At 42.6% G+C, this 144,179-nt stretch overlaps 7 protein-coding genes across 17 annotated transcripts in view; 5 read left to right on the top strand and 2 right to left on the bottom strand.

The window, feature by feature from the left end:
* Positions 1–44,868, bottom strand: part of veph1 (ventricular zone expressed PH domain-containing 1) — a 59,841-nt gene extending 14,973 nt beyond the window's left edge. The window contains exons 1-10 of one of the 2 annotated variants that reach the window (XM_034548539.1): positions 44,329–44,868; positions 43,960–44,178; positions 40,946–41,120; positions 21,264–21,427; positions 19,829–20,038; positions 12,909–13,129; positions 11,196–11,423; positions 10,208–10,566; positions 6,663–6,802; positions 6,181–6,315 (exon numbers count right to left, since the gene is read on the bottom strand). In XM_034548539.1, the coding sequence (XP_034404430.1) occupies positions 6,181–6,315; positions 6,663–6,802; positions 10,208–10,566; positions 11,196–11,423; positions 12,909–13,129; positions 19,829–20,038; positions 21,264–21,427; positions 40,946–41,120; positions 43,960–44,178; positions 44,329–44,466 (1,989 nt within the window). In that variant the 5' untranslated portion in view covers positions 44,467–44,868. Of the gene's footprint in view, positions 1–6,180; positions 6,316–6,662; positions 6,803–10,207; positions 10,567–11,195; positions 11,424–12,908; positions 13,130–17,494; positions 17,729–19,828; positions 20,039–21,263; positions 21,428–40,945; positions 41,121–43,959; positions 44,179–44,328 lie in introns of those variants that run through there. The other variant, XM_034548540.1, reaches the window with a different exon arrangement.
* On the top strand, positions 27,583–36,169 carry ptx3a (pentraxin 3, long a). 2 transcript variants are annotated; one of them, XM_034548541.1, is made up of 6 exons: positions 27,583–27,640; positions 28,325–28,367; positions 28,936–29,088; positions 31,400–31,559; positions 31,660–32,090; positions 34,327–36,169. In XM_034548541.1, the coding sequence occupies exons 3-6, from the start codon at positions 28,950–28,952 to the stop codon at positions 34,989–34,991; spliced, it is 1,395 nt and encodes a 464-aa protein (XP_034404432.1). In that variant the 5' UTR covers positions 27,583–27,640; positions 28,325–28,367; positions 28,936–28,949; the 3' UTR covers positions 34,992–36,169. The 2 variants fall into 2 exon arrangements, with proteins under 2 accessions (XP_034404432.1, XP_034404433.1); XM_034548542.1 differs by lacking the exon at positions 27,583–27,640 and having other exon boundaries at positions 28,220–28,367.
* Positions 44,869–55,096: 10,228 nt separating the features above from the next.
* Positions 55,097–59,596, top strand: LOC117741641 (lysosomal amino acid transporter 1 homolog). The gene is made up of 7 exons (XM_034548792.1): positions 55,097–55,396; positions 55,609–55,738; positions 56,199–56,286; positions 56,696–56,805; positions 56,960–57,061; positions 58,146–58,331; positions 58,502–59,596. The coding sequence occupies exons 1-7, from the start codon at positions 55,197–55,199 to the stop codon at positions 58,616–58,618; spliced, it is 933 nt and encodes a 310-aa protein (XP_034404683.1). The 5' UTR covers positions 55,097–55,196; the 3' UTR covers positions 58,619–59,596.
* A 2,020-nt stretch (positions 59,597–61,616) lies between these two features.
* On the top strand, positions 61,617–82,005 carry golim4a (golgi integral membrane protein 4a). 4 transcript variants are annotated; one of them, XM_034548070.1, is made up of 17 exons: positions 61,617–62,345; positions 69,073–69,147; positions 69,724–69,773; positions 70,044–70,097; positions 70,321–70,471; positions 71,029–71,111; positions 71,332–71,415; positions 73,069–73,290; positions 73,394–73,672; positions 74,840–75,105; positions 78,196–78,272; positions 78,432–78,520; positions 78,953–79,165; positions 79,467–79,535; positions 79,663–79,752; positions 80,021–80,096; positions 80,766–82,005. In XM_034548070.1, the coding sequence occupies exons 1-17, from the start codon at positions 62,159–62,161 to the stop codon at positions 80,828–80,830; spliced, it is 2,130 nt and encodes a 709-aa protein (XP_034403961.1). In that variant the 5' UTR covers positions 61,617–62,158; the 3' UTR covers positions 80,831–82,005. The 4 variants fall into 4 exon arrangements, with proteins under 4 accessions (XP_034403961.1, XP_034403963.1, XP_034403962.1 ...); XM_034548072.1 differs by having other exon boundaries at positions 61,618–62,345; positions 79,917–80,878; XM_034548071.1 differs by having other exon boundaries at positions 61,618–62,345; positions 79,881–80,878.
* Positions 82,006–91,339: 9,334 nt separating this feature from the next.
* On the bottom strand, positions 91,340–109,563 carry serpini1 (serpin peptidase inhibitor, clade I (neuroserpin), member 1). Of its 3 annotated transcripts, none has more exons than XM_034548431.1 (10): positions 109,460–109,563; positions 108,768–108,918; positions 99,123–99,416; positions 97,798–98,028; positions 97,278–97,472; positions 95,283–95,487; positions 94,478–94,575; positions 93,056–93,142; positions 92,368–92,457; positions 91,340–92,246 (listed from the first exon to the last, which is right to left on the bottom strand). In XM_034548431.1, exons 3-10 carry the CDS (start codon positions 99,391–99,393, stop codon positions 92,170–92,172), a joined length of 1,254 nt encoding a protein of 417 aa, XP_034404322.1. In that variant the 5' UTR covers positions 99,394–99,416; positions 108,768–108,918; positions 109,460–109,563; the 3' UTR covers positions 91,340–92,169. The 3 variants fall into 3 exon arrangements, with proteins under 3 accessions (XP_034404322.1, XP_034404321.1, XP_034404323.1); XM_034548430.1 differs by lacking the exon at positions 109,460–109,563 and adding an exon at positions 102,385–102,567 and having other exon boundaries at positions 108,768–109,422; XM_034548432.1 differs by lacking the exon at positions 109,460–109,563 and having other exon boundaries at positions 99,123–99,290; positions 108,768–109,422.
* LOC117741403 (programmed cell death protein 10-like) lies at positions 109,498–118,488 on the top strand. 4 transcript variants are annotated; one of them, XM_034548434.1, is made up of 10 exons: positions 109,586–109,903; positions 110,486–110,579; positions 111,548–111,579; positions 111,928–112,122; positions 114,352–114,405; positions 114,569–114,686; positions 115,164–115,290; positions 116,476–116,554; positions 116,658–116,740; positions 117,095–118,481. In XM_034548434.1, the coding sequence occupies exons 4-10, from the start codon at positions 112,033–112,035 to the stop codon at positions 117,174–117,176; spliced, it is 633 nt and encodes a 210-aa protein (XP_034404325.1). In that variant the 5' UTR covers positions 109,586–109,903; positions 110,486–110,579; positions 111,548–111,579; positions 111,928–112,032; the 3' UTR covers positions 117,177–118,481. The 4 variants fall into 4 exon arrangements, with proteins under 4 accessions (XP_034404324.1, XP_034404325.1, XP_034404326.1 ...); XM_034548435.1 differs by having other exon boundaries at positions 111,548–111,635; XM_034548436.1 differs by lacking the exon at positions 111,548–111,579.
* Positions 118,489–121,178: 2,690 nt separating this feature from the next.
* Positions 121,179–141,991, top strand: LOC117741807 (WD repeat-containing protein 49-like). Its single transcript, XM_034549031.1, has 17 exons — positions 121,179–121,259; positions 121,463–121,771; positions 123,608–123,781; positions 124,312–124,395; positions 124,530–124,622; positions 124,781–124,952; positions 127,732–127,899; positions 128,353–128,501; positions 129,035–129,268; positions 129,958–130,122; positions 132,365–132,480; positions 133,973–134,103; positions 138,404–138,490; positions 138,607–138,720; positions 138,867–139,060; positions 140,499–140,696; positions 141,706–141,991. Exons 1-17 carry the CDS (start codon positions 121,179–121,181, stop codon positions 141,949–141,951), a joined length of 2,715 nt encoding a protein of 904 aa, XP_034404922.1. The 3' UTR covers positions 141,952–141,991.
* Positions 141,992–144,179: the final 2,188 nt, after the last annotated feature.

The raw sequence follows: 144,179 nt of genomic DNA, 5'->3' as shown, positions 1-144,179 counted from the left end.
AGGACATTTGAATAGCTGTGTATTATTAAATTAAAGACTGCATCATCAATTTTCTTTAATGGTTTCTTATAATATTTTGTCCAGTGTCCAGACAGATATTCTTCACATTCATCTGAAGAACAAAATAACTTACGTTCAAATATAGTTTGTAACCAACATCACCACTAAGTGTGATGGATAGATGATTTTGTACATTGTATTCATCGTTTGTATGAGCTAATACTGATCCATCATCCCTAAAAAGACCGAGAAGAAATAAGAAAACTAAATGAGAATTTATAACCAGCCCACAGCAATCTGTTAAAGCTTGTTAAAACTGCTGTACATGAAGACACACACACACACACACACACACACACACACACACACACACACACACACACACACACACACACACACACACACACACACACACATACATATTAAATCACAAGCATAAAGTACACAGATGGTAAGTGGCCCTCAACTCTAAGAGGTAATTAAAACCTTGACATTCCAGCAACTGTGCATCAGTGTGTGTGTAGGGATGTGTGTGTTTCAGAATAGAAAGTAATGGAAACCAATACAAATCCCTGAAGATCCCCTGCACATGGTAAGAGTTATACTTCACTTTCGATTCACACAAACCCACTTCAATGACAGTTAAACCCACGAGATAATAAATATTTATCTTAGGCTGGTTTTGCAAAAAGCAGCAGCATTCAAGGAGATGATGGATGACTGTCATCAGACCTCATGACAACGGAACCATCATTCTCCCGTGTGTGTGTGTGTGTGTGTATGTGTGTGTGTGTTCACACTGTACTTTCTTTGTGGGTGTCTTCATATTGTCATCGCTCGTTAACCTAATCTCGCTGTAATGAACTCACGGTTTAAATAATCCAACGTGGCAGAATACTCCGCTTCATCGTGTCTCTGAACTCTCAAGTCGTTTCACATTATCCGATGATCCATTTAAGAACGAGAGTAGTATTTCTCAGCACGGACAAGCTACTGGCAAGAAATGCCCAGAGGGAACTGGATTTTAAGGAGGATAAGAAAAACAGGCTGTAACACTGTAATGACCGAGCTACTAGTGTGCTTGACCTTTCACACTGTGCCCCTTCAGTCGGCCCTTGATGTTACCAAGCGAGGATGTGTCTGTGAAAGCGTTTTTTTAGGTGTGTATTCCCACATTGGACCACTGAAAACCCAAGTTCCACCACACACACACACACACACACACACACTTCGAGCATTTAGTTTCATCCGTACATCAGAGCCGTACTTTGTGTTGTAATTGAGGTGAAAGGGCTTTGCCTGCGGATACATGTAGACCAGGACCATGTGTGGCTGAGAGAGATCTGTGGGTTTACGCACACTTTATTATTCTGAAACGATTTCGAGTGGTGTCTTCAGGTGACGCATGTATGCAAATGTGGGAAATCCTGATTACGATTACTGAGTGTGAGACAGTGTGAGAGGCTGAAAGGTGGATGAGGAAGTAAAAGAAAAGGACAAGAAGGAGAGAAGCCGGATAAAGAAAACCTCCACAGATGGATTCAGAGGTGAGTACAGTACGAGTACAGTACTTGAGTACAATGATATGGTACTTGTACTTTATTTGACTATTTTCATGCTATACTACGTTATACTTCTACTCCAGTAAATTGAAATGACAGTTAGAAGTTAGTTAGTTACCAAATAGTAATTTACACACGACGTTCAGTTTACTATGATAAGGAGTGTTTTGGAAAGGGGCGGACACTTTCAAGTGGCAGGTGATTGGATGTAGCGTCAGTTTATAACTGTATCACCGAAGCCAGAAGAGCAAAAACATGGAGAAAAGCCTTCATTTAAGTTATTTTTTCTTCTTTTGTTATCTCTGTTTCATCTCGACTCAATTACAAAACATATATAGTTGTATTATTATTAATTTGGAGTCTTGTTTATGATGAATTCAAGTCCAACATTCCCTCTTTTAGCTCCCGAGGGACATATCTGACTCCTTAGAGCTAAACGCTCCACTTAGTTCACCAGCTAGCGCCAACTGTGTCTTTGAGGCTGGCAGGTAGTATGCAGAAAACATCTGAAAACAAAGCTCCGTAAAGCCGTGATATCTCTTTCTGTTGCTCCATCACTAAGAACAACCACAATGTTGCATTGTTTTCCCGTTTGACACATTGCTATATTTATTAAACATTTATTATAGCTATTTTCAGTACAGGATCTCTATACTTCCTCCAATCAAAAGATGAAATAACTCCCACTTGTGGCCGACACACAGGAATTGCTCATTGCAATTACTTTGAATACATTGAATAATTTAAGCCTGTACACAGTCATCTCCATTCCAATGAGTTTTGACTCACAGAAGAGACAATAAAACTAAACAATCAAATGTGTGCCGACACGAAGGCAATTAAAATAGTTAACATTGCTTACTGATGACAAAGCAAAGCCGATCTGAATCATCTATTCTTTACAAAGCAACAACGGAAAGACAGAAGTGGAAAGACGATGACAGGCTGTGAGTCACAACGAGGAACAATGTGTGAGAAACACCAAATCAATAAACACATGGCCCATATCTACTGCACAACAGAACAACAACCGGAGCATTAACACAAATGAGTCAAAGTATTTGCTTCCGGAGTCCATAATACTCCGGAAGTCCATAATACTCCGGAAGTCCATAATACACAGAGTAACTGAGTTGCATGTGGTGTGAATGAGCCTTTGGGAGGATGTTTAGAGTGACAAATGAGCAGATGGACAACAGACGAATGAGGACAAAGACAATCACAATTCTGATCCATCAGGGCCACAGAGGTGGATCCAATAAAAAGAAGAAGAAACAATATAATCTGTCCATCCTCATATAACCCCCTTTAGCACGCCACCTCTCTCTCCTGCTGCACGTCACCCCACGCCCTCTATCGCTGTTTGTAGATCATTATGATTTGATCACGATCAGATTTTAACTGCACATGACATACAGCTGCAGGCAAGACAGGGGGGCTCTCCTGAATCTGCACAATTCTCTTACCACTTTCTTTGTAGTCTCATCTACTGTTGTAATATTTTATTTCATTTAAAAGGAAACTCCCATCACATCAAAGTCTGTTTACAGGTCTTGGAGAGTTCTACATAGCTTTTGTGGCTCCAGGAGGGGGCTTTTAAGTCTGATAAATTGAGATCAAATGAGACGAGATGAGAACTAATGAGACGAGACAGGACAGGTTCAGATGAAAGGAGAGGCCAGTAGAGAAGACGTGAGGACAGAGAGGCTTTTTTGGAGGTTTCCTGAAGAAACTTATCCAGAGAGAGAGAGAGAGAGCAAGGACAGTGGGAGGTGGAGGCAGGAAGAGGAGTGGAGAGGGGAGTGGGAGTCAGGAGAGAGGTGAGTGGATGAGAAGTGGGAGTGTCGGAAAAGGGGAGTGGACGAAGCCCATAAACAAGGCAAAGGCTTTATTTACGTCTCTCTTGAACATTTCTAACGATGTCTGGCCATAAACGCACAATGTCCAGATATTACAAGCCAGTTCGAGCAGGCAGACAGACAGCTCTCACATGTGAACCACATCCTGTGAGTCTTAGATCAGTCTTCCCGTCCTGCCTGTTTTTTTGGGGGTCTTTCCTTCCCCAAATATCTTTATCTAATCTCATGGCTTTAGCTTTACTCTATCTCATGGTATTCAGCCCTTCTCCTTCATCCTCATCCTCCACCAAACTTTATCTCCACTAAAAGTTGAATCAACAAACGCTCTCACTGTGGGCTAAAGGCAGGAGGTGAAATAATAATAATAATCAAGTATCTCCCTACTCAGGCTTCCATGTTGCTGCCGTCATATCTCATGCCGTGTCTTCCCTCTTTTCCTCTTTTCCTCTTTCTCTCGCCACATCCTCTCCACCATTTTTCTTATTGTGTTCTACTTCTTCACAATCTTTCCCCCTCATTCTTTCCCAGTCTGCATGTTCACATCTTCCTCCTTCATCAGTGTTTAATCACTCATGTCACATATTTTGTCTTTACTTCTTCTGCATTTCCTATAATACTTGTTTGTCCTTTCCTCTCCTTCACCTCCAGTCACACCTCTTATTCCTTTACCCTCTGTAAGGTTTGACACTTGTTTTTTGCCCATCGTGTCCTTTTCTTTCATCCTTCAATCTCCACTTTACTGATCTATGTCTCTTGTGATTAATGCAATGAGAGTGCAGCTCCCTAATTTAGTGGATCTTCGAATAATCTTTATCTCTTGACCCACGACCGACTCGTCAAGTCTTTTTTTACTGTTTCCATTCTTTAAACCTGTTATCTTTTTATTGTGACAGCATCATTCTCAACCTCTCCTCCCGGGTATGTCACATCCATCCTTTTTTGCTTATCCTTCAAACTCTTAATTCCCTCCATCCCTCTCATCTTTGCTCACAAAAAGCTTTTTGTCATCTTCGTCATAAAACTGCTAACACAAGTTATCAGAGGCTGCACATAACTCATTTGTATATCTGTGGGGCCCCACGAAGCCTTATAGTGTTCTTTTAAGTCTCCCTGTCAGATCAGACACAATCGATAACCTTTCTGTCTCACATATGCAACAGTTTTCCTCCCTCTTGCATCTCATCTCTCCTCGTCTTCCACTACATGTGTTTCTTATTGGCTGACAGCGAGCGAAGCTGTAGGACTAATAGAGTGGTAAAGAAAGCAAAGAGGAAATGCAAAGCACATGGATGGAGCGAAAGGTCGTGACCTTCTTCTTCCCTCTCTGCTGTTCATTCACATCTTCTCTTTTTGGTGATTTTTTCTTGGTGCTACCGGACAAATGAAAACCCATTTGGAGGCAAAAAGGGACGTCAAAAGTGTATCATTCTGACAGAGTACACTGTGTACTTGGCAGGTTTGTTGGGTCACCTTATTAATGTTAGCTCTGATCAGCTCCACGCTGGAGCCAAGCACGTAAATCAGACGTTTTACCGGAGACTGATACAGGAAAAAAAACGTAAAAAGTTTACAACCACGCTTGAAGCGTTGAGCGTCTCACAGCGTGAGTTGTCCTGCCCTGCAGGGACAGAATGGAACCAAGTGTGTTTAAGTCAAACTTTGAGGTACTTTTCTTTTCCACTTGCACTTTCCACTCCTACATAAATATTGTACTTTTTACTTCACTAGAACTATTTGACAGCTTTAGTCAACCAAACAGTTCATACAAATACAACTGAACATTTTTGATAATTGGTAAAGTAATTTGTCATGCAAAAACGATTCATGGTTCCAGCTTTTAAAATGTGATTGGTTTGTTGCTATTTATCATTATTATATAATGTTAATTATTTTGATATTTAGAATGTACGCTTAATAATGTTGAGGTCTGAACTGTTGGTTGGACAAAGCAAGCATTATGATGATGTCACTTTGGACTCTGGGACAGCATTTCTCACAATTTTATAATTTATTTTTTTGTCCATCAATCATCAGTATGACAGTCACAGGGACTATTTTTCTCTATCTTTTTATTTGAATACTGTTTTACTGATTATACATAACATTTTCAATGCAGGACTTTTACTTGTAACTGAGTATTTTTACAGTAACGTATCTGAATATTAACTCCTGCACTGTAGCCTTGTGTATAGTGTGTGTGTGTGTGTGTGTGTGTGTGTCTGTGTGTGTGTTTATGAATAACTGGTACGTTCATGCTCCATGTGGTAACCATATCTGCTCTATCTGATAGAAGCCACAACACAAGTTTCGAGAAAGACAAACCACAGCTGTATTTTCATTATGGGTCTTATTATTTCCTAGCAACCACTTAGCTTGTCATATTATGAAGGGGCAGAATGAGGAAACACCACCCACATCCACCCACTTACTAAAACACACATTGAAATGAGCACACACACACACACACACAAACACAAACACCCACACACACACGCACGGACATGATGAAGAAGGGGCGTAGGGTTGAGTAGAGGCTTTGTATACAGAAGTGTCAATTTAGTGCATTCCATTTTTAAACAAAGTGATGTTGAACTTTGACACTTTCCTATGTTGGAGTTTAGTCTTTTTTACTACCGATGACTTCATTCCCTCTGCTCGAGACAGATAGGGGGAGGCAGCGCGCATACACACACACACACCTACACACACACACACACACACACACACACACACACACACACACACACACACGTACACACCTTCCTGTGTGGAGTGGTGTTCTGTGTCATAGCCATGGGGAAGCTGTGAGCTCCTTTTAGCTGCGTCTTCTCCCAAAGGGCGGCGAGCCTCTGGACACACTCATCCTTGGAGCACAGAGCGACTCTGGACTTACTCTGGTCAAGAGAGAGAGTAAAGAAAACAGCAGGAAAACAAAGTACAAATATAAAGCAGAGGTTCGGTTAGGATCAAGATGGAAAACCAAATATCGCCAAAAGGAGACAAAAGTTGGGAAAACAAAGCAACTCTTGTTTGCAATTTTAGATTTGAACAGATGTAACCACATCTTGCATTCCAGGATCATTCTCAGCACACAGCTCTTCATATACTCCCAAAATGACATGGATACTTTCCAAATGAATCATTAATTGAAAGCTTGTAATATTGATTTATGCAAGGTTTCCAAAAGGAAACAAGATGTGTTCCTACAGCATTGTAAACCAGAACCACATTGTCTGAGCACCTGTAGATGTAGCAGCATGATGTGTATCCAAAGGTGAGGCTGTCGGCTGGTCAGGTTGAAGCAGGACTTGGCGTACAGACAGTAGTGGCCCTTCAGAGGACAGGAGAACGACATCTTGGCCACACATCCTCGATTTGAATCTAACGCGCAAACAAAGACAAACAAACATAACAATTGTTGAATGAATATTTAGCAGATGCTCAAGTTGAACATTTCCAGGCTGAACTAGTGTCCGTTCTCTTATTCTTGACGTGCTCCTCTCCGTCCCTTGAACATATGGATTTATGTAACTTTGGGGGGTACATATTTACAGAGTGATTCATCAGATCATCGGAAGACGTCAGCTCTTCTCAGGATTTCTTCTATGTTTAGAGCAATACTTACACCAGAAGAAGTGTATTCCCTTTGGGGTGGAAAGTTGGAGGAGAGGATTGATATCACTCAAAGCAATGACTGTGGATAGTTTGCACATGCAACCCAGTTAAGTTGCCTCCAGCTGTGGCACAAAAGACAGCAAACTAAAGAAAAGCAGAGGTCGTCCGCGTGGTGAAATTTGCACGCTCCCGGAATTTTAATTGATACCACGTTTTTATCTATAGGGCTTTATAGGCAATCCATATAAACAATAAGCAGGCTATATAAACAGACAAAAGTGCAGCTAAAAATCTCCCGTACAACGGCATATAGTTGTTTTTTTGTACGGATTAAACAAAATAATTTTTAAAGTGCTAGTATGCAGTCACCTTTTGTCAGAGCCAGTCGAGCTATTTCCCCCTGTTTGCTTTCTTTTTGCTGAGCTAAGCCAACTGGCTGCTGGCTGTAGACTTATATCAGAGAGACAAACATAACAGTGCTATCAATCTCGTCATCTAACTCTCAAAGAAAAAGCCTTTCACAAAAATGGTTACAGGAATAAAACATCTTCTAGTTTTAGTCAGAACATTGTAAAAACTCACACGCTATGCTGGATAACTCATACGTTTAACAACAAAGTGGTTCAGAGTGATATATCGCCAAACCCAACCATCATTTGTTATTCAGCAGTTACATGCCTTCAAAATACACAACACAAAATACATAGGAGACATGTGCATGAACTACAATGTATCTGTTCATCCTGCTTCACACACAGATGTGTTTCTAAGAGAGGTGGTTTGTATCTGATAGTCGGTGACGCTGTATTTTTTTTGTGTCAATGTGTGTGTGTGTGTGTGTGTAGATGTTTGGATTGAGGATAATATGAGTTCTTCTGTATAACCCTCATCCCCTGGGATGAGGAAGGGTCGGCAGTTCACGGGTCAGCCAGCAGCATGATGACATCATCCAGCTGAGACCACCTGTGACATGATCTCCTAAATGTTAAGGGGTCGAGTCTCATTAAGAGACTCAATACTAAGAGAGCAAATGCAAAGCACCAATTATGGAGGGAGGTTATGAGTTCACATTTGTATATTGAAATTATTTAGGCCAAAGGAAGAGGATTTTTTTAGTCCCGTTTCCTGTTTTACCCGTGTGCATACACGGGTGTTTGTGTGTGTTCGGGTGTGTGTTCGAGTGTATGTGTGTGTGACTCCTGGCTGCCTCTGAGTTAAAATGACATTGAGGCCATAGGCGGAGCAATAACATCTCCTCCTGTCAATCAAAATATTGTCACCTCTCATGTCGTGTTGGAGTCTGGTGCTGTGTGTGCGTGTGTGTGTGTGTGTGTGTGTGTGTGTGAGAGCTTTGTCTGTTCTTAATATGTTCAACAGACTGAAGCTTTCTCCCCATAGGTGTGGCTCACTGGTGCAGATGACTCAGACTAGGGAAGAGAGAAAGGACTTGACTTTCCTATTGCATACTCATGGACACACACACACACACACACACACACACACACACACACACACACACACACACACACACGCACACACACACAGACACACACACACACACACACACACAGGGTGTAAGGTACCAGAGGTCTGGTTGGCCAGCTCAATGTTTTTCATGTGTGTTGATCTTGAAAAATATGTTTGATCTCATGTATCAAATGTTGGCGTCCCATTTAGCGAGGATGTATCATTACAGGAGGGGCTGCATGAAAAAGGAAAAAGGTGAACAGAAAAGGCGTTGCAACAGTACACGATGACAAGGAAGTCTGAAGTGAAGCAAATCGAATTGAAAAATGGAAAATAGGCAGAAATCAAGGCATGAATGAAAATATATCAAATATCAAATTGCGGAATATGAGAAGAATCAGAGGGGAAATGTGAAAATGGATTACAACGTTTAAGTAATTAGATTAGATTAGTTTGGAGATGGAAAAAGTTTCTCATTTCATTGTTTTTTCATATGAACTGCTTGACCCCTGTTTCTAGTCAGTATGCACTGCTAGAACTAAGGTATGGAAGCCGGCGTGCACACACACACACACACACACACACACACACACAAACACACACACACACACACACACACACACACACTTCACGCATACTACCCGTATGCATGACACGCATCTGTTTCTACTTAAACCTGACTATGTTGTATAAATGTAACAGAATCTAATAACCCTGCCCATTTCAAAATAATTATCTGCATCTAAACCTTGATTAATTTTTCCATTAACAAATTAGCTGAGTGACATTTACCCTAAAGGTTCATAGGTTTTATATAAGAGTGCATTCTTTCCCTCCAGATTATCAACAAGTACAAGGTGACTGAAGTCTGCAGCTGAATAAAAGCATCGGTCTGGCAACACACTGACCTCTCAAAGAGAATACCACTTTAAATCTGCAAAGTGCAAAGAATAGGTAACAACCACAATGTTCTCACACATTTTTTTGCATTGTGGTTTGCAATTAATGTAAAACTGTGTATGAGGTCAATGGGGAACAAAGACAATAAAGTAAACATCATCAGTCAACGTCAAATCAAAGAACCAATCATAAGCTGTATTTGGACAAATAGTTTAGCGGAGATACATCTTTTATATATTTACATTTTTCAGTAACTAAACTGCCACTGGCAAATTGTTCATACTAGAGATATATGCACCAGGATCCTCTTAATGCTGCACACAAAAAGATACAATATCCAATATAAGGTGTCTGTTCAGACAGGATATGTATCATAGTAGGACCGTAACTAATTCTGGGGTAGAAATAAATAAATAAAATCACACTCATATGCTCTCTGGATGGGAGTACAATCACTGATGAGCACATGCAATATTAAAACAAAACTATTCCCCCTCCAGAAATAAATCCCTGTGCGATTGGGGCTCAATGTGTGTAAGTATGTGAGATTAAAAATGATCGAGGAGAAGGAGAGGAGGAGAGAAGGGGAGAGGAGAGGAGAAGAGGAGGTGTATCATTAATCATCCCCAGCCACCTCATCTGAATCTCATCTCGTTCAGGTTCAGCGAGTTACACAAACCCTCCCTCTGTCTCTCTGTTTACAGGATTTTTCTTCTCCACCTCCTCAATAAACCAATAACACTGTCATCAAATTATCTTCAGCACTTAGGAAAGGAAGCGTGCCGTCCGTGATGTTCACATTACCTTCTATTGCACACTGCTCTGGGATGGGGATCTGCTGCACCATGTCTCGACAGAACTCTCTGATGGCCTCTATATTGTCTCTTAAATGGACGTAGAGTCTGTCCGCGTCCTCGTGCACCTCCTTCCCTCTGCTTTCACCTCCTTCGGCCTCTTTGGCCGCTCCGTCCAGGGCAGCTGGGACAGGCATCGAGGCGTCGCCCTTCAGTTTCCTCTCGACAAGCGGCGCTTCCTGGTGCTGCGAAATCACCATTGTGTTGGAGAAGGTGTTGTCCGGGTTCGGCTCCGAGCCCTCACCGTCCTCCCCGGTGTCCGAGTTGATGGAGCGCGAGCGCGCGGCGTGGAGGGCCAGGCTCTTGGACCTACGAGAGACCAGAAAATAAAAAGAGTCAAAGTGGTGCAAAATCACCAGTCGAACGTCATTCGGTTCTTTCTCTGCTTTCTGTTTTTGACAACATGCAGGAGAAATAAAAAAGGTTTCAAATTAAAGCTGAATGTCATAGTTTCGTTTCAAACACTGTCATTATCTCAAGTCTCCCTGCTCTGTGCTTTTTTATGACTTCAATAAACAGTATGTCTGTATCATTGCATGGTCTGTCTTTCTTCAGTAAACAGGAATAGAGTCTTCTTGGCTCAAGGAATCTCTTGTTAATATGACTGAAGATTATAAAAATCCACCATGTTCATAAAACGGTTGCTATCCGGTCAGATGTAAGCAGAAACTCAGCAGAGCTGTTTCATCTTGGGGAGTTTTTCCTGATCCGATGTGAGGTCCTGGGACAGGGATGTCGTATGTGTACAGATTGTAAAGCCCTCTGAGGCAAATTTGTAATTTGTGATATTGGGCTATACAAAATAAACTGAATTGAATTGGATTGAATTAAGCTAACGTGAATAATCTCTTTTGAGATGTTGGCATCAGACTACTTTTGTGATTTTGGGATATATAAAATGAACTGAATTGAAACTGAATGTTTTCGTGCTAACAGACCTGTTGAAGCGCATTTCTCGTCTCTCCTCCCTGACTGCTTGGCTCAGGCTGTAGCGTCGTTGGGGGGCGGGAGAGTCCTCCTCCACCTCCCCCTCCTCTCCCCTCTCCTCCCCCATCTTCTCCTCAAAGGCCTGGATCTTCACCTGCAGCCGCTGCTCTGACCCCCGACTTCCCCCTCCTCCCCCTGGAAGAGATGCACGAGGAGACGGCGGGCACGCCTCATCCGCCCTGTAGAAACACACACACACACACACACACGGAGGCCAAAGGGTTGAATTGCGTGTGGAGGGCACGTGAGATGAAGCTGGACAGACACAATTGGATGGATTTCAATAGCCTCCCTCCCTCCCTCCCTCCCTCAGTACCCTGGCTAGCCTTTCTGTAATTCTTGCTTTCTCACGATGACTGGCTCTATTTCTGTGTCTCTCCCTCAATGTGTCCCCCTCTCTCACTGGCTTTGTTTTTATCTGTCCTTTACCATGCTGCCTTCCTCTCTCTTTTGCTCTTTAACCACACTAATTATTCCCTCCCTACCTCCCTCCCTCCCTCTTTCTTTCTTTCTGTCCCTAATGTTCCCCCACAAGTGGTCATTATGACTTCATTAAACAGTCCACTTGTTTGCTGAAAGAGGACATCCAACTGCCTCCTTGTTGTTTTCCCTCTGTCTTCCCTCCCCGGCTCTTTCACTAATAAATCCTCCTGCCCCTCTTAATCCCTCATTCCCTCTGTCTTTCTTCCAGAAGACACCAAACAAAGTCTTTGGGAAGCTTCCAATCCTGCACATGATGTTCTTGTTTCGGAGAGAGCTGTGCGTGTCACTCCCACACTGCAGCCAGATGAAACCCAGTCAATGTATGCACATTAACACGCACACACACACACACACACACACACACATACACACACACACACACACATACACACACACACACACACACGCACACACGCACACACGCACACACACACACACACACACACACACACACACACACACACACACGCACACACACACACACACACACACACACACTGTCCTCATATGTTGTGCATGCATGCATACTGCAATATGACACAGTTTTTTTTATCAGGAGGACAGGCTTAGACATAAAGAAGCACAAATAATATTATGTTGTAACTGAACCAGATTTGTTTTTATTTTAGTTTACACATGTATTGAATGTTTGACTAAAGTATGTGTATTCCCCAAGTTCCTGATTACTCTCTGTGAAGGTATCGTTATTTAAATTATTTTGTCATCAAATTTGCTGATGCACATCATACTTTGTCATTCATCAACACATTTCAAAGCCCCTGAAAATGTAACGAGTATATTGGCAACAATCAAAGTTGAGTTTTTCTTAATCTTCTTCATCAGAACTGTGTGTGGATTGATCAGATTGGATTAAAAAAAACACACAACTATTATAAGATTGCATCCATGTATTGTTACATGCCGATTGGTGAAGTGAAGTGAAGTACATGACATCACCTTTTTCCAACTTTAAACCAGTGACCAGACAAGAACACCCCCCCCCCCCCCCAAAAAAAAGCCCATCAGTCTGAGTAAGAAGACGAAGCAAATGGGTTGTCAGCTCCTTCACATGATGGGTTCCCTTTGGTCCTTTTGGATGAGAAGAGGCATAGCTCTCTGGTGTGTGTAGGTCACATATATACAGTACATCCACAGGTAAACACAAATGCCTGTGTCCTCACCTGCAGAGCGCGGCCGTGCTCTCCTCCAGCCGTCTCCCCAGCAGTCGGGCTATCGCCGTGAACGAGTTGCTCATCCTGTAGATGTCTTTGCCGCAGCCTCCCAGTACAGACGGGTAGCGGTCGGTGAGAGCTCTGATCTGCAGCAGCAGTGTGTGGTGAAAGCTGTGGTCCATGCTGCCCAGACAGGACACCAGGTAGACCAACACGCTGCGGGCATGAGTCTGGAGAGAAGAGGCGACACGAAGAGAGAATGATGTTGAAAATGTAACATCTGTTGTTGTGATCCACACTGATTCCAGCATGAAACTAAACAAAGAAAGAAGAAAAGAAAAGAGACGGAATAAGATTGCCGACAAGTTGTTTTATTGTACCAAAAACATCCAGTTTAATGGTTATTTTTAAAGCTGTGGTTGTTTCCGAGGACACTGAAAATGACTGAGGATCACACAATTGTTGCATTATGGGACAGCTTGAAAGTATTGTTTCACTAAGAGTGTCCGTTGGGGGGAAAAAAGTGTATTTGATCTAATTCGACACACATTGGATGTTACACTTCCAAGAGGTTTGTGGGGGTGAGGGGGGGTTCGGTGCAGCTTCTTTTGTTTCTAAATCACAATAAACAGTACTAAATACAAACACATGCTTTCTGCAAACTAGGCATTACTTTCCACTCGTAGTAACACACTTTTTTTTATCATTCTCAGTGGACTCTTTGGTATCCAGAGCGTATACGACCTGCTCACCTCTGAGGTTTAACCCTCTGTTATGCATATTTGAATCCCTAAAGCAAGGCTCATACTTCTCTTTTATATGTACTGCGTCCTATGATATGCAATATCATAATCAGTAAAGCACTTCGAATGAGACAATCACTTTTTTAACAGCCCATTTTGGACCCTGACCTGTTATTTTAAAGACAACTGTTAAAGCACGCCTTGTAACCAGGAGAGAAGAATGCAGTTACTGCACAATTTGGGCATGTTTCACAAGCACACTGCAGGATGCTATATTTACACAAGGATTTAAAAACTACCAGACAAGGCAGAACTTGACTTTATTGTATTGTATTTAGGAGTCCGTGAGCCTGGAGGCTGCCGGTACAAAGACGTTACTAGGATGGGAGCTGCTTCTCCACACACTTCAAGCTTTTACTGTTGGGATGTGTTACTTTTTAAGGACTCACTATAATACTTCCAAACATTACAGCATAAGAAGAACCTGCATCATTTCAGACAATATGAGCGTAATGCTATTAAAAGCCTGCCAGGTCAAATGAAGCACTCCGTCATCAAACGACACATATCGTGTTTAATTGTGTGGAAAAAAGCACTTGGCCTTAATTTGATGTCTTAAACACATCACAGGTTTTAACTCATGACTACATTCTTCTGTCAAATCCTGCGACGAGCACAATAACAGAAAGTTACTTCTTTTTAAAAAAAAAAATTTTTTAAACAAATAATAAGAACTGTACAAGATATTTAATTATATCTTGTAATGTTCATCAAAAGAAAAGTATGAATCTGGAGAATTATAACTACCCAAACAGAAAGACACAACTTGGCTCTGTCTTTTTTAATCATCCCCATTATGATAATTCATAACACTGGGAGTCCGTCTCCTCTGGTGATAGAACATGTGTTTGTGTGCAGGAGATATCTGTTTCAAAACTTCACTTAAATTTGTTAATGAATCTGAGTTTACACACACAAATAAAAAAGCAAATAAAACGCTGCATCTGTCCAGCCACGAGCCAACGCTGCGCTCCGCTCACTAACTGGTTGTGTTTATCTTTTTTCCTCCCGTGTTTACTCGGTCGCTTAGTTTCTCCTGATTGTCCATCAGCGCTGATGTCTCTGCTCCCTTTGGAGCTGCAGTCTGGCACACTAACAAGCCCCATGGAGATACTCCTGTGTGCATGACTGTGTCCTTTGTTTCCCACAGCACATTAATCACTTGCGACAATGACTGTGTAAATATCAAAGGAGGGATGATTTAACCTTTGAAAGCCGAAGAAAATTCTATCTGAACAGAGTGACTGCGACGAATTTCAGCAAAGTGCATCAAACTTAAGTTACATTTTATTTTTTTCGCTAAATATTTTTCCATGAGTCTTGATTGTGCTCAACACCGGTTGCGTTTAGCTTCTTAAATCACCTCTTTGGCTTGTAGCTTGCAACCTCTTTGTCAGGTTTTATATTTTTAGGAGCTGGCTAAGAGTTTCTTTTTACCTTCTCAAATTGTTAATATAAAAAGGTTATATTGGAGGTTAAATGTAGTCGTCCTCATCTTGCGATGCCTTGGAGGTGTACCAATATTAAGACGGTGCACGATGTTAACAATTTTAAAGCCGTGCTGCCAAAATCTTCATTTTGACTCGTAAAATAATATTTGTTTGGAAGGTATGATATCATCTGGGTGTCTCGTAAATCAACAACACTTGAATGACGCTGTCTTCTATAAACAGACAATATTTAATTGTTTTATGTTTCGAGGCTGTACTCTATACTTTGTGGTGATGTTGGACTGCAAATATATTTAAAAGTATTTATGATGTTTTGTCAGCCTAATCAACACTGAAAAAGGGCAACATAATGAGAAATACTGTAAAAAAAGAAAAAGAGAACCAAAGCAGTATAACGCAAAGCAACATCACAAGCTACAACCTTAAAAATGTATTTAGTATTCAATCAACACAATTCTAAAACATTATTAACACCAAAACATAACTTAGTTTTGGAAAACTATGATTTACAACAAGTTAAAGCTGACAGGCTTTCTTTCTCTTCTCAATGTACGTTGATAAATATATAACACAATGTAGACCAACTCTCTTCAGGAGGAAAAAAAAGCCTGAAACGTTGTTGTGCAATCATGTTACAATCAAGTATAAATGCACCGCAATGAGAAAGTGTGTGTGTGTGTGTGTATGTGTGTCTGTCTGTGTGTGTGTGTGTGTGTGTGTGTCTGTGTGTGCGTGTGGCACAAACACAAACCCACAGGAGGTATTCTCCACTGCCATCACTAGGAGGCCTTTGCTGAGGCTTTTCCCAGAAAAACACAAGTTATTTTCCAAATGGATCCAATGTGAAGAAAGACAAGACACTGAGACCTGACCAACTGCGTGCATGCGTGTGTGTGTGTGTGTGTGCGTGCGTGTGCGCGTGTGTGTGTGTGTGTGTATGTGTGTGTGTGTGTATGTGTGTGTGTGTGTGTGTGTGTGTGTGTATGTATTTGTGTCTGTGCTGAAGCTGGGTTGGCAGCTTTTTTCGACAAGAAGATTGAGGAGGGAGGGTTGCCCTGAAGTAATAGAACACTGTATTATGGTTTCCAGCTCATGTGTGTGTGGGAGTCATGCCATATTTCCCCCTTTCATTAATTACCCCAAATTGATGTTAAACTGCGTTCAATGGACCCAGAGGAAAAGAGGGAGGGGGAGGCCTCAAGCTGTCCTTCTGTCACCTTCATCGCTCTGCACACACACGCACGCATACACACACACACACACACACACACACACACACACACATACACACACACACACACAGACTGACTATAATGTGTGACTTCATCCCACCTACAGTATCATTACACAGTGTGACATTATTACTTGCTACGTCTGCAAGATTAACGTTGATAAAACCTTCTGAGTCATATGTCAGGCTAGCCCCATATATGAGAACAGCACTCCCTCCACTCATGCACACATATTTTTTATTATTATCCAGCAGAGGTTTGCATCTTCCAAGGTATTTCTGCGACGGGTGTTGATAGTCCATCTTTGCCAACAATAAACATTTCCTAATTCATGTTGTCTCTTACTTGCACAACTTTCAACAAACATATTTTTTTTGGGGGGGGGGGGGTTGCAATCCACCACTGTAGGGTTTTTCAAGCATCTAAGCTACTCTGAACCACTTTCAGATGGGAAGGAAAGAAGAATTAGAAGTGTTGCTTTAAAGCATCAGACGGAGAGGCTACAGACACATTACTGCACCATCCAGACTGGAAATGAAGGTGGGCTCAATACCGGTGTTTTTCTTCTCCTCAATGACCTTCCACTGTGTGCACGTGTGTGTCTGAGACAGCTCAGCCGGCATCGCGCCCTCCCTCTCCAGCCCATCAGGCAGCAGAGATGCCACTTTGCAGTTTGCTCGGCTAATTAACCTGTAATCAGCCGCTCAAGTGTTTTTGCAGAGGCTGATCCCGTGGAGTTAATGGCTGAAACACCACTACGTCAAAATGAGTGCCATTAGAGGCAAATGAGCAGCCAGGTCTGTGGGGCAGCTTAACTCCATGGGTTGGCCACAATGAGGCTCATGGGACAAATCTCACCTATCCAAACACATTTAGGATTTTGTGAGTCTTCCAAAAGAGTACATTATTAGTCGCAGTAGTTATAGTTTTAGTGGTACTATCTTTTTGAAAAATTAATACCTGCTTCGTCAAATTGGTGCTACATAATACCATAAAGGTTCTGCCACAGCTGAATTGAGGTCGTCACCTTTTGAAGAACACACTTTAATGCGGTTGAGGTCGGCTGGAGCTCAAGGTTTTTTTTGCACCATGCGGCTGACAGAGCGGCTCTTTAACAGTTCCTTCAAATTTTCGATTTTGTTTTCTTCTTCTTTCTCTCCCTGCCAGGACAGCAGTCTGTTGTGTTTCTTGCTCTCTGTTGAGCCGTGGAGAGACAGAGCTCTTCAAGGAGCCGGCGCGTGTGCTTGTTTAGGAGAACACTGATGTGTAGGGGTGTCAGACGGGAGCTCAAACCTCCGGATGTGGCCGCCCGCTCTGTCCGGTGGGTGAGTGTAGGCTTTACACTTGGCGGGACAACAGAGAACAAGTCATGTGAGAGTGCAGCCAGTTTCTCCCTACTCATTGGAATAATCACTACTGCTTGTTTCAGTGTGTGTGTGTGTGTGTGTGAATACACACTGCTGGACAGACGTGAAGTGTATTAATAGCATTATTCCCGAGCCATTTTGACAGGAATTAGAGTATTTTTGTAGGCTGATCCTGTTTACCACAAACAGTGAAAAACACAGACAAACAGACATTTGCTGCAGCAGCTAACAACACACAAAGTGCAGAATAAAACTAACTTCAAGGACCTTCAGTTGCTTCTTATTACTTTCAGACTCTTGTCTCTCTTCATGTACCTTGATGTAAAAATTATTATTTCTTTCTATAAATAGTTCTACATTTTGGGAAGAAACACGTATTCTCTTTCTTGCAGCGAATTAGATGAGAAGATCAATGCTACTATCATGTCTTTAAAGTAAATATGTAGCCAACAGACAAAAGCTAGCTCAGCTGAGACTGTAAAGAGAGGAGCCCGTCCGGAGGTAAGAAAATCCTTATCCCAGCACCTCTACAGCTCCCAGATGAACACGTTATATCTTGTTTGTGTAATCTGTACAAAACTCAAAGTGTATATACAACGTTATTATTCGGTGTGGCTATGCGAAGCAGCCAGGCTCATAGAGGAAAGGAAAGAAGGAAAGGAAGGAAGCCAGGAAAGGAGGCAATGAAGGAAGGAAGAAAGGAAAGGAAAGAGGGAACGGAAGGAAGCCAGGAAAGGAGGCAATGAAAGGAGGAAGGAAGCCAGGCAAGGAGGCAAGGAAGGAAGGAAGGATATAAATGTATATAAACACCTCTCGGTAGTAGCCACACCATCTAAATTTCTTGCGAAATTTTCTAGTTATTATTGAAATGATTTAAAAATGCCTATTTCCAGCTGTGCGTCAGCGTTGACTTTCTCTTTTTTTCTGCACCAACATCATTGAGGAAATATTGACAACAAATGCCGAACCTTTTTATTTACTGAACACAGATGTTGTGTCACGACGGGGGATCTTGTGTGTTTTCTAAGGAAGATGACATTTATGGCAAATATGCATGATGTCACAGCGCCGCCCGCTACCCCACGAACTGCTGAAAGGAAAAGTCAGGTTTCCTGCGACTTGGGTCTGTTTCACATTCGTGGCCTTCAGTTTTCTTGCTCGTAATTTACAGTAAATATTTTCCCCAAATGAATTGTTGAGATCTGTGAATGTGGCAACATCAAATGTGGATTTATGTCTTCCACTTGTACTGTTTAAATGGTGACCCTTTTCATTGTCAAAAGGATCTTCACCAGATTAATATTTGACGACAAAGCAATTCTGTGTCTCTCTCTCTGGCAGGTAACATTCGTAACATGCTGTTACGAGTGTTGCCCTCGGTCTACCCCAGACAACCAGATACCATCCACTGTCACCTAGGCAACCTCACTGCGATGATGTCACAGATGGAGTCCCCAGAGCAACAACACCTAATCCGACTCATTCAAATTGTTGCGGCGCAACATCCGCCGGTGAGTGTTTGTGTTGTTTGACTAGAAATAAAGCACAATGCACCGTGGGTAAATCAATCTATTTGCTGTCACAGCCGCAGACTGTTTGTATTACTGCATGGGCTATGCGAAGCAGCCAGGCTCAAATTTTTTGGCGGAAGGAAAGGAAGGAAGCCAGGCAAGGAGGCAAGGAAGGAAGGAAGGATGGACCCCCCTGCGCTCTCTCCTTATGTCTCCTCCCCCCACCCTGTGCTCTTTCTGTGTGTCTCCAACCCCCCACCCTCCCACCACCCTTGGCAGGAGCAAACTGACCTCATTAACATATCTCACTCCCGGTAATGTAATATACGTATATATACACATGTATATAACATACATGTATATAAACACCTCTCGGTAGTAGCCACACCATCTACATTTCTTGGGAAATGTTCTAGTTATTATTATTATTATTTCTTGGCCGGGATTAGTACATTATTGGAGTCTCCCAGAGTCTTCTGAAAGATATGCATCCACTTCCTGTATCAACTGCAAATCAGTGCGGCACACGAACATGAACTCGGGTAATCCTTGGCGGTGTTTGTACCTCACTGATGATGCCCACGGCACCGTGGATTTTGGCCACGTGCCCCAAGAGAGCAGGGCTTTGTTGTCCCACAATCCTCAGCGTTGGCAGAAAGCTGACCAGTGAAGAAGGGCTGGCCTGTGACACGTCCACGAGCGCGCCCAGCAGGGCCTCAGTCTGGGATTGGTCTCCTAGGTAACCGACGAGCGCGGGCACCTGAGGGCTCAACATCTGTTCGGGTGAGGAGAAGCAAAGTTGGAGAGGGCAGAACGAGTTATTCATCACTTTTGATTACAGCCGTAAGTAACCTTGGAGCGAGATAAACAGACTGGTGACTAATATTAAACAAAGCTTGACTGCAGGACTGTCTGTACGAAGTTTGTGAATGACCACTTCCTTACATATTATCTGGACTGGTCACACTGGAATGCACTAGAATGGACTGGATCAGGCGAACAATGCCCACCATGACCGGCCCTGCTGCAGCCACTTTATGAGTCACCGGTTCTGAACAATCATATTATTATCGTACACTGTCTGTTCTCCAGGGAGAAGATGCTCGAGCTACATGGGTTCAAAGTTCCACATTGTTGTCATGCTTCATCGTTTTAATACCGGGTCACTTCCAGTACGTGAATATTAGGAAGCAGATTATTTGGTAACTTTTCTAATGAATGCAGCGACAGTCTCAGTAGAAATATTTTCTGTGTGGTGCGTGGAGATTAGAATAACTCCAGATGGCTGGTTTTGTGAGGAGTGAGATTATCCATATTTTACCACCATGTGCTCTGTTTGCAGGTACTTTCCCCTCATGCTAACCACCTGCAGCTCTGCTCTGAAATATACAGGATTAAGGGAGTTCTTAGAGAGAAATGTGCACTCCACATGCACTCCATTTCCTCACTCACTAACTATGTTCCAGTGGCTTATTCTATATTTCGACATGAGCTCATTAGAGGATACTGCGTAGTTGAATAGTAAAAATTCTGATTAAGCTTGATTTCTGGGCAGAAATGTTACACAAAAGCCACACACGTACATCATTGTCAGCCAAAACCAAGCTAAATGTAAACTCAAGTTGTGGCCACAGAGGCTCAGTTCTCATGAAGTTGGATGGTGCTTTATTTTCAAATATCCCCACAGTCTTATGTACTGTAACGACCCCATTATCATTTAAATATTAGTATCTAATACATCTGGAAGGGTAATTGTTTTAGGTGTTACTCTGCCTTTTGGAATAGTTAGTCCAAGGCTGATGAAGATAGTGCCAACAAAAAGGTTTTGTAAAAACATGACTAAATATAATTTGTATTTCGATCAGTGACAGTGGAATAAGTGGGGTAATTCCCTTCGGCCCATGCAGTAATACAAACAGTCTGCGGCTGTGACAGCAAATAGATTGATTTACCCACAGTGCATTGTGCTTTATTTCTAGTCAAACAACACAAACACTCACCAGTGGATGTTGCTCCGCAACAATTTGAATGAGTCGGATTAGGTGTTGTTGCTCTGGGGACTCCATCTGTGACATCATCGCAGTGAGGTTGCCTAGGTGACAGTGGATGGTATCTGGTTGTCTGGGGTAGACCGAGGGCAACACTCGTAACAGCATGTGGTTACCTGCCAGAGAGAGAGAGAGAGACAGAGTTGCTTTGTCGTCAAATATTAATCTGGTGAAGACCCTTTTGACAATGAAAAGGGTCACCATTTAAACAGTACAAGTGGAAGACATAAATCCACATTTGGGGAAAATATTTACTGTAAATTACGAGCAAGAAAACTGAAGGCCACGAATGTGAAACAGACCCAAGTCGCAGGAAACCTGACTTTTCCTTTCAGCAGTTCGTGGGGTAGCGGGCGGCGCTGTGACATCATGCATATTTGCCATACATGTCATCTTCCTTAGAAAACACACAAGATCCCCCGTCGTGACACAACATCTGTGTTCAGTAAATAAAAAGGTTCGGCATTTGTTGTCAATATTTCCTCAATGATGTTGGTGCAGAAAAAAAGAGAAAGTCAGCGCTGACGCACAGCTGGGAAAAAAAGGCTTTTTAAAATCAGCACGGGGACCAAAAAACCCCCCGACATTACCCAACAGCCTTTGACTCACGTATGAAACATCTTTCAATGATTCACATCGCAGAACAAAGGAAGATTTGTTATTGGTGACCTTTCAAGATTTTCAAACAATGGCTTCTGTGTCAGCCGGATATTTTTCACCACAGTGACATTTTGCAGCCTAATATAAAAGTTGTATAGAATAAATGTTTATGTTAAAGATGCTGCAGGATTTAACCCATGGACAATTTATAAGTGGTGTTCTTAATTGGGGATTTAATCAAATCATCTTTCAAATTTACAGGAGAGATGGAAAGATGGAAGAAAGACAGTCCGATAAGAGCAGAAATATGGAACAATAGATTGATGTTTAATGAGAAGTAATGAATGGAGAGTGGTTAATCAGAACAAAGCAAAAACATGAAGGGCAAAACTTCACTCAAGCTGCACAGAAAAGGGACATACGTGTAAACTTACATGTGCATAAAAAAGATAACAAATGCAGCGTATGGTAGAATAAGTGGCTATATTGCTGTTATTAATAAAAAATGCGAAATTACCATTAACAAACTACGAGTCCTCGTGCGGCAACCAAATTCACCTTTTTCAAATCAATTTATATTTTCTTTTCAATCTTCATTTTATTCCACTTTTTTTTAATGCCAAATAAATATTACATTGACAATCCATCCAGTAGTTTAGACATTTAACTCATGTTACCTACATTAACTAATGTTGGCGCTAGTTCATCGGAATTATTGTACAAAAATGTCCCAGCAGTCCATCCAATAATTGCTGAGATATTTAAATCTGGACTGAAATAGACGTTGCCATCCCAGGAGCCACGTCGCTATACATCTGCAATGACATCTTGAAGCGAAATTACAGTATTTATGACCATTAATCATATTTTTATTCATCATGAACATCTGGTCCATGATATTTGAAACAGCTAGTAGCTCACATGGGGAACGTTTGTCATATATTTCATAAAAACTTAAACATAGTAAATAAATGGTTTCAAACAGGTGATTCACAGCTATAAATCTCTGTAACCACAGGTTTTGTCCTGTAACAGATGACTGGTACTAAGGAGGGGACGGATTGTTCTGTACTGTTCTGTGCAGAGGCAGAGGAGGGGAGAAGAGTGCGCATCAATGTTTAGAAGATGGTCCCTTTTCGCCTCATCATAGATTACACCATATGGAACAGCACACACACCCATCTCTATACTTACGACACACATCACCATAAAAAGAGACAGGTAGAGTACATGTAGCAGAAGGAGAGTCCTGGAAACCACCATAAAGCTGTGGCTGCAGCATTTACAGGTCTGTTTCAGAGGAATGTTAAAAGAAAGACCGGAGGAGACTGGAAACACATTGAGGAGGATTTATGGAGTGTACCTGTGAGAGCACACTCACCCACATGCCAACACACAGACAATGCATGTGAGACACAAAGATATTATTTAGATTATTGAGTGAATGTACCTTTTGTCTCGTATATTTTCTGTTATTTGACTCACACTGCATCTCCTAACCCTGTGTGTGTGTGTGTATACTTTTTCTGACCTTCATACCTTCATTCCAGCTTACACCCAACCCATCATCATAACTTACACATCTCAATAAAATATCCTGTAATGACCTTTGGTTCGGAGGCACACAAAAGGCGTATTATGTTAAACACGTTTGAAAAGGCCATCACACATTTTGCAAGGGGAATGAGAACTATTGTTGACTTCATGTGCAGAGGAAGGAGAGGACACGATGGCTTTCTTTTGCTGTGCTGTTTTCCAAATGTCACATTTACCCACACATGCACTTTGAATAAAAAAAAAAAGACATTAATACATTTTTTTTTACCTAAGAGAAAACTAAAACTGTCTGAATCATGGGAAAAAGGATTTTCAGTGTCGTAAAAATGTGTTAAACCATAAACTGAAGTTATCACTAACAGTGCTGGGACCAGCGCATCTAAATCAAAACAATGTAGATGCACATGATTCTTTAATTTAACTAAATTTCACATGTTAAGCAAAGACCTTTTAACCCCTAACGTCCGTGAGACCAAACCCCCACGTGGTTCAAGATACTCTTAAACTGAGATAAGGGAGAGAACATACATGACTGATGAGCAAAAACAAAGCGTTTCACAGTACAGTAAAACCAAGGCCTGTATAAGTATAGAAATGGCTATATTAAGGCCAAAAATAAACATTTTTCAGGAAGGTTAACAAAAACAAAAACTGTGTTTCGTTGGTTGTCATGTCTGGCACGTACTAAAGGAGTAGCAGCATAGCACATTTTTCAGATGTCTTGTTTTGTCTGACCAGCACCCAACCAGACTGAAAGTCTACAGCCGTGCTAACGGGTGTACTTTTCGTCTTTTCCTTGTACGGGTGGACTTTGAACTAAATGCGAACATCATGCACACATGCTCACAATAACAGTGCTAACATGCTGATGTTTAGCAGATATAATATTTACACCACGTTCCCCATCTTAGTTTTGCGTATTGGCATGGCAACACTTTTGACCAGATGGTGGTGGCGCTGGATGGAAAGTCAGGGGATCACCAGCGTGATTAGGATTGCTCACGTGGGAACCATGAGTGTACTCGTTATGGTTGAGATATTCCAGTCTGGACCAACATTACCATTAAAGCCACGGTGCCACGTTAGCGCCATGAAGCTAAAAAACCCAAAGATTCTGTTTACTGTCATTGAAGAAAAGTAGAAAAGATTTTACAAGCTGTCAGAATTTTGCCATTTCTTTCTTGCAAAACTGCTCAAACAATTCATATCATATCAAAATTGCCGCAGCCTAAAGTTCTGTTGATTGACTATTCAATTAATTAACTATAGTTGCAACTATATTTTTGACAAATATGGGAACATTCCATTAATAAGCCACAATGCACAAAACCTGAACTCTTATGCACGGGACGCTATTGTACGGGACAAAAATGCAGATATCAGCACAAAGGATATCCAGAGGGATGTATTTGGATGGCTTTACAGCTTACACATGTTTCACAACATTCATTTTGTACCTTTGTTCCTAAAGTCAAATATCGCACAGCTCGATTAACCTCCGGATGGAAGAGGGCGGGATAAACTATCAAATAGAAGAAAAAAAAGAAACAGGACTCAAATATCTCCCAGAAAATATATTTCTTTGGGATTCTGTGCATTTCTGTTGCATGAGGGAATCCCCTCCCCCTCCCGACCCCCCCAAAAGCACAGTAAACTACTTTCAAGTATTCAGCACAACATGAAGCTGGAGGGGATCGTGCAAAAAAAAGGGAATTTCTCACGTGTCCTCAAAATTATTTCATGCATTCAAATATTTGATATACCATTAAGTGAGAACCATTACAGCAGACCAGATGTGCAATTCATACACACAAACGCACACGCACACGGACGCATGCACACACACACACACACACACAAGCACACACACACACACACACACACACACACACACACACACACACACACACACACACACACACACACAAAAGAGTGTCTCTTGCAAACTTTAAACTCAATGACCATCCTCCCCTTGCACCGAGATAACTTGCCCGTACAGACTCTCGGTGTGTGAGACAAAACGTCCTGTGCCTTCTGACGTTTCGTGGTGAAAAAATATGCAGTGGAGCCAATTAATTTTCACTGGTGAATACTGTATGAAGGTTTACAGTCCTGCAAGGTAACTTATACATCTGATCTTAAACATAAATCCCATCTATCCACATCTAGCTTCCCATGACGCGGACACAATGGTACAAACATCAATGTGCATAAGCTTAACTAGCACGATGCATTTCCTACCTCAGGTAGCACTCGTGCTTATACTCATACATATATATGTTTGTTGTCTTCTTCTATTTTTTTAAAATCTCTAAGCATATAACATCCCTCTACCTCTACTTATGACAAGTCATCACTTTGTACCTTAAATTTAACATACTGGCAGGATTGACTATAGAGTCTACGTTGCATTTGCCTGATAATTTTGAAACAAATGTATGTTACAGCGTGCGGGAGTTTTGTTTCTAACATTTTGATCTACTCTTCCCTCTCATATGTGCATGTCTCATGAATGTGCATCTTCTGGTATAATTACAGACACTACCACTCACTTTGAATGCCCTTTTAACTTGTATTCAAGGACATCTTCCAGCTAAAAATGCTTTTAATCCCAATTCACGTTTTAAATTTAGTTAATAATTTTCCCATGATGTCAAGAAGTCAGCATGTCTCTCAGATTTCTTTTTAATCAGACAGTGTCAAATTATTGTAGTGATTATAAAAAGTGTGAATTCCAGCCGTGTCCCGATTTGATTTACACGCTTCAATGTGCTATCAATTGAAGGGTTAGAGTCGGTTTGTTTTGACTCATGATGTCCTCCCTTGCTCTCTACTCAATGATCTCACAACTTTTAGTGACCTAGAAGATGAAGATTGGCTGAACCGAGAGGTTCCCAGTCTGACCATATTATCTTGGTGGCAATCCGTTGCTGGATTGGAGCTAACTGCTAACGGTCTGCGTCTCCTGGAGAAGTCCTCTCCTGGAGGTGGGAAGGAGGCTCACTTTGGATTCATCCAATAAACAAACTATCAAATGATGCACACGCACCATGATCGGTGCAGCTTCACACCGACGGACATCTCTGTAACACCAGACACGTCTTTGACAAATCGCCAACACTGTAACCTCTTCACATTCTGTTGATAATGTTCTTTTATCTATTTATTTGACGTTTGAAACTAAAACTATGGCCACATCTTACACATTGCGCCAACCCGTGGTAATTATTATTAAAAAGTAGGTCATTAAAAATGATGATCGGATATCAATATTGACTGAAAGGATACATTTTCATGATGCATTTTAAGCTCAGCCCTGGCATTATTACTTTTTACGGAGAAAGACCAATTAGACAGAAGCGGTGGAGGAAATAAAATCGTCAAAGCACAACGCAGGTTAGGAAGACAAACTCCAGCAGAAAGAAAGTCTTGAATTCTTAGATTAAAGAAATATTGTGTTCTACCAAGTGGTAGTAGAGAACTAAATAAAGTAATGTTTGCCACTCCCTCTCGGTCTGTGCAGCTGTGTGAATGAGAAGGCTGTTCCGTGCAGATAACAAGTGGCCGAGTGTGTGTTTCAGTAGGTATTTGAGAAAGAAAAAACAGACACAATGAGAGAGAGACACAGGCAGACAGAAAGATGGAGGGAGGGGGAGCGAGCTAAAATCTCATGAGGAAGTCATTATTTCCATCCCCTTGAAAACACACACACACACACACACACACACCACACACAGACACAAGAATATTTACTGACACACCGTACAAAATCAGATACAATATATACACACAAATATATACAAACCCACATGGTGAGGCTGACAAATAAATAAATAAACAGAGCGAAGCAGGAGAACAATAAACCCATTTAGAAACCCCTAATGTCTGGGTTCTATTCCAACTCCCCCCCCCACCTCCCGACCCCCCCCCCCACACACACACACACACACACACACACACACACAACCCCCCCACACACACACACGCACACACACACACACATCTCTGCATGGGGCAAACATGAGGAAGGTTTGTGTTCTCTGCTTCCTCCCCCTTCCAATACTTCTTGTCCTCCCTCTCTTTCTCTCAGTGAGTTGCAGGGGCTGCAGTTGTATCTGATTACAACATACAGGCTACCTCCAACGACGCATTACTCACCGCCTCGCTTGCAGGTTTGAGTGCTGCTTTCACATTCTGTACTTGTGAGAGCCAAATGTTTTCACAAGGATGGAAATTTATAGAGCTTTTTGAACATTTACTTATTTAGTCACAGGATACTCTTCCTGTGTTTGCACAATGTTGTGTAATAAAAGCATTTAGGGCTAAACTTGTAATTGGGATTAGTATAGATCAAAGACGGCTCGGGTTTAGATATAAGGTTTGTAGAAGGATTAGTTTTGGGATCGAGGAATTATTCGAGTTTATTGCAAGTTGGATCATATTTCTGTAGTCGAGGCTTTTGTCTTTTTTTTTGGTTTCAATAATGTACTCAAAGTAAATGTTGAGATCTGGGGCCCATTTCAAAAAGCACACAGATAGCAGTCATGTCAGCGTCATGTTAAAAAAGATCACTGGACTTTAAGGCCTATTGCAAATATAGGTTTTGGATCATAAATCCATATTTACTAAACTGATGTGAGACTGAAGTCAGATGATGAAATCATTCAACTTTGACTGACTATGTTTGCATTTGTGCTCCAACAGAACGCTTTGCTGTGTATTCAGGGATAACTAACATTTTGGATGCACAGTTTGGGTTTATTGGAAAGATGGATGGTCTTGATAGTCTGGCTAAGATGTTGGCCTTATTACAATCTATGTGACGGCCTCAGTGCTTGTGTTTCTTGCCCTGTCAGACTTTGCTGTAGCGATGTCATCGCGTTCCAAGCATTTGTTATGGTGAGTTGAGCCAAATTCATCTTTTAAGAGTAAGTACGCAGGGCTGAGGGCTAAAGTCTACAGGTTAAGTTTATAGATAAATACAGAAAATCAACAGAAAGTACTGTATAGTATTATAAATGTGTGTGTGTGAATGTGAGTGTGTGTGTGTGTGTAACGCACGTAGCCCCTCTACATTGCCAGGCTTCCTGCCAAAGGATTGCTCAGCATTTAACGAGAGGGAGAAAGAGAAAGAGAGAGAGAGAGAGAGAGAGAGAGAGAGAGTGAGAGAGAAAGAGAGAGAGAGAGAGTGAGAGGTGGGGAGTCATTAGGGAGGAGGGACAAATATTGCATGACAGAGTGAGGGGTTCAAAAAGAGAGCGGTGGACCTTCAGCACTGTAGAAAGTGAGACAGACCGGGAGAAGCAGCAGAGATACAAAAAAAAGAAAAAAAAACTCAAAACAAACACAGAGCTAATCGCAGACACACACAGACACACACAGACAAGCAGGTCGGCAGAGGAGCGGACCTGAAACTTAACAGACACACTCTTCAAACACTCTCACTTTCTCTCTCACACACACTCAGTCGGCAGCAGCAGCATGTTCAGGTGGAGGCTCCCCCAGGCAGTGTGTGCGCTGTCGGCGTGCGTGTGTCTGATTCTCGCGTACGAGGATGATATTGAGGTCAACTACGCTGACACCTACTACAATGAAATCTCAGATGCAGAGACGCCAGAACGTAAGTGTTAAACTGTGTGTGCATTGTGGGTGATTGATCTGATTAAGATTCTCAGATGGACATGCTGCAACTTGATCTAATTCTGGGAGCGTGTAATTGATTTTCTTGCAGGATTCGTGCATGGGCATTGTGTGTGAGCTCAGGACTTTATGATTCATCATCTCTTATCTCTTATATATTCAGTGTCATTACTGAGACTGAACTGAGTTACAAATATACTTTACGAACAGAAAACTGTTGAGCATTATGCTTTTTGAAAAGGAACAATTGAGCGATGGAGGGGAAATAACGGAACAGTCGGGGTCCAGTTACACAGTAGCCACTTCACGGGTTGCAGGAAAAAACAGAACAATACAGGGAAGGCGGTTCTTTGTTGTGTAATGGTGGGTACTTTATCATTTATGTGCGACGGCAGCTTAAATTACGGAGATAGAGGAAAAGACAGGGACAGGGAGAAGAGATCCCAGTACTTAGAGTACACAGACTGTTGGCAGGAACAGGACTTTGTATGAGACGAGCAGCATCAAAGAAAATGCTGAGCCAGAGATAAAAAGGCTTTCTCAACCAACACATCATATGCATGAATGACTGGTCACCAATCGCAGAACCGCAACAGCATCCCGTATCATCACAGAACTCTTCTCTCTCAGCTGTTCCCTGTGAGAACGTGTGAGTGCGTGTGCGTCTGCGTTTGTGCAATCAATCCCTTTTAAAGCTTGGATTTGGCATTTGTTTGTCGTTTTTAAAAACTGGCAGCCGGTTTAGTCGCAGCGCGGTTAACAGTTAACGGGCAGGACACTTTGCTCTGGGCACAGCCTGCGATGTGATTAAACCAAGAGAGAGAAAGGTGGGAGCAGTAAGGTTGAAGAGACACAACGTTTCCTAATTGGCTTGCTGGACTAAAGAGAAACAGTTCAATCACGTGAGTTGCATGGAGTCTGCAGGTGTGTGAGAAAGGGGAGAGGTGCAGAGAGAGAGAGAGAGAGAGAGAGAGAGAGAGGTCCGTAGGAAGACACAGATCAGCGCTTCTGACCCGCTCGCGGCTCTCAAGCGCTGGAGGGAGTGTAATTTAAATCAACAAGGGCTACGCGAGAGAGGCCATGACTCAGTTCATTTCTAAATGAATGACAGGCTACGACATGTACAGGTTAAAGTACTTCTACTCTATCAAGTCAGTTTTCTACCGAATGCTGGGATGTACAGGTAATGTGCATGCACACGTGCAGCACTGTGTGTCGATTCACGCCTCCAATTGCGACTTTGAATCCTTTGAAAAGACACACAAACAAAATGGAACTCATTGATTCAGGAATAGTTTCACAAATACAACCAAGCAGGCAGTAATGATAGAAAGCTAAAGGACCACCACTCAACTCATCTGCAGATCTATCCTCCTTAAACCTCTGACTACTTTTAGTTTAGTAAGTTAAGGTCAGCAGAGAGCACGAACCTTCCGTCTAATTCACTTTGAACCTTGGGGACAGGCAGACAAAACACATCCTGCAGTCCTGTGATAATACCCTCTAATAGGTCTGCATGTATGAACAATGTTTGAGAGGCTCAGACTTTAATCAGAACAGTGTGTCGGACACATTCTCACTCCCCTGGCTTTGTTTTATCTCTCTCACTTTCCTTCTTTTTTTTTTTCTCTCTCTCTCTCTCAGCAGCTCTTTCCTTTTCATTGTAAACAAAACCTTCCTTTTTCTTCCTTCTTTCTCCTCATTCACGCAGGGAGCCAGGAGATCTTTCCGGACAAGCAAAGTGGTTTACTACCTAACTACCTAATTTCCTCTTTTGGCCCCATTTTACTCTTCATTTTACCTGCTTTTTCAGCTATCTATGATTTATGTCGTTCTCCTCGCAATCAGTCCAATCTGAACACACAGATATAATCCAAGCGCATAAACACTTTACGAGCATATCATTTTCTCCAATGTCTATTGCAAATAAAGATCTATAAGCTTGCTTCGAAATCAAAGAACGAAAACCTCTCTTTATAACTTCAGAACTTGCCTGATATCATCACGTTGTGAAGTAATCCAATGATAGTTATCTGTGAATCCATGAGTACATTGCAAACAGGAACTACTTATTTGGCGCACTTGTAATGGTACCCATTTACCAAAAAATGCAAACAAGTAGAAGCTACAAAGTGTGTAACTAGTTGTGTCTCCCAAACCATTATGGAAATGTAAGTTTTCGAAGAGAATAATGCGGGGTCTTCTCTACATGCATGCTGTAGAAACCCCAAAATAAAATCTTCTGTTTAATCTTGAGCTTAATTTTCCTCTGCTTCTTTCCATCTATCCAGCCACACCGAGTCAAACACCCTGCACTTCTCGAGACTTTTCCAAATGGGACAAAATCTTTGCAATGCTGGAAAACAGTCAAATGAGAGAGAACATGCTGCTTCAGTATGCAAATGACATCATCAAGGTGGAGATGACTTCACTGCGTGAAGAATTGCTCAGGTTTGTTGGGCAAAATGATCCGGAGTACAGCAACCAGCAACTAATGATTATTTTCATGATAGAAAAAGTTAAAATCTTTTACATTTATCTTTTTGGTAAGGTTTGTAGGTCAGTACGGTTACTCCTGCGGGGTCGCATTGGAGTCAGCAGGAAAAAAGATGGCCATGCAGATGGAAGGCCGCATCAGAGAAACCATGGAGCGCCTCAAACCCAGAGATCAGACTGTTGCTGCTGTCGAGAATTCTAACCACCTGGAGGCGATGCTGCAGCAGCTCCTCTCCGCAGCACAAATGCAAACTTCCCGACTTGCCAAGCTGGAGACCAGCTGCTTCAGCGGCCCAGGAGCGGGGATGGGGTTGAATGCAAAGCCGGGATCACAGCTACCAGAAGAAGCTGGGGGGGCAGGGCTCCGGGAGCAAGAGGTCACATCACAAGAGGTGGCTTTGGAAGGGGTGCTGGCTGCAATGCAACAGATTAGGGTGGAACTGGGGGAGGTGCTGAGGTCATCGAGGCAAAGATTACTACCCGCAGGTGAGGTATCCATCTTAACATCAGCCATCTCTCGGTCTGTCATTACCTGTTTGCTTTCTTTGTATTTGTCTTCACCTTTCACAACAACGCCAGATAAACAACCTTCAAATGTCTTTCTCCGCGTTGACACTTTCAGGTCACGCGTCAGGTGAAAGAATGAGAAACATTTGCTTGTGAAGTCTCGAGAAACAACTAATCATGCAGCTCGCGGTTGTCCCAAATACCTATTCCACTTATTCTGTATGTCTCCAGGCGTGTTGTCCTCCTCAAGTAGCAACCTATCCTTTTCCCTTCACAATTAGTCTAAGTCGAAACATGAAGAAGACGGGCCAGTCGATGGTATGGAGTCAGTTGTCTAATGTTCACTTATTGCCACTTATTGGTGTTTGTTGAACATTTATTCTAAACACATTTTAGAGAGTCATCACAAAACAACAAAAAGCCTCAAACACTCAGCTCAGGTAGAGTGGGACTTCATTCATCAATCTCAACTTTTTCCGGCAGCTATTTTCATTGTTTTACATAATTATTTTAAGATACTTTGATTCAAGGATAATATTGGAAGCCAATACATGCAGGAAAGGATAAGGACAATGTAGAACACTTGCTGGACGGACTGTGAACACAAACTAAATCTTCTCAGATTCAAGACGGCACCACATGTGGTTTGCATTATCAGAGCTTCTTCTCCGGTTTGCCGTCCTAGAAAGAGCACTGACTCACACCAATGTAACTTTAGAAATTAAGTGACTCAGTGTGAATAGGTTGCCCTGGACCACAAAGGCACCACTCGTGTCAGTAAGACAACTTCATTTCCAAGAATTAATCAAATAGAAACTGCAAAAAATGTTGTATTACTCATGCATGCGCACAGACGTTTACAGTCCAGAAATATAAATCTGGCCTACACAAAGACCAGAGGGGGATGTAATCATTAGCCGGTCGCCACAAAAACCACACCAAAGCACCCTGGTAAAGCAGAACCAGATGGAAATGAACACACACACACACACACACACACACACACACACACACACACACACACACACACACTCACATTCACACTCACACTCAGCATGTTCACCATTATTTTCTGAGTGACAGAAACCTGAGACAAATGAAACAATTATTTGGTACCCGAGAGAGAGAAAAGGAGAGAAAGTGTATAATGGAAGTAAAAAATGATGACGAACAAAATAGACAGGAGTGAAGTAGATAAATGCTAATAAAAGATTCACAGTGGGAAAGAAAACAGTAGCCTTCCAGAAGGATACATTAATAAAGACCTTGCTCAAACGAATATGCTAGATATCAAACACAATTTCTCTATTTTGTAAAACAGATTGGAAAAGTAGTTTTTACGATGCAGAGTTGTGCAATGCAGTAAGTTGAAAAGAGAGAGAAGCAGGGGAAATGATAAATGAAGCAGAACAGACCAATGAACCAGATGATCCAGAGAGAGAGACGTGTGCGACTGTGTGTGTGTGTGTGTGTGTGTGTGTGTGAAAGAGTGTGCGCATGTGTTGGTGGGGGAGGAAACCTGACATATTTACTGTAATACTGCCACATATAAGTACCCTTTCAAAACAGGAGGAGAATGCACCGTATGGCTTCATAAGCATTCCAAATCCATTTTACACAGAGACATCCGTATTATACAACATATGCCACTAAAATTCACAAATGCATTTCACTGTATCTGGTGATATATCGAAGGTACTGTATGACGCTGTAGCTTTAAATTGGTTGTCCTCATATTAAACAGTGTGGAACCAAAGTCATCTGCATCAGGAGTCCCACAAGGTTCAATTGCGGGCCCATTTTTCTTATCTCTATTTATATGCTCCTACCAGGAAGTATCATAATCAAAAATACAGAATCTTGCTTCACAACCAATTTTAGCTTGGTTAAAAAAACAACCTTGAGGACATCAAATGTTGTCTGGCTTAAACTTTCTCCAGTTGAATAATAATGACTTATTGATACCTGTAAACTACAAGCACAAAATAAGACCCAGATCCTATGAATATAAGATTAACTTCTAACTGCTGGTCTCCTCACCAAGTTTGCTTGTATGAAATGCCTTAAACCTTCTGTGAGACATGGCTTGCTTTGTTTCAAAAATATCTTTAGCATTCAGATTTACAATAAGACTAGATAGTCTTTCTATTGAGCTGTCCATTCTACAATGATTCAAGAAAAATTCAAGTAACACTAAACATGTCTTCTTGTTCAGGTTATGAGATGGCGCTCCTCTTCCCCATGCGTTCCCGTCGAATCCACACCTCCGTCATACCAGCCGTCCCCCTCTCCGTCTCCTCCTTCACTGTCTGCATGTGGGTGAAGCCGACCGCCGTGTCCAACAGGACCGTGCTGTTCTCATACGGGAACCGTCGCAACCCATATGAAATCCAGCTGCTGCTGGGTCAAACCTCTGCGCTCCTCACCATCGGAGGAGAGGCTCACCTGGTGGAGGCCCGGGATGTGGTGAATCCAGGAGGCCCGTCGGAGTGGATCCACTTGTGCGGGGCTTGGTCCTCCGAGCAGGGCCTGGCGTCCCTGTGGGCAGGTGGGAGAAAGGTGGCCTCCACTCCCGGAGTGGCGGAGGGACACATCTTACCCGACGGAGGCTCGCTCCTGTTGGGGCAAGAAAGAAATGGCTGCTGCCCTCTGTCTCCGAGCAGCGGGAGCGTGGTGACAGGGTTTGATGGAGGGTTCGATCCAAAGATGGCGTTCGCGGGGAAGATGACAGGAGTGAACATGTGGGACAAGGTGCTGTCAGAGGAAGAGATTTCCCAGCTGGCTTTGCGGGAGAGCCAGGGCTGCGATCGCAGTGGGAACATGGTGGCGTGGGGAGTGACGGAGATGGTGCCACACGGAGGCGCTCAGTTCATTAACTGAAAGGTCCCTCGTGGTGGAACTTTTCATCATTGTGAATACCAGCAACATCGTGATAAGCTTTCATGATGCATCTGAAGAGAGCAATTTACAACCAGCAATTTACAATTTATCATCGTTGTCCCTATAGTTAAATGTTTTCATTATTATGCTACCTTTTTTTCATCATCACCTCCGTCGCTATTATCATGAACAATAATGCTGCAATGAACTTTACTGGACAAGTTCAAAGGAGAGAAAACCAATGTTGTGAGAGACTGACATTTATTTTTGTAACACACACACACACACACACACACACACACACACACACACACACACACACACTCTATCATTAAAGTGAATGGGTTGTGAGCCAGTAAACAGAGGAAAATAAGAGGTCACAGACAATTACAAGAGATTATCTTGCAACTACAGAGTGATGACGTTTTTAGTGTAACGGTGGCCTTTTATCTCTTTCTACCTAGATGTGTACAGAAATAGCTAGTGCAGTTATTCAATTATCAATTTAAAACATGTTAAGCATTAATATAACAGAATATTTTGTTTTCTACTTCTCTTGTAGGTACAATTATTAGATGTTTCGAGATTGACTGTCATCTAGCCCAGTTACAATTGAAAGCAGAGGTACCACATTAATGTGTTATTAATGTGTTTTCATGTGCAGTGCAACATATAATGTATAACATACCTGACCCGACTGAAAGATTGCTTTCATGCATGGACAACCAGCAACTGCAGAAACAGCTTCAGATATTTTTATTACCAATTTATTAATTCACTCTCATAATATTCTTGAATTTCTGAAAGCTTTTAGAGCATTTTTAAGACCTTACATTTCCAAACATAACTAAAGTGTTTACATTCATATGAGTTATATAATTCCAGTTCTGCTCTGTTTCTTTTTTTTTTACAGTTATATTTGTGTGTTCTTTTTTTGACCGTGATATTTGTAATGTGAAATTGACATCGTTTTTTTGTCATTGTTAAAAAGAAACTGAGGAGAATGTTTACACACTAATCGTTCATGAACGGAGTTGTCTTGTATTATAATGTAAATTGCTTTTAAAGTTCTTGTGAAAAGGTGAAAATGAATGTATTTTGTACATAAATATATTTTGCATAACATGACTGGATGAATGGAGAGTGAGATATGAATAAACATTTCAAGTTATAATATATCCTCTTGCTGGATCAGCAGTGTCTGTGTTTTTCGGTCATTAAAAAAAATCTTATCAAGTCTGCCTATGGCTTATGGGTACAATCAATAAATTGATGGCACACTTTGACTTTCATTCATTCACGCACACACTCACACTCACTGATGGCAGACGAGCCACCATGCGGGGCTCTGGCCTGCTCATTGGGAACAATCTGGGGTCTTGGGAGTTGCTCAAAGACACCAAACCTACAGTTAGCTGACAACCAGCTCTTCCATTACTCAATGCCCATATCAAACTTTTAAAAAAAAAACGCTGTAACTGCCATCATCATCATTCAAGCCAGAAATCTGCAGGCTTGTACGTGTGTGTTGCTCACCAGCAGTGAGCTAAAGAAACTCTTTCTTCCTACACAAATGGCATTGAACTTACGCTGTTGAAATACTAATTGAATTTGACACCGACAATAAATCTGCATCTAAATCATATGAGGGCTGAGATTTAAATTCTCCCCATAAAGCTCACAGCACTAACAAGCTGAGCAATCGAAGTGTATTTGTATAGCATCTTACAAAAATGTAACTGAAATGGAAGTCTGTCTACGAGCTCTTCCCGTCCATGGCACATATTGATAAGTCATGTGTCATGTTCACGCTGGCCGGTGTATTGAGACCCCTATTAACGGTTACACCACCACTGTTACGAAAGGCATGCTGGGTAAAGATTGATCTCTGTGGATGTTCGTGTGAGCTTGCAGAGTCCGGCTTTGCTAGCGGAGGCAACGTTGTCAGATCCTAAACAACAGACCTTTCATCGACTAAAACGTTTTAAATTGACGACGACGAAATAGATGATGGACAGATATGATATAAATATATATAACAAGCATTCTCATCAAGACTAAATAAAAAATAGCTGCCAAAGTTAGTGCTGACTCGAGGGGCTCATTGTAGAGTGCGAGGTTGTTTAAATGAGCGACATTGAGAATTGGCCCATTCCAAACAGGCACTTTACTAGTTGAGGTACATAATGAAAATAAATGCTTTGCATTTAAAAAAAGCAACCTTGAAAACACAATGAGCTTTCCCTTGCTACGTCACCATCTTGTATTCAGAAATAATTCTATAATAACACAAGCATGTACATTTATAATAAAATAAATGAAGTCATGAATTAAAGGTTTTGTGAAATCACTAGAAGAGTACATTTGTCTCCATACATAATGCAACAGGAAAAAAATTCAAAATACTCAAAAGAGCAGTTCTCCAAAATTCAAGACACAGTCATGAAGATCATTTCATACAATGTGTATAATCTCCTGTCGAAAAATACATCTGCCAGTGCAGACTAATAATTCAATTCAATTCAGTTTATTTTGTATAGCCCAATATCACAAATTACAAATTTGCCTCAGAGGGCTTTACAATCTGTACACATACGACATCCCTGTCCCAGGACCTCACATCGAATAATAGCACGCTAGTTGTTTGCAGCTCACACATGCCCACAGTTTACCGAGGCCCGTCCTGCTCACTCATTAGTGAAATATAACAGGTTCCTCCTGCAGCTATAACCTCTGGATAGTCTCCAACTGTTCCTGTCTGGGACCTGTTATAAAATGGAAACGTCACCTTTCACACCGACCCCCATCCAACCCAGCCTCCCAAACTTTCTCCGCCTTCTCTTATCCTTACAAGACGGAGTACAGTAACTACACATGTTTCGCAGCAGGGGAGCCTGAAAAGACATATAACTCTGACAGATGACACATTCCACACTTCAGTGTTACCATAAGATCGGGTTTTACTTTCAGAAGGGAGGAACTCTTAGCTCTAAAATCCTTATGGGGGCAAAGCAATGCCATATGTTTCTGTGTGCAGGTACTGTTGTGTGTGTGTGTGTGTGTGTGTGTGTGAGTGACATTTGATAATGGCTTACAAAAGCAAGCTATAAAACCTTCACGCTATATCCTGCATCTGGCTTCCTGTAACTAGTGAACACGCACACACGTCCTCATAAAGTTTGCTTTCCATGGAACTAACAGATATATAATAGAAATACAACAAAAGACCTAAATGTAGCCAATACATTGCCTTTCACAGAACACAGACAAATGGGTGGAATTAGTGACAAAAAACTGCATGTGGCAGGCAATGTCAGACTTTGGTAACAAGCGTAAAGTGTAAACACACACACACACACACACACGCATGCACAGACCATCCTGCTAGCTCGTGTGACCAACTCATCATACCCCCCATCATCAACATCACCCGAACCCCATTACATCAGCTCATATCCTGAACAGAGGGGCTGCTGGGAAAAAGAGAGGTCATCTGTTTTTACTTCTGCAAACTTTGTGTGTGTGTGTGTGCACAGTTTGGCATGTGTATAGTCTTGTGTTTATGTTGTGTTTGAGATTTGAGAGGGGGAGGAGAAAAGTAGAGGCGAGCTTGGCTTGAAGAGGCAACATGAGGTTGAAATCTTCAGAGTCTCAGTGGGTTGCAGGGGGGTAACAATGTGAAACTGCCGAGGCTGCAATAAAAACTGCCCATGGACACGTAAATGTGAACTTACTTTAATAAAGCCCTCAAGCAAGCCTTGTTCACTTTCATAATTTCTCCCAGTGTGTGTGTGTGTGTGTGTGTGTGTGTGTGTGTGTGTGTGTGTGTGTGTGTGTGTGTGTGTTATTCCAGCTCTCAGTTCGTCATCCCCTGTCAAGCCGGATCACAGCCACTGGAAGCTTTTTAGTGTCTATTTGCATGGAACGTTCTGTCCCTCAAGTCTTTTTCCGTTTCTCTCTAAGCTCACAAGAAAAGTCCTGAAGTGTGATATTATGTGATGACTTTGGGGAGGTCATAAATCTATTGGAAAAAAAGAGCAGGTCAAAGTTCCGTCACAAACATTATGACTGTATCTCCCCTGAGCGGCTGACCAACAGGAATTTGATGCGTACGTGTGCATAACAAACTGTATTGATATGACACACGTGTGGGACTTTATTTGCATCTTTATTCGATCAAATTATCTGAGTTTGACTTTGGCCCAACAAATAATAGCTCATTAGATTACTCAGATGGAGCAAAGAAGTTGGAGAGGTGGAACGAACAATATCAGAAGCTTCCACAGTTCAGTGGAGCTCGTCAATTTGTTCAACTTCACTTAAAAATATTTAATATAAGCTCGTCATCTTGTTACTCTACGACTTTGCTGGCGCATTGCAACGCCTCTTCGCCAAAACCGCGGTGCATAAGTCGATCAGCATAATGACCGAATAACTGAATAAGGGCCGACTCATATAAACATTGTGTCATCGTGTCATAAAGTTAAATACTTGCTGAAGTGTCCTTAAATAGAGCAGAAATACATTTCCAAAAGCTTCTAAAATTCACCATAAAAGAAATAGCGTTAGCTGATTTTAATTTGTTGTTTTTCTGGAAAGAAGCTGTTGTGTTTCTTCCTTTAGAGTCAACATCTGCACCTCAATGCACTTCTGACTTCAACGGTAAGCCGTGTTGACAGGCATAGGTTTACAACACAGCGCCTGAATGAAAAACTAATCTTATTCGTCTCATATAGCAACTCTAATCAGAAAAATACCTGATTTCTGTTTCCCCATTGGCAGGGCACGTGGTATCTCTATTATCAGCCACAGTTTTACGACCAAAGGTGTAAAGTGTCTTCCAACTATTTAACGCTCTGAGCCCAAACCCTGGCTCAACTTCACTTCATAATAAACCAGACAGCCGAGTCCTAAGCTGTTTCATGTGCTGAGCTGCTGGCAGAAAATGTGCTCGGTGGGAGCATCACTGTGGTGCTGCATGAGGTGATAAGCACCATGCAATAGTGCGTGTGTGCGTGGGTGTGTGTGAGGTGATAGTTCAGCATGTTGCCAAAAGCAAGAAAAGCACAGCCGTACATGTAACTGTACAGAGAATCATGTTCGCATAATGGAGACTTAAATTATTTCTCAAAAAAGAAAACGGTTCTCTTTTAACTGAACCGCTGCATGGCAACCCCCTCGTATTAATGGAGCATGTGTGTGTGTGTGTGTGTGTGTGTGTGTGTGTGTGTCAAGTCTGAGGGGTAAATAGATCTCCATCAGGCAGTGCTAACTATGGTTCTTTAGAATGAGTTTGAAAATAATCTTAAGAAAACATGTTAAAAAGGCAGAAAAAAAAGTGAATAGCCTTCTTTAACCACTGACCAGAGGTCAGCTCAGTTTCCCTCTCTGCCCTTCAACGTTGAAGACAGTACTGGTCAGCTCAATGCCTGAGGAGGATACGTGCCTCAGCTGGATTCATATTATTTGGTCATGGCAAGAACATTTCTTTTGATTTTCCTCAGTTGTTTGGAATATAATTCTTTGTGTGGCAAATAGATTACTTTATAATCAATAGATTGATTATAAATCAATGAAAGCAATGAACCTGTAAGTTTTCATCAAAGAGTAAAATAGACAAAATACAACCAAGTTCAAAAAGAATATCAACGTATCACACAGACAAAAAGAAGAAAGATACAAAACATCGGTTGTCCTTTTCTCCACACAATAAACTACGTCTTACGTATGAATTTCCATGCTGCATCAGGGAAAAGATGATTTTTCGGCAGCTTTTATTTACCATGTCAATCATCAACAGCTAAATAATAATAATAAAATCCTTTTTAATGTTCACTCATAAGCAGCGCTCTCTTCATAACGTCTACAAAAGGCACACACACCCTGTGTGCATGTTAGTTTACACGTGCGCACACTGCACCCTCTTCACGTGAACATGTGTATGCGCGTCCTACCTCCCAGCACACTGAGCGCGATGGCCTCCGTGTGCTCAGCCAGCAGATCAGCCTTGGCGATCGCAGCCAGGGAGAGATAACTGGACATGTTCCTGCTCAGCTCCCGGTTCCCACTCTGCAGGAACCGCACCGCCACCGGGACGGCCAGCACCATGACCGAGGGACAGCTGTAGTTCTGAGGGGACAAAAGAAGAGAGGGCATCACACGTGCATTCAAGAGAAAGGAAGGAGACCATGAGGCTTTTATTTAAGGCGTTGACAAATCCTTTCATATAAACAGTAACTATTGTTCTGGTCTAGAGAGATCTAGCTCTCTCCAGTCTGGGTTCACATATTGACAATAGGGACAAGAAACGTCCCGCATTAACATTTTTCTTTATATATCTACAATGGTCCAGAAGCACAGCTGCCTGATCTTTGGAGGCTGATCTTTTTTTCATGTCAAAACATGAAACAGTGTGACTTGAAAACATCCTTCACTGCTGCCAGTTAAAGCGCCACGTTCCTCAAGCAGTGTAATAAGTGACAGAAAGAAAGATTAAAACAGGCTTTAAGAGACATTTAAAATCGCTCACATTTACCATGCGTTTCAAGTGTGTCGAGGAGGGACAGAAAGTGGCTTGTGTTTGAGGATGCAGACGCGTGCAGAGGTTTGTCCCTGTGAACATTTGCAGGAGGAAGAATGAAGAGAAGGGATTTGAAATGCACCAGCACCCTCAACAGGACAGACTGATACCGATACAGATAAGTCTGTAAGATGGAAAAGAGAACCCCTCATTTAACTGCAGAGGTCTAATGGTGAAAGTAGACACGTTTTAGATTTACATTTCTAAGACCCTCAGCAGTGATTACATAAATAAATATGTTTAATGCGAGGTTAACTGCATCCCGTGCACGTCGAGCCTCAAACTCAACCTTCCTAATCTACTTCAGAATACCCAGAATGCCTTTCAACCTGATGTTCGCAGTTGTTTTCGCAAGAGGGAAAATGTGTCGACTTGCCCTCTCTTTGTCTGTCACATCTCTATTCAACCACTAGGTGGCAGTGCAGACAAAGTATCACAAACAACGTTACTCAGTCAGGATGATCCATCAAACAATCTATCAATCTACATTTCATTGCATTCAATTAACAGGCTTGAATTTGAATCCGAATTGCCCATAGGTGTGAATGTGAGAGTGAATGGTTGTATGTCCCTACATGTGCCCTCGATGGACTGGCGGCCTGTCCAGGGTGTCCCCTGCCTTCGCCCTATGTCAGCTGGGATAGGCTCCAGCGCCCCCGCGACCCTAATGAGGATAAGCGGTATTGAAAATGGATGGATGGATGGATGGATGAATTTGAATCCAAACACACAATACATTTTTGTCCAGGTTCCTTATGTACAGATTTACAGATTTATGTATCTGTCCCATCTCTTTTATCTTATCAGAGAGAGTCACTTTAATGCCCATATTAAAACAAAAATGTAAACGCTGTAGATGCCATCATCATCATTCAAGCCAGAAATCTGCAGGCTGATTTTACACAAGCAGTGAGCTAGTGAAAATATGTCTTGCTCCTCTCTGGGAGTCTCCTTCTGTGATCTCTTCCACTTTCAGAGTAGAAGAGATCACAGAAGAGATAGAGATAGTCGGAGGGTAAGAAAGAAAGAAAGAGAGACAGGGGAAATAGAATGAAATCAAGAGGAAAAAAGATTGAGAATGAAGCAGAGTGAAGAAAGAGAGAGAGAGAGAAGTGCTTTCCTGATAACTGTTTAGAGTTCAAACATCAAAGCCTGGAGTTGCTGTCAGAACTGTCAGAACTTTTAGTCTCACCTCTACGTGTGTGTGTGTGTGTGTGTGTGTGTGTGTGTGTGTGCCTTTCCCTCAAGAAACGGTCTCATTAAGATGGAATTAAGCACATTCCCGAAATAAATATGGGGGGGGATGGAGGGAGTCCTTTTGCTTTTAATCCTTTCAGATGCAGAGGTCTGATGAGGAAAGTAGCAACAGATTTACATTTTAAAAGACCCTCAGCAGTGAATACATAAAGAATCTTGAAGCATCACTCTTGAAGCAAGAAAAACCTTGGAATATGATGCATGATGGATGGGTGTTCTAATTCATACTTCAGTATTTACCCCAACCTTCCTCATCTACCTTTATTTCCAAATACCCAAAATGCCTTTCAGCCTTTCAGCCTGATGTCTTACAGAGGATAGTTGATAGTTATGATTTACCTGTTAGCTGCAGCATTAAGTAAAACCAATGTTACCAAACAATAAAATTAAGTATTTTTGAGTGTTGGTTTAAACCAGCGGTTCTCGAGCAGGGAGGATGAATGATGGGACAGAAAAGATTATTTCTACATCATTTTTTTTCTTTCCAAGACATAGGGCAGCAAGATTGACTTATATAATATTATAATATATTATACTGAATAGTATATAAAATAGTCAAACTTAATAATTCCACCTCAACCAACTATAGCATACCAGTATAATACTCACAGGGGCTGTTTGCTGTATTATTACCATTAGTAGTATAAATGATCATTATTATATTCTGAGTACATTTTGCATTAAAACATTTGTAAAGCAGGACCTTTACTTGTAATAGAGTATATTTACATACTGCAATGTTTTTTAATTAGGTAAAAGATCTGAATACTTCATCCAGGTGATGTCTTTTGGACTGTTTTCAGGACAACAGATATCTGTGCCTGATTAGCTCGCCTGATACATATCTGTGGTCATGTTTATGTTGGTGCACAGTGAATCCTCCTGTCCAGAGGTGGGTATAAACCCTAAACCTGCTTCTATGTGCCACTGCTTTTCTTTTCTATTTCAAAACAGATCAAATACCTGTCTGGCAAATGCTGAAGTATCACGTTATACAGAGTCATTGTTCAAAGTGTCAACAGATATATGCAGAGGTATGTACTGGATGTATGTGCTTCAAACAAAAAAGAAATAGAGTACTTCTCAACACTACAAAATATGTGGTGTGTGTGTGTGTGTTTGTGTGTGTACCTGCAGGATACAGCTGGTGATGTCCGAGGCGATCTTGGTATGTGGTGTGTCCTCTGTGTTTTCACCTTGCGGGGTGAGGTTATGTTCGAGACACGACTCCCACAGCCCCACCAGCGCCATGCTGTGGCGCTCGATGGAGCCCGTCTCCCTGATCGCCGTGGTGACGCGCGTTATGCAAATCTCCACCACTGCCTGGTCGTTGTCATTGGTCAAATAGTCCTGTCGGCCGGCAGACGGTAAGAGGATCCAAAACATTAGGGATACAGTGATAAATGAAGGACGAAAAGATGAATTATGGATAAGCGCATGAATAATTCTTCAAACTGACATTTGCCCTTGTGGTATTTTTGATTGGCTCTGCTTACTGACCTGTGAGCAGGAGATGGCCTTGATCTGGTCCAGAGCCTGAGACAGACAGGCTTCAATCTCTGTGTCCTCCAGAGAAAACAGGTCCCCTGCTCTGGACAGATCCCTCTGGTCCAGCACCTGGCTGAACAGCTGGTGCATCCTGGTCCTGGTTTCAGACCAGTATGGGACTGGTGCTGCCCAGTTTAAGAAGCCTTGATTGCAAATGAATATATCCCCGACATAATGATCAAGGAAAAGCCAACTTTTTAATAAAGTTTTCCTCCTTGTTTTAGGGTACCATTTAGAGAGAATACAAAGTTCTTTGCATTGTGAACCCAAAAGAGTAGAAACTTCTAAAAGAGCACTATTTTAGACCTTTTGAGTAATAACAGAACAGTGCTAATATTTTTAAGAATGATTCATTGTGTGCATTTGTGTCAAAATCCTCTTCAGTACAGTCCAGGATCAGGTAGGTTGGACTAGAGTGGATGTTTTCCTGGGTCTGCCTGAGGTCCGTTACCATGGAGACAAGGCATATTCTGAAGACGGCTTTCTACACCAGAGCCCGGACGGAGAGGGGGGGGGGGGGGGGGGGGGGGGGGGGGGGAGAGAGAGGGAGAGAAGAATAAATTAACCCAAGAGAACTAAATGCTGGGAAATTCATTTTGTATACAAATATTAATAATCTGACAATAGATTGAGAGAACGGCTAATTTGAGCCAGTAAGAGAAGCTGTCGAGGTTTCGGAAAAGGGATTCTTTTCAGTGACTTGGACAACTTTGACAACCAAGAAACAGTTGAATTAAGTCAATGTTAAAATAAAAGCAGTACTTCACCTCCAAGCAGGCAAACTGGACACAGTGGGAAACAACTAGCCTGGCTCTGTCCGAAGGTATCAGCCACTGAAAAGTCACCGCTCTCAGCCAAGAAATAGCTTCATATTAGATAGTGAATAATCATGTATCCAAAGGAACTATTGCTGCTGTTTCCCTTTCAAACAGGCTTCCTGTGAAAATGACATTCAACAACAACGTTTCAAGTTCTGCTCAAGCACTCCTACTTCTGTCCTCAGAGATCAATTATCTGGTGATGCCCTGCCCTGGCATCCAACACCACTGTAAAGAATCTCGGCGTTATCTTTGATCGGGACTTGTCCTTTAACTCCCACGTGAAGCAAATCTCAAGGACTGCATTCTTTCATCTACGTAACATTTCAAAAATCAGGCACATCTTGTCTCAAAAAGATGCAGAAAAACTGGTTCACGCGTTTGTTACTTCTAGACTGGATTATTGCAACTCCTTATTATCAGGCTGCTCTAATAAGTCTCTTAAATTAATCCAGAATGCTGCTGCTCTTGTACTCATAAAAACTAAGAAAAGAGATCACATTACTCCTGTATTAGCTGCTCTGCACTGGCTCCCTGTAAAATCAAGAATCACATTTAAAATTCTTCTCCTCACCTACAAAGCCTTGATTGATGATGCACCATCATATCTTAAGGAGCTTGTAGTACCATGTTGCCCCACTAGAGAGCTGAATCAGGTTTGCCCTGGTCCAGCCCCTAGATATGCTGCTATAGACTTATAGGCTGCTGGGGGACGTTTTAGGATACACTGAGCACCTATCTCCTCTTCTCTCTCTCCTTATGGATGAATTTACATCTCTCCATTGCACCTTATTAACTCTGCTTCCTCCCCGGAGTCGTTGTGACTTCACGTCTCATAGGGTCCATTGGACCTGGAGGTGTCTGATGCCTGGTGGGCCGGCCTCCTGCGTTGGCCCTGCTGATGCGCCCCGCCCCCCCTCCTCTCTACCTCCTTCTGTTTCATGGATTGTGGAGGTCTGGATCGTGGTCCATACCTACTAATTATTCATGCATTTCTGTCATATTCATTGAATGTGTTGTAACTCTGTAACACTGTTTATCTGTACACATGACATCTATTGCTTCTGTCCATCCGGGGAGAGGGATCCTCCTCTGTTGCTCTCCTGAAGGTTTCTTCCCTTTTTTGAAAGGTTTTTTTCTAATATTGGGAGTTTTTCCTGATCCGATGTGAGGTCCTGGGACAGGGATGTCGTATGTGTACAGATTGTAAAGCCCTCTGAGGCAAATTTGTAATTTGTGATATTGGGCTATACAAAATAAACTGAATTGAATTGGATTGAATTGAATTAAGCTAACGTGAATAATCTCTTTTGAGATGTTGGCATCAGACTACTCAGACAAGTGCGTTGTCTGAGTAGTATCGACCAATCACGTTGAAGCAGGCTTTGGTTGAATTCAGTTACACAGTCCGCGTGGAGACCAAAGAGGCAAAATGCAATCTCAGAATCCACTGGCTGTCGTCTGAAAATGATTTCGCTTTTAAAAAATGGGTTTAAAATGAGCTTGTAAACCGTCTACTTGTGAATCAACTCTGCAACTCTGATTAGCATCTGAAGCTGCTAATCGGATTGTTAACAATGAGCAGCGTGAAGAAAATCCAGGACCTGAAATATCTCTTTCTCCACCAGAACCCCAGAACCATAGCCACTTGACCCTGTGACCCCCCCGTGAATATTATTATTATTATTATTATTATTATTATTATTATTATTATTATTATGTGTGACATAGATGTGTGACATATCAGTTACAGAATCATACATACTTACCATCGTGTGAACACACACACACAGACGCGCACACACACACTCACTCACAATCACACACACACACACACACACACACACACACACACACACCACACACACACAGACACAAACGCACATATACACGCAGACACACGCATGCATGCACTCTGGGAATGTGTGACTACATTTTCCACTCCACAGAGATGTTTGTTTAAACTATGCAGCCTCGGTGGCATTTTGGGTGACCGTCTGCGTTGCATTGTTCAGTCCAGTGCACATTCCACTGTGCTGGGTTCAAATAAAAGTACGACCCATGTTGCAATAAAAGGCTAAACCAGTATTTACATCAACAATCTTGAAGAGGGTTAAATGTATGCAAATGTATTATTTGATTGGTTATATTCCTCATATGTCTTTTGTCAGTACTGGTTATTTAGTCATAGTGACATAAATGGTCCAATGAGAACAAACAGTCATCTGGCTTAAAGTCTTATGAATGGAGGCAGAGTTGTGGGAATTCAAAAGCACAACGTTAACCATTATTACTGTTCCTGTGAACCTCAAGTAAACATTAAACACTATGAGGGGGAACCGGAGGAGAGGAGGGGAGTTTTACACACACATACACACACATACATACACGAGCGTGCACAATGTGTTTCAATCAACGCAAAGCATATCTGTACTCCCATATAAAAAACTAAACACACACACACACACACACACACACACACACTGTGCATGTTCCTCCGTTGTCTTTATAGACACATTTTCAAGTAGGAAACACACACATTCTTCAAAGCAGCCACCCTGTTTGTCTGCTGCCTCCGTTTGAGAGGATAAGCATATGTATCTGTGTCATTGTCTTGCTGCACCCGCTTTTCTCCACAATCATCGCGCCGTTTCTCTGAAAGTTACATCGGAGCGAGACCAAGCTAGAAGCAAAGGAAGGCACAAAGCGGAGCACTTGGGAGTCCGCTGTCTCTCCTGCCAAGTCGGCGATGGCCATAGAAACCCGCTCATTGCCATGGTACCACATCAGGAATTCCTATAGCCAGGCCGCTGGGGCCAAAACAACAAAACGACGATAAACACTGAGCGAAGCGATTTATCCGTCACACACAGGCAGACACACAAAACCCTATTATCCTTGTACAAGCAGCAATGAAAGCTACTTCTGTGCATGGCTGGAGGTACAGTGTGTGTGTGTTGAAGGGTAGCAGACATCAATTACCTGCAGCGTTTTTTGTATATATATATATTTATATATAGATTCACACACACTGCATATGTGCATTCTTGAATGTTGACGCAACAGGATTGTGAGTTTATTAGGTACATATAGCAACAATGCGGTCCTGCAATATACCTTCATGAAGTTTAGGATGTTTGTTGAGAGGTGTTGATTCAAACGAAATTCAGAAAGTAATCCAGTGCGAAATCCAGAAAGAAAGCAGAGGCAGAGGGAGATAGACAGAGGATCTGAGAGAGACAACAGAAAAAGAAAAAAACTAAAACAAGAGCAGAGGCACCAGGAGAGAAGGAGGAATGAGAGTCGGAAACACTCAACAGAGCTACAGAGGAGAAAGAGCCAGAGGTGGATAATGTTTCTGTGTCCTGAATTCCCTGTGAAACCTGCAGACAACTCGCATACTGAGCTTCCATTATTCTACCTGAATGCCACACAAACACACATACACACACACACACACGCACACACACACATACACACACACACACACACACACACACACACACACACTGTACCTCTCTCTCCTGTTGTGTATATTTACTTATCCTTTCCTGTTCTCAGTATGTCACAGCCTGTCTGAGTGACCGAGCGCCACTGTGGCTGTGGCCTTGCTTGTGTGTGTGTGTGTGTGTGTGTGAAAGCAGAGGAAAAAAATGGGTCTGAGGAATTTCAGTTCTTAAACAATCAGCAAGTTACTATTAATCACCCGGCTCCGGCTCAGGGGGGGGGCGTGCTGGGGCGCGAAAAGGTGAGGGGGCTATTTGAGGACAATGTGACAGAAGAGACCCCCCCCCTCTCTCCCTCTCTCTCTCTCTCTTTCCTCCACCACGGCCTCTACTGTCTTCACTCAGCTCTCTGAGAGTGAGAGAGAACACACTGGCTCTTTTGTATGACCTGTAAGACAGACCTCCCTCCCCCTCCTCCCACGTCTCCCCCCTCTCTCCCTCTCTCTGCTCAGTGGGCCCTATCCCTCCCTGTGTAATGTGCACCTGCTCGGCCTGCAAGACATCTTTCACACACACACACACACACACACACACACACACACACACACACACACACACACACACACACACACATACTCGCACACATACTTTAGAAAGGAACTGAGTGAAAGGGAGAGACTGAAGAAAAAAGAAAACTGCATTCCACTGTTTTTTCTACATTACTGCTTCATATCTGACTGAGTATCTTTCTTTCAGTCTTTATTCATGCACGGCATTATTAAGAAGCTGTTTGGAGTAGAGGCTGCCTGAACTCGCCTGGCTTTTCTTTTTCTTTCTTCTTTTTAAACATTTGAAATTCCTCATCTCACACCATTGAGACAAAGACAAAGATTAATTTTGCAGTCAGGAACCATTTGATCTCTGGATTTTCACCTATAATGTTTGCTCTTTTTGGAGCTACACGGTTTGATAACGTATACATTCACTAAGATATCATAATAAATGTGTCATAGCGAATCAGTGTATGCTTTGTTCATTTCTACCAATATGCAAACAAGAATCCTGTGTTTTAAGATTGCACTAAAATAAGCTTTCTTCGTGCGAATAGCGCAGAACTAAATGCTGGAATGAGTTAGCTCAAACCTGTATGGCCCTTGTTGCTGGTGTTGGAGGGTTTCCTGATAAATGAGGCCTGCTCAGTGAATCAAAAGGTTTGCATGTGTAGCAACACTTCCTTATGACTTGAGCCACAGTGAGACATATGCACAAGCTCATTTGATCTGATGATCATGTTCACCGTTGATTACTCCGCCTATTATTTTCTCAATTAAATCGATGACTCGTTGAGACTCAAAATTGGTGAACGTGACTTGTTATATAAATTCCTCAACCTCACAGTTAGGTTTAGTTTTGTTCAACCAAAAGTCCAAACGACCAAAGATATTCAGTTTACAGTGACCAGCAAATCCTCACATCGGAGGAGCTTGAACCCCGAATCGGCTCTAATCCGATCCGCCTTCTGCCGGTTTGAGTGCAGCAGAATCATTCCAGGACTCCTTGAGAAACCTGTTAAGCATCTCAGGCAACGATCAGGTCCCAAAATGAATATCTGCGTGACAACAACTAAAAAGTTTTCATCTCCACACATCCAACGGGCAAACTATGCCACGCTGTCTCCGGTCATATCTTCCTGTCACATCCTGAGCAGAAGACTGTCCATACTAATGGTATGATTGAAGGCTTATTTCATTGGTAGTTATTCCCTATAACCGGGCCTATCAGTTATGTAACCTGATGTCATGAATAAGTAAGAGGATTAAGTCACTATGAAGAGATTCCCTGAGGACTTCTCTGGAAATAGGTCCACGCTGCGGCAGAGAACTCTTCTTGAAACATAGACCCCCCAAAGTTTTGCATCGGAGCATAATGTATGAGTGAATTGCATTATATGTGCATGTGTGTGTGTGTGTGTGTGTGTGAGACAAAAGGGAAAGTTATCCATTATTTATGCCCTGCAGTTATGCAGCCGTGGAGCAATGATTGGGAATTAACAGGAGCCGGAGAAAATCGCTTCTGTAAAGACGCACTGAAGCCACCGAGTGATAAAGAAAGACATAGTTGGAAATGTGGAGAGAAAACAGAGACTGAGATTTGGTGTCACTATGGACACGATAAGAGAAAGGGGAACCAGACCACAAGAGTACTAAGTGTGCCACTTATGGATGTCACACTGCAGATATGTCATACTGAAGATATGTTATGAATACCAAAGAGCTATGGTAAAAAGGGTTCAATGCATCCTCCGTAGCCTTTCATCCTGCTGATGGACTAATCAATGGATCATTCCAGCTCCGTAGTGCTTCTATTGAAACGCTACAGTATGGAATTCAGACATAAACTAGAGGATTTCTTCATAAACCCACAGATTTAACCCAGATTGGTTACAGAAAAACAAACAAAAATAAGATACCCTGGACTGATTTGAACTGGTTTCTGTGTGTGTGTGTGTGTGTGTGTGTGTGTGTGTGTGTGTGTGTCTCGGAGTCTCTGTTGGCATAACTGTGTCAAATAGCATTGAATCCCACCAAAAGTGTGATGGGGGGAATCCTCTTTGCTGCGCTGTGAGACTCTCGACCGCTGAGAGGATTTCCAGAGAGGAGAAGTGCCGGTTGGAGAAGTGCATTACCGCCACACTCGGCCAACTAACATACACACACATTTTCTAAAGCATTCATTATTCATTAGTCCCCCCTCTGCCTTCAGCAGCCCAAAGTCAGAGAGCTGAACGGAAGCATGTTCTGGTTTCAGCACATATGGGTCTGACCCAGGAGGGCAGGCTTAAAGGAATAAATTCAGTGCATCAAACATTAGGAACTCATGTTGTGAGCTGCGTTCAAATATCCTCAATACATGTTTAATATGTCTCTAAATTTAAAAATCATTTCACAACTTGCCTTCTAAACATCATTTTGATTTCCCACCTCGTGTGTGAGTAGGTGGATTGAATAGGCGATCGGGCCTATGTATTAGAGTCCTGGAAAACATTTATACATCAAGTTGGTCTCCTCAAAAAAAGAATTAAAAAAAATATATACATACAACCTAATTTGACCTGTAGCTGAAATTCACCTAAATGCCATCAGAACAAGGAAATGCAAAAGATGAGATTAGAAGACGGGTTTGTCCTCATTCCAATATAACAAATGGAGCTTTTTGTGAAACCAAGTCCAATGGTGATTGAAATTAAAGACTAGCAGTCCGGTGTAGGCGACATGCATAAATGACACAATAAAATGCAACAATATTTGATTTGGTCTTTGCGATGTGGAGAGAAGCAAGCGAATATGGGCTTGGGTATGTGTCCATGCATCTGCCTGGCCCTGTGATAAACTGGCAGTCTCCACGTGACGGATTTGGAAGGAAAGGAAAAAATAAATGAAAACATGAATGAATGGTTTGCAACCTGCTGTTTGAATGGCGTGTCCAGCAGTTTTGTATATAAAGTAAATTCCTTTTGCGGCGTATAGGCCAAAAGAGGATTTAAATGATGCATGAATAATAATAATAATAATCAGGACAGTCTCCTCCTTTCCTGGGACATCAAGATATGCCTGTCTCAGAAGTCTGTGACCTTGAGGAGTCCCTCCTCTCTGCGTAGCCACACAGAGACACGCACGCACGCACGTACGCACACACACACACACACATACACACACACACACACACACACACACACACACACACACACACACACACACATACACACACTGAGAGAAGAAATGCAAAGACTAAATGTGAGTAATGCGACTGAACTTGCCTTTCAAGCTCCAAAAACACATTCCAGAGAGGGAGAGAGAGAGAGAGAGAGAGGACTGGATGAAAGTAAAACAGGTGTAAAATAACTACCCAGCATATACCTCAATGTTTCCATCCAAACCTAAAACTTTTCCCTATAAAGTGTCATATGTACTCTGTAATCTTACCTCTACAGTGTATCGTATGAGGGCAATATGTGTAGTCAGCACATCATAATTAACAACTATATTGCATTCAGTTCCTTTGGCGACAACCCACGAAAAGCCCTCTCCGATCCACCTGCGTGCTCCCCCCTGTGTATTCCGATTTAGATTTCACAAATGAAATGCATGTGATGCCCGGTGAGGAGGGACCGTGGCGCATCGGTGCTTCGACGCACGATTCCGCGTCATCCATGTCACCTTTCGCGACATCGGGGAATGTGGGTGGCATTCATGCCTTAAGCCAGGCAACGCGTTTTGGTCTCTATAATAACAGAATGCTATGCAACAAGAAGAAGAAAAATAAATAAAAGAGGCTGATTTAATTCCTAACCCCCAGAGTCGGACTGCTTACCTGCTCCGTGCAGGACGAGGACGAGGACGCGCGGACACTGGGTAGCGGAGCGCCGTTCGTGAAGTCCAAACCTCGGTCCGAAGCGGAACATAGCAACACAAATCACCCGTGCACGGCTTCAAGTTCTCCCACAGAGCAAAGCCTTTTAATCATCAACGTCGTCCACCGTTAGAAAGCGCGCCATCGTGCGGCCGACGACGAAGGCGCGCGCGGCTCAACAGGTGGATGGAGGAGGCAGGTGGCAGGAGGGGGGCTTCAAGTGCTCTCTGGGAAATACGGAAGGGAGCTCGTAGATTTTCGTCAGCTAGTTACACACCGATGAGGCTACAGCAATTCACCAAGTGTCCCGGTCATTTTAGGTCGTGGCTTTAAGTTTTAGGCTGCGGACGGTTTCTTCCCATCTGCAGTGGCATCAATACTTCTTTTGATTCACACGTTTTTTTAGTTTCTGTAGCTCTCCTGTTGCAGCAATTCGGTATAGATTGTAAATAATGTAACCTTTTTGTTGTACGGGGTCGACTTTGCTCTTGTTTTTGCAAACAGATACTTGAAATGATGATGTCTCGGAGTTTACAAGGAGCCGTTTAAAGCAGCATGGTACCACAGTGAGGATAGAGAGGAGGGGGGGGGGGGGGGGGGGGGGGGGGGGGGTACATGAGGCCTAATGACTTCATGGCTGCATTCCAATATATAGTATACTGTACATGGGGTGCAGAGGAAAAGGTAAAGGCCATATTACGTTTGTCAGCTTAAAGCCAAGCCAACAATCTATTAGTATTATTAGTGGTGGTAGTGATAGTAGCAGTAGTAGTAGAGGTAGTAGCAGTACGATTGTTTAAATACATTATTGAAATAGGCTAGTACAATAATCTAATGAAGGAATGCCCAACAAGGAAGACACATGATTTTCTTCTAGTTTGAGGTGCAGCCCAGTACAAGTGTAAATTAGTGGCATTTATTTAACTATTACATTACATTATTACTCTTTTAATATTGCACTGATGAAAGGTCCATGTGATCAGTAGGTGGCGGCAGAGCCGCATAGAGAGCAGACGGCTCTGGGTGGTGGTATTTCCCCAGGCATCATCCATCGGAAGTTTCCGGCGCGTCGTCTCAGCTTTCAAAACAAAAGAGCAGGATTTGTCTCCTTTAATACTGTGAGGTACAGACACAGAGAGGACACGTTATCAAAAGAAAACATCCTATTTTGAAATTTCGAAAATATCAGACAAAACAAAAATGAATTTATAAATTAGTTACCATACTTTAACATCTCTATTTTAAATTAGATTGGGCAAAACTGTTCGTTGTAGCGGTGCTGCATGGAATCACATCGTATTTGTACAGTCAATCCCATATGCACTTAGGGCCTATGTGTATATGAGACAGTATACAATAAATCATCATTAATTAGAAACAAATCATGATACATACATACTTTTGTTTAATCAATTTGCACCTCAGTATAGAAATAACGGTCTGTCGGGATATTATTTTGAAAATCCTCACCGGATGTTGTGATGTCATTCAGGATGTCTTGTCACTCAGAGACCACCAGCGATGGATAACATTAAGCTAGGAGCTAATCGACAATGTTCTTCAAAGGCCAGACACACCGCTCACGGAAATGTGCGAGGATGTGGCGGAAATCTACGCAGACCCAGTAACACTCTGCAGTATAACGGAGTCCATTTCATCTGTTGAGCGGTAACCGGAAGCTGATTGCTATCCCATCTTTATGTGTTAGCGTCTCATCCTCAAGTCTCAGTAAATTAGCCTTAATGACAGTGTCTAAACGGAATGCAAATTCAGCTCAAATTGACCCCAAATGAGCAATCATCACAAAATACGGAGGAGTTTCACGAATTAAAGGCGTAATTACTGATTCGGGATGAACTATAAAGCAGTTGTAACACTTCTCACTTTTTCTCATTTGTTAAATTTTTTTTACCTGATGCAGTTTTTTAAAATGTTTTCTTCTTCTTTTCCAGACTCGTCAAATGACAGAACAAGTCTTTACACATCTGTTTCACGAGATAGGTGTGTCAGACCTGTTAACACTGGGGACTTGTTGTCAGAATACATTCACATCTACTCACATATTGGAAGGAGGAGGAGGAGGAGGAGGAGGAGGAGGAGGAGGAGGGAGCCTGCAGCTGGTGTTGCAGGTGCCGTCATAAACGACATGGCCACCGCGCGGTTCCCTGGGAAGAGTGCGGACGTGGATGCCAACTGGACGGCTCTGGCTCTAGGCCGGCCGGTGTGTGTCAACGGGACCCCGTGGATCCTCTACCTGTTGGAGGAGTGTGTGGAGAATGTGTGGGAGTACTGCAGCGTGGTGATCGGTCTCGTGTCCATGTTCTGCTTCCTGCTGTCCACTCTGCCGTAAGTAACGGGATGTCTGCCATGTTAATAAAGTTTGACTTTGTTTGAAGTGCAACCCAGTAATCTGGTTAAAGTGCTGGGGATTTGTGATTGTATCTATCCGTCTATCTTTGATCCATCTATACATCTGTCCATTCATCCATCCATCCATCTATCTTTGATCTATCTATCCAATTGTCTGTCCATCCACCCATCCATCCATCCATCTATAGGCAGTTCTATGAGGCCTATCGGAACGGTAAAGTGGAAGAGGCCATGTCTTTCGGCTTTCTCTTCTTCCTCTTCAGTGGAGATTTGACCAGCTTTGCAGGCTGCTACCTCACCAGCCAGCTGCCCATTCAGGTAAACACAAACATGCTCTCTCATCCTCAGTGTGTATACGTGTCTGTACTGTGAACCCCATCCACCCTGGTGTTATTGGTCCCTGGCAGATCTCAGTTGTGGTCATATTTAATTTCCTTTCTCGTCCCTGAAGTCTGTGAGTTATTACATCTCAGATCAAGCTGTGTTCAGGCCTTCTTTTCGCTGCGGGTTTTTGAACATATCTATGTTTGTTTGCAATTGCTGCGCATGAAACTGTCAAATTCAGTTTGCTTTCTTAAAAAAAAAAAAAAAGTATGACGCTATAACTATGGTGCACAAGGTTTCTGGGGTTTTGAATTATTAAGACATGAATTTTGACCTTTTTACTAGCCTTTATTGCTCTATAGAGGGAACCATTACACAGTATGCACTCATCTACTTTTTACCAAATAATGTTGCAAATGTTGCAAAACAATGTTTTTCCCTGTCCCTCTCTCAGGTAGTCACGGTGGTGTTCTACATCTTCACTGACCTGATTCTCATTTCCCAGTTTCTCTACTATAAGATCAAGAACAGCTCCAGCAGAAGTAAGCCCTGACATTGAGTTAAAAGTAAGGAAGTATTTCCTGCTGTTGACTTAATCATTTCTATTTATTTGTTTGCATTGCATGACAGCCAGGCACCTGCTAACTTCAGAGATGACAGATGCCGTTGCAAACATTATTTTGCCTATGATAAGTGGCCAAAAGTACATGACTGCCTAATAACTCATGCTGAGACTTATCCGCAAACTGCACACAGCCCGGCATAGTATGATAGTTTTGTTTACTTGTAATGCCGGTCGTACACAATTCATATCTCTTGCACTTGTCTAGTGTAACACAATAGCTGCAGACACTACAGGAGTGTTAACTCATGTTGTGTATGTGTGTGTGGGGGTGTATTTACATGTCTTCACTGTCAGTTATTTTTTTTGTGTTTGTGTGTTTGCTCTAGAAAGCCCTGTGTTGAAGTGGCTGTGCTTCATGTGGTGTGGCGCTGCTACGTTAGTTCTCCTGGCTTTACCCAAACTCATCGTAGACAATAGTGCATCTTTAGACACCCAGGTAGGTAGATTCTGTGCCGTATATATTTGCATCTATATGTACAGGTGTTAAATGAAGGTGCTTCCAATTTAAATTTGGGTCCCTTTATTTTTTTCCAGGGTTGATTGGACACACATTAATTCACTTTTTAATGTTTCACTCTTGTCTCTGCCAGAGTCCAGCTACCTCTAAATCGGTGGAAATCACCGGCTACATATGTGGATACCTAGCATCTATATTCTACCTCAGCTCCCGTTTCCCCCAACTTTATAAAAATGTAAGTGGCAAATCGTTTGGCGCGGGGGTCTCCAGTTGCAATGTGATGTTTTGTTCGGCTTGCATGCGAGCGTGCGCCCTCCTGGCGGGAGATCTTGGAAAGCTTTCTCAGGGGAAACTGCACTCATTATATGTCACCTCGTTGTCAACGGTGACCGTGGGTGTGTTTTGAAGGCGGAGGTGGGATGTGTGTGTGCGTATCACAGTATATGTGTGTGAAAATAAGAACCAGCCGTCGAGCACAATGGTGCTGTTTGTGTTAGAGAAACATCCTGGCTCGACTGCAGATATTAATCACCAGAGGGGATCGTCTCATGCTGCGAGTGCCAGAGAAACTTCTGGGCACACACACGCACACTCACCCTGACTTTTGTAAATCATTTAAGTTGGATTTTCCCCGCGGTAAATCCTACATGTTGAAACAGGCTTGTTTTCTCAGCAGATAGCCCCAAATGTTTTCTCAACAACAGCCATAGTGACAATATATAAATGTATATAGATATGTCTTTTATTGTGATTACCTTTAGTACTACTCTGGTATTGTTTGTGTCCAGCTCATTTAATAATCAACTGGTAACTAACATTGTTCAGTCAAGTTTACAGTGGTTAATATGTTTCTTCGGTTTCGCAATCTTGGACGGATGCTCTCAGAAGTGACATCCTTCCTGCTGTTGGTGCTGCATGACACAGTTGTTAGTTCCTACATTTAGCATAAACGACTAAATCTGCGTGATCTATTTATCTATCTACAGACACAGACAGTACAGTGTGTGCTAATAGAAGGAATTCATAGTCGTTTATCTCCCATTTACCCATTTGTTGATTAAAAAAAAGATACAATGACGACTATTTGGCACACAAGTACACAGGAAGTAAATCCCTTGTTGTGAGTGACACAGACACCTGGCTTGTGGTAAAGCCATATTGTGTGTTGTGTGTGTGCTATTTTTACATATGTACACTAGGAGGTGATGCTGTAGCAACAGCACAGTACGAAAGTAAATAAGGGAACGATGGCTACAAGTCCAGTGCAAGTCCTGCCGTTTGGTCCATCAACGAAATGCCGTAACCTCTATTCATTCCAGTTCCAGCGACAGTCTACGGAGGGCACCTCTTACCTGCTGTTTGCCCTGGCCATGATGGGCAATGGGACATATGGGGTTAGCGTCATCGTGGTGCTGCCTGCACTGAAGGGCTCCAAACAGACCTTCATCATCAAACATCTGGCCTGGCTCATCGGCAGCCTGGGAGTCCTCATACTTGACTTCTTTGTATCCTTTAACTCCCAAGTTCAGCCACGAGGTGAATGTGTCTTATCTGTCATGTCTTCTGATAATCCCTGCATGTGACAACTTGAATCAGATTGTCTCCAATTTTTGGTCTCCGGGACGATAACGTTGCTCGACTCTTTGTGTTTGTGTTTGAGCCTTGACCTGGTCAGGTGACCGCCCAGTTCATCATGTACAGGAAGAACCACTCGGCCAAAGGCAGCACGCTACTTAGCGTCCCAGAGGTGGAGCCTCTGCTGTGTGAGGAAGTGGAGCTGTCAGTGTTGTAGGACACTGAATGGACGCCAGGGTGTCCCACGCACGTCAGGAATGGACTGCTCAGTCCACGATTTGTTTTTAGATCCTTCTGTGGTGATGATTCACTCGTTCCACCGTCAGAGAACGGAGGAGACGTTGCAGAAGCATTGTTCCAGCAGCCATGTTGTGATACCAGCAGGCAATTCCAGCGCGCCTTTATAGTCATAATTGTATGCCGTTAAGATGATCAACTTTTGTGTGCTTTACTGTGGCAGCAGGACAGAAAATGCCAACAGTACCATTTTAGAGACATTTCTGTCTGTTTCTCTCGAGGCAGGTGAGTAAGCATCAGTGAAATATTTTACGGGCATTTTTTATACATTTCCCCACTGGTATTACTTGATTTTTTTGTTTTGGATGGAATAACCGCATTGTTTTTATTGGCCATTGGGGACCAAACACGCACAGAGGAGGTGCCAGACGTCTCTTAACAAACGCAAGCTTTATGGAAGAATGAAGTGCCTGTTATATTCACACATTTTTGGACAGGGTAATACACACTGCTGTGGAGGATTGCAATATTATGCATGGTCAATTTATTACCTGATTGGGTATTCGAGTGCCATAAAATACAGAGTGTGTGTGAGCACAGTAACGGAGGAACCAACAGTGATGGTTTTTCTGTGAACCTGGCAGATTGTGTGATTTTTAAGGTTTTTTTTTCTTCCTGGATTTGTCAACGTTCTAGTTTGCCTGACATTTATTTAGCCAGATGTATTCGTAGCAGCAGGGGGGCGGGCCATCCCTCCACCTGAAACACGCTCATGTGTGTAATGACCTAATTTCTATTTCAAAGGGATTTTGTATTTTAATGCTTTCTTGTTCCAAGCTTTTTTTTTTCCTCGAGAAACACACTCGTGCCTTTAACATAAATTAAATACAGTCTTAATATAAATGTTCTATATATATATATATATATATATATATATATATATATATATATATATATATATATATATATATATATATATATATATATATATATATATCCAAGTCGGAACTAAATTATTTTAGAATTAAATATAAGTTCGATCTTTTGAAATATTGGCAGTGATGTTATTTTTTTTTTACAAAATACAGTGAAACATGTTTTCTCTTTTTACCCTGTCTTATTCCTAAAATATGATCTGCCTCTGTAATTGTTATGATCAGCAGTAACTGTTTTCTTGTAATAGCGTCCTCTTCACTTTTGTAACATCTCCAAAACACATTCTTTGATCGAAGTCATGACTTTTTGACGACATATTTTCAGTTGGAACTAAGAATAGGAACAATAATGGGACTCTCTTGAAGACTTGTTGAAGCAATGAGGCTCAAAATTAGTTTGCATATTTAAGGTGTGTCTTTGTCCTGTCACGTCTGATTCAAGCAGAGAAGATCAAACATTTATTTTTAATAGACTTTTTTTTTCCTATCTCTATTTTTGAACGTTCAAAGAGCAACAGGAAACAAATAGACAACAAAGCAGAGCAAAAAATAAAACCGAACAAATAGGCGTATTGATGACGAGCACTTTAAGTTATTGGACATGCGTTTAGCTCATTAGCGGAACCGCTAAACAGCTCGTCGATGTTGGGCCACATGTTACACGGTGAGTGTTGTGGTGCGTCATCACTACAGGACTTTACATCTCTACCTCATTATAGCGTGGACATGATTTGTTTTGAGTACATGAAGAGCTGGCTCGCTCGCACACATTGCATTTTAATAAATGTGAAATATACAATTCAAACAATGTTTCTAGAAAATTATCGTTAATGTGTTGTTCATGATCATCACAATAGCATGTCTGGCTGTTTCTTTTCTTCTTCTTTTAGAAGCCGGACAGCTGATGCAATAATGTGTAAATATGTTGATGTTGGGGGATTTCTTCTGACTTATTTGCAACTAAGAGTCAAATCTTTTTTTAGTTTTGTATTGCACGATTCATACTTTGATCCCATTCCAAATCCTTTAATATGAGTCTGATATAGTTTTTTAAATCTAGCACAAATAATGACGTATTCATTGTATATAGTATTACTATAAACTGTAGAACATGTTGCAGTTTTTACTTATTGGTCAGTGTTTTGCTCTTATGTATTTATTTTCTTAAAGCATTCAACGTCCATTTGTTTTTTTAAGGTGAACTGCACATGACCAGTTATATTGTAATTCGAAGCTCCGTACCAGGGTATGTGTACTGACAATGTCTTATGATATTAACTGTATGTAAAACCTTGGTATGTGTGACAATTACTGTATATATATATATATATATATATATATATATATATATATATTGTACAAAACTTTAATAAACTGCAATATAAAGTATATCCACACTCAATGTTGTTTTGTTGAGATGGAAAAGATGAGCAAAATAAATACATTTCTCTGGATTTTAATCAACCATCACTGCCAAGTAATTTCTAATGTTTTACACTTGAACATATTATATTGAACATATTAGTAGGTTTGTTTAGCTGATGGATATTATAGTTGATTGTTGTGCACATTCATGCATCCAAAGTTAAAGTTCAATTTTGTTCTTGTGTTGTCATTTTTACTTTTTAATACACGCACGTATACATTACACATACAAGGAATTTGACTTGGTGGAAAGGTGCATAACAATAAACAAAAACAAAAAAAACACATCAGAAATAAATTAAACATTAAAACAAATGTAAATATTAAAATGTGTATAGTATAACATGTACAATATAAATCTGCCATAATTTCCACAACAATAATTGGAACAATAATGTACAGTGTTAAACTTCTCATGTCTCTAATGTTCCTGGTGTTTTGCAGCTATTATTATTACAAACCAATCTGCGCGGTACCTAAGATGTTATAACAGTATTTGGGGAAACCACAAACTTCTAAACCCTCTTTGATCGAGCTTCCTGGCGACCAATTGATCAAATCTATTTCTCCGAGGGCGGAAATAGGGAAATTCATGACTTTCTTTTTCTTTTTTTTTTCGGAGGAGGGACTTCCTTCAGAGTTGTACTTGGATGGCAGGCAGCTGCTGGGCTGACACGTAACTGAAGTTAAAGGTGCTACGGAGGCCTCCGTCCGGGACTCGAGTTTTTCCGTTTCCCCCAATTCAAAGAGGCTTTTTTTGAATTGCGTCGGAAAAGTTCACGTCTGCAAGGGGGAACGTGGACGCGCGCGCGAGCCGTCAGCCTCGGTTTGTCCCTCAAGAGCGACGAGTTTCACGTGAAGTGAAGCGAAAATCTGAGCGGCTACTTTGAAGTCGCAGGGGGAGAGAGAGACCGAGAGAGACAGAGAGAGAGAGAGAGAGAGAGAGAGAGAGAGAGAGAGCTCGGGTGGATGTGGCGGCCGTGCGAAAACAATGTATCCATCCGCAGACATTCGCGTTTGACTCGTGTTTTTCTGCTTGGAAATGTTCGGGGAGTGAGGGGAGGAGGGTCTCTTCACGTCTTCACCAGGAGGTAAAAACAAAAACAAAAAAAAGTTGTGTCGGAAGTTTCCAGCGGCGAAAGAGGGGCTGGGGGTCCAACATGGGAAGCGGGGTGTGCTCCCGGAGGCAGCGGAGGATCTTCCAGTGTCTCCTGCTGGTCACCGTGGTCTGCGGGATGATGTACGGCGGCATGATATCGTATGAGATGCACACGCAGCTCAAGAGGACCGAGGCGATGGCGCTGAAGTACCAGCAGCACCAGGAGTCGCTCTCGGCTCAGCTCCAAGGTAAACACCGAGATTTGAAGGTTTGTTCAGGTGACGGAGCTGCAGTGAGCGCGAGGGGAGTCGTTTCTCCGTGTCACGGCCAGACTCCACTCACGAAACGTCAATGTTATTGTGGGTCGCGCTTGCTGTCAAACGCACGCGCCTCCTCCTAAATACACAACTTGAGGGTTTAATTCGATTGACGACTGACCGCCGCTCAGTTTGGCATCCCATTAGCACCTTGAAACATCACAATTGAGTCACACTAACCAAAATCCACAGTGGGTGTTTGTAGCATGCAATGCAGGCACAGCTGACTGTTTATACTGTATCCAGATAAGCGCTTGTTTGTGTTAAATGCAAGAATGAATCCACTGAAACTTTCTGTCTGTCATCTGACCTAACTGAACTGTAACTTTACTGTATAGGGAAGCAGTCTTTGACCTCTGACCTTGGGTAACCTAATCCTGTTATAAACCCAGTTAAGGTCTGAGTAGATTGGGCTGGAGAGTTCATTTGGCTGGACGGGTCTTCCTTTTGCATAAGCTTACTGCAAGACTGAAATCTGACCCCACAATACATACAAGGGAGGTTTACTGCGGACTGAAGGCCCCAAAACACACACACAAACACACACACACACACAAACACACACACCTGGTTGTAGCCACTGTGTCCCCAGGCTCACCTCCACAGTATACAGATGAGTATACCTTAAAGTCATGAGGTCAGCCAGAACAGCTGCTTCTGTCAGCTGGGGCTGAGGAAACAGAGGAAAAGAGGACCCAGTCACCTTGGTTTCAAAGAAACGTACGCTATTGGCTTATTTTTAAAACCATTTTAGGGTTTAGCCATGCTGGGTGCTGCACCATCCCTAATATTGTGTGTTTTGTTTACTGAAGACAGTAACACTTTGAATTTTGATATAGCCGTTGCGTTGACTTCTCTTAGCTCAACACGTGTGTTTTGAGTCCCAAGTTCACATATGGCATTGATGTAAACAAAGCTATTATTGCGCACTAAAACAGGAATAACTTTGAATAATTTCAACTCAAGTTCCCGTCCTGTGTTTTTAATTTGAAGGAGGGGGAGGCCAATGTCCAGTCAGCAGTTATTTAGCTACACTCATGAAACATTATGACATTGACTAACATTTAAAAACTACAACTCTCACATTTGAAAAAATATATAAAAATGGACCAATATATTTGCTTTAGTGCCATGTTTGTAAAATAGTCACATTGGTTGACCTCTGTTAAAAACTGTTTTAGCTTCTCGCGTGCTCCCACTCCTATAAAAGCAAATGAAACAGGACTGTTCTACAGTAACCTCTCTGATGTACTCCCTCCATATAAACACACTTAAACACAGTTGCTTTGCTGACAGGATGTGAGGTTTTGTGTCATGCCATTATGCCATGAGATTACAATTACCAACTTGGGCGGGGAGCTTGACCCTACATGGCTTCATGTATTCAGAACACAGTTTGTGCCCACATCAGGGAGTCAAATAGTGTGTCAGGGCTCGGACCTATTAATTTAATGCAGCCTTTGATCCCCCTAACCAGTAGTCATGAAGTTGCAACCTATCACTTGTGTCAAATGGTATGTACACATGCACACAGGCATCCTGTTTGTTTTGTTGTGAAACATTCTGTAACAAATCACGTTGCTACAGTAAATTTGCCTCCATAGGTTGTTGTTGTTTATGGTTAGGACCTCCAAGTGTGCAATGTGTCATTTTAACCATGCTTTATAATGCTTATTATTGTGTTCATTTGTAAGACAAAGATATTTGGGCGGGGGCGTCGGTTGTCCCACATTTACCGAGATAAAAGCACAACCTACCTCGAGTAGGGCATTGTACATATCAATTGAATATCTGAAGGCCTCGAGCAAAGCAGCGTCTTTTAGTCAAATGGCTCCCATTTCATTAAAAAAAAGCTGCAACAAAGCTGATGAATCCGGAAACGGAGCGTATTACCGTATAGCGTGACACTTTGAATGAAGTGGAGTTAGATTAACTCCATTTGCACCCTCACTTTCATCGCAAAGCGATGGACCATTCAGTCAATCACAAGGCCCGGGCCACTTGATATCCTTGGCTGGCTGTTGATTGCTGTTTTTTGTGTCCTATATTTAGAGGTGGGCCATAGCTTGAGGGGGCTGTGAGCCAGCTGTATTGATTCACTCTTGCCCACAGTTGTCATTTAAAAGGATTAACTGGCACTTTGTGGTTTTTGCGTGCACTCTGACAAATGTGTCCCCGTGATTTAACACCCATTCAACCCCCACACAGACGCGTTATTGTTTATATGTCACCCGCAAATAATTAATGTAATGGAATAATTGCGGCTGTCTCTAAAAAAGTGTACATAATTTTATACACCACCAACACTGTCGTCACTGTCTCCGGTTTATTAAAACGAGTGCTCTTCTCGGAATCGGTTGTTTTTTATCCATGAGATAAAACCAATACTATTGTTCTTTGAGTTACAGATGCACTTTACCTCTGGAATTAAAAGACCAGATTTTTCTTTTTGGAAGAAAAAGGAAAAGTTTTTTTAAAGTTTCGCTGTCTACGCTTAGAATATAAACCACCAGTTAATTGGAATAATACAACTAAATCACTTCTTTCTTTTTATCATTTGTTCCTGGGACTTTTGTTAGATGTCGGCTCTGGGGTTTAAAATGTCCACTAATCACCAATGACTATCTAGTTTTATGGAAATATGGGTTTACTGGGTATAAAAGTACCTATGTGGGTTACTTTTATACCCAGTAAGTAGAAGGTAGAAAAAAAAGCCACAGGAATTACCGTGAGAGGAAATTTGAAAAGGCACATTATGGTTGGCAGCGTTTCGCAACTTTGCTCTGTCTGCTTCTATGAGAGAGCTAAAAATAAGACCCATTATATATAATTATAAATATATTACAGTAATATATACAGTATGTACTGTATATTGTATTGCATGTCCGAGCTGTAGTGCAATGAAAGCTGAGGTAAACTTACAGAAACACTTGAAAATATTATATTTCACTCAGCAAAAAGGTCCACAGTTGTTTAAATACACCTTTCACTTCTGTGACCTGAAATGTGATCCTGGATCAGCTTGTGTGAGTCAGATCACCTGTTGAAGACAGCGGTCATTACCGTGGACGCCGCTCGGGTGTTCTGTGAGCTCATCCGAACCATTCACACATCACGGTGTGCATTATTGTAATAAGTTAGGCACTGCACAAGGACAACACTCCCGAAAAACAATCTTGCAGCCCAATTCCCAGTGTGATTGATAGTATCTCCCAGTGCACACCAGGTCTGCCAAATCTAACCAAAACGGGCTTCTCCACTTCCAAACCAGTAGGCCAGTGAAGGTCACCACCATAGAGAGCTCCCTTGTTCTCGCTCTGCCGATGCACTTTAAACGCACCTTCAGGGAAAGGCTTCATCGGTCCGAGGGGAACAAGAAATGTTCATTCCCATGCTCATTCCCATGCTCACGAGATACGGGTTGGTGTAAAGTCAATTGGTGTGTGTTTGGAAGCTCGAGGGAATGTTGTTGCTGGTTTTAGAGAACAGTAGTACTTCATTACACATTTGACTGTGGGAACTTTCCTTATGCACCAGCAGGTGGTGAAACAGATCTTTGCACCTGAATAGTTGTTGAGATATTTGTAATACTGAGTTAAGCTATGGCAAAGAGTTTGATTGACTAAGGTCATTTTGAGGTTGTAGTTTGTAAGGTTGTAATATTGCTTTTAAAATGCAAAGAAGCCTAAAGAAGAAATGTAGAAAAAAATAAATCCATAACATTTGTGTTGACCAATGTTTAAATGACTCATTTCTTTACCTCTTGATCTGTTTTAAGATAAGATTGTTGGAGTTTCTGCATGAACGGTCCTATGTAAATTATTATGACGACAAAGTGGGTTTTTAATAATTCAAATGGACATTCAAATGACCTTTCTTAGACTGTGGCCTCTTTGTAGCCGTTGCCCTGCTTGTCCGTGTTGTCCCCCAGAGAGAGGGTGTGTGTGCGGAGTGGCCTGAGCGGAGCTGAGCTAAGAACAACATGGCCTCATCTTTGGCACTTCTCACTGCTGAGAGGGTACAGAGCCTCGAATAAGTAGAATAAAACCTCCCTGTTCTCCTGTGTCTGGACGTTCTTCTGATCAAGCTCAGAGAGGTTTAAAGAAAGTTCATATCAAAACAAATCCTTTGGAATGCTTTGGAATTTTAGCCATTTTAACGATTGTTAACATGTTACTTCTGAAACTCTTATCCTATGAAGTTGTAGTATTATACATCTTGGAAAACGTATTTGTTTACAATGAAAACTGGTCAGGGCAGAGTCCATTGATGGCTCACTGATTACGGTATAAAGGTCATAGTGACAAAAATGATATATCACAATTTATTTTTACAGCACTTCATGTGAAAACACATAATGTAAACACATATACAATAACACAATCAACAGGACAGAAATGTGTGATGATAAAAAGGGGACTTGCCAAGCTTGCTGAAGATTTAGTTCAGAAAAAATACCCAGAGATTTTTTTTTAGCACAGACTTTGATGTTGTGAGTAATGACACTTAAGATATTTCTGGATCTGCCCTAACCCTAACCCTAAGAATGTCAAAATAAAGACTGGCTTTATTTGGAGTTACGTCTCGGTATCATCTGCACAACGATGACATGCAACACTATGTCTGCGTATGATGTGGCACAAGGAGAGAAAATAAGATTTGTCCTCAAATTGAACCCTGGGGCACTCCACATGTCGTCGGCACTGACGAGTAGATACTGTCACCGTAAAGAATTTTTTTTTCAAAACCATACAATAGAACAATATGCTAAAAAAACACTGCAAGGTTGTATTCAATATACCCACCCACTGCTGACATCTGTTTATCAAAATGCTCCATGATCCACTTAGTGTATCAAGTGTATCGTGTCTCTAGGCTGCACTTAAGTCAGATGAAATGACAACGGAGCGATCTCCAGCATCTGCATTCATTAAAAGGTCATATGTGACCCTGAAAAGGGCGGTTCCTTTTGCTATGCTTTTTAAAAAATAAAAACTGTAAACAGATGTTTGGAAACCGGTCTGGAGAGATCTTCTATGGAGGGATTAAGGCCAGGTTTTTTTCTTGAGAGGAGGCTGGACATAGGTCGTCTTGAAATAGTTAAGGACACAGCCGGTAGAAAGCAGATGAGGAAACCACATTCCACACTTCTAATAACAACTGTGAGGACATTATATCAGCTGGTCTAAAAGAAGGTGTCAAACACAGTGTTCACTAGTGTGTAAACAGACACGGGGGGGTGGGGGGGGTGAAACGGCTGAAAAACTATGAGAACATGAAGGAAACATAAGTGGAAATCTTGGACTTGGGATATAAAGAAATCTGTTAGTTTTAGGTAACCATAAACTACCTTAACACCAAGCTTGTCTGTCATTCTCTCTTTACACTGTCTGTGTGTGTGTGTGTGTTTCCTTGACTGTCTCTTTCCCTTCAGTCTCTTCCGGTTGGTCTATTTATCTTAACCCTATGTGTGCCGGTCCCATCTGTGTCAGCTTCTTCTCTGCTTCACTCTCGCATTTCTCTCTTTTTGTATCTTTCCGTGTTCCCACATTTGCTTCTCTCTCTTTCCCTCTCCTCCTCTTCCTCCTCCTCCATAGCTTTGTTATCCTCGTGGAATTATTACAAACGCAATTGTGTGTCTACCAGTTTATCCTGAAATCTGTTGAGTTGGCACTCAGAAGGAAGAACAGCCACATCATCAGTTAGACTGCCCAGCCCCCCCCCTCCCCCCTCCCAACCCAAGGCTGGAGAGTCAGAGAGAACATGTAAGATGATGCATTACCAAATGTTTATTTCCAAAGCGTTGATGGGAGTTACTATTACATGTTGAGGTTACAGAATGCGTCACCTAAAACAATTTTAACACTGTGGGAATATAATGGCTAACAAATGTCTGTTCAAAACGTGCAAAAAGTATAACAAGCTTTTGAACATGTGTCAAAGCATTTCAGATCCAAAACAATAATGCAACAACGTTAACCGTGCAAGTGAAGAAGGTAATACAATTAGGTACTATTATCTACTAAATGCACATTATTTTGTAATGAATGAGGTAAATTATGGATGTATGAATGAACTAAAAGTCTCTGTATTATTTCTGTAATATGCATGTGTATAAAAAAGTTTGGCTTGCATCGAGAGTTGGTCTCAGGCGCTTGTGTAAGACAGAGCCTTAAGCCTTCGCAGACCGGGGACAGGATAGAAAACATTGTTGATTAGCACTAAGATGCCGTATTTGGAGAGACGACAGTTGAAATCTGAACAGCTCAATACAACTTCCGAAAACTGAGTTCAGATGAGCACACCTAGACCACATCCACCAGACCCCGGAGCGGCCTGGAACCGAACCGGGAGTGTTTTTAAATACATTTTGACCGACAGCCTTGTGAGGAATACCACAGCTTTGTGCTGACGGAGGAGCTGTCATGTCCTGAGATCACAGTGTGGTTGAATAAATATCACACCTGGCTCTCCATTTTAAAGCATACAATGATCATCCTCTTTCTGTCCACCTCTCTAGACGGTCCGTTTCACCGTTTGTGAGTTAATCTAAAACATGTTTAAGTTGTTCAAACTCAGTAAACCTTTTGTGTTTTCTCTCTCCATCTCCTTCTCTCCATTCCTCTCCCTCTCGCTCCCTCTGTTTGTATGTGCTCAGTGGTGTACGAGCATCGCTCCAGGTTAGAGAAGTCTCTTCAGAAGGAGAGGTTGGAGCACAAAAAGGCCAAAGAAGGTGAGAAAAATAACGTCTACGTTCAATCTTGAGGTTTATCTCCATTAAAAGGCACTTTGGAAAATGTCATCTCTCATTCTGAGACTGCAACAGAGATTAGATTACAGTTTAGTATAATATGGTACATAAAGATATTTATTATAAGTCACCATTTGAAAAAGGAGTCTGCTAAATACATGTAGAATGCAAATTAATTGGAAAGCGATGTAATGTTATTGACACATTTAAGGGTCATTTGAACTGATTTAGCCTGCGTAAACATTTTATAAAAACATCATCTGCAGCAGCTGAGATGTGTAGAAGTATAACATAAAGTTTTTTTTATTAATATAATGCTGAGTACTGTAAGAGGACCACTGATTCAGGGCCTGTGTGTCATGTTTGTGAATAGACAGAAGTATTACTGAAATGAAGTGGGATGGTGTGCGAGGCATCAGAATGAAGCTCATAAATTAGCATCATAGTGTCATACCTTTTTTTTTTTTTTGTCCATCAAAGGCATTTAGCAAAGTTAACGCACACTTTTTGGTCTTGTTGAACAAACAAAGTTAAGATTGACCTGTTTCTGTGTTCTAGATTATCTGGTTTATAAACTCGATGCACAGCAGTCACTGAACAAGGAGAAGGTATGTTTCCACACATTATGACTTCTGCTGTGACAGAGCATCATCTAATATCTTTGAACTTTCTTTTGAAGACGTTCATATCGTGTCTCTTGTCAGCCGTCCTCCATGGTTTTACATCTTCTTGCATTACTTTGTTAAATACTGCCACCGTCGGCTATAATTCACATTGTTTGCCGTTGTCAGTAGCAAGCCTGACCTACAAAGTCACTAGTTTCATTTTTTTCAATAACCCAAGTTTTTTCAATACTTTTGATTTTTATGCTCAAACAGCAAGACTCCGGCAGCAGATTTGGTTCTCTACAAGTGCAACATCAGATGTTAAAGGTATTAATCATCACAATCTCCATTGTAGCTTTATTAATTATTGACATCCTCATATTTAACCATCTTTCTTTCTGCCGTATTTGGTACACACACTCTCTCTCTCTGGCCTTACCCCACTATATCCTTCCTCTCGTTGGGGGGGGGGAGGAGTTTCACTTCTGCTTTGATGAATGTTTACTTCATAAATGATCATATGATGACAGTAGTCGTCTTCCTCTGTCAGAACCAGCACGAGGACCTGAAGAAGCAGTTCTACGACCTGCAGGAGGAGCACCAGGTCCAGGGCGAGGACCACAACCGGCTGCTCGATGAGCACAAAGAGCACTACGAGAAAGTGCAGCAGGTCAAAGAGTCGGAGATCTCCCACCTCAAAGGTACAGATGGTCACAGAAATGCTGCCGTATGCTAACGGCGCTCGGTTACACACACACATACTGCACGTTTGAAGTAGTATAAGTGCTTTATTTGCAGACTTTTAGATGTAAACTGGAAACAAAGTGTTTCGTAGTATTAAACCTTTCAGTGGGAATAACAATTGGTTTTGTTCGTGTTTCCTTCGGGGTGCTTGTACATTTTAGTTTAGTTTTCTTTTTTAACTATTAGTTTTTCATTGTGCCTGCTTTTTTCTAAAGCGTAAGGTTTGGATACAACAGGGCTTTTATTCCTGGAACCTTGTAAATGTGTTACCTTGGCTCAAGGACTACTGATGGAACTTAGTTTTAAGCTTTATCTGTTACAATATATGGATACAATGTGCCTGCTAAATAAATATATATATATATATATATATATATATATATATATATATATATATATATATATATATATATATATATATATATATATTTGGAGTAGAATATCATTCTTGTTTCACCTGTTTCCTGTTTAGACGCATGCTTTCCCTGAATGTGTTTTCTATTTGTGATGGTAGATAATGTATATAACCTGAGAGAGGAGAATAAACAGCTGCGGAAAGCCCACCATGACATTCACACACAGCTCCAGGATGCACAGGTAGGACGAAACCTGCTCTATTGATTATATCTGTTATATGTATCGCACAACGTGTGCTTTGTGTGCTCTAAAATGGAAGAAATAAAGTTGCCAGTAACTCATTAATATGTGCCAGATCTTACGTTTTAGTTCAAATCAGATATGTTGGTGAATATAATGAAAGCCGTACATAAAGATACATGGTTGGTTCAAGCTTTTTGGTTGCACTTGTTTTGTCCAGGTTCAGCATCAGAACCTGAAGACGTCCCACGACAATCTCGCACTGACACTGGAAGACCACAAGAGTGCGCTGTCTGCAGCTCAGGTAGGCTGGCAGCCCTAGATGCAGTCTCATTGCTTATTCCAGTCACCTGATTGATGCAGAATTGCTGCATCGCAAGTATTTTGGTCACATATTTTTCTTCCCCATCAAGTGTTGCAAATGTTATTGCCCCGGGGTAATCAAAGGCTCTCGGTGAGATTTTTGATATACTTAACTGTGCCATGCGGATGGGTTTGTGTGTGTGTGCATGTTAGCAGTTAAGCTCCAGAGACACGGGCGGTGTTAATGAAGTGAAACAGCCAGGTGAGGGGGAGCCTCCGTTACTGCTGTACAGTTTGTCAATAATCCGAATGAGCTGATGAAAGACAAGGTCGTGCTTGAAAACTGAAGAGCAAGTCCTGCTCTGCATTCCTCTCAGCCTTACTTTAACCTTTTACGTTGACCTTCTTAATAAAGCATCAAAATGTTTATTGTGGCGGAGAAGGAAAAAAAGATGCCCCGAGTTGCTGCTTGGTTTTTGGGTAATTATATCAGATGTTTGCTGTTTCTCCCGAAGACTGACCTTTGACATGCCTGAATGGTTTATTGGATGTACGGGGCTCTGCTCATTTGTTTGAAATGCTTTCCTTCTCTCTGTCTGCATTAATGGATACTCACTCACTGTCTTCTCTTTTCCTCTCTCTCTCTTTCTGTCTGTCTGCATTTGCTAATTTATTTTAAAGCCTGTCCTGTTTTCCATCAGTGCGTCTGGTTGGACAGGCACACACACACACACACACAGACACACACACACCACTCTTTCTATCACTCCAGGGGGTTTGGTTTAGTCAGGGCTGTCAGAGCAGTACATCTAAAGCACGTTCAAGCCAATTAGCCAGAAAGATATAATGGAGGGAGTGGAGCAGGATAAAGAGAGGGGAGGAATTCAGATTATTTTCAAATGTTACCCTCTGGCCTGGTTAGAAAGTATGTGTGTATGTAAAGGATGACGCCCTTTTAATGGAATGATGGTCTGAATAAATGTCTGCATCACTACAGGAAATCAAGTTAAAATGTATTTTTAAAAAGGTCCAGATGCAGGTATGTAGGTGGCTAAATAATAATGAATGTATATAACCTACATGTGTAATAGTAGTCTATGCTTTTGACCCATTCACATTTATGTTGGGTATCAAACCTCAGTACGGTTTTGGTACTGATTGAATTGTACAGCACTTCTTGGAAAGCTTTTTGGATCTTTATCCTTTGGCTGACTGAAATCTGTCCGTAACACAGAGGATTTAAAACAGCCAAGTTTTAAATCCAGTGAAGTCCCAAAAGCTGGCATTTAATAAATCATCAGCTTAATAGTCCTGTTTTGCTTCTTATTTTGCTTCAATAAGATATTTCTGGTTTGTATCTTTTTAATTATACTATTTAATTTGAGATTGTTATTAATGTAGGCTAAATCTTCGGACAGCTTGTGCTAAAATAACATTTACAATTTCACAACTCTGCGTCTATTTAAAATGTGATGCAAGAGTGTTGTAGAAAAGCATGTTCAATGTTAGGTACGTGTATAGTATAAAGTGTGTATATATAACGTCCCAGAGGTTCACGCATGGGAATTCTTTGGAATACTGAAAATCAAGCAGAATCACACCATTTCCACAGGATCGTCCCTCTAAGCCCACCTGTGCATGTTGTTCCCTGTAGGCGCAGGTGGATGGCTACAAGCAGCTGAGGGAGTCCCTGAACAGGGTGCCAAATCCGAGACAGCCAGAACAAAAGCCTGCACCCCAGCAGCCGCAAGCAGCTGCCATCGCACCCGAGTCCCATATTCACGAAGGCCAACAGGCCACAATACTGGAACAGCCACAGAAAGAGGAGCATGCCCACGAGGACGATCGCCAGGTTCACCAGGACACGGAGTCCAGGGTAATGTGGGATTCGTTGGGATCACGTTGTTATCAACAAGGTGCAGTGTAAGTATAAAAACACACTCATCTGATCCACATTTCTCGTGTTGCTTTGTCCTCAGTTGGACCGTCAAGAAGAGGAGCTGCATGCTCAGTCCGAGGTCAAGTCCCACCCCACCGTATCCCAGAACACCTTGTCAGACAAAGAGGAGGATGGAGAGGGAGACGCTGAGAGGAGGAGAGAGCTGGCAGAGGAGGAGATGGCTCAAGCAGGACAGCCTCAGAAGCTGGAGGAGGATCCGGACCAACCACAGGATGAGCAGCAGGACGAAGAGGAGGAGCCAGAACAGGAACAGCCGGACGAGAACGCCCTGGACCGACAGAGACGCCAGCCACAACCGGTTAGAACTGGTGCAGACTACTAAGTTTCATCTAAACAGGGTTAAAAAGGCCTTAAATTGGCTTTAATTTATTATATCTCAGTTACGGTACTAATTTAAAGTGACTTGTACACATGTGGTGTGGTTCACACTTTTCAAAGAAGCTTATTGGAGCTACATAACAAACCTTGTTATCATAAATTAGTCACATGTGTCCTTGTCATGTCAGGGACACAGCTCCCGCTCAAAGTGAAGTGCTTATCATTTATCTTAAATCCCAGAGGAACTGGAATGAATTACAAGCGTTGCTCAGTGTTTTGTTAAGAAATGACGGCCTTCTCCAAGCGAGTTTCCCACGTCTGAGAGCTCCGTCGAACAAAAATAAGCTGAATTGATGATTCCAGTTACGATAAAAATTATTTATATAAAAAGTACAGCAAACACAATTACAAATTGAATCACACTAATAATTACACTAAATATATCCCATGGAACAGCGATCCAGTGCCCGCCACCGGGCAAATCGGCGTAGATCGGCTACCTGCCCGGCAGTCGGCACAAAGAGATCTCCTGATCAAACCCCCCGTCCTCCTCTTCTAGTCCATCGATTGGACCAGACCTCGTTCTGTTCATCCTTGTCAATTTCTCCATGTTAGGTGTTGTTTCAACCCCCTCCCCCCGTTCACATTCCTGAGCAGTCCTCAGGCCTTAGTGCTTCTTCTCATCTGCTCCATTCTCCAGGCTGTGTTCTTGCTTACATTAACTTATTTGGTGGGGGCTTGATGTTTTCTGGATTCCTTCCACAATCACTTAATAGATCCCATAATTCTAATTGACACATTTGCATATTACATACGGTGTCATTCATTTGATATCCCATAATCCATATAGAGTTATTTATTTTTCTTGACCCTCCAACTTGTAAACTCATTGTAATACATAACCGCAATCGCTAGGAGCGCCATTACACCTAGTTTTCTTTGATTAATGACAGCTTGCTCATTATGTGTTGTGTTCATCGTTTTACACTGTAATTTTCATCTATTAAACGTTCCCAAAGGATGAATTATACCGTGCTTCCACATTTATGTCTCAAATTAGCAACAGCTCCATGTGTTTGATTTGCCCTCATCTCCTCTCCTTGCTCTACATGTTGGTCCTTTCTGCATCTATTCGTCTTCTCATAAGGGCCTCCATCCGGAGCAGCAGGAGGCGCACGCCCAGGTGGAGCGCGTGAAGTCGGCCTACGAGCAGCAGCAGGAGCAGCAGCGGCTGGAGGCTCAGAGGGCCGAGGAGCGCAGGCACATCCAGATGCGACAGGAGGCCCTGAAGGTCCAGAGAGACAAGGTAGTGAAGGAGAGGGAGCAGAGGCTGAAGCAAGAACAGGAGAGAGAGCAGCGGCAGCACAAGGATGCCGACAAGCGGGAGCAGCTGCTGAGAGAGGAGGACCAAAGGTCAGTTTCCAATCGGAGCGGGAATCAATTAAAATGGCGCAGAAGGAGTTTGCCTAAATTAAAAATACTTTCATACTCCATATTTCAGTTTTATGTGTCACAGTTTTTAGGATGTCCACCTCTGACATTTCTTTTGCTAAGCCAATACAAAGGAGGTACATTTAAATGTACATTTTCTCGCTTTTCAAGTGTTGATTTGAAAAGAAGAAAGTGGAATGAACTGAACCAAACCGGTGTGTGTGCGTGTGTGTGTGTGTGTGTGTGTGTGTGTGTGTGTGTCTTCAGTCTCACTGCTACATCAGCTCAAATGCCGCATGGAGATAGAAAATCAGCAGCTCAGTCAACCATTGGCTGTCAGACATTTTTGTAATTAACTATAAAAAAAAATAGACCTGAGCAATAATACAAAAATGTCCCTCTGGCAAACTGGTTTGCCAAACTAATTATTCTCTGATGCTGGCAGTAACACAAAACATGCACAATCAAGGAGGAAACATGCAATGCTCTTATTGTATTTGTACAAAGAAGAAAGGGAAAGCTCTGTGCCATCCATCCATCCATCCATCCATTATCACCCGCTTATCCGGGGTCGGGTCGCGGTGGCAGCAGGTTCAGCAGGCCGACCCAGGCCTCCCTCTCACCCGCAGCACTTTCCAGCTCATTCTGGGGGATCCCGAGGCGTTCCAAGGCCAGCCGGGAGATATAATCCCTCCAGCGTGTCCTCGGTCTTCCCCGGGGCCTCCTACCAGTTGGACGTGCCCGGAAAACCTCTAATGGGAGGCGTCCAGGAGGCATCCTAACTAGATGCCCGAACCACCTCAGCTGACTCCTTTCGACACGAAGGAGCAGCGACTCGACTCCAAGCTCCCCCCTGATGTCCGAGCTCCTTACCCTATCTCTAAGGCTGAGCCCGGCCACCCTACGGAGGAAGCTCATTTCGGCCGCTTGTATCCGAGATCTCGTTCTTTCGGTCACGACCCAGAGTTCGTGACCATAGGTGAGGGTTGGAACGTAGACCGACCAGTAAATGGAGAGCTTTGCCTTCCGGCTCAGCTCCCTCTTCACTAAGACGGACCGGTACAGCGCCTGTTTTACTGCTGCAGCCGCACCGATCCGCCTATCGATCTCCCGCTCCACCTTACCCTCACTCGTGAACAAGACCCCGAGATACTTGAACTCCTTCGCTTGGGGTAGGCAGTTTGCCCCCACCTGGAGGGAGCAATCCGCCGGTTTCCGGCAGAGCACCATGGCCTCAGATTTGGAGGTGCTAACTCTCATCCCTGCCGCTTCGCACTCGGCTGCAAAACGCCCCAGTGAATGCTGGAGGTCACGGTCCGAGGAGGCAAACAGGACCACATCATCCGCAAACAGCAGAGAGGCGATCCCGAGACTCCCGAACCGGATCCTCTCCGCCCCCTGGCTGCGCCTAGATATCCTGTCCATGAAGGTCACGAACAGGACCGGTGATAAAGGGCAGCCCTGGCGGAGGCCACCACCCACCGGGAACGTGTCTGACTTACTACCGAGGAGACGAACACAGCTCCTACTGCAGGCATACAGAGACCGGATGGCCCGTGCCAACGGGTCCGGCACCCCATACTCCCGCAGCACCCCCCACAAAAACCCCCGAGGGACCCGGTCGAAAGCCTTCTCCAGGTCTACAAAGCACATGTAAACTGGTTGGGCAAACTCCCAGGACCCCTCCAGTAATCTTGCGAGGGTAAAGAGCTGGTCCACTGTTCCACGACCGGGACGGAATCCGCACTGTTCGTCCTGAATCTGAGGTTCGACAAGCGGTCGGAGCCTCCTCTCCAGCACCCTGGCATAAGCTTTTCCCGGGAGGCTGAGCAGTGTGATACCACGATAGTTCGAGCACACTCTCCGGTCCCCCTTCTTGAAGATGGGAACCACCACCCCGGTCTGCCAGTCCATGGGCACTGTTCCCGACCCCCATGCGACACTGAAAAGGCGTGTCAACCAAGACAGCCCAACAATGTCCAGCGCTTTCAGCATCTCAGGGCGGATCTCATCCACCCCTGGCGCCTTGCCACCAAGGAGCTTTTTGACTACCTTAGCGACCTCTGCCAGGGATATGGGTGAATCCACCCCAAAGTCTTCCGGCGCTGCCCCCTCTCCGGGGGACATGTTGGCCGGGTTTAGGAGTTCCTCAAAGTGCTCTTTCCACCGCCCGACGATGTCCCCAGTCCGGGTCAGCAGTTCCCCCCCCCTGCTGAGAACAGCCTGGGGTAGACCCTGCTTTCCCTTCCTGAGCCGTCGGATGGTTTGCCAGAACTTCCTTGAGGCCAACCGAAAGTCCTTCTCCATGGCCTCCCCGAACTCCTCCCATGCCCGAGTTTTAGCCTCCGCGACCATCGTCGCTGCAGCCCTTTTGGCCCGCCGGTACCCGTCAGCTGCTTCAGGAGACCCCTGGGCCAGCCAGGCCCGAAAGGCCTCCTTCTTCAGTTTGACGGCTACCCTCACCCCCGGTGTCCACCACCGGGTTCTAGGGTTGCCGCCACGACAGGCACCGATGACCTTCCGGCCACAGCCCCGAGCAGCCGCGTCCACAATAGAGGCTTTGAACAAGGTCCACTCGGATTCCATGTCCCCAGCCTCCCTCGGGATTTGTGAGAAGTTCTTCCGGAGGTGGGAGTTGAAGACCTCCCGGACAGGATCCTCTGCCAGACGTTCCCAGTTCACCCTCACTACACGTTTGGGCTTGCCAGGTCTCTCTAGCCGAGTCCCCCGCCATCTGATCCAACTCACCACCAGGTGGTGATCAGTTGACAGCTCTGCTCCTCTCTTCACCCGAGTGTCCAAGACATACGGCCGTATGCTCTGTGCCATGGGTGTCAATGTGCGTGATGATTTTGTCTACGTATGTGCAAACTGGACCAGTTCTACCACACACATGATATGCAGCATCTTCCACAGATAAATATGTATCAATAACTCAAAATAAGGCTGCCCCAACAACAATAATCATCCATGGCATGCAGTAAATGTTTAAACGCACTGTAGTACAGATGTACACTTCTCAACGTGCCGGTGCTCTTCTGACCGCCACTGTACTGTCATTGCTGTCATTAGGAAACGGACCAATTATGAGAATATGGACAATGATATTGTTCAGGGAGAAGAGGACCGCCACACTGACGATGAAGAAGGTGAGGAAGGAAGACCAGCAAAAGCAAAGAAACAGGCAGAATAAAGAACATTACTGTTCATCATGTTGGCAAAATAGCATCGCATATTTTCTGAATGAGTATTTTCTCACTGTCTGACGGTACGAAAAGAGTTCACAGTGGGTACGTTTGTGTTAACAGACACTCACATGATACACGACGAGGAGGAGGAAGTGGAGGAGGAGGAGGAGAATCAAGAGGCGGATCACAGAGTGCCACCACATAAGCAGGTGACTGTCTACCCATCCATCCCACTCGCTGCCATCTGTTATCGCATGCGTCCTCATCTGACTATCCTTTCAGCTCGTTCCGTCACTTAACATTCACACCGCTATATCATGTGTCATTTATCCATTCAGACATCCATCCCCCACTGGCATGTTCATCTCCCCTCTATCCGTCTTCCACTTGTCAGTCCACCCAGTGATCTGTTCAAGCTTCTGAATACCAACAAGGCCATTAATGCATCATTAGAGTGCACTAACTGCGACAATCAGTTTTTATCTGCAAACATATTCAGTTATAAATCCTCCACACTACTGTTTAATTGCATGCATTATAGCATAGCTCTTGCACAATCTCATGCAAAAATAACCCACTAATATCAATGTTATTGTACCTCTTCTGTACTTCTGTGTTGCTTTACTCTCTTTTTTCTGCAGGGTGCCGCACTTGGTGATCTGGACCCCGAGGACGACCCCAACAACCAGGGAGAGGACGAGTTCGAGGAGGCCGAGGACGAGCGGCCGGAGCACAGGGTGGCACAAGAGGACGAGGAGGTGGTGGTGGAGGAGGAAGAGGAGCCGGTAGCGCCAGCCAAGCACAAAGACAAACGCTCAGGCCCCAAACAACCTGCTGTGGAGGAGGAACTGGTGGTAAGTAGGGGCACAGAGGTGCTGACAGGAAGTAGATTAGAGGTTAGGAGGGAAACATGTTGATAATGGGGGACAGGGACACATTCACAGCCACAAGCGGAACGTGTGCACACACACACAATCACTACTCACGGTGGCATGATGAAACTGACCGGGAGAGTGTGAGATCCGGAGGCAGTGGGGAAACCACAGCATCTCTGGAACTAAATTATCTCTAAGTAGTGTTTAAACTTACGTGTGTGTGTGTGTGTGTGTGTGTGTGTGTGTGTGTGTGTGTGTGTGTGTGTGTGTGTGTGTTCAGATGGCTGGAAACCCAGATCAACAGGAAGACACGCTGGATGACCAGTACCAGGAGGGAGCAGAGGACGATGTATGTGACACTCTATGTACATATTGAGCAATGCAGGAGATATGAGGGAGCAAGAGGGAACGCAGGAGCAGACTTGCCCTCATGCGTTTTTGTGTCATTCTTTCTTCTTGTTGTTGGTGTCCTGAAGGCGCAGGAGGACATAGGTGGTGGACAGAAGCGAGAGGAGGAGGTGGAGGAGGAAGGAGAGGATCCATATAACGAGGAGAACATAGAACAGGTGGGTTATTCTTCCTGTACCTGCATCATAACGCATTGTCAAAGTTTCAAATCTCAGCCATGATGCTTGCAATAGTTGAGACGGTGTTGCCAATAATAATTAAAAACCCATTTCCCCACCATAACCAGGTAATCTATAATTCTTATCTGGGACTTTTTCATCAGTTCCTGAGTCACAATTAAAGCAGAAAGCACCTGTTGGACACGGTAAAATGTGTTGGTACCACATCCGGGAAGTAATATTCACAACGGTGACGTATTAACTGCAGTGGCTGCACGGGGATGAGGAATGCGCGTGCACACCCGCCTGTCCCTGTAACGTGAACCGTGCCTGTGCACGTCCTGGTAAGTGAGGGAGATCAGGTGTCCAGTCTGTCGGGGTGTCGTGTCACCACCCGGGCTTGGTTTATTAAATTCTTCCGAAGAGGAAATCTGCTAAAATGGAGAAGCTCATGCACATCTCATGACTCATGAAACTATACGTTCATGTCATGTATTTACTTTTTTACATGACAAATGAGTACGCTGGGTTATTTCTGAGAAATAATTTGAAGATGGGATGGGATTTTCACTTTTGAGAAATGCACAAAATGAATGATAATGAGCAGCCCACCTTGCTGATTGACTCCATGCTCTGTATCTGACCTCCTTGGAGAATGACCACCATTTATTTATAATCCCTAGTTTTTAGCCAGGAACACTGTTCGGTCCACTCGCTTCTTTAAGTGACCGTACTTGTGGTTCTCTGTAACGTGAGCTCAGTCTTTCGCTTCATTCTGTCTGACAGAGGTGTGTCTCTTGAACCTGCCTCCATTTATTTAGAATTAAAAATCATGTGTGTTCCAATCTTATAGACAGATTATCTGGAGAAACACCGCGTGGTGAATTCAAATATGGTAATATGTGTCGTGAATAGCTGAAACGGATCATCTTTTAGTGGAAAACGATATCCGACATTGGATGCTCACAACATTGCATATGATAGTCTTGCTGTGTGCTTGTGATTTGCTCCAGGATGCAGTAAAAACCCAGGAGGGACCAAGGCAGGAGGGGGATCACAGAAAAGAGGCCGAGAATAACGAGGAAGAGAATTACGAAGAGGAAGACGAGGAAGCGGAAGAGGGCGTGGCTGGTCGAGACAAGGGAACCAATCGGAGGGCAGAGATGTGAGACGGACGCAGACTCCGACCAGTTGCAGTGCCTTCTCGGCTGCCCTTACAGCCGGTCAGGTCCTTCTTTTCATTATTTCCCAAAGGAATAAAACCAGCCATCCATTCAGAATTCCAATTAGGAAAATTGGGATATTATGCCTGGAAGACGGACTGCCATTGCAAACTCTGTGTGTGGATGGAACTGAGCATCTTTCACTGTGGAAATGGACAGAACTTGCCAGGCGGGAAATCGTCTGCGTACTGTGTATTTTTACTTCTTTTTTTTTTTATTCAATTACTTTTCTGTCTGCGTGTTTGCCTGCCTGTTTCTGTTTTTTTAAGAGCAGACAGGCAGAGAATGTATTTCTACCATGTGCTGTCTTTTGAGTATGTGTAAAGAAAGCAAAGATAAATTATGTTATTCTGATCTCTTCATGTTCAGGCCTTTATATGTATGTGTTATGCAAACGGCTGTATACTTTATAGAGTTTAAATTGTAATCTTACATTCCAATCGATCAAGTCGTTTTCTGTTATTTATTGTTGATTGTAACAATTCTGACAATCGTTGAAAAAAAAAAAAAAAAAACCTGCTACTTTTTTATTTGTATTCCCCCCGTCTGAACTAGCTTGTGTCATAATAGCTTTTACCGACTACCTGAAGCAGATACACAGGAGTCTTTTCACTGGATACTGCCGGTCAAAAAGACTATCTGGTGCACTGAAAGTGTCACACTGACATGTGCCTTTCCATTCTTGAAAACCCAGTCTTTAAGTCTTGGTCATTTTAAATCTGAGAAAAAGAATACATTTCAATAGGACAGGAGAGATAAGGATGTGCAAGTTAGTGCTGAGCCGCTTGCATAATTGCGTCAGCATATGCCTTAAACGGATGGCTATTTCATGTCGACTGCTGTTGTGAATTCAATTCACAAACCTACTGCAATTTCCTGCAACATCTTTATTCTACTGTACAATGTATAGTAACACACATGCTGACAATTTGTAAATTTTTCCACCAGCTATATTTGATACAAAAAGTGGGATTTTGATTGTACAATTTGAGCCAACCGACTGGTGTGCGGAATAAAGATGTCAAAGGATTGTTGTCTATGTTGTTTATAAAGTACCTGGAAATACTAGTCCATAAGATAAATACTAATGCAGCAAAACTCAAACCCTAAAGTTCCTTTGAGGATATTAGCTATCATTTAGTCTCTTTGAATGTTTGTGTAGCAAGCAGAGCTTTCCTCAGTTTGGTCTATTTTTACCCAAAGACCGTATCGTTTTGACCTGTCCATGCTGTCTGATAAAAAGAAAAACTCAGGGATGAGCATCATAATGGGACACTTTTCTGAGAGCACAGCAACACTGGAGGCAGGATGTGTAAGGCGGTATGTGAACATATATTTAGTTTAGAGTTCTAGAATGAATAGCAAGTTGGACCAATGGCGTTGGTGGCTTTTAGCTTTCACAAAGCACTCTGTATTTTGGTCATAAATGCTCTAAAATGTAAGTTTATTATTATAATGTTGTGTCAGCCACGATAAAAGAAGTCCTATAAAGTCCCTACAAATTTGATCTGCTTCGTAAATAAATTGAGATTCTGCAGTCCTGGCAATACTCTCTTCAGACACATTTCAAAATTTATGAAGCACAGTAAAGATTACCACTGTGGTACTTCTGGTGATTTCTCCATCACACTTTTTCTTACTTAAAAAAAATAAACAAGAAGTAATCGGAGAAAGAAAAGGACATCATTTAATATACCATTTAAAAAGATGTAAATACCATTTGCTTTCCAATTAAAATGATGTCCTTCAAGTGTACAAATATGTGGCCCCATGTGTCTCCACGCCCTGGTTCAGTTGGCTATATTTGTCCCCTGAGGTAGAGTTGGTATAAGACAATAACGCCATAACAATATTCTTGAGATCCAGGTCGGATCCAGAGGAAGTTGTTGGGATGCTCCACTGCTGTTGTTGCCCAGTTGCCTGACTTTACTAATACAATTGATAAATGAACTGTGGGGCAATTGTGCCGTGAACTTGATATTCAAACAGAAGCGAGATGATCATAAATATGAATCGAGCAGAAGAAGGGGAGGAAATAGGGATGGAATCAAAAGCAAACGTGTTGACACGTGTTGTTTATTAGAGGTGATTGCCTCCGAAAGGCAATCACCTCTCGCGCACAGTCTCAAACAAATCATCCCTTCTCCTCCTTTCGGTCTCCATTCCTCCTCTGCCTCTCACTTCCTGTCCATCGTCCCTGTTCTTTTCTCTTCCGTTTCCTCCCCCTCTCTGTCTCTCATGTCTTTTCTCTTCCTCTGCCCACACACACACACACACACACACACACACACACACACACACACACACATTTTCCCCTTCCTGTCATCACCCCTCTGCTATTGGGAGATTGTTGCACGAGAGCAACAGGTGTCTCATTACAGCGCTAATAACAGGCCACATGAGAGGCGTGCGCGCGCACTTTATTTTTTTACAGCGACAGGAAAGATAACTCCTCCACACATTCCTCGCGCGCTCTCTCGCCCTCAAGTCGTCACTTCACGGGTGAACTACCGGGGGCATGAGTGATGTGAACGTGTCGGTGCCTCGGCAGCCGGAGTCTTATCTTGAGACGCGCGTGCACACACGACTGCCAAGCGATTCTCAACATCTTTCCGTTTAACACCACGTGCACGATTTACTTGAAGTCTGGAAAAGCTCCCGGCTGTAAACATATGTTGTTGTTTAGTGCTTGCCATACACCGGAAGAGATCATATAGCTTCGAAGTGGGCAGCGAAGATAATTGATGACATCTTGAAAACGCCCTCAGCTTCTCTTTTTAAAAACCCGGATCCAGAGAGCTCGTTACGCGGTCTCTCTGCAGCAGTAATGATCTCTCACACATCAGCTGCAAGACCTAAAGTTCTCTCTCTGTCTCCAGACGCACACGCGCACACACGCGTGACACGCGTTCGCAAAAAACAATCTTCCACACTTAAACGAATCCCAATGAGGCGTGTAACTGGCAGTTTGTGCCTGGCTGTGTGCTTGTTAGCGAGACATCGGCTGCTTAAATTGTGTTTTCTCCGCATTACTGTGTGGGAGGAGAACGTGCGTGTGCGTGTGCGTGTGCTCCCTTGAGGGAACGTGTGGCAGTCTTCATACTCGTGTTCTACTCGTGTTATCAGATAACAAAGTGTGTTTATGTTTCAGGTGCATGCTGAAAATGAAACCATTATTAAAAGAATACAGCTGCTGCAAAATGTATGAATAAATCAGCTCCAGCAGACAAGGAGGGGGGCAACGTGCATAACCCCTTTATAAGTATGACAGTATGGATGTCGTTATTCTTCTCTTATCCAAAGCACTTTACAGGACTAAGACGACACACACTTTCAGTGGGAATTAAGTCGTGTCAATGTGAGTGCTTTGCAAAGTTACCGAGGTGCACTCTGTACATGTTTAGTGTGTGTGTGTGTGTGTGTGTGTGTGTGAGACATGCTGCATGAGCTCATGGGTCATTACCCAGTCAGTCAGAGGACACAAGAGGCCATTATCGCAGGGAGTCTGGTCACTAAATGTTTGATAAGCCTCGATAGCAGATGTCCTGTTACTCCTCTTATATATTACAGATGTACACTGAGTGACACAACTGCCGGTTCTAAACTCATAAATCAGTAAAATAATCGACATTATGGTTCACTGTGATGCATGCGTTTCTGCTCGGTGAGGCAAATCGTGTCTGGAAAGAAGAAGAAAAATACTCCGATATAAGTTTGGTGCAGTCTGTAGAGAGGGGTGAGGATGTGTTGGCTCAGCAAAGTCCTGAGAGATGTGGAGCTGGTGAAGATGAGTCACAAAGCCAGCGTTCAGTCTCCCGTACTGCACCACAGTTATAAACTGTAAAGTTGTCCTTATTAGCAAAACATGTAGATAGGATGTATAAAAAAAAATATTTACAAAGATATTAATAATGAGAAGAAGATACATATATATATATATATATATATATATATATATATATATATATATATATATATATGGTACTACATATAAAAAGTATTTTTGCATTGGCCTTGGAGCATTTCACCATGACATTTCCTGTGACTGCATTGTCAGTGTGTTTTTTTTCGGCAACTCGTGTAAATAAATTGAACAGTTCTACGAAACCTTTGGTGCAACTTCAAAGTTCGAGTTCAAGTGTTGTACAAGATCGGAACGGCGGACTCCATACGCATCCATCCACGGAGAGGATGTCATAAAATGTGGCACATCCTGGTGGTTTCTGGGAACTGCATTCTGGTTGGTTGAGAGTCTTCTGGCAGCTTCGGGATTCCATCCAGGATCTCCAGCTTTGGCAAACAGAGGAAAACACTGCACAGAGACCAAAGCAGGATGAGAGAGCACGACAACTTTTACCAAACACGTCCTCGTCTTCTCCTTTTCACTGTCCCTCTCTCCCTGAAGCGTCCGCGTCTCCTCACCGTGCACGGTAGTCCTGAGTGAAGGTCACTGGGTTGCGGGTCATGTTGAGGCGGCGAAGCGGGCTGTTACCCAGAGCGCCCAGCCCCGCCAGGGAGCCGATGGCGTTCTCAGACAGACAAAGGTGCTCCACCTCTGGGAGCTTTGGCAGCTGACGCAGACACACCAGGTGGTTACGGTGCAGGTTTAGCATTCTGCACCTGGCCAAAAGAAGGCTTTTATTTGAGTGGCTATTGATATATATTTTAAAAAAAAAAAATGTATTGGATGAAGGAACAGTAGTGTGGTTCATACCTTGGCAGACGTACAGAACTCAAGTTGGTGAGCGAGTTGTCAACCAGCTGTAGTTTCTCCACGCGGATCAACCGGCGGAGGATCCGCAAGAAATTCTCCAGCTGGAAGGGGTCACCCAAGTCCTGGTAGGACAGATTTAACTCCTAAGAAGAGACAGGTGGTGAAACCGTGAGAGTCACAACTCCAGCCAACTCCCAGCATTCATTCTGTTGTCTTACTCTGCCATATGCCAATTCTCCCTGTCATTCCCGATCCAGCCACGCCGTACTGTTACCTGCAGTAACCGTTTCCATCACCTGGACCTTCACCTCCCACAAACTGGACTGCGTCCCATTTAAGGCGAGCAGTACACTTACTGGCCACTCATCTCTGACTGCCTTTGGGTCCAGTATAAGTTGACCATTACAAACACACGATGTCTCTTGACTTACCAGACAGTTTTCCCAGTTCTCTTGCAGTCGATCCTCCCATCTTTGTCCTTCCTCCTCTCTCCTCCTACTCCTCCGCCCTCTCTCCAAACATATGTCAGCCCCCTCTCTCTGAAACAGCTCCTCTTCTGATGGCCCTTTCACGAAGACATTGTCAAAAAGAAAAAGTCAGTAACAATATTCACGTCATTATTCTGCTTGCGGTTTTCACAGTTATCGTCATTATCTACTAAATGAAACGTACTTGAAATTAAAGCAAAACAAAATGGAAGTGATTCATGAGCTTGAATTGCTTCTTTGTCTGATGCTCAAATCAATTAAATATAAGTGGAAGTTCATTAACTTCCACGTAAAGAAGCTAATGAACTTAATGCGGGTCACTGCAGCGTAAAACAAAATCCCACAATCCAATAAACGGGTCTTTTTACTTTTTAAAAGAGTACATTTTCTAAAGAAATACTCTCAAACGAAGAAGCCACACTGCAGCAGTGCCTGAGTTTGGAAACACTGCGCTCTCTTCTATTATTTCACAGGAAGCTCGTAGATCACATCTCCCTTCCGGCTGTTTCGCTTAATCCAAAGTTACTGCAGCAGACGGAGCACTAAGAGGGACTTCTACTGGGGCTCTGTGTATTTGGGAATATCAAAGGTCACAGTGGTGATTAAAAAACGGATCCAGACCTTCTCTGACCCTGGGGCAGGTCAGCTGGTCACCAGTGACATCACACTGCTCGAGGCGATGCCACGACACAAACCTGAACCGACTGGATGGGAGCTGACGGGGAAAAAGAGCAGAGAGCAAAATGAACGATGTGAGCAACACCGTCAATTGATCCATAAATGTGACACCAGACACCCGTGATCGGGAGAACAGGCCACTAAAACGTAATCTACCACCGTTTCCCATCAGTGCAATATAATTATAATAACAATATATGTGGCTGTTTTTTAAGACCATTAACCAATACTGGTACGCATGTTAACATTTATTACGATATTACTCCTTCAGATTGGCTGATGCTTGACGAGAACCCCTAACGTTTTATCACCTGCCGATGGCAGCCTCCTCCCCTCTCGCCTATAATCTCGTCCCTGGTCTCTCTTTCTTTTGCATATTCGTACGTCGACACATATTTGTGGCCAACACAGATCTTTTTCCGCCACACGGCACGAATAAAAATGCACCCGCCACCTTTCCCACCACATCGGTGAGAAGGTGTCATGTTAAACATTCAAACATGTTTCTTTTGTTCTGGCAATACCAACCTCGTAACAGAGACGTAGTCGCTTTTTAAATAAAATGGACTGAACTCTTCTCCCGACGTGACCTTTTGAACTCCTTGACACTCATCTCGTTCACCTTTACTTGTTCTGTGTAACTCAACTCCTTCCTCTGATACTCTAGACACTGGAATGACCTCGCTCCCCCCTGACCGCCTCTCCTCATTGACTGGACACTCACTAAACAGCCCCAGGTCACCTTTGGAAAGCACAGTAGATAAAATACAAACTTGACAGACTGATGCACTCAGTAACTGGAATAGATTTTTTTTTTTGTGATTATCCAGTCTACTATACAGTTACTTGTATAATTGGAAAGGTATAAATTAAGATGCTATAATTAACATTTAATGGGGAAAAAAATGCTATCTGGTAGTTAAACCAGCTCACTCGTTTATCATTTATTCAACACCTGGTGACGAGATGCACAGGTTCAGTGCTACAACAGAATCATCCATTAAAAATAACCCAAATCCCCCAAAAAGTCACAAGTACATCTTTTTTTTTATTTGACCACAGGTGAAGAACTCTCACATAGAACACAGAGAGGGAGGGTTCAGAAAGAAGCCATTTATCATCTCTCTTTATTCAAATAGTCAAGAGGGTAACAAATCTTTCTGCAGAGCAATCTAGGCGAGAGGCCAGTAACCTCAAGGGGAAAAGGAGAGAGAGAGAGAGCAAAGACTGAGTATATTAAATTCAGAGAGGAGAGGGAGGACAGCTGAAATGGAAGGATTGGAAGATGAAAGGGTGAGGAGAAAACGGGGAGGACCCAGGAGCAGCGTAAGGAGATGAAAGAGGCAGAGTTCCAGGCGTGAAGGGAGGATAAGGAGCACAAATGACTTGAGGACAGCAGCAATGGGCTCTTACTGGGCTGTTGTGTGTGTGCGTGTGTGTGTGAGAGAGAGGGAGAGAGAGAGAGTGCCACTCACAGGTGTAGATACAAGTCCAGAATCAGGACTCTGGTCCACAGAGAGAGGTGTGCGTGTAACCCCGAGGTCAGAGTACTGGGACGAGTGGGATTTAGGGAAACTGCCGCAGAGAGTGTTCACACCTGAGGAACTGAGAGAGAGAGAGAGATAAAGAAAGAAGGACAGGGTGATTCAGGACATTTAACGCATCTTTGTGCAGCTGTCTTTTCGTAACGTAAGCCCTGACCACCGGCCGAGTGGCTAGAGTTACGGGGAACTGGGCCTGACAATGCAGATTAGGACCTGTTGCCATGGCAGCAGCAGACACCTGAGCAGGTGCTATTAGCTAGTTTATGATAGCCGCTGTATGCAGGGGATTGCTGGACACACACACACACGCACACACACGCACGCACACACACACACACACACACACACACAGACACACACACACAAACACACACACGTATCTATCTTCTATACTTGATACTGCTCTTAGAGTAATCACAAGCTTTGCCCCTTTACCACAATATAACAGCTGAACACACACTAATGTCACTTTAAATCTATACGTTAAAGGCAGTGATATTGAATTAAAAACTCTGATAACACACTGCTAAAATGATCAAACGCCACGCTGTCACTGGACATGACGTCACTGCTGGCTCACCTTTCTGACATGTCTTCTGATAGTGAGCTCTGGCCCTCTTTAACGCATCATGAACGGCTCGGTTTAGACTGCAGTTGTTACCCATGGAGCCCACTGGTTGTTGTTGTTGTTGTTGTTGTTGATTGTTGTATTTACCGAGATAAAGTGTCACCGTCCTGTCTGCTGTGGATCAGGAGACTCACTCTGGTGTGGGCCCACTGCTGCTGCTGCTGCTACCGCTGCTGCTGCAGGTGAGACTGATCGCTGAAGCTGCCGGTTGCCGGTTGCCTAGCAACAGTGTTCAGGTGTATCATACCAGAGAGGTTGAACAACCAAGTGAAAGTGTAGCTTTTGAATGAAACGGCGACAGCTCAATTATCTTAAACAAAAGAACTGACATTGTGTTTTGTTTTCCACAAAAAGAGTGTTAACATGTTTTCTTTGTTTCTTTAATTATGTAGCAGGCCCATCTTTGGAGAAAATCTGACCAAGTGGCACACAATAATGTTACAATACGCTGTTATTCTACTCAATTTATCAGAGATGTTGACAGTCTTTCTTACAGTCTCATTCTCCACCTTCTCCTGTTTGTAGTTGTGGGCCTTCTTCTTCTTCTCAATACCGTTACCTTTGTTCACAATACATTTGATTTATTCCATGATACTCTGTAAACATAAAAACATGCTACACTGACTTTCAACATGTGGGAAGGAGGTGATCAGTGATGAGGAAATATGGAAATCCTTCCTCAAGTAACACCACAAGGTTCTCTTCAAAGTCTTGGACTCAAATTGTATAATAAAAAGTACAAAAGTGAGAAGCTGTCCCTTTTTAGAAACACATTGTGATATATGTATGCACTGCAGTGTTGTAGTTTCTCTTTCTGGATGTTTTCGTGTGGAGGAAGAGGGATCTTGATTCAGATTTCCAGTGGCACACAAAGAAGACTTATAAGCCACAGCTTTACCAGCTGATGAAAGTCATTTAGATCTTCACTTCCTTCACCCAAGGCTGTTGTTCCTCACCAATGCAGCTTGTTGTGTTTAAGATATTGCAGCACTGAACTCACACTGTGCGCACCGAGGAGATGAAAAAGCTATTAGATATTTCACAGAAGTAAATGAATACCCCGGGTACTACAGGGGACTGTGGAGATGATTCCCTCCGACACTCTACTAACTCGTGTTTAGCAGAGCGACTGCCTTTGCCGGTTATTTGAAGACTGTGTTATCATTTGCAGTAAACTGCAGTGCATATCTGCGTTTGCTGTTCATTGTCGAAAAAGAATTTCACTTGTTTTGTTCTCTCGCGATCTGTTTCATCTTGTGCGACAGTCATGTCAAACATGATTGGGGTTCTTTAAACATCCGACTGAAGATAAGGATGACGGCTCTCACAAAGCATCAAATTGAATCCATCAAAGCATCTTTTTGTGTTTTCTTTTTGTGGTATTCGTGTTCATCACACAGCACAAATGCTCACATAATGGCAGGGAGCATCTGTTATGGATGTAATTATTAAGGCATATTTTCTGATCAGTGCCACACAGACAACAACCGACAACAGGTGTGTCGGTTAAGACAATTGATTCCTTGATTTATATACATATACAACGTATATAAGTAACCAATACAGTCTCAATACACTGTCATTAATATATTTGCTTAGTAAAATGTGCTTGTCAATAACATTGAACACATCTTACTACTAAATATACTGTTTATAGCTTAATTACGTTTTCTTTTTCGTATTTGGAATGTTGTTTTAAATATCACTCTATAGTTTATTGCTCAGGATCTGGCATATTAAATGACCTCATATGTTCTTTATGATGCTTTTGTTTGCCTATGAGATGCATCAAGACAGAATACTACCTTCATCGAAAAGAAAGAAACTTTTAATAAATGTTCAAACACTATGAACAAACTGACATGCGTGTCTCATTGGTCACAGTACATTCTTGCTTGGCCTCACGATATTATGTTTCCGTGTGTGTGTGTGTGTGTGTGTGTGTGTGTGTGTTTGTGTGGTAGCCAGGTGATGCCACAGGCCTGATACCACTCCAAGATGCCCTGGGAAGCTGCGGTTACGGTTGAACAGCCAACTTTTATAAAGCCCATTATATATGATGTAATGGACTTTTAAAAAACACAGTTCATACATGTCTCAAGCATTGCATGCTTTTCCAATCACAGCACATCTGTCATTTAACCTGAAAGGCGCATCAGCTGTAAGCATTCGTATTAAAGGCATCTTAAATGCTGTGAAAGCCTCGCGCTGGACTGCCCTTTAAAATGCAGCTTGACTTCAGAAAAGCTTTGACCTAATAAAAAAACATAAAAACAACCTCCATGCAAAGAGAGAAGGACACCATCTTTGTTTAATGGGAACACATTCATGTTTTTATTGAGTAAAAGACTGAATACAGCTGGTGTTACGGTTTCTCCCTGTATGTACATCCAAAACAGTGCCGCAGATCTTTTTCAATGCGCCTGCATGCTCCAGGCCGTCTCTATAGCAACCCGCCTTAGTCACGCAGTCCCCTCTGCTCACCTGTGAGATGCCCAGCTGCGCCTTAATCAACCACTCAGATATGATAAGGCATATTAGTTCATCAGCAGTTAAGCCATGTGCCTACAGTGTAAAAACAATTACTAGAATACTCTCTGGAACAGATACATTACTAAGATTCAGTGTATTGGGACAAAATGTTTGCACATGTTTATTCTGCAATAAATATGGAGCATATATATGTATATTTTATAGAACACAATGTCAAATGTACAGGGATATAATTAAAGTGTGAAACCTACAGTGTGCACATACTGTATCTGGAGTATGAAAGAGTAAATATTGTAGAAGTAGAGAGAAAACAGTTTTTGTGTGTTTGCGTAAGTGAGCACGAAGCGGCTGAACTTAAAGGGGTTGTGCGTGGATTACATATCTTCTTCTTCTCGTCTTTTCTCATATACAAACCATACACCAGAGAATATGTACAACCTCCTTGTCCTGCATGTCTGTATCCAGGAGTTTAAAGCTTCCAGTATCAAAACACATCATATGTCGTATGTCTTATTTCAATATATAATATATCGTATAATATTCAGTTTGTATATCTTTTTGTCAAGAGTATAAAAGACAGCTGAAGATGGCGATAGAGAGGATAGGTAGCGTTTATGACGTCAGGATCTCGAGGGAGCTCACGCGGTGGTTACATGGAGTCAAAGTCATGGTCGTTGGGCTCGATGACCTCAGGGGTCATGACCCTGCCCATGAAGAGGATGGACCCTGAGGAAGAGGAGGGAACGGATAGAAAGTCAGGCCACGGCACACACACACACACACACACACACACACACACACACACTGTGTATCGGAGGCACAATTGCATGCACCGAGACGCTCATACCTGTCCTCCGGTTTCTGATGACAAAGAAGAACGGGTGATCAGCCATGACCTGCGGATACAGCACCAGAGTCCTGGTCAGAGCAATCATACCTGAGAGAGAGAGAGAGAGAGAGAGAAGAGAGGGGAGAGGGGAGAGAGGGGGCGGAGAGGGAGAGAGGGGAGGGGGAGGGGGAGAGAGAGGAGAGATGAGAGAGAGAAAGAGAGAGAGAGAGAGAACGAGGGAAACAAACAACACAGTTATTTTCTGACAGATGGGGGCAGTGTTTAGTGATCCTGAAGTTAGATAGATGCATATATATATATATATATATATATATATATATATATATATATATATATATATATATATATATATACTTTATTCATCCCCAGGGTGAACTTTGTTTGTAGCAGCAGCACACATGGTTACAATATGTACAATAAAATAGCAGGGCAGGACATATTAAATTTAAGAAAATTAAATAATAATGAAAATGAAAAAAGAATGCAAAGTATATACAGTGTGTATAAAGTAAAGCCCTCTGAGGCAAATTTGTAATTTGTGATATTGGGCTATACAAAATAAACTGAATTGAATTGAATTGAATTGAAAGTCACCGTAGAGACCCATGCCTACTAAGTAAATGTAACATGTGGTAATGTTACTGTTAAGGGCGATCATGATGAAGAATAAGAAGATGAAGTCTACCTGACCCGACGGCTCCTTCGGCCCCCTCCTCTGTCACATCCAGGTAAGCCTTCTGCACGGCCTTCCCAATGTACAGGTCCTTACCATCTGTTACATACACACAGACGACCAGTCAGTGTGAGATGCTACAATGGTGTGATGTTGACTGAATTTGAGAATTACACTCTCTTAGTGTTAAACTTTTAAAGCTCAGGGTGCAGAATAGCACACACCCACATATTAGTAAACACAACAATATACACACACACACACACACACACACACACACACACACACACACACAGTTCAGTCCCGTTTGAAAAAAGTGCCGTCTGCTCGGACAGAAAATCCTTCCGAGTTGGTTAAGCACATTTTAAAATACGCTCTCTTATCTACCTTCCATATATAAACCATGTCCTCAGAGTACATGTTGAACTAGTACAAGATGTTCTGGAGTACAGGATAGCTTGGAGATTGTGTTTCACAATATAATTATATCTCCACCTGACCCGTTTGCTTATTAAGAGGTATTTTGCTTTAGTCCAGTTGTTTTCTAGAAGGCTAGAGCGTGTGAAGCTCCTCAAATCCTCCTCACTGACCTTTATCATTATTTTAATTAATATCTTTACTTCAAATAAAATATGTATGTCTCTCTGGCTTTACAGCATGTATACATCTCCCTCTCTCTCTTGATCTATTTTTAACAGGATGATGTGACAGCTCTGACCTGCCCAATCGGTGCCAGTTACCTTGGTTACCTGAGAAAGTACCTGAGGCAACTTCACTGCAGCCGAGAAGCAGAAATTAAATATACTTCTCATGGTGAACCCTTCGAGGAGTTTATTTATCCTTCTATTTGTGTCTCTATGTGTTTTATATAATAATCTATGGGTATGTGTCACATATTTCGTTGCGGCGGTACTGATTCTCCAAATTTAGCCTGAGAGTTCCAAACCCCATAATACGAGAAATATTGACTGGGAGAAGGAAACCTCTTGTGTTTTCACAATAACATAAATGCCTCTTTAATAAGAATGAACTGTGTATAAAGGTTGAAATATACACAGGTGAAAAGCCCTGAGAGTAACACAGAGGGAATGTCTTCTAAAACGCTCAAAAATCATCCTAAATCTGAAAAGTTAAAAGTGTGCATATGGAAGGAGGGTCAGAATGCCTCGAGAACACAGCTCTCCACCTCTCTTCAGAAAGAGCGTTGTCATATCCTGATTGGCTAAGAGAGGAAACCTACCAAGCTGCTCTCAATTCAGAATTAGGAGCCCCGTCCCCACACCTTGCACAACAGGTGATCTCAATAACCCCTCAATTAACTCAGGGGGATTGTCACGTTCAGCTCAAATTAATAGAGAAAAAAAGGGAAATAACAAGTACAAGGAGCAAAGAAAGAAGGACTGCAGTGTGGTTTTCCACACAGCGGAGCGTTACCTGTCATGGCCGAGAGATCAGCATCGTTGGTGAAGATGTTCTTTATTCCTAGCTCCTGCAGAGTGCTCCTCAGGTCGATCTTCTGCTCCACTTTGAACCTAAAGAATCAGATTCATTTAAGAAAGTCAGATACAGATTAATAATTAGGTGGACAAAAAGCCATATTGTGCATTTTCTTGTAATTTACCACAGTGGCATTAGCTTAATTATTAGCAGTTGTCGTCACATTGCATGCATGATGACTACAGTGCGTCACTGTGTTTTAAAGGAAAAAGTGATTGTGTAAGACTTCATGGTCCATCAATGTGTGGTGGTTATTAAATAACATTTCACCATGCATAATGGAATTAGACAAATGTTAAATACATTGTCTTCCTCACATATTTGCAGTGCAGGTGCATGTGAGTTTAATAGCCCAAAACAGTCTCTCCCTCTTAACTGTTTGTAGCATAACCTTGAACGAAAAATCTGCCATTTTACGTCAACATCAATAAAGCAATCGTAGAGTTCCAATGATGGAGGATGCAATTTAATAGGAAAAACAATAATATTGCGAGCATTATTGTGGCTCCTTCCTTTGACAAGATTGAAAACAACAATTACTGCAATTACATTCTCTATGAGCTTTGTATTCTGGGAAATGTAATGCATCAACAACAAGATGTTGTAGGTATTTGATGCAAACAAGGCCTGCTGAGGGAAATTGAGTAAAATAAAACAAAAACACACGCGTCAAGCACAGTGACGTCACAAACGGAAGATATTGTACAGCAGCGAGTGAGTGTTTGAGTGCGTCATCTCACACCTGGGGAGGTAGACTTCCACCTTCTGCCGTTTGACATTGTTAGCCCACTCCTCCAGCAGTGGTGCTTTGATGATGAGCTCCAGGGAAGCCAGTGGCACCTCCTGCCGAGGCAGAACGATCATCATGGACATGTCCTCCCCTTCATAGGGCATCTCCAACACCTGGTACACGCCGCCGGCTTCCTGAGTGCCGTCGCTGAACTCGCCTGGTGGGGAGGAAACGTGCGCAAATGCAAATGCGTTTGAAAGACACCACGGACCCATGTGACGGTGCCTCGTGCACTGGGTTTGTGAAGCTCGCTGAGGCGCATCTAGCACATTGATCCACTGTATTGATCACATCGCGTGTGGTCATTTCCCTGATGCACTAATTAAAAAACACTGGTGCTTAAATTAAAAGGCTTTACTTACACTTGGTGTGAAAATGTATTGTCCATTTACGTTGTGTAGAAAGCATGCAGGAAGGCAATGTCCTTTTTACACAAGAATGCACTTAACTGTCTTCAGGCAGGAAATAAAAACCTGGTAAACCAATCTGGGATCTCGGGCGGGGCCGGTGGGGGGGGGGGGAACGCATCCTTGCATATACTGGATGAACACACAAATACACGTTTCCACACAAGAAACAAGTGTGATTATGCACATGAACATCTGTAAGTGCTGATATCTTCATACAGATATGCTACGGAGGCTGAGAAAGTGATATCTTCAGTCTTGAGGCGGATTATTATAATTAAACAAAACCCATAAAAAAAAATCTCACCAAGATAAGCCCACAAACGTTTACTTGAATTAAGCGAGCCAGTGTTTCTTAGTCAAGTTGAGATAATCCTTTTACAATCAAAACAAGTCCAACTAAGTCTATATATGAGCTTATCTTACCAATTTAGATATTTACATTGCAAGATGGAGATTATAGAGCAATTAACACTCCCAGGCTTTATATCAATTTTGTCACATTATTTTTCATAAAAAAAAAAAGGGAAAATTACAACAAAAAGACTTATCATCTTTCATCATCCATGTGATGCGGCTGCTGATGCAGAGCGAGGCATCGTTGCAGCAGAGAGCGGGGTGTGGCTTCCCAAAACATTTGACTTATCCAACATGATTGTGCTTCAAAATGAGAATGCAAAATCAGACTCTTCTCCCCGAGGACATGTCCTTGTTCTGCAACGCACGCACGCACGCACGCACGCACGCACGCACGCACGCACGCACGCACTCACGCACGCACGCAAGTGCAATCTCACTACACACATACAGACTGCACCAAAATAACTAAAACGCGCCAACTTTAGTAGCAGTGCAGTAAAAGGCTGATGTAATCATCTTTGGCAGTATGTCAAACCAAAAAAATTGACTAGATGCAGAAAAGACAGACTGGAATCGCATTATTTATAGCCAACCTGCAGGACTCCAGTACTCTTACACCTCACAGTGCTGGCACTACACCATAATACACCAAAAGTATAAAAGTGCTCCAAAGCAGGCAGATTATGACTTTTTTCAGAAATATTTGGAAATTCACCGTGACTTGACATTACTCCAAATGATTAAAAATCAGCACAACATCGGCCAAAAAAGATGTCCTGTATTTAGAAGCAGATATCACTAAAAATACCCCATAACACAGGTGTGTGTGTAGGGTCAGAAAAACAAAATGAAACAGCGTTGTTTGTTCTACAGATTTAGCAAATCCTAATGTATCACACAGACTGCCATAGTACCGCTAATATTGTGTGACATTAACAAAATAGCTTTCAAAATGTTTGAATAAATCAAACAGATGTACCAGGAGGAGTTTGTGCCAGTGAAGATTTTAGATGCGTAGCTCACTGAGCAGAAAAGAGTCTTCCCCAGGAATAACCCTCGAAATATGAATATTTCAGATCTAAGATGAACATTTTAAATAACCTCAGGGAATATGAGCTGAAATTCAAGGGCTTAAAAAAAAAGAGCCACAAGTGCAGTGAAAAACCCAGCTCCTCCCTACCATAGTAGAAGTCCCCCTGTTGGTACATCATGAGCGTCTGGACTTCAGAGCCGTCGTCTCTGCTGAAGGAGAAGGTTCTGGTGTTCTCTGGCCTGAACTGGTTCTTCCAAGAGCCTCTGAAGTAGACAGCGTTCACCAGGGTCAGGCGGGTCACGCTGCTGAAGTCCTCTGCTGATACCAGCTCGCGGATCTTACCTGGGAGGAGGGATGATTTGCACAGATTTGTACATTTGTTCAGGGTCTATATTAGTTATTATTCGCCTTCAGACGGGGCCCGCTGTGATGCAGCTAATGAGGATCAAACTAGAGATCTGTGCAACTGACGGTTGGAAATATATTCACTAAATTTGTATGTTGTATTCAATGATGTGATCAAACAGGTAATGGTGTAACTCCATGTCACTTAACAGTAATGCAGGGATTGTAGGCGTTACTACATATCCATATTATCGCCCTCCTTTCCTTCTCTCCTTTCATCTGCATCTCTCCCTTTTCTTCCTCCCTCCCCCCTCAAACTCACTCTCAGTATGATTTTCCACCCAATTGTTGATCTGCTCGGCCACGGCTGCCGATTCGCTGAAGTCTACCGTTTCCACATCGGCCCGGAAGTACTTCCGCATCAGATGCAGAAACTCAGGGTTAAAGGTGGCGCCTTCTTGCAGGTAAAGGCTGTTGGCAAATCGGATTACGTAGTGGGTGTCATCGTCCGACAGCGCCGCTGTCAGGTTCTGGAGCAAAGAGAACTCCCCGCCTGCAGAACAGAGGGGAGGCACACATTCAGAATGTAGCTGTGCATAGAGAGTACGGAGTGCTGTGGGAAAGAGCCGTGCAGTATTTTTGTTAACCTCCTAACCTCATGGTTCAGCAATAGAAACAAAAATATGATCTTGTGCATTGGAAATACAAATAAATGAGAACCGAAGCACAAGCTCCATTTTATATCAGAGCGTAACTATCGTTATTTGATGCACATCTCTTGCTGCTAAGATCTCAAGTTCAAATGTAGGCACATATTGTGAACATTTAAAACATCTAAACTTGCAGTACTTCCGTCAAAGTGGGAATTGATTCTTAGTGGAATGCGCTCATCATTTCGTCCACTGGCGACTTTATTCACATTTCACAGAGCACCTTCTTCGTGTCATTCACCTCTCTGTTTCTATTTTTAAGGGTGAAGGGAACTCGTGGCCATTAAAACAACGTATACATTTTTCAATGTTTAACAAACTTTAGAAAATAGTAATAGGCGTAACAAAAAAAGAAATCCCTACACCTTTAAAGATGGAAAAGTCAACTGGCTGTTGACTGCTTGAGCATATACATTACTCACTGCTATTATATCTGCCACTTGTTTTGTTTTCTTCTGAAAATGAAACTTGTCTATTAATGTATGCGTGGAGCCATGCACATGCGCATGTTTGTGTGTATGTAGAGATTATATATATATATATATATATATATATATGTATATATATATACATATATATATATATATACACATATATATAATGTTATATAATAATAATATATTTACGGGGTACGCTTCTTAAGAGTAGGTGGGAGATATTATGATCTATATGATGGGTCAAGCTCCAAAAACTGGATCCTACATTAAACATAAAGCAACTAGCATCTTTCATTCATTAGACCTCCCCCTCCCCCCAACCCGAGTAAAACAAGTGAGTAAACTGAACTCATGTGACTTTAATCAAATATGCAACATCAAATATGAGTGAGTAAAAAGACACTTGCGTCAAAGACTTTTCACTTAATTTGGATACAAGTTCCTTCACCCAGCACAGGTGAACCTAACAGAACTCTAACCTTATGAACAAGTGGTTTTACCTGGCAGAAGGTGGCTGAATCCTACAGTCTGTCGTATCTCCTCCAGTGAAGCCCCCCTGGCCCCCAGCTCCACCATCCCGAGGGCCACAGCCACGCTGAGCGGGGAGAAAATGATGTTATCCTGATCCCCCGCCGCCTGCAGCCGGTGGTACAGTCTGACCGAGAACTCTGATGTAGTGTCCTCCGGAATGTCCGCCGCCCAGCAACCGTAGCGCGGCAACAGGATGGAGAGGAGGAGGAGGAGCGGTGAGAAAACTTCCAGTATCAACATCGCAGCACAGACCTCTCAGATCGCTAAGTCAGGAGGGATGTATGGAGCGGAAGGAGTTGGATGGAAAGAAACCAATGATAAATTGAATGTGATGATGGAGAGAAGGAGAAAAGGAGACAGAAGGGAGAAAAGATTAATCGAAATGAGTAATTGTGGAGATGGATGGGCAGCCAAAGAGGTGATAGAAGGACGGGAAACAGATGAGAATGGAGGGAAGACGAGATGAAAGAGAGAAATGATTTGGGCAGAGACGGAGCCAAACGAGGGGAGAGGAGGATCGCAGAGAGGATAGAGAGGGGAAGGTGGAGAGAAGAGGATTTCAGAAAGGAGGCAGTGGGGGGGGGGGGGGGGGGGGGGAGATACACGTAGAGAAGATTATTGTGTAAGGGAGAAAAAAGGAGATGAAGGACAAGAGGATTTTAGAAGGGAGGGAGACAGAGATGAAAGTACAGATAGCAGGAATGTGGGGAGGGGCAAAATGAGAGAGAGAGAGAGAAAACATCTGTCAGTCAAACATTCTGCCAATTTAAATAGTGAGCTCCAAAGAGGAACGCATTCATGAAAACATGCCTGTAACAGTTTCTACTTGTTCGCACAGGTGTACAAAGAGGACTCTATTTGTCATAAAGGCCGTGTTAAATACTGGGAAACTGCTATGATAGTGCTGGAAAAATGAAAGCGTGGGGTAAAACGGGAGAGATTAGATAGAAAAAGAAAAAACGTTACGGATTAAAAATGAATTTAGATGAAAGGGCATTGGGTCAAAGGAAGAGATAGAGCGAAAGGACGAAGGAAAGGACAGAGGGGGGCGGGGGAGGGAGAGAAAAATCAGAAGCAGTTGTGCACAGAAATAACAGACAGAAGGAGGTGGAGAGAGAGAGAGAGAGAGACTGTGAGAGTGCATTAACAACACGAATGTGCGGTAACTACAAGTGTGTCAGCATCGCTGCTCAGACCACATCTGTTAAATGAGCTCATACATATTTTATGGCCATTCTTATCATTGGGAGTTAAATAAGCTTCTTTCCTTCAAAATCTGCTCTCGCTCTTTGTGTGCGTTTGAGCCTTTGAATGTGAATGGATGAGTTCCCGTCTGCACAGAATGACTGATAAGGACGCGGCCTTTACCTCCCTCGCTCCCTCCCATCCTTCCCATGCAGACGCACACCTCGCCTTCTTCTTCCCGTCCCTCTCATCCGTATGTTATCTACCGTCAGCAACTTCCTCCCACCTCTCGTTGCTCTACTTTCCTGCCTTTTTAGCCTCTTTAACCCTCCCTGTGCTTCACACACGTAACATGACTAGGAATGTACACACACACACACACACACACACTGTAGCATCTCTCTGGGGCTCTGCTGTTGCCAGGCAACATTGTTTGCTGCCCAAAGAAAAGAAGAAAAAAAGTCAATAATAATATGTGTAGCCTAGGAGAGAGAGAGAGGAGAGAGAGAGAGAGAGAGAGAGAGAGATGTGGCGCAATGGGGAAATGACACATGGACATGTGTTGTGTTGTTTGTCTCTCTGCTGTGCTGTTGTCATTATACAGTTTGTATAAAGGATTCAATTGGACTGGAATCTGCTGGCTGCTGCTGTATGTGCATGGGGGCAGGGGACTGTGTTCACAATGTACCTGAGAGTCAACAACAACAACAACAACAACAACAATGGGCCGCAGCCGTCCTGTTGTGTACTGTCCTTTCCATTGCTGTGCTGTGGCATGTGACACACAACGCAGAGGGGACGCAGTAATGTCAAATCCCTTAAAAAAGGATCAGTCTGATGATATTCTAAATTGTTCTTCATTGTCAACTAATTCCAGGAACAGAGTAAACCCAACAATTAATTGATCCTTGTGTTTTGTGTCCATGTAGCCAAAGCTTATATTCCCCTGTGCTAGAGACCCCATTGTTGTCCAGAAACTATTACAAATACATCCACATGTGGCACTGAAAATGGGCACTGAAGTTTATTTTGATTCGACTGTTTGCTAAAACTACAGTTTTAAACGATTTAAACTATAGATTTACAAGTCGTCTTTAAAGATGTACATCTTCAAAAGAACAAGAGGGGCTCCGGGCTTTATCATCGTCGGTTCTGGTCTTCTGTGATTGGTTAACAATAACAATAATAAAACGACAGACTATTGCGATACCCTTAACCCGAAAGCAACATCTACAGGCCGTACGATTTGAGGTTCCATCCCTCATTCTCAACACACACGTCGCCACACGTCACTTCCACTTCACGTCCTCCCGAACTGACACATAACATTTCATCTTGTTCGCTCTCCGTCTGTCAGTATTCTGACAAACTGCTTTGGACAAGAATGGCTTTGACCAAGCTGCCAGATGGATTTGCATCCCCTTGAGTCAGCAAATAGAAATCCATTTCGGTTTACAGAGGGTTTTTTTCTGCACGTGGAATCACTTTGTGAACAATCTGTGGAGTTTTGCGCCATCCTGTATAAATATAATATGGTGGCCTCTGACATATTTAAAAAAGATTAAGCTGGTTATCTTTTTATTGAAACACTTCTAAAATTAGTCCCCAACAAATCCACTATTTAAGCTTGTTTGAGTAACGTTTGCTGAACAACGTTACAATGTTACAGCTTCAGTCGGTTGAAATGGGCCCTGAGCCAGAGACCACGTGGGCGAGTCAAAAAGTGCTGAGAGATGGACTGATGCATTATTGATTTTGGTTCTTTTCATGGGATTTGTTGACAGAAACAAAAACATATAGCTTAGCCATTTATTGTGCAAAAAAAGAGAATTAGAGTCGGACACATTGGATGAAGTCCGTTGATAGAAATACTGTCTCATATTTAATTTCATATATTAAGTTATTCCACAGCAACAATGGTCCATCCGCGTGGCAGAAGTTGTGGTTAATGTCACGGGAATATCCTTGATGCATTAACGATCAAATGACACACGGAGGCACAAACCTGGTGTCTGACGAGCAGTCGATCAACTGTTAGTGACTCACCTGTGTTCACCTGCTCTCGCATGTCAGGTGTCACTGAGGACGGAGCGAGAGAGACCCAGAGAGAGGGTGAGAAAGAGGCCGAGGGAAAGGAGGGGGAGGCTGGCACAGGTGTAAATGGAGGCAATGTTCTTGACCTTCCGAGCTGTGGGAGCTGAACTTCTCTGAGACAGACAGCCCGGCTTTCTGTAAGGAAAGACCCAGCCATGCAGGTAAGCCAGGCAAAGTAGTGTGGAGCGTCATTGTGTGTGCAACTGTGTGTGTGTGTGTGTGTGTGCGTGCGTGCGCGAGTGCATAATAACACCATGTGCGGCTGGCTATCACTTGTAACGGTGACACCATTCTGACCTTTTGAGTTGTGGCACGTCGTCTGCAAGAGGATCCCACACTTTGTCAGTTTGGCCATTGATGACTAAGAGTCCTACTTTGGCTCCAATCTGCTCAGGTGGGTTTCCCAGCATGCCTCACAGGTAAGCGGGGAAACCCAACGCCCAGCTGTAAAAATGCTCTGTCGTGACTAAAAGAACCGAATATGTCGGAAAATCTTTCATGGTTTAAGTCGCAAGAGATTAATCCGGACAATTTGATTAATTCCGTGCAATTAAACTCGCTGGCCTTTAAAAGCAGCCTCTAATCTCTCCGTGTAATCCTAATTCTCGGACAGAATAGATCGGCAGTTGACATTTCCACAATTAAAATGCGACGTCAGCCAAATCCACATAATGTACGTTAATCCTTACTGCCATTTAAACCCAACACCTTGAGACGGCATGCTTCGGAGGCCGGGGGGAATTTTTTAAACATGGACATCCTCGTTCACGGTTCAGATCCACAGACACACATACACACACACACACACGCCCAAAGTACACATTTCCACACACACTTCCGAGCCCAGGTTACCAAAGCAACTGCAAGTGATGGACATTTTTTCATTTTGACAAGCTGACAGAGAGAATTTCTACCCTTTAAAAGATATCTTCCTCCTTCCATATAGGCAGATAAACTATCTTTCCCTTCTCACACACACTCCTGTCTAACCCCTCTCTTTGCAAGAACTCTTCACACCAGCTCCAGTTCTGTCACTCAGTTACACACACACACACACACACACACACACACACAAAACACACACACACAAACAGACTTTCTACTCAGTCCTTTTTCAAAGACAAGGCAAGCTATTGCTCTTCTTCTTCCCTCTGGAAGGGATCACACTGGAGCTGCAGCAAAGTCTCCCAACAGTATCTCCCCCTTTAACCCACTTCTTCTCTGCTCCAGCTCAAATCTCTGCACACTGGTTCACTTCAGATCAGAGTACACTTCCAAACTGCCGAAGCTCAAAGGCCCTCACGTCTGTGAATTCCTGCGAATGGACACTCTGTTAAAAATGGCAGAGTAATCTGGTCCGATCTCACCATGAGGATGTCTAACTTATAAAAGGGCTTTGCAGTTCGGAGAGAATAGAGTCTCATAATCATTCATGATTTTTGAGTTTTCCTTGGAGGCGCCGCAGCGGCCGTGTTCTATACGTATTGTTCTGGTTTTGAACCGAGACGAGTGCCAGAAGACGCAAGAACACTCGCACTGAAAAGGATTAAACCTACATCATTAATCTCAAATCACACATGTCTCCGGATGTCTCACTTCTCCCCCAGTTCGACGAGACACCAGTCTCCCACCTATTTGTTCACCCGCTGATGTGACGAGTCCCAAGGCAGCAGATTTACACAGTGAAGCTGAAATAAAACCTACGACGAGAGTCTTTGACTCCATTGCAGTCGAGGAGAAAGGAAGCTTTAAAGCCCCGTGGCCGGCCGGGGACTTCCATTACTGTGTCCAATAACATGAATACAATTCATCAATCAAGTTGTCTGTTCCGCTCTCGGTAATGGATGAGACAATCTACTACAGTACACATAACCACACTGGTAGAATCTCAAAATCCTAAAGAATGATCAGAATTTCAATTTCAATGTTCATCTATTTATATGCAAATTGTCCTTATTAATGGTGTTGATAAAAACAAATGTAATCCACCACTGTGCCATTTTAAGAAGGTAAGTTAACAACCACATGGTTTTACACTGTGCATGTTCATCATTTAAAGCAAAACCCTCTGAGGTTCAACAACTTCAAAAGCAGTTTGCAGCCACTCCCCCCCCAAAGCAACAATTACTACCGGCATAGTCACTCAGTTTCATGTCTTTTTTATATAATTAAAATATAAAATGCATTGTGTCAGGGGTATACACTTCATTTAATTGCTTTGTAATAAACCATACATCTTAGAATAAAATGCAACAGCAGTTTAATGACCAAAGAAGCCTGAAGATCAAAACAACATTAAACTAGACATCCATGCGTCTGCAGACTGCGGTGACTGTAATTTAAAAAGTGCCGACTGTCATTTTTTGTTGTTATACCGCGAAAGATGAAGCATAATTTTTCCGTGTTGCAATAAAAAGGCTCTGATTTAATCAATGGTTTGTTTTAGTATTCTACTGCGACACATCAAAATATCTCCTGTGAAAAGGGACCAGTTGTCAACAGTGCAACTTTGACAATGGTGGAGGTGGCACATCAGGAATTAAAAGGTGAGGCTAAATAAGCTGATAATAGTGATCCCTATACCAGCTCCTTTAAATAATGCACATGACAGCTCAAATTAGTTCAGTTTAGTTCAATTGTAGTTCAAATACCAGCAGGTTCCAGACAGATTAGATGAGGGAAACACTGCATCATCTTATGAAGTAGACTTTAGGGTCATTGACAGCATTTCTTTTGTTCAGGGTCCAATTCAAGGATTTCAATTTCCTCATGCATTTAAAAAGTATTATCGAGTGAGAAATGTGTTATTGATTACTATATAGTCTGTATTTGAGAAGAAGGCAACAGGATATATGTGCCTTAATATACACGGCCACTGGTGGAAAGAGAACCCCTAATTGATTCAATACTTTAATAGCCACAGTTCGACAGTACCTCACACCGAGAGTGTGAGCACTGATTCATTGCAATCATACCCACAACACAGCACATTGGGTTTCTGGTGCTTGCTCTGGGTGTAGCAATTGTTTTTTTTTAGCACCTGTTAAACGTACAGAAACAGCCCATTAAACAAACTAATGTGACCCATGCAGCTTAGACCCATCCCGGTGTCAGACTACATTACCTACGGCCCCTCCTCAGCTATACCGCAGCTCAATCAGCCCCTTGTTAGGAAATGACACACCGTGCTATGGAACCAGCCTGAAGTCCCAGGATGCTCACTGTACACTCCACAGAGGGCAAACAGAGGTTAACAACCCTTTATTAATCCCCGCTAACAAAGACACCCAATGGGATGGAGAGACACACAGAGATAAAGAGGCATGACAGTTTAATAGACCGAGCGAGAGAGAGAGAGAGAGAAGAAAAAAAGGACGAGCAGAGACAGAAACCAACAAAAAAATAGTTAGACGTGTGTGGAGGACATTTGAAAAAGAGATGAAGACGCAATACAAATAAAAAAAGAGACAGATAGACAGAGACAGGAAGTGCACTGAAGCTGAATAGCGGCAGCTCACACGCAGTAACCAGCTATGATTCAGAGCCAACGATATCTAACGACCCCCTGCATAGCACGGCAAGATGGATGACTGGCTCTGCCAAGACACTCAACAGTGTCCTTTTTCTGTTCCTATATCAGAAACACACACACAGAGAGCTGTGGAAGTGCTAGAGGCTTGAGCTGTAATTGGATCGGCCTCTATTTGGGGTCAATGGTAAAAGTGAAAAGACTGGACTTTTTCAACTGGACTAAAGACCAGGGAGACACAGGAGCACAGGAAGGTTCACTGCCAACTAGTCCTGTGGGGGGAATGTGTGTGTGTGTGTGTGTGTGTGTGTGTGTGTGTGTGTGTGTGTGTTTGGGCTGACAGAGGTAAGAAGGCGAGACAAGGATGAGCGATGCTGAATAAGAAGTGATGACAGAAAGACGGCAGGGTGATGATGAGGGTGTTTGAATCGCCCACAAACTGAACTGTGATCTTGTGCCTCTCATCAGCAGGTGGAGGGTTCGCCAGCGAACAGGTGTGGACATTGAGAAGAGATTGAGAGAGACAAGAGGCACAATTAGGAGAATAATTCAAATTGATTTGATATTTGAGCCGTAGAGTTTGAGCGACGGGGGACATATGGGTATTACGACATCACTTCAACTGTTTTACTGTCCTCCTCAGAGAGATCTGTCTCTCGTCTGTCATCGTCCCTCTTCTACACTCTTCTACACTCCTCAGTGCACCAATCAATCAGCGGGATCGATTCCATGGTGTGTGTGCTTGTGAACCATAAGTTAATGCTGGAAAGACTGGAAAAGGCTGAAAAGCCTGCAATCAATTTCCCTTAAATTAGCAATATTTGTAGATTTGTAGAGAAATCAAATATCCACCATTTGCACACAAAAAAAAAAACACATACCATTTCAAAATAATTGTTTTGAGTGTTAAAAGGTAAATTCAGTATATGTATATATATATTTTCTCATTTTAGAGGTCTCTTTTCTGATGTTTTTTTTCAATGTGGCTGTATTTAATTTAAGATATTAACCACTCGCAGTTGGTTGCATTCATTCAAGTGAACGCATGATTTCCATTCGTTAGATGTCCTCTCTCTGTAACTCCCTGACATAACTCCTGCCCTCTTTCTCTCTGCTCGCGTCCTAACTGGACAGGAATGAAGTGACCTGTGTGTCTTTGCTGCAGCAGAATGTTTGGGGGACAAACCGGCAGGTGGTGCGACTGTGTGTGTTTATTTACAAAGTGAAGGGAAAGGCAGAACAAATGCCGATAAAGAAATGCTGAAATATAGTTTACCCGCACCTTTCTTATGTTTTTGTATCATATGGCAAATGTGATGTATCTGAATTGTAATTTCTGGATATAGCAGTATTTCATGATCACTGCCCACCTTTTGCTTCCCTGCATTTTCATTAAATATAAATTCAGCATGGCCATAAATGTATTTCAGGACAGAAAGATTCAATTAGATTTTTGATTTCTCACTTCATACTGCAGCAAATCAAAGGTTTAATTCTAGCCCGAGAGAATGTATCTATTGGCAACCGCAATATTTATTATAAATGAAGTATTATATTCACAGCAGAATATGTAACTGACAGAAAAACATCAACACTCCTGCGCACACACACACACAACAAGGTTATGCTTGGAAGTGTTCAGACGAAGTCAGTTGCTTCTCCCTTCCCTCATTTTGTTTCGCTACGCTGATTTGAAAGACATTTAATTATTGAAATGCAATTAATGCAGCGCTCGGTGGGAATATCCAGGAAACACACACATTAACACCATAGCAGGGCATTGGGAGGAAACAGGCTTTATAACAGGCAGAGATTTAATGATTCAGCTGCATATGGAATTAATAGATTATGACTGAAAGGGATGCTGCTTTTCTGAATATGGAGCTGCTAGAACTATTGGCCCAAATGAGGATTAAGAAGGTCATTATCTTAGTTGCAGAGATAAAGAGATCATAGTGGATTGAGAGAATGAGACATGAGAGGAAGCAACACTGAATTTTTCAGCTATATGATTGATGCCCACCCCCCACATGGTATCGCTATGAAATTAATAGGATTTAAACAGAGGTGCAATGGCATAAAAATAAGCTACATCATAAGATGTTTGCTTGGAATTACAAAATATGCATTTTGTGAACCAGCTGAATCTGCCGGGTCTGCCATACGTATTTTAACTGAAAAAGCACCATGAACACAAACATACACAGACCTGCATGAAGGAATAACAAGTGGTGTGTGTGTGAGTGTGTGTGTGTGTGTTTGGGGGGTGCGGATAGGGTAGGACCAGGCTATCTGCCTCGTTAATTCACAGACATTCACTCACTGCGCCTTTGCCTGTATTTCAAGGACAATAACAACACTGCAATGACAGAGCTTGTTTTCAGTGAGAATAACAACAACAACTACAACAACAACAACAACTAAAACAAGCATTGCAATCATAGACCACCGAGAAAAAATAAATAGTATTGGGTGGTGAACACACAGGCTTTAATCAATAGGCTTGAAGAAATATGTTTGGCTCCAATGTGCGTTTCCACCCGCCCCCTGATTAAAAGCCTACACATGTTGATTATATCATCATAATCCCTTTATACCATACCATAAAAATCCCTATTACACCAACACATTCCAACAGCTTTAAAAAAACAGCAACACGCAATTCAATGGACAAACTCCGAAATCTTTGTTTTATCCTGCAAAAGCTGAGCAGTTAAGGTTTGTTATCCTATAATGTCATTCAGATAAATCAGTGCAGGCTTTGTGACTGAACCAGTTGTAGGTTATTGCATAAAACGGCTCTTACCGATAAACGGTGTTAGGGATGATGGATGGATGGCTGTGTGCGGTCTCTCTCTCTGCTGCTCTCCTCCAGCGCCTCAGCTCGCTGCTTGTTCATTTGCCGCAGACTCCGCCCCCCTCCACGCCGATTGGTCCAGTTAACGTCGAACAAAGAGCTTCGATATGAAACGAAATGAGTCCCCTTTCGGCTTCCGTCTTTGTTTAAGCGAGCAGGATACTTGACCGTTATGGTATGTTTAAAAAGGGGTTCGACCATACTCACGCGGCTTTGTGTTTGACATATCACGTGTCACATATTCGTAATAATTTTATTCAATTGTGTGCTTGTTTTATTTTCCATCTGTTTCAATGTATATGCCCTCCAGTTTTTCTGGACAGCAATGAAACTTGCCCCCTACGACAGTTCATGCAGTTTTTAATGCACAGAAATATCGGCCAGTAAGGTACATTAAACTTGAATGGCTATTTTAAAAACCCGTTGCAATGAAATACAATGTTTTTGTAATCGACACAGAACTCTCTTGTCCTACGTTTCAACAGTTAATTTCGTGCCGCGTTAACCTACATTATTTTGCTCTGACTCAACTTTAAATACGTTTTATATACACTTTCTATTTACGAATAAGCGCTAAAAAAATAAAATAAAAAAATGCCCGTGCGTAGCACTGTCAACGCAAGCGTCACAAAATACACCACCTGTCCTGCACCTCTGTGGGATTTGAAGTCTCTTCCGGTGGCCACTGCAGTCGCGAGGCACGAAGAAGACTCACCGAAAGAACTACAAGCAGCCTCTCCTGCGATACCGACGGGCGGCTCGCGACACCGCCCACCCCCGGCTCTTGTCTGCAGCTTTTGTCGGGCAGAAAACTTCCTGAATAAGACACCAAAACCACAACAAGAAGCGTCTGTTGCAGCAAACTACCGTACCACCCGTCTGACGTAGAGGAACGATTCACGGTTCCGCCGTTTTACCACCGGGCACCCGCGACGTGAGTTGATCACCTGCTCGAAACTGCTAATCTCACGGTAGCGCTAAACACTACCTGTAGGTATTGCTCGCTTTACCACAACACCAGCCACCTCCTGGCCATCTGCACGCCGCGTATCCCCTCTCTTCAGTCAGGAACAATCTGCCCACCGGTGAGTGAACCGGCGATGTGTGTGTGTGTGTGTGTGTGTGCTTTTGTGTTTTTTCTTTTTTTCCGAGTTGTGACAAACTTGTTGTGGTAATGTTGCAGTAGTTATGTCGCTGTAGCATCCCCTCAGTTGCCTTCTGTCCACACAAAGATGGTGTCATTAACGAAGGTGTGTGTGTGTGCGTGTGTGTGTGTGTGTGTGTGTGTGTGGGGGGGGGGGTGGGGGGGGGGGGGGGGGTAAAGAGTCTTTGTCAGTTGCTCTATGAAGAACTAACTTAGCCGCGTAGTGATTTACCGAACACATAATAGGAAGAAGCAAGCTAGTTCGGTTCAAAACTACCAGCCCCAGTAAACACGGTGATGGTGCTCCACCTGTACACGTCACAATGAGTTGTTGGTCCATGATCTAGGGGTCACGTTAGAGACCTCTGCCCTGGTGGCTTCAAACACAGGTAGAGATGAGCTAGACGTGCATGTGTATATATATATATATATATATATATATATATATTATTATATTATTATTATTTTTTCTTCAATGTGTAATTGAAATGTTTTGCACAAATGACTCCTGACTGTCTAACAGACGTCTGTCCTGACTGGCATTTGGCTCGTCGTGGCTGGTGAAGCGAAGCACGGCTCCAACTAATGACATTCATTCATATTTCTGTTCCACGGAGGTGAGCCATATACATATTATATAGAATTGGTATGGTATAAACTTTTATGTAGAGATTCTACCGTTACCCCTCCCTTTACGGGCTTCACAGTTTACTCCATCCACGTGAGAAATGTTGGGCTAAGACAGACCGTTACACATTCATTTAGGATTCATTGTATTTTGGGAGTTACCGAACATTGCACTAATGACCTTAACGCACCCATTTGTTTTGTTCATGTCAAAGTTACACACGTAGTTAGATGTAAACTCCCATTCACAACCGTTGTGGGTGGCGGTACCAAGAGAACCATTCCATTCTTGGAGCCCCCTCAGTCAAGGTTCAAAGCGAGCTGAGCCGATACCACGAGGGTTAAACACTGCAGACCACTCATTGGTCAGAGCGAACCATCACTAGCACAAACAAAGCTTCTGTTTTTAAATAGTCTAAGCTACCGTCATTAGCGACCGCAATTTCTAATTAACTCACTTAGTTAACTGCAATAAAAAGAAAGAAAGTCAGCTTACAAATTACAATTTACATTTTTGATGAGTGTGTAATAGTGGGTATTACCAAGGGGGAAATAAAGCATCTAATAAACATAAGAGCCCTCTTAGTTGCGGTTAGAAAGGACTATAAAGTCACGGTCAGCGTCTCGCGTGGTGGCTCACTGGATTCATGAAGAGACGAGAACACACACACACACACATGAAGTACTAAAGTGAGTGCCCCGGCCCTGCGTGCCAAAAGGATGTCCTACGATGAGTAGAATGAAAAATGGCGTCACGTTAGACAACGTAAAAGTGTCGCGCAACAAACAAAAGCGAAGGAAGAACTGGTCCGGGAGGTGTCAGCATAGTGACGCAACACGGGCCAATGAAAGGAGGCATCACAGACATGTCACTCTTATTTTCACCGGCGGAGAAGAAAAATCCCTGAACATGTTTGCCAAGGTTCTATATTTATCACAGTGATATTTCTCTTTGCAGCAATAGTACTGGAGAGGGTGTTCCTTATTGAGGTATGACTCATGGCACCATTGGACCCAGTGGAACAGTGAAGCACACACACCTCTCAGTAATGTGGCTGTTATGTGACGATCATATCTGTGACTGAAAGACTTTCTGGGAAGTGGCAGACAGCTTATATTGCATCTAATGGGGGACACATGTTCTAATGTGTTTTATTAGTTTATTCCATCTTCCGACTAACCAAACTTTCTGTCCCCTCTTTTCAATGCATGAACATTCAAACACACTTAATTGAACCTTTCTTTTCATCCCTTCCTCTTGTCATGTCCATCCATCACCGTCCGTCTCTCCTAACCCGTCCTGCCTTCCTCCTCCACCTCATTCTTCTTCTTCTTCAGGTCCTGGTCTGCTCCCATTCTGTCAGGCTCCCGTGAGTGATTATATGAGGTAAAACTGGCATTGGTGGACAAGCGCGCAGACAAAGAGCCATTGATTGGTCGAGGATGACCATGGAGGACACGAAGAATGAAGCCGACGCTGCCGCAATCGTCTCCATGGCCCTCTACACCGTGATGTATCCCGTCTTCAACCAGGTGAGGAATGCAGAGCGTCCGTTTACGTGACACAAAAAAAAGAAAAAGAAATGTGGATATGTGTTAAATATTCAGGTCAAGTAGACGAGGTCTTAAAGTGTGTCTCGTGAAAAGGCTGCTGCAGGTTTACTCTTAATTTAATTCTGTCCGAGGTTCAAACGTTCACAGTGTGGACATTTTTACTTTTGATGAAAAACATCTCAACAACTATTGGATGGATTGCAGTGAAATTCTGTGCACATACTCATGTTCACCAAAGGATGGAATAAACAAACGTTGCTCACCTAACTTTTCATCCACCACCATAATAGTAAGGTCTAAATGTAATTGTAGCCACGAGTTACGTTTCCATATGACAAAATACCTGCCAAATGGACATTCCTCAGCTCCAGCTGTACTTTTGGGATTAGCGCAAACATGCCAAACAAAGATGGTCCACATTAAACCTGCTAAACCTCAGCATCTTAGCGTTGTTGATTAGCATTTAGCTAAAAGCTGTGAGTAGACCCCCCATAGAGCCGCGGAGCAAGCCTTGTTTTCAATTCTCCGGCTCAGCATTCTGAAAAAGGTACAAATATTAACGACACAAATCCAAAATTGAAATTCCATCAAATACAACAGAGGTTTAAATGATGCCGGAGTGTGCAGATGAAGCAAGTGATGCATCAAAAGACAGAAAAACATTGGTCCTTCCTAAAAACATAATAATTCATCAAACAAATTCCGTCCCTGATTTTACTGAAAACAAATTAAAACCTTCATGTATGCTTTTCGCGTACAGGCCAACAAACGGCACACATTAATATGCATAGGATATAATACTGTACCACAGAGGATAGGAGTACTGCGTTGGAAAGCTCGGCAAGCAGTTATTCAACTTTTTATTCAAATCTTGTGTAATCAGAGGGGTTGAGAGAACAATTAAAACTGAACAAATAAACACTAGAGAATGAGAAGCAAACATCCAGACGACAAAAGCACAGTGGCCTTCAAGTGCAGAGTAGTTTGTCTTCGTGGTTTTTAATTGGCCTGTGTTTGTGCAATTGTGTTACATTTTTAAAATGTTCCAAGTTTGTGCAGCGCGACACACTAAAAAAAACAACCCCTCTAACTTTAGCTTTGAAAAGTAGTTTTCTGGGGCCCTGGTGGCCGCTGGGTTTGTGATGCTGACCATGCAATCCTCACACTACACCCCCCACCACCCCGTTCTTCTCTTCTTTCATTTCTTGTCTGGCCACACTCCAATAAACACATGGAATACCAGAAACAAGTTTAAACTGCACTAAACTATAGCCTAAGGCCTCGTGTCGGCTCGTCTCACGTCTGATCTCTGCACCGATCTTTAGTTTGTCCTTTGTGTCTTTAACATGATTTCATGTTCTTTTAGTTGAAGCTTGATAGAAAATGTATTGATTTTATTTTAAACATATGTGAGTACACGAAGTGCAACCTGACAGACATGAATTGTAGTTTGACCAAATGAGAGATTCTGTGATACCAAAATATTAGCTCAGAACAATGGAATAAACTTATTGTTTCCAGGGTGACAAACGTGTTTGTCAGCGCCTATCAGCACACACACACACACACACACACACTTATTAGAGAATCGGTGATAAGAGGCTTTGTAATTTGTAAAGACATTTCATTATTTTTGGGCTGTATAATTTATAATTCTGTGGCTTTGAGGGGAGATCAGGTAGTTTGATGTTCAAAGCAAATCATTTTGACAGTAATTGCCAGGGATTTTTTTATTCTCTCTTTTATGTTGTTCTTTTATCATATTCTCAAGTCGATATTTCTTCGCTTCCTTTATATAATTCCCCCCTCAGTTCAGTGCTGGGTAGTTCAAAAAAAGGTTCAAGGAAAATGCCATTATTTCCCATGTCCTTAAAAGTTTGGCGATTTTGCAGAAGTCTAAAAAAGAAGTACACAGTGTGCAAATTGACAGTTTGACAAGCTCTGCGATAACAGAATATCAGCTCAGAGGAACCGAATGGACTCCAATTGTACAGATGGCTGGACTGAGACACAGCTTTGCACAGGACAATAACATGGTGTCCTTCTTGGATATTGCAGGATTCCCGGCTTGTATGTGCTTTCTGCAGAATTACATTTCAGGACAGAAGAGAGGCCATGATAAGAGGGAATGTGTGTGTGTGTGTGTGTGTGTGTTTGTGCGCGCGCTGTGGCTTATGTTTGTGTATTTGTGCATTTTATAACTTGCAGTTGGAGAAAGTGAACTTATCAGCAGCACAGACCTTGAGAGCAGCCATTATAAAGGTAAACAAAATGGGTTTTCTTTTATTTGTGGGTTTTTGATCAACTGCCATCTTTGAGCTCATAATTATCACAAATCATAGATAACGGCTGTCGATTTGGTGGAGTTGATACATTCAACGCCCGCAGAGATGACCAAGGCTGACTGTGATTTGTGTGTTTCAAGGCAGAGAAGGAGAACCCCGGTCTGACCCAGGACATCGTTATGAAAATACTGGAGAAGAAGAACTTAAAAATCGACTACAATGAGTCTCTACTTCGCATGGCTGGAGACGATGTGAAAGGTAAAAAAGAAACCGCAGGTCAATAATTATCAAGGCATATTAAACTGGCCAACACTAACTTTCTGCCAGCACGACCACCGACTTGGCTTCACTTGGGTTTCTGTGGAGCCTCTGCTCGTCTTCCATTTGTACAATAATCCACCAGGGGGAGCTGTTTCTCCACAAATCAACCGCTCTCCCCGTTCTTGAGCGTTCCTTCATTTCTGTCTGTAATTGAATTCCTTGCGCGGCGTACAGTGATTGATGGTAGTAATGAATACACACACTTTATATGAATTTTAAATGTACCTCCTGCATGGTACCACGTTTTGCCTCAATCCTGCACACATTCACACTTGATCCCGTATTTATCCGATACATTTGCAGTGTAGACCGCCGTTATGAATTGCTTAATTTCAATGTCTCCCGAAGCTGATTGCGTGTGTGTGTGAGTTTTGTGATCTGTATTTTTTTTTTCCTTCTTCCTGATGTTTTCAGAGTTCATAATTGACAGGCGAGAGCCAGAGTTCCAGGAGCTGAACGAGAGAGCCCGAGCTTTGAAACACATCCTCAGCACCATACCAGATGAGATCAATGACAGAGGAGGCTTCCTACAGAGTATCAAGTAAGACAGCTCTGTGTGTGTGTGTGTGTGTGTGTGTGTGTGTTTGTGCGTGTGTTTGCGTGCGTGCGTGCGCAATAACATACACCAGTTTTAATAATATATCAAAGTTTCACTTTTCACTTCCTTTGTTAATTGTAAACATTGCCAGGAAATGTCCCCAGATGACTTTTTCCAAACATTCCAATGTGATTAAAATCTTTTTCCTTCATTGTTAATCGTTTGGTGCCAAGACCAAAGATGTGATGCATTGTGTGTGTCTTTGTGAGGAACACCCTCATTGCATAAGCACCAAAAGGCACATTTTGGACGAGGCGCAACTGAATGCAAAGTCAAAGAGAAGACATGAGTGGGTGCAAATAGATGCAAATTCACTCTGTGCAGCAAAATGGGACAGTGACGAGTTAAGAAATCTTTCCGGAGTTCCTTTTTGAGGAGTTTTGAGATCAGTCTGAGTTCACACAAACAAACGATCACACGCACACTCCACACTCTTGGCATCGGTGCATGAGTTGCATGCTAGATTTACCGTATGCACATTCAGCCGTTGTTTTTGGGGGGGGGGCGAATAAACACGCAATGAAACACTGCGTTTCAAAATAATGTCAACTCAAAGGTGACATTACATGACCCAAATTGTAAAAATATCAAATCGTTGATCTTAATATTTGACATTTCGTTGTATGTTATAGATTAGTGAAGACTAAGCCGTAAGGTCCCTTGCATGCCATTTTATTTAGTTGTTCACTGCACTATATACACACACACACACACACACACACACACACACACACACACACACACACACACACACACACACACACTAAAGAGGGAAAGTGAAAGACGTTTCATTTTCCTGGTCCAGTTTGCCATTATTTTTGATCGAATTCAATACTCTTAGTGAGTCACTGCTTAAGTTACTTACTCAGCGGAGGGCTTAGAAATGAAGTCGACTCAAAAGGAATGCTGAAAAATGAAACTTATGAAATGGCAGATTTCGGGTGCATACCAGGAGGAAAAAAAGTTGAAGGTGAAAGCCTGCTCGTGAGAAAAGTGGTAGAAAGGGAGACACTGCAGGATCAAGGAACTGTGGTTATCACGGTATCACTGCCTCACAAAAAACAGACCGATTTTGAGATATTGTTTTTCATGCACTTATCTGTGTGTGTGTGTGTGTGTCATCCTCAGAGACATTGCCAGTGCCATCAAGGAGCTGCTCGACACAGTTAATACGGTCTTTAGGAAGTACCAGCATCACAATAGACGGGTAAGTAGATACATGAAGAAGAAGAAGAAGAAAAATGCATTTGCACAAATGTAGTATGTGTGAAATAAGTGGAGCTGAACGGCTGTCTGTACTTATTGGTTAGGCACTGGAACAGCAGAAGAAAGAGTTCGTGAAAAACTCCAAGAGCTTCAGTGTCACTCTCAAAACCTACTTCAGAGACGGAAAGTAAGACACTGCTTCTCGTTTATTCTCAGTTCGCTCATTTTCTTTTTTAACATGCGCACACAGCTACCAACACATTAAATATCTGTACACACACACACACACGCGCGCGCGCTCACGCCATATAAATGGTTGTCGTTTGATCACAGCTTCCCTTCTATCAAATCCACCATTGCTGAATAATTCCCTTGACCCATTTCCTGTGGATTCATGCTGGCTTGTATCCTCTGAAGCCTGACATTTTCCATTCCAGCCTGATCAAAGTGTTTCTTGGATCAATCCTAATATTGTTGCCATGGTTTCTTTGCTGTATGATTGACTTGTGTGTCCTTGTGTCTCTGTCACGCTCGTTTCCAGAGTGATGAACGTGTTTGTCAGCGCCAACCGGCTCACCCACCAGACCAACATGATACTGCAGGCCTTCAAGACGGTGGTGTAGCAGCCCGAGAGGAACACACACACACACACACACACACACACACACACACACACACACACAGACACACACACAGACGTTTTTATTAGAGAGTAGGTGATACAAGGCTTTGTAATTTGTAAAGACATTTTATTATTTTTGGGCTGTATAATTTATAATTCTGTGGCTTTGAGGGGAGATCAGGTAGTTTGATGTTCAAAGCAAATTAGTTTGACAGTAATTGCCAGGGATTTTTTTATTCTCTCTTTTATTGTTGTTCTTTTATCAGATTCTCAAGTCGATATTTCTCGGTTACTTTATATATATATTTTCCCCTCAGTTCAGAGCTCTGTGGTTCTGAAAAAGTTCAGGAAAATGTGATTTATTTCCCATGTCCTTAAAAGTTAGGTGATTTGCACAAGTCTAAAAAAAGTAAGAAATAAGTGGTATTCAGTTTCCAAACATCTTCCCACATGTTTGCACCTTTCCTCCATTTTTATTGTAATTTTTCTAGTGGAAAATGTTGATCTGTAAGGTGTAATTATGTAAATGACAAATTATGTCCCGCCTCTATCGGCTTGCTTCATGTTCGAGTTCCATCTGTCAGGACCAAGATCTGGAGAAACTGTGTTCAATATTTTCTTTCCTTTTGCTGCACGGTTCTGGTGAGCGCTGCGTCGGCCCGGGCATCTCGGACACGACCGTCCCGGGCGAGCAGCTGTGCTGTCTTTCCTTTTACTTTAGAAACATCTGTCAAGTCTTCACATTTACTGTCCACTCACAATTGATCGCCCGCTCTATAAAAGACCACATGCTTTAGATAGATAGATAGATTGAAAAATGACCCAATCTAAAACTTAGTAGGAAGAACTATACTATGTATTGGGGAAGTGTTTGTGTCAGTTTTTTTTCTTCGGATCCCTTAAAAATATATTTTCTAGTTCAATCACATACATTTTTTGTCCTTCTCTGTTTAATTTAAAGGATTTTCACAGAACTGAAGTGGTTGAAGGTTTTTTTTTTTTTTTTTATACTCGGGGGAGATAAAAAGCGAAATAATTTTTTTTCTGGATTCCCTATTTGTCCTGTATTTATCCCAAAAAAATGAAATCTACTTGGAAACAATCCTAAACTGATGGTCAGGAATGTTTTTTTAAATTTGAATAATTGAATCTCGACTTTGTTTAAACACATGTAATCGACAATGAATGTATCATTTCTGTTTCCGTCTGTCTCTCTGACTCTTTTTGCCACGACTATTGGCAAAAATAACTTGAACCAAATGTAAATAAAATGTCTCAAGAACTCCTAAACAAGAGTCACGAAGAGTGTGTTGAAAAAGCATTTTTTGTGGTTTCCTGTCATTTGAGGAAAGACTTTAGAAAGTGGGTCTCTCTTTAGATTTGCATTGTTGTGTGGAAGTGCTTCGTTGCCCTTCGCTTGCACCTCTTTCCTCCCAGTACTCAGAGCCGCACCAATTCTTTTTCTCCCATTCCAGCAACTTCATTCTTCTCCCTGTATAATAGTGGATTTTCCACGGTGGATTTGTGGAGGGCTATTTTGGTCTCTGTGCTGGCTCTTACATGCACCACTGTAATCCAATTGTGATAGTGTTAATTTTTAAAGCTTTATTATTGAAATTGCTGAGACCTAATTTTCTCATCCTGTCACCGTTGACGACCGCTGTAATCAGCTAATTCAAGTTATTCCAGGCCATTAAGTCACTCACGGGGCTCAGTCGTGGTCACTGAAGCAGCAGAGAGTGAGGGGAAGCGATCCTATCTGTGCTGGATGTATGGCTTTAGTGTGCGCTCATGCTTTCAGTCGTACAGGCAATCTATTTGTCTCACTTTTAAAAGAATCTTTGGGAGACTTCTCCCCCCACACCCTCTTTTGGTGTGTGTGTGTGTGTGTGTGTGTGTGTGTGTGTGTGTGTGTGTGTGTGTGTGTGTGTGTGTGTGTGTGTGTGTGTGTGTGTGTGTGTGTGTGTGTGTGTGTGTGTGTGTGTGTGTGTGTGTGTGTGTGTGTGTGTGTGTGTGTGTGTATCTAGGTTGGAGGGGTGATTGTACTTCACAAAGATTATCTTCTCTCCAGTGCCTAATCTGTGAATAGAAGACACACACACACACACACACACATACACACATTGTGTTACATGCAGGCGATAGGGCCTGGACTCACAAACGCAGCTCTTTTTGACGACTTGGTTGCCAGGAAACTTAGACCGAGTCTTTGAGAGTGAGGGATAATAAAAGAAAAGAATTGTGAGTGTGTGTGTGTGTGTGGCCTCTGCCACTGCCTGGGCTACTGGAGGGGTGGGGGTGTGTGGGGGGAAGTTAGTTAACTCTCCCTGTGTGTGTGTGTGTGTGTGTGTCTGCTGCAGCCAGGGCTGTTAGCACTGATTGCTTCTCAGACATCGCTGGCTGAGACAAACCTCTGGACACAAAGAATCTCCTGCAGACGAGACCCAGCCAAGACCCCGATGCACCGACCAGAGGCTGAGGATTTGTTTGAAATGTCACACATTTAATAATGACGTTTCAGCACCTCGGAGCAAGGGGACTCTGGGACAGTTTTCTGTGGACCCCCATTATGCACTGAGAGGATGAAATTAGGCGCCGTGGTAAGTTTTTAATAAGTTCTGAACTGAGAAACTGTGCGTTCAGGTCTACTATGTGGACTTCATGTACACACTGGAGAGGTGACGGCTAACTTTGAGAGCGATGTTGCCAGGCCAAGAGCCTGTTATTACGCAGTTACAGCCGGGTGTTGAGATCGCTTTGTTGGACCGTTTGACTGCAGTGTGTGTGTGTGTGTGTGTGTGTGTGTGTGTGTGTGTGTGTGTGTGTGTGATGCTCTGTACAACTTTAATAAACCCCAGATAGAAATCCAGCAAGGACTGTTTCCAGAGAGTTGACTGGACCTGAAGGGGCCATTTACGAAGAAGAGGCCTCTCTGGTAAGTGGGTTATTGTTTGACTATAGACATGATGGCACAATACGATATATATTTTTATTTTCCCTTTTGAGTTACCTTGTGAAATTCACACAATTTGAAAGCGGATCCGTAAATGACGTCGCGCAGCATTTATATGTTGGATGTGTTTTACATTTGTCCAGACCGCAGTAAGATGTGGGCTTCTGTTTAGTTAATTTTATAGACGTGTGTTACCTCTCAAAGGCTGCTGCCAGCTGCGTGCCATATAACAAAGTCTTTGCCTTTCTTACATGTGTTGTAGTCAAATACTTGTCAGTGCGAATAAAGAGGTGAATAAGCTCATAATGATATCAAGATCGTGCTGTAGTTAATCAGCACTATATAATTTTTTTTTTTAAAAGACACGGGCTGCGAGCGAAGCATTTGGTTTTTGCTTTCATTACACACCCTGTCATCTAAATCTCAACCAAGGCCTCCGTTTGATGCCACTTCCAATGAATTTGTCTCATAAACGTTTTATGTCTTCTCCCCCGCTGTAGTGTTTCATGAAACTTCTCACGTCATCTCACATTTCTCTCTCGGACCTCCAACATGCTTTTTAATCACCACTCAGGCTAATTTAACACATTCTACCTGCCGCTGCTCACCTACCTGTCTCCAGTATTGTGTTACCTGACATAATAAAGGCTTGACATGCTTCGGCAACCTGCCGCCTCCTCCAACCGTTCCCCAAGACATCACATGGGGGATCCGTTCACCCGCCTTTTGAAAGCCAACTGAGCGGAGGGAAAGATTCTGTTGAAAATGAAAGACATTCAACTGTGGATAGAGCAAACAAAAGAAATCTGCTGCCGCTGTGACTCCGCCGTATGATTATGGTGACATGACAACCTGCTGTGAAACAGATATAGATGGTTACTAAGGGATTACTCGAGCTGGGAACATCTTGTTTTCGTCATGAAACACCTAGAACTGTGGGGGATCTATTATTTGACGGCGTGTCGTCAGCGCCGACTCGCACGCGCGTGCGTCACCTTCCTGACCTTGCCTTGTATGTTGGTGAACGATGGACAGGTCTGAGCTGTAACCATGGGAACGAGGATGGAGGTGGCACAACTTGAAAGCAGGATGGAGACTGAGGACTATAGAACGCTGCAGGGCCTCTTCCTGGTGCGTGTCACTTTATCAATATTACAACACAGTTAATTAACACTTAAAAAAGACTGTTAGAGTGTATTCTGTATCTTTGTTTACCAGTAGTATCCCATAATAGGTCTCATAAGAAATGCGTTAAAGGTCAGAGAAGAGTCTTTAGCACATTGTGTTTGAACGCTGTTTATCTGTGAGCTGACATTGCGCAATGTCTCCCACAGGACCCCTCGGGTGCACCTCGCTCCTTGTCCAGGGCTGAATTCACCGATCTGGCTTGGTCCTCAGTTGGCCGGGGCTCCAAGGAGGACTACGGCCTCCTGTTTGACAGTGTGGTTGTCACTCAAGAGCACCGCGGCCTCCTTCTGGACGTCGACGGCGTGGAGGAGGAGGGCCGAGTCGACTGGGGAGGCCTGTGCTCTTTTCTGCTCCTGGAGCTTTCTGATAAAGTAAAGGACACCAGAACCAGCAGCGTGCCTCGCTGGAAGCCACCGCGCACTTTGACCTGTCAACACCGAGACCCGGTCCAAAAGGTAAAAAGGTCACTGACCTCTTGGAGGCTGAAGAGACGAAGAGGTTATTATGGGGGTTTGGAACATGTCGCCCATTTTAAACATATGATCTATTTGCAGCATTTTGACATTGACTGACTGGAGAATCCATAACCCTGCTGACCGGGTGGAATTCCACATTATTAAACATTGCGCGAGGAAAAGTTTGAAAGTATAAGGGTCTTGCTCATCAAAATGACTCACCTCTTTGGAGATAAATGGCTCTGGACTCTTTTTACATTTAACATCTATCAATTAATATGTAAATGAAGCGGCTGGCATAAAGTGCCTATACTGCTGTGGAGAAAATGATGGCTCACCACTTTAATCTTTCAATCCTGAGAATGTCAAAATGTCAGGATGTTGTGGAAGTTGTTTTCAAAATGGCTGGAAGGTTTTGACCCCTTTAGCTTCGATCAGTCTTAAAGAGCCAGACGGACTAATGGGGCTCAGAAGACTAATTGCAGTTTGAAACAATGTCAGTAAAGATTGGCGCTTAACTTAAGCAGGGTAGTAAAAAAATATACAAAAAGCTGCACTCAAACCCCCAACAGACCCCATCATTCCCATCGCCAAGCGGCAGATAAAAGACTCGCCGGAAAGGAAAGAAAAGCAGCTTAAAGGGAGCAAATATTGGACTTGTGTTCGTCAGGTTACCAGAAACACCTTCATGTCTGCTAATATTGTAAACAGACAACTCTTTGCAAAAATATTTAATGCTGCTTTAACCCTGGAGTAATTAATGTCACAATTATGTCCTGGAAGTCCCACTTCCTGTTTCGTTTCTGTTCTACAAGTATTTGGTATTCCACGTATTTGTCCATTTTCCTTCAATGGTCTGACTGAATATACTGGGGTCTCCAAAATGTAAGCTAAATGGGGATCTCCCATTAGCAGTAGAATTTAGTTTGTTACCATTTAATAATTACAGCTTCAGTGACACAAAAATGGGAGCAGATTTGTAAGTCTCACTAAAACAATCTTCCTAATGGGGCAGGATAGCTTGAAAAGTGGGCATGACTTTGGCTCTTTATCGCAAAGGCAGTCACATACATCCACAAATGGAGAAGTACCAAAAATAAATAATAATGATGTAAGCAATATGCAGCAGGTAAAATGCCAGTGCTTCATGAGAAAAGAAGTTGCAAGATATATTCATCGTATACCAGTGACTTACCAGCTGTTGATAAATGGGTAATTAGAATAATTAGAGATAAATGCATGACACGCCAGTCTGAGAGGTTCCGTAAAGACTGCAGTTGGCTGTGAGAAAGTGAAGTAATTACATTGATACTAAATCAAAGCCCTGACCTCTCTTCGATTAGCGTTAATAAACCTCGTCTTTCATTAACGATATTCAATGTCTCTTTCTCATCATACACAGTCAGCTCAAGCCTTTTTTTCTTTTCTGCCACTCTCAGTTTTTTTATTATCTTCTTCTTGTAGCCTCGCCAATAAAATGGCATCATTCATTAATCCTTTTTGTTTTTTTATTAGTTACTGCACGGAAGAATGTGCCAGACTCACATGCTTCCAATAAAAGGAAGATTGAGGGTGTTTGATGAAGTTATTCTAGTGCAGTTTTATGGCTGAAGATCCTCATGAAAGGAAAGTAAATACTTTCAACAGAGATGTTTTAATCTTAAAGGCTGTAGCCTCCATTTGACTAATTAATAATGTCACATTCAAATAAGAGCATCAAAGCTGTTCTGAAGGTCAGTTTTACAAAAAAGAAAAAGTGTTGCGCAAGCAGAAAGTCGCCCCGAGCCAATTTGTCCAGGTTAAATGTTGCTCTGTGATGTCCTCGGCTCTCTCCAGGTGTTGCACCTGCAGAGTTCAGGTCAGTATCTGACCGTGAGCAGAGGAGGAACTGTGGGCCTGCGGGACGGGGAAGACATGTCCCTCCTGCACACGCATCGACTGCAAAACAGCACGGTCTCACCCAAAGACCTCTGGGTCACAGACGTGGTGCTGCTGCACAACGTCCACAAGGTGACTCTCCCTTCTCCATGAAGTCACATAAGGAAGCCGTGTCAGTCAAATCGCTGAGTGGTGTGTCCCCGGGTTCGTGTTGCCACATTTTGGATCTAGTTTTACACAACTGACGAAAATGTTATCGTAGGAATCATTTACTGGAATTATTGACACGTAGTCTGAGTTATTAGGGCATATATTGTACTGCACAGAGGTAAACAAGCATTTCAGTCAATCAATTAATCATTGATCAGAGGTTTTGGTTGATGGCATTGCAGGCATGAAGCCGTTGCGTAATGTTCAGAAAGTAAACATTCATTTTTTTCAGTGCATAAGACCATCAATTATTGATCAGCACACTTTCTTTTTAGCAATTCAACCAACAGATTTGTGGGCGACACACATGAGAATGCTCCAGTTATGCTTCAGTTATCAGTCAGGGAAGTTGTTCCATTATTATTGATATCACACTGATGAATTGAATTGCTTTCTACCTCTATGCGTCTCTGTTTCTAATTACATAATCATTTTCACTCCCTTTTCCTCAGATAGCTGTGTCTTTCACAAGTAAGGAGGTGTGTTTTTATGACATTCTGTCAAAGCAGGACTTTGGGTGCAAGCATAAACTACAGGTAACCGATCCAGAGTATAAATATATATATATATATATATATATATATATATATATATATATATATATATATATATATATATATATATATATATAGTATATTGATATATACTGTAAACATCACTTCTTTTTTAGGGGTTGAAGTTCACTCCCTGGTGTCTAGACTATTGGGTGGATCCCTTTAACCCGGACGTGGCCATCCTCACCATCGGAGACATTGGAGGACAGGTAATACACAGAATGCTAGAAAGAGGAAGGCAGAACATTGTTCTTTTCATCTGTTTGTGTTCATCAGTCAATTGTTCCATACGTGTGTGTGTGTGTGTGTGTGTGTGTGTGTGTGTGTGTGTGTGTGTGTGTGTGTGTGTGTGTGTGTGTTATCCCAGGTCAGCGCTTTATATTTTACCTCAGCTCAGATCTCTCTGTTTGAGAGACTCGGTCTGAGGACGGACTCCGATTCAGCAGACATCGTCCTCTGGGACGAGCTGGTCAAAGGAAAGCATCGCTCCTGTTACACAGTGACACACCGAGGGCACACACCTGCATGGGTTAGAAAAGGTAGCAATTACAAACACGGCCACTCACACACAAAAAAAAAAATGTATACGTGCTTTTATGAGGCAAAAATACACTTCTTTCAGTCTCTCTTTGATGAAAGCCCAATCAACTGGTACAAATGCATACAAGCATGACTTTACTGTAGCGTTGTCATTGTTTCTCTGCCTTTTCATTGTCCTGTCTCAACTCAAATTGCTGCCTTACTCATATTGTATGCACATGAAGGGGCCAACTGGAGGAGCCTGCAATCGTAGATAAGAAACCATCAAGCTGGTATTTCTAAATGAGTTTTGTGTTGGCTAATGGGACCCCGGATCCTGCTGTTTTTCATTCCTATAGTTAACTGAATTCATCTGGGGCCTCGGGTCAAAAAGAGTGTTGTTAGTCCGACAGCATGAAAGCAAGGATACAGAACCAGGGGCTCAGATGACAGAGAGAAAGGAAACAAAGAACACACTCCGGGTGTCCGGGATACCTGATGCTCACAAACACACACTTTCACCTTGACGCCTGGGAAGGAGAACCACCGTCTGTGCTCGCTTGCTCACTTTTTGGACAATAACGGCTTAAGCAATACCATGGAAACACACACACACACACACACACACACACACACACACACACGTATTGCGATTGCATCATTCGTAGAGTCCTTCTGAAGTGTCATTGGGCTGTTTGATAATAACTCATCCGGAGCAGCGCTCTGAGACTATAGGTTTGGCTGAAAGGGGAGAGATCCTGATAAAGGAGGAAAACAAGAATAAAGTACAAATAAATAAGCAAGACAAGGGAAAAAAAAAAAGAAGACGGAAACGGGAGTCGGTGTCAAAACATTAAAAGCGTTGCTTAATTTAAATTTGGCAGGCTGTGTGTGCATGCATGCGTATCAACAAGAGAGGGTGCATGCCAACGTTTGCTGGCTGTGTTTATGAGTGTGTGGTGTTTTGAGAGTGTGAGAAAGGACCTCTGGGGTGCTGGTTCCTTTCTTTTGAAGTTGCCCACCCTGCAGTATGAGTGGGCTGTGTACTATTAGACATGGCTGGTTATCCAGACCTCCAAACCTTCGGGCTCACGGGCCACCAGAGAGAGGAGGGAGGAGGGGGTGGTGGGGAGGAGGAGAGGAAGGGAAGGGAGGCTGTTGGAACAGAGAGGGAAAAAGTGAGAGGAAATTGGGAAGGACACAGATCAGTAAGGACAAGGAAGAAGAGCTGTAGGAAGTGTGTGTCCGAAAAGGAAAGGAGCATTAAGATATCCACATAACGCTGTGATCAAAGAAATGAAAAAGGACATCAAGGATAAATGTCATTGTGTCACTTGCTTTGATTTAGACATACAGTGACTCCTGCTGTTCCTTTTCCAATCCTAAACTCACAGCAATAAAAGTGTGACATTACGTACGACGCCGGCTGAAGCAGATGTTCTGTATGTGTGTCTGCATCACAAATAGCTTGATTTATGATCCGTCTGTGTCAGTGAGAGAGATGGCCTCATTAATCAATGATGAGTCATGCAACGCCGTCGGAAAATCCACTGATCTTTTAATGGAGAAAAAGACGTGGTGTATGAAAATGTAATCAAACGTAATTATTTGCCCTAGCGATGCGGCCGATCTTTGACCTGCGACTGTCACATGCCATCTCACAACTCGCACTTATTTGTGCAGTATTTGAAAGGCGAGAAGCCTCCTAATGGAGACGTGCGGCATCCAATTTAGCTGTTCTCAATCAAAGTGTTAATTGAGACGGATGATGATGCAAGATCCATTACATTCTCTGTAATGCCAGTGAGCAAATCAAACCGGCCTAATTCTATGCTGTGCTGAGCGCCTGTGGATCGGTTGGTTTTAAGTCAATGCACATTTAGACATTTCACTGAGTGGATGGCCTTCAGATTTCTGGTAGCGACAGCCTTCTTGACATCAGAAGGATTAAGTAACTAATGAACAGTGTGTCATCACCTATGTTGCAATGTTTATATATATTTTCTTTTACACTGAATTAGCTAGAGAACTCATTTATTCCCATCAGAGAGGCCGCTTGGAAGCCTGTGGTCTTCATTTAGTTTGTACAGAGAAAGTTATGATCAAATCTGTGTTCTTTTTTTTTAGTTTTTTTAAAATTTGTTTATTTGATAAGGGAAAGTGCACATTAATATAAACATTTCTGTAAATGTGCCAGAGTTAGCCGAGAGGCTATTTTTCATCTGTAGTCCCAAGAGGCAGATGTTATGAAACAAACCTAAAAACATAAGATTACATATACAATGTACAAACAAGCAAAATAAAATAAGGGAGAACTATGTTAAAATGGACAGAGTAAAAGCATACAGTAATTTAAATATATAACTACAGACAGGTAAACCACAACAAAAGACATACATGCAGGTGGAGTGAATGGTCGACCAGCAAAGTTAAGACATACAGACCTAGAAACAGACAGTCAACAACTGACAGACAGACAGAGCGAAAGTCCAACAAGGACAGATGTGTGGGTAATGTTTTTGATGAATTAACCCAATTGTTCGTCTGTCATATCGAGACTCTATGCACGTGAACACACTCCTCCATAGTCACGGGATGTGGACCCATCTCACAAATACAAGTCAACCAGGTGATCTGTGCTTTCGGGTGATACAGAAGTAAAAAGCATGCCGATGCATTATGAACAATAGATTTCCATCTACGCTGACGACCAGAATGCACATCAACTCCAGAAAGACACACTGATTGATTTAATTTGCCTTTATGTCTGTCATCATTTCCTTCCACTTTTTCCTGCAGTTCGTTACCTGGACTCGCTGGAGGCCTTCGTGTCCTGCAGCACCAGAGCGCAGAGCAGCGTGGTGATCGGCTGGAGGGGAACGGAAAGCAGGGCTCTGCGGGTCACTTCTTTCTTTACAAAGAGGGGTGTGTGGGACATGGACCACCACCGTGGACTCAATCTCATAGGTGGGAACCAACGTGTAGTCCAAATTATAATATTTCTCAATGTCGTGAGAGTATTATGTTAATAATATCGGAGCTCATCCTCAACTTGGTTTGATTTATACAGCCGGAAATTTGTTTCAGAGTTGTGAAGAAAGCGCATTAAAAAGCACTTTCACCAGAAAAAAATATTCATGTGTAGTTATGTACTGAATTGGTTATGGGCGACTAAAAACCATTAAATTATGGTTTCAATTCAATTTATTTGTTATAGACCAAAATCACAAATTTGCTTCAGAGGGCTTTAAAATCTGTACACATACGACATCCTCTGTCCCGGGACCTCCTCAGGACCTCCTCAAGAACCCCCCCCCCCCCCCCCCCCACCCCCCACACCCACCCACAACAGAACAGAATTTCCTCTAATTAATTGCGTTTAGCGCCGCTGCTAATTTGAGACATTCTGATTGGCTACAGCCACGGCAGGTGTGGATCATCAGGTCTTGCTGTGGAACCCGTTTGTGACCTCAAAGCCGGTTTGCCGGCTCATCGGGCACACAGGCCCCGTCACCGCGGTTCGCTTCATGCAGACCCGGCAACAGTTGCTCAGCTACTCCAAAGATAAGGTAGGCGTGCGTGTCTCTGTGTGCAGCTCTGCCAGAAAGAAAAAAAAGATAATGTAAAGATAAAGAGCCCTATCATTGTTATATTAATTGTGATACCTTGCTATAGTTACGGCAGAGGAAGGAGCGTTGCCATGATGAGAGCTGACATCTCTCAAAATGAAGACCACATCTCCTTTCAGCCTCTTCTTCTTTCTAATGCAAATAGGATGTTGTCGCTTTTGCTGCATTTCCTCTCCACCATTGCATGTTTGCCTACGCTTTGGCTTTTCTGGAGATAATGAATATTTTAAGAACTGATTTATGTTCCATCTGCCTTTTTTCGCTCAAACACCATCTGCCATTGCAAGAAGCTTTACCTCGGATTCCTCTGGAAGAGCTCCTGGAACGGCGACAGTCCTCTTGTTGTGTGCTCTAAAAGCAATATGGCAATAAGTGTCACATAGAGAGAACAGGCAGTAATCATATTTCTTTGCAATTGTTGTATTTGCTCTGTAATCATGATAATGTCTTGTTCACATCACTCCTCTTTCCAGGTCCTGTGTCTATGGGATGTATCTCGTCAGCTGTGTGTTCACCGCCTGGCCGGTGTCTTCCCAGAGACGCAGGAGGACACGCACACACTCCTGTTTGTCCACGAGGAGCGTCAGTCCCTCGTGCTTTCCTTCAACAGCCTGCTCCTCCTGCTGGAGACCACGGAGGAAGAGGAGAGGACCAGCAGCCACGAGCACCCTGTGACCTGTGTGCTGTATAACAGTCTGTTCAGACAGGTGTGCGGTTGAAATGGACCCCTGAGACTGTGTTTCTTTAATGTTGGTCTCTTTCACTGTTTTCTGGTGATCTTTATCCAAGAGGCATACGGCAAGCAGATGGCAGGCTGTATCGTTGTTCTGAACGGGGTGTTTGAAAGTTCATTCTTGACCTCGGAAGCGGACGCTTTAAAATCTTCCAATTAGTAGATGTTCTGGAGCTTTCAATCGTATCACATGCTCTTAATTTAGCAACATTTGGTTAGAGAATAAACGGAGGTTTGCAAGATGAATAATGCTTTCTACCTATTTTTATTATGCGTCATTATTATGATTTGTTGTCTGTTTGTTTCCCCTTCACCCCTCTCCATGACTTCCACAGCTGACATTAGTTTCCCCACACAGGGTAGGAACACCACACGCATAAGAACAAAACTAGCTAATGTAACCAATAAGAACGTCTCTCATCTTAAAGAGTGCAGTCACTCTCGCTTTCATCCCCACTTGACAGCAACATTAGTCACATGTTTTCCTGAGTGGTGGCTTAGCACTAAAATAAAGTGTAACGAAGCGTGGAAAATTGTTTGGCTTTGTGAGAACCATCAAAGAATCCATCAGCGGAACCGGCCTTTTTCACAGCATAAAAGGGATCAAACTCTTCTTGATGATTGATATCCTCTCTCTCTCTCTCTCGTTCTCTCTCTCTGCAGGTAGTCAGCAGCGACTCTGCCTCCTCTGTGATCTGCTGGCTGGCTCACACAGGCCAAAAGGTCAAGCAGTTCCACCGTTGTCACGGCAACAATGAGATCTCCACCATGGCCCTGGACGGTACGCAGACCAGGCTGTTTACTGCAGGCCTTGACGGAGAGATCAAGGTAGGTGGACTAACGCACACACACACACACACACACACACACACACACACACACACACACACACACACACACACACACACACACACACACACACACACACACACACACACACACACACACACACTTGTTCATCTGTGAACCGTATAGCTGCATGTCAGTCTTAAAGAATGCAAACTCTGAAAGCTAAAAATGGCAGAGATTAGATTTTGATGACACGATGTGAAGAGCAAGGTGAAGTAGCTGTTAGAAAACAAAAGAATTTCAAATTTGTCACTACTCCAAAAAATTAAATACATTATATTGACTAAAATATTAATGTAAAGAAAGCCAGCTGCATGTGTTTTTTTTAAACATTTGCAGCATCCTATGGCCCTTTTCCCCATTTTATCTACCACAGGGCAGACGCCACGGGGCATTATTATTATTATTATTATTATTATTATTATTATTATTATTATTATTATTATTATTATTATTATTATTATTATATTGCCACGAACGTCGATATAGCATCACCGTGGTGATTTGTTTGACAAAAATCCTCTAGGAATAAATATGTTAGTATAGTCTTATGTGTCTTTTGTTAGCTTATGCACAATGCTTTTCTAACAATGGTTGTAAAATATATCCTTGGTGATGGAGCCTAAGCTAATAATGGGTCGAGCCTTAGCTAACATGCCTTAAGGTAGCCAGAGGAGTCGCCCCCTGCTGGCCATTTGAAAGAATGCAAGTATAAGGCACTTCCTGAAATACGGAGGTTACCTCCCGGTTCGGACATACCACTGGTGATCCAACAGTATATGCCTTTTTTTTTACCAGCATGCAACTACTGTTTTGATCGTCATCAAGGACTTTTTTCACTGTTGGCAAATCTTCATATCGTCTGTGACAACAATGTTTGTATTGATCACATCAGATGTAGTTTTCCAATAAATTCCAACGTTGGCATGTCTGAGTGAGGGCAGGTTTCTACATCTGCCAAGAGGGGGCACTGTTAGACCTTTGGAAACTTATTTTTGCAATTTGCCACTTACCAGCCTCTAATTTTTCATTTCTATTTTTAAACGATAAGAAAAAACAAACACAACATTTACTGTAGTGCATATAGTAAAATCAAAATATTTGCATCACATCTGCATATGTATCAGAGGGCTGCACTGGTGTCTTATTTCGGTAACTGTAAAGCCACAAGAGTGGCATACCCCCTTTTTATTAGGAAATGGTATGAGTTTGTGGAAAATTAGTGGCGTGCTGTTTGTGAGGGCCGGTATATATTCAACAGTGGCATACCAATAAGGTATCATTATGTGCCTCTCAAAGAGAAGCGAGATACTGTGTGTTTAGTTATGCATGTTGACACCATGCATAATGAGCATTTGTTCACATTTTTGCGATTTAGAAAACAGTTACGGCCCTCTGAGTCTGTGCCCTCTCGAATTATGTGTCTGCACATGCAAGCATGTGTCTATTAATATGTATTTCAAACGAGTGGCGCTCTGTGGTTGTATTTGCACTCCACATTTAAGCACTGCATAATGACTCCACGCTCAGTGCGGTTGTTTTCAACAGATTAGTAAAATAATTATGCACATTATAATCAATATAATCAACCACATCAGCTCTCTGACCCCATGAGCCGTGGTGAGGATGCAGCTATGTGCATCCCGTGCATGCGCAAGCGGCGTCGGGTATGCACTCACAGTGCCGTGTGAAACGACGACACGAGTCGTCCTCGGCAGAAGAGGCAGGCGCCCCTCGGGCCAATTAGCAACAAGCGGCATCATCGCTCCAATTTTCATCAACACTGAAACCTGTGGCGTAGCAGTTAGGGCCATTCAATTTTGACCTTTTAATTACAACGTTTCCCATCGGGCCAATCAGTGTCTCTTTGTTAAATGCCACAACACACATCCAAACTGCGTCATCGTGCACAATTGGACAAACAGTGTGAAATGTTACCTGAGCTGTCATGTTTGATGGAAGTACAAACAATAGTTTTCATCCCCACTTGGGGCATTTAACAACATCTTGACATAATTACAATTGTACTACTATTTCTGCTCTTTCTTTCTTTTCCAGACAGGAACATATTGAGAATGTTAAGTTCTTCAAAAGGTTGTAATATGTACAGTTTGTCTTGTGTCAAAACGTTCTGTTCAAGGAAGGTGACATGTTGACTGGGGGTCTCTGTTTGCATTTAGGTGTGTCATCGGGTTTTGAGTGTTTTCTTTGTGTGCTGCAGGTGTGGAACTTCAACGGCCGCTGCCTCCACAGAATGAACGCCGGCCTGGGTCGGGCTGTGGAGATCTCACAGGTCCTGCTGCTGAAGAGGAGTATACTGGTGGTGGGCTGGGAAAGGTGCGTGTATTCAAGTTGGTTTATTATGGAAAACTAAATCTGTGGTGCAAATTTAAGCCCCGGAGGTGAGTCTTATGAGTTTTGAGGCAGTAACATAATCGACTGTGTATATTTGCACGTTGAAAGAGACTGCAAATGAGTGTGTGTGTGTGTGTGTGTGTGTGTGTTTGTGTCCTCTCCTGCAACCTCTGTCTGCCAAAGACTCAGAGCCAACCAGACATCTGGACTCTAATGAGTATTGCTGGCCCACCTCATATTTGTGTGTTAGAGTGTGTGTGTGTGTTTCTCTTTTATACCCACATCACATCTGCTCTTCATCATCATCATCATTTCACACCGAGAGCTGCACTTGTCAGTGAGCTAACATCTCTCTGTCTTTCTCTTTCTTCTCTGCACATACACTCACTCACACACACACACACACACAAACACACGCACACACACACACACACACACTGTCTTGCTCTCTGGGGTGTCACAGCGGTAAAGAGAACATGGATGACAGATCAGCAGCAGTAAAAGAAACTACCGCCGTTAACTTCCTGTTTCTTCTCACAGTTTAATCCACACAGTTCTGTGTTGCATGGCATCTAATTCAAAGTATGCTGCTCATACGATCTCATGCAGGTTGAAATATCTGTGCATAATTTTTTTGGTACACTTCCAACAATAAAAAGTAAATAAAAGTGCATTAAAAGTCATGACTTAACAACATGTTAAAGAAGTGAAACTCATCGCAGGTGTGCTAATATATATACACCAGTTCCCTATGCATTGCGTCTGCTGTAGCAGTGTGGTGTGCAGAAACATCTTCCGTTTTCATAACAAACAATGGCCTTATGCATAGCATGTGTAAAGCAAAGTTTGAATCTGTTACAGGCAAAAAAGGATTTATTTAGGATTATCCTTACAAATGATCCCAAGCATGACTAAATGAAACGTATTAAAGTGAAACTTCCGAGTATCTCAACTCATTTTTGCCATGTTTCTGTGTCTAAAAGACTAATGGGGGGGAAAGCAATTTTTGGAATTGGTCCAGTATTGAGGGACATTGCTGGAACCAGCAGCCGCGAAACGAGCTGCGAGGGCAAGTGAGCGTTGCGTTAGCTGGAAGTGCTGTTTTTTTCCGCCTCAGATTGATATTATAAGTGTCCGACAGCATTATGGAAAGGATCCGACAAAGAGAAGGGGGTCTCATTACCTATCGCTCGATCCCATCTGTCCGTTTGTTAGCCTACTGTGTCCGAGGAGAAGTCTTTTTCTGAAGTCAAATAAACAAGTTTAGACCTCATCCATATTGTTGAAGTCAACTATATACAAGCATCTTATTGAAAATCCTTTAGATAACACTGTGTGTTGATGAACTAGGTTGTGCATCAGCATATACTGTTATGAAAGTCTGTCAGGTTTGTATGTGTAGCGTAGCTTTACACCTTTACACCTTTACGCCTTCCTCACTTCTTACCATCGCCTCCTCTCTGTCTCTCTGTAGGATGTTAACAGTTTTCCGTCTGCACTCCTTCTCGCAGTGTTTTGTTGAACCGTCGGAGTGGAAAGGAGGTGTTCAGCATCGCAGTGATGTGCTCTGTGCCGCATTCCAGCCTCCACAGACTCTGGTCACAGGTGTGTGTAAATGTGTGTGTGTGTGTGTGTGTGTACACAGGATGAACAAGTTTGATAATTCTGTAATTCCCTGTGTTCTCTTTCCTAAAAAAAAAGTGAGGGTCTGTGCAGAGGAAGAAGTAAAATGGAAAGATTGGGGGTGTGGATTAAAGGCTCGGAAACTAATATGAATCTTCAAAAAGCGAGCTTGAAAAATAACCGTGAGCAGTTATCTGCTGATTAAAACAAGTGGTGTTGTTTTCAAAGGACTCGTGCTTCACACGTCACACTGTGTTTTTGTGTGTGTGTGTGTGTGCGTGTGTGCGCACATGTGTATGTGTGCAGAAAGAACATTTTTAAATCAAAAGTACGCTTGTATTGCTTGTAAGTTTGCCTGTACACATAAATGCACACTACACATCAAAATGTAATACTTTAGAATATGTGGTTACATGTTAAAAAAAAGAAGTACAAATCACATTTTAGAAACAGTCAAATTAGACCATTAAAGTAGTAACGGGTATGAGGGAGTTGATATTCTCGAGACTTCCCGTCTGCCTGAACCTTTTTAAGTCAGAGTTCTTCCCTGTCATTTGTTAGCCACACTGATGAAAGATACAGCATTTCATTTCAGAGATCAATATTTATTCCTCAGGGGAACAACAGCTTCCTTTTCCTCTATCCTGAGCTGACATTTGCCTTCACCACAGGCCAACACCTTTACATGTGAGAGCCCATTAATTGGCAAGTTCCGTCCTAATTACATTTTTAATTAGGAGCTGTATTAAAGTGGAAAGATCAAGCAGTATATATGATTAAAAACACCAATATCATAACCGTCTAATAAGAGAAAGATCAAGATATATATATTTCCAATAAAAAGTTATAAACGCTTCTCATTTCACTTATTGATTGGTTTCTAATCCGTCTCTCTCTCTCTGTGGGAGAGATGTCTCATTCGTAGTAGGTTTGATCAGCAGGCGGGTGTTTTTGTGTCTATATTTAATATCACTGAAGGTATTCCTGGTCGGGATCATATAAAATCATACATGACCCAACATTATCCCAAATTACCATCAAATTGATTAGGCAACTGATCAATGGGTTCAGTAGAACCGAATGCAAATGACTCACACATGTGAAATCGGTAGTAGTCTTAACATCACACCAGTGCTTATTGAAATGCAAAAAACACTCGGCCCCTCTGACTAATCTCTGTTTCCAATCACTCTTATTTGTGTCTCACTTCTGTGAGATCATAAAAACTTTGGAGTTTTATTTTTCTATTTTACATTATTTTTGTACGTTTTTGTGGATCGTGGAATTCAACCCTGTGGCACTACATCTCGCTGTCACGTAGAGCAACTCAAAACCTTCATTAACCGAAGGGAACAAAAAAAAAAATTGCAAGTTACATAAAAACAACACAAAAAAGCAAAGCGCCTCAGCATGCAACACTTTCTTAGATGTTTCTGTCTGAAGGATTGAACTGGCAACCCTCCATTTACTGGTCCACTTCTATAACCATCAATCTGCAAACACTCTTCTCCCAATGTGCCCCCAGTATGCTCCTCGGTTTGTGAAGTTGTATCACTTTGACTGTTTCAGTCTGTTAGTCAGCGTGAGTCGAGTGCGGAGGACCTCCTCCGGCCCTCTGGGACGCGTCGACCCCGGAGATAGAGAACGATAAAGTGAAGGGTGGAGGTGGGAAGGTAGATAAGAGGGGAGGGAGAAACGGTTTGGAAGGCAATCAATAGGAGCCAAACAAAACCACCATTCTGGAGCTACTTTGTGAACTTGGGAACTTCTTCCAAGTTCACTCCCCAATTTCTTTGTCGGTGTGTTCTTCACCTCTTTCTGCCTGCTTCCTCTTTTCATCCCAGTCTCCAACTGACACTCCCTGTTCCCCTCTGTTTATTTATTATTATTTTTGTACCTCATCTCCCTAGTTAGCTGCATTTCGCCCCCCCCCCCCACACACACAAACACACACATGGCCCCTCGCTGTACCCTCCACCTCCAATTTAATCCAAATGCCCAATTTAAATTGTGTTTATTAAAGCTCTCTCAGTGGGAGTGAGGAGAAATGAGACGCAGTACTTTCTGTCTTTCATCTGTGTGTGTGTGTGTGTGTGTGTGTGTGTGTGCAGGGGTGGGGAGAGAGTCTAAAATATTGTATGTTGTTGTGTTTGAAGTTGTGTTTATTTGCATGTCTCTGAAATGTGACAGTGTGGTTGCATTTTCAGGCTTAAGCCAAATCACTTTTTGTTAATTGACAAAAACAGAAGCTGTGATTTCATATTTTGAACACATATCTGAAATTTATTTCTCTAACTCTGATTAATACAGATGATTAATGTCATAAATAATACATATATATATGTATAATTTTTTTACAAGCAGCACTCACTTTGATTGTTTCCTAAAGTGAGACAAAAGATGAAACCAGTATCTTGTTCATGAGTTTTTGTCATGAAGTTCTGCAACTAATCTCTTATCCAGAAACAATACAATTATGTAAATCATTAATAAATTCCTCCTGTGTTTTACTACGCTGTCAACGTTGTTTCCACATTCATGTAGTCGCACACGAAAGCGAAAGGTAGATGTGAACTAGCGCCGTGTTATTTTCTACTATCTCCGGTAATTCTTTCTTCCACAAATCCGTCGCTCACAAAGACGGCGTCTAAAAGCGCTGACGCATTAGTTTCACTTGCCAGCACATTTCTTCAGGGTTGCAGTGACTAATGCGGTTTTCACATCAAAGCACACGTGCTGCCAAATTATATGTTAGTTATGTGCCAAGTGAAAGCAATGGTGGCATCAAGGCCGCCAATGACAAAAGTCAATTTAAAGTTTTGTTGGACACACACATGCTTGGGATTCTCAGGCAAGTTTGTGTGTGAATGTGTGTGTTTGTGTCTTAAGTTGAATCAAGTTGCAGCAGGAGCATTTGGCTGATGTGGGACTGAAGTCTCCTCATCCATATTCAGAGTCATCTAGGTTCCGCTTGGCTGCTCACACACACACAGCCGCACACATGCACGGATGCACGCACACACACACACACACACACGCACGCACAGAAGTATTTTTTTGGAACCATCAAAGAGCCACACTGTTGCACTGAATAATATGTTCCTTCATTTTTTTATTTCACTTTTTTGTTAGGGGTGTGCATTTTTGGTCCCCACAGTGATGAGAGTCTGTGTGCACTCAGGTAAACGTCCCCACCGCGATAGATGTACAAGAACACACACACAGATGTATTTTTTTGGAGCCATCAAAGTCACACATTTTTCAAAAGGATTTTTCTATAATTGCATTTTTTTGGTAGGGGTGTGCATTTTTGGTCCCCACAGTGACGAGAGTTTGTGTGCACTCAGGTAAAAGTCCCCACCGGGATAGAAGGACAAAAACACACACACAAACTAAAAAAAAGAAAAAAAAGCATTTTTCAAAAATTGCATTTTTACAAAAAAGCATTTTACAAAAAAGCATTTTACAAAAAAGCTTTTTTTTTTTAAATTGCAATTCAAAAATTCTTCACTTTTTTTGGTAGGGGTGTGCATTTTTGGTCCCCACGGAGTCTGTGTGATAGAAGTACAAGAACACACACACACACACACACACACACACACACACACACACACACACACACACACACACACACACACACACACACACACACACACACACACACACACACACACATAGCCTGATAAAAGTCCCTTATATACAGATTCTGGCCTTGGGCTGCGTGAATAATGCAAGCGACCCACGCTCTCATAAACTTTACCCCCCCCCCCCCCCCCCCCCCCCCCATATCCAGCACACTCACATATCTCATTAACTCCCACTGTTCAACTGTCGAACCACCTGATGAGATTCCTGCCTCATCTTATAAACCCACGCAACTTTTTCTAACACATGTATAATGTATATTATTTGAAAAGCACTTTCTCTTTAGGTGAATGTTGTGTCGTGGAACAGTTGGTAGCTGAGGACGGATGTTGAGCTTCATCATCTTTAAAGTGTTTTTTAGTGGCTGGCTTGCATGATTCCGCAGCATGAGGAAAGTAAAGTAAAGGGCGGGGGGAGGGGTGGGGGGGGGGGGGGGGGTGTTGATGCAGAGTTTGTGCTAATTGTTCATATTGTTTTGAGACTGTGTGCAAATTTTCTTTCTGTTTCAATGAACTTGGTTAACATGAAAGCCTGTCAGTTTAAGCAGCGTTTTGGGAGTACAAAAAAGCCAAATAGCAATGTGCGAGTTCATCCTAAGCCCTTGCACTTTGTTCCGTCTCGTCTCTCATGTGTGCAGGAAGCTATGATGGAGAGATTATAGTGTGGAACAACGGCACAGAAAACGCTTTGAGGAAACTGCAACCACTTGCTGAACTCGAAGAAGGCAAGAAGTCTCACTTACAGATGCAACTGAATTCTACAAATTTACGATCTGCCTGTGATCTGTCTCTCTTATTTATTCTTCATTTTTCAAATCTTTGCTCAACTCTGATATTCTAGGTCATGTCTCCGATTCCCAGCTCGGTGTGAATGGCGAAGAAGACGCTGATAACTCCACTGCAATCACTAGATTGTTATTCATACCAGGACGCGCGTCTGCAGATATAGCTACAGGTAAAGTATAACCGGAGTAATTTGTTAAAATACGTTCCGTAAGATGTGGGACATGGCATAATGTTTGAGTAACAATGTTAGGAAATTGCCAAAATGAAATCAGGGAATTCCTTTTTACCCTTTGCTCTTTATTGCAACATTTCCAGCAGGTGGTGCAGACTTGGTGTCCTGTGGAGGTTCAGGTGTGGTGCGACTCTGGAACACCATCCACAGCCGTCTGGTGGGACAGTTCACAGCTCACAACAGGGACTTGGGGTCAATCGTTACGGCTGTCAGCCCCTGTGGAAACTATTTAGTCACAGCTGATAGGGAGGGAAGGCTCAAGACTTGGGACATACAGGTAGGTGTTTGTAGCACATGCATGTATAATATATATCGTATTATTTCAGCTGCATGAACCACACTGAAAGCACATGCCACCCTGAGGTTTTTGTAGACTGAAAAACAAGCGAGAGAGATGGAGGCTGGTGAACACCGAGCCAGACGGAGGGTCAGAGATCAAGAGACAGATTGTCGTACACAATGGAGAGTGATCCTCCAGATTTCTGTTCGATCGGGCATATTGTTCACTCCTCAAAATGACAGACAGTGCTGTCGGAGTCATTTTGAAGCCTCAGTATCTTGCCCGAGTGCAAGCAGACCAGTCAATCATTTAGAAAATCTCCACTGATACAGCAGAAGGAGGTAATGTCCCCGTCCTCTTTGATATTCTGTTTTCAACTTGAGAAGCAGTTTGAATGAATGGAAGGAGTGTAGTTTGCAATTTGTCCTCTATTTAATATACATCAAATGTGTAAAAATGTGTATCCATGACACTTTCTGCCAAATCCCCTCCACTAGAAGAAATCCCTAATTCCAGCCTATAGTTAGCTGATTAGAAATCCACCTCAGCTCACACTTTGCACACAAAACCTTGTTGAAGAGTTTCTGATGCCTCAGAAATTTGCCTTTTGACTCTTGATTACGAAGACTTGGGATCGCACCAACGGTACAAGGCGTAGCTGCATCACTGTCATGCTCATAATCGCAGTCAAAGAACACCCTCTCGGGTATTATTGCCACAATATTCAGAGCTCAAATCTCTGTCACAGTTTATAAGTGGGGATGAATTCAGATGGGTGCGTCTCATTTGGCTTCAAGTTTAATTTATGGAGATGTATGTATATATGTAGCAGAGTTGAAGAAGTTGGACAAGCTCAGTGCTCTGGTAGAAATCCTGTCCTTTGGCAAGTTTGGAGAATGCTGCGCACTCGGCTGGATGACGAACAGAGGCAGGACTTCACAGTTCAGTGCCGGGTCTCGTCTTGACATGTTGCTGTGCACTGTGATTTTTCATATGACACAACGTGCAAAGTAAAGTAAGCATTTGTGTTCATGACAAAAATGTCTTGCAGCATAAAAGATATCGCCAAAGGTCACGTTTTCAATGTTTCCTCTCAACAAACTGTCCTATTATAGCTTAGCAAAATGTAACTACATTACTGATGACCCTTCAAGAAGTTAATGAGCTCTCTAGTTAGTGCTAATATAATATCCCGGGGACATTTTTTTTTTGTTTCAGCTTCTATCTGAAATCAAGCACCTAATTGTTTCAAAGATCATAAAAAATTTAGTAACTGGTACCGTGAGAGAAGGGAAAGCTGGACAGGCATAGTAACAACACCTGAGGGGGTTAGCGTTTAGCAGCCGTACAATTATATAAATGTAATGCATGTTTTTGTACATCCAGCCATAGCATAGCTTCAGTAACCCGCTGCTTTGCCCCTCTGTCCCTGCAGCAGTATTGTCTCGAGCCACATGACGGAATAACCAAAGAACCTCCAAAACTGCTGCGTAGTTTCCGCCCACACCTCGACCGTGTGACTCACCTGGAGATGTGTCTCCATGGCGACAGGCTCCTCGTTCTCTCAGCATCATCCGACTGCAGCGTGGTCCTCAGCTACCTGCCCGGAGAAATCGTCGGCCTGTTCGGACAGGTATACAAACACACGCACGCACGCACGCGCACGCACACACACACACACACACACACACACAGGTCATTTACGTGCACTGCAGTGGCTTGAAACGCACAACACAGCCTGCATGTGAGCAAAACATAGTTTAGGATGGCAGCGATATTGTTCAGCTCCACCCTGTCAAGGTAGCCGCCTTTAGATCCTCCCATTTCAAACGTACAGCGGCGCAGGCTGGCTCTGATAAAGACTTTACCTCCCACTCTGCAGCCTGCTGGTGGGTGGCAGCATCCAGTTGACGAAATGGATGTGAAACCCAGCATCAAGCCATGGTTAGGCGTGTGTGTGTGTGTGTGTGTGTGTGTGTGTGTGTGTGTGTGCGCGCGCCCGGGGCGGTGACTGCTTGCCGTTGCTTCATTTCAGTTTGCCTCAGGCACACACACACACATGCGCACACAGACACACATACACACACAATCCCACAAATATAGCACAACATAAAGAAGAACATGCTTGAAAGATGGATAAAAGCATACATTTATGTACATCTTTGTAAAGTTTTTGCAATACAAAGTAATAAGCATGTGATGATTCCCGTGGAGCAACACAAACTAACGAGCTGGTGGACAAAGAAAGCAGCTTGTTTAAATCTAGTTTGTGTTCACTTTTAGTGTTTTATGCCACATTTCTTTTTCATAAGATAGTGCTGTTAGATCCGTCTGTGTAACTTTTATTAGAGGTAAATAAATACTACATCCATATTCAGCATTTCGGTTTTTCAAAGGACACACTGTCAATTATGAATATGTTTTGGAGCAGGGAGAACATACAGCGACTCTCGTTGAAAGGCTTCCCACTCCAGTTTGATGAGCGTTCCTCTGGCAGACTGGGCTGCAAGTCCTGAAATCCACACGACACCCAGCTAATCTGCGGATTCAAAGTGGCCCTCTTGTGGTCACAAGGTCATCCCGCTCCGAAAACCAAATGTTCTGGCTGTTTTGCTTTCTTCACTGCTGTCCATCATTCGTAGGAGGAGCAGTGGTGCTTGGAGAGACCCGGACATCTGCAGCCACAGCAGGAACCAGAGCGAGACCAGGGAGGGCAGGGAGGGAAGAGGTCACCTCCAGCTCCCAGGGAGACGCTCCCCGACCCGGGACCCGACACCTCTGCAGAGCGTGGAGAGGTCGGGGTAAAAGACGAGGGTGAGGACTTTGGGGCGGCTGCAGGAGTGGACGGAAGAAAACACTTATCCGGGTCAAGGGTCGAGTCTGTCTAGACGAGAGGGCATTGTGTCTGTGTTGAACACCTTCAGCTTAATTTTCACAGCTCATGTCCACTGTCTGGTAAAGATGCACCGTGCTATTGAGGGATTGAAGATCCCTGCTTTTGAGTGGGATTCTGGAGGAACAACCGAAACATTTTTATCATTCTATGTTTTTCTTTATGTTATTTGCTTCAAGTCGATTGAAAAAAAAGAGTGTCATAACAGTTATACTAAAGAGAACTTAAGCCATTGTCTCCCTTGTATTCAGTGAGGAAAAACACCACTAAATTGCAGCCTTTTCCCCATTTTATGTCGATGCCTCAGGACAGTGTGGTGTGTAACAGTGAATAGTTACGGCTGCCTTTCACAACCACAAAGAATGAAATAGCGTTTGTGATGCTCCCAATTCTATGTTGTGTATGCTTAGAGACAGAAAGAAAGAAAGAAAGAAAGAAAGAGCTCGTATTCAACATCTTTTTTTGTTGGGGGAAGTTAGAGAGTGCCTTTTACGGTTTGAAAGTGGTTGCGCTGTTGTCATATAAATGTCAGTAAAAGTTGGCAGTCCTCGCCAGAGTTTTCAAAGTCAGTCCTCCCATTCATTGCCAATGGAGTAACCTCCGGCTGGTTCATGCATTTGACATTGGGCATTAGAGGTTTTTATGTTCTGGCCTCTCGACATTTCTGAGATGTATTTTCATGCCCTAAATACTGATGGTGTTAATGTGAAGTTAGAAAGGTCTGATTATAATCATTAAACCACACACACACACACACACACACACACACACACACACACACACACACACACACGTACTGTGACTGTCATTTTTGTCCAGAAGTCAAGGGATCATTCAGTGTTTTTAAGTGTATTTATGCTTCTCAAAAGGAATACAAGTATCCAGATTATCTGATGAAAGATCTTCTGAGCTTTTATTTTAGAATTGATTTCCCGTATATTGAGAAACTGCAGCAAGAAGAGGCGTCGACGAGGGCCGACGGCTCGGTGCTCGGTTGTGTCCATCCGAAGGTTTTTAACCAGGCACCCGCCTCCCGAAAGTTATTAGAATTAGGTAGTAATATAATACATACGTTTTTACTACTGATACGTCTTTTACAAAAATGTCTTGAAATATTCGAAGTGAGAAAATCTTAGAAATAGACAATAATGTAATATTTTGCCAGTTGAATCCAGTTGTTTTCTGGATATTAACCCATTCCACCTTTTTTGTTCCTTTTGTAATACATGTATTGTCTCAAATATCCTTTCCATAGAGGGATTATATAAAGGTGATCAAGTATGTGCATGCGTATTTGAGTTTACAGTTAATTCAATTCCTCCCATGCATTGAGGAAATGCATGTTTGGTCTGGCATTCTTTAGGTAACACTCGTGGACTTCTTGCTTCTTCACAGGATATTGTGTTTGTTGCGGATACCGCAACGAACAACACTTTGAGCATTCACATTGTCACATTTTCATACTAGGTACAACTGTGGCTAATGGGAATGTCATTACCTTTTCAGGTAAAAGGTCCTAAAGCAAAGTATTAGCCAAATTACAATTTTCACCTGATGATTGCACTAGATAAAAAAAATCAGTAAACCACCAAAGTTATTACAATTGATCCTGAGGGGGACATAAGTGTCTCTCGTTGTAATTCTGCATCTCTCCAATCTCACTTAAAATAATAAATGTGACGGCGGTGCGAGAAGAAATGTCAATAAATCACTTAAATCATGAGTATAAATCCTTGGAAGGCCATGGATATCTGGACTAAAATGTGTACCAATCCATTGTGGCAGATGTTTCATTCAGTCAGTGAACGTGATCGCCATATTTGACCATATTTGACCATATTTGACCATATTTGTTGAGATACTTCCGTCTGGATGGACAGACGGGCCGACATTGTCGCATAGAGCCACACCAAGAATCTGTCCAAGAAAAAATGAAAGTCAGGTGTAATATTTAACTGTAATGAGGCAAGGAGAAAAAAAGTTATCAGGATTATAACCTAAGCTACACATATTCCTTACATGACCATAAAAATGTAGGCAATCAAAGGAACAATGTGATTTTAATCTACACTGGAATAGTTTTCTTCGGGATAATGATAGTGGTAGATGTGGAGTAGAGAGTGTATTTAAGTGTCTAAGTAAGCTTAAGGGCAGGTCAAATGACAATGGACTCCAATTTTCTGAAAAGTGTGAACTGGAGGGAAGGTCCCCACCAGGACTCTA

This window comes from Cyclopterus lumpus, chromosome 13 (genome assembly GCF_009769545.1).
Source record: "Cyclopterus lumpus isolate fCycLum1 chromosome 13, fCycLum1.pri, whole genome shotgun sequence".
In the NCBI taxonomy this organism is placed as follows: domain Eukaryota; kingdom Metazoa; phylum Chordata; class Actinopteri; order Perciformes; family Cyclopteridae; genus Cyclopterus; species Cyclopterus lumpus.
This window is presented reverse-complemented; position numbering and strand designations above follow the sequence as displayed.

Coding starts and splice junctions, on each gene's coding strand:
- ptx3a (XM_034548541.1), top strand. CDS start 28,950: ATGTTCAGGTGGAGGCTCCCCCAGGCAGTGTGTGCGCTGTCGGCGTGC. Junction 29,089..31,399: donor AGATGCAGAGACGCCAGAAC/GTAAGTGTTAAA, acceptor CCATCTATCCAG/CCACACCGAGTCAAACACCC. Junction 31,560..31,659: donor CTGCGTGAAGAATTGCTCAG/GTTTGTTGGGCA, acceptor CTTTTTGGTAAG/GTTTGTAGGTCAGTACGGTT.
- LOC117741641 (XM_034548792.1), top strand. CDS start 55,197: ATGGCCACCGCGCGGTTCCCTGGGAAGAGTGCGGACGTGGATGCCAAC. Junction 55,397..55,608: donor TTCCTGCTGTCCACTCTGCC/GTAAGTAACGGG, acceptor ATCCATCTATAG/GCAGTTCTATGAGGCCTATC. Junction 56,806..56,959: donor GTGCATCTTTAGACACCCAG/GTAGGTAGATTC, acceptor TGTCTCTGCCAG/AGTCCAGCTACCTCTAAATC.
- golim4a (XM_034548068.1), top strand. CDS start 62,159: ATGGGAAGCGGGGTGTGCTCCCGGAGGCAGCGGAGGATCTTCCAGTGT. Junction 70,472..71,028: donor GGAGATCTCCCACCTCAAAG/GTACAGATGGTC, acceptor TTGTGATGGTAG/ATAATGTATATAACCTGAGA. Junction 75,106..78,195: donor CTGAGAGAGGAGGACCAAAG/GTCAGTTTCCAA, acceptor TGCTGTCATTAG/GAAACGGACCAATTATGAGA.
- serpini1 (XM_034548431.1), bottom strand. CDS start 99,393: ATGTTGATACTGGAAGTTTTCTCACCGCTCCTCCTCCTCCTCTCCATC. Junction 98,029..99,122: donor ATTCAGCCACCTTCTGCCAG/GTAAAACCACTT, acceptor TCTGTTCTGCAG/GCGGGGAGTTCTCTTTGCTC. Junction 95,488..97,277: donor ACAGGGGGACTTCTACTATG/GTAGGGAGGAGC, acceptor CCTCCCCACCAG/GCGAGTTCAGCGACGGCACT.
- LOC117741403 (XM_034548433.1), top strand. CDS start 112,033: ATGACCATGGAGGACACGAAGAATGAAGCCGACGCTGCCGCAATCGTC. Junction 114,406..114,568: donor TGAGAGCAGCCATTATAAAG/GTAAACAAAATG, acceptor GTGTGTTTCAAG/GCAGAGAAGGAGAACCCCGG. Junction 116,555..116,657: donor ACCAGCATCACAATAGACGG/GTAAGTAGATAC, acceptor CTTATTGGTTAG/GCACTGGAACAGCAGAAGAA.
- LOC117741807 (XM_034549031.1), top strand. CDS start 121,179: ATGGGAACGAGGATGGAGGTGGCACAACTTGAAAGCAGGATGGAGACT. Junction 132,481..133,972: donor CTGGTGGTGGGCTGGGAAAG/GTGCGTGTATTC, acceptor GTCTCTCTGTAG/GATGTTAACAGTTTTCCGTC. Junction 139,061..140,498: donor TCAAGACTTGGGACATACAG/GTAGGTGTTTGT, acceptor CTGTCCCTGCAG/CAGTATTGTCTCGAGCCACA.